The sequence below is a fragment of the Stegodyphus dumicola genome, chromosome 2 (genome assembly GCF_044657685.1).
Source record: "Stegodyphus dumicola isolate Sdum_Otavi_A_Nest chromosome 2, ASM4465768v1".
Classification (NCBI taxonomy): Eukaryota; Metazoa; Arthropoda; class Arachnida; order Araneae; family Eresidae; genus Stegodyphus; species Stegodyphus dumicola.
Genome location: NC_140769.1, coordinates 220,549,764 through 220,671,659, shown reverse-complemented (window position 1 = coordinate 220,671,659; position 121,896 = coordinate 220,549,764). Strand labels below are relative to the sequence as shown.

Genomic DNA, 121,896 nt, shown 5'->3' with positions numbered 1-121,896 from the left:
TCCTTACGCTAGATCTAGCAGTATCACATTCCAGCAATATCACAAACTATTTAAAAAGAGCATATCTTTAGAATTTCCGATACACAGTCTCCGTCGCTGGAGATTCCCCCCCCCTCGTACAGTGTTGCCATTACCTACTTTGAAATCGTTGAATTTGTTAATCAAAAATTCTATAAAGTTTTGTAAAATATAAAATAGACAATAAAACCAATTCCAAATTCAGACTTCCAAGTGCTCATGTTTTTTCGCAATGCGAGAAGCATGCAGACATTAATGCAGATTGTTCATTATTTAATTTCTTTAAATATAATACGAGAAGATAATATTTGATGCCAGCAATCTGAAAAGTAAAATGGACATTTGTAGTGAACCGTTTCGAAGCCCTTCTGGTCTAATAAGACATACATGAGTAGTTTAGTTATGCAAAACTGTGTTGATAATTATAAATAGTGTAATGAATTGCAGAAATAAAAGTAATGGGAATAAATATGGTAATTTTTGCAACGCTAAGTCTATTCCTCCACATTCTCTTTCTAAAATATCAACCCAGGAACGTCAGTGGGTGCATCTTGTTGGGGGTGGTGAGGTTGGAGTCTGTCACGTGGCGGGCAGAGAGAACCTCCTATTGGCAGGCCGCGATCTTTTGTCAAGGAAAGAGAACAATTGTGTTGTCGCGTGCCAAATGGGAGTGCGGGAAGAGAGAGGTCACGTGTCATTTCTCCTTTGGCGACACCGCGACAATTTATACCTTTTTTTTTTTATTATTATCTTTAGGGGCGGGGGCATTCTTGCATCTCTTTCTCTGTTCTGTTCATCCCGCTTTCCTCCCTTCGACGCCTCTATGCGCACACTGCCATGGAAATCGAATGTCTTTCGTAAAGATCACAATTCCCCCTTTCCCGAAAAAAGGGTTCTGTTTGCAGCAAAGAATATCTAATTCATGCGTCGCGTTAGTGCAACTCTAACTCTTAAACTTGGAAAAAATCGAGGATCCTATGATGAGCATTTCTCGGGGCCTTTGCATGGTATAATAACATGAGCGTCATCAGAAAAATATTTCAGGAAGACTAATGGAGACAAATATTCATATGAATCCATTTTATTTAATTATTTAATTTGAGGGATTCACAGCCAAATTGTAGAATACGATATTGAATCAATATTAGGCGTACATTGTACATATACTGCACATGCATTCATACAAAAACACATTTTCTCTAGCCTGTGGGTGCTCATGTACTGTAAATATTACCTTCTGTAACTAAACTCTTCTTTTCTCATTGCCTATGAAACGAAATTCGCTCAACGTGAATGTCATCAGAAGTTAATTTTATTCTTTAACTAGCCGCTACGCGACCATCCTTCATCTAGCTTTTGAACGTACCCGAAAAATGCCTAAAGGGAACACCAAACATTAAATTTAAAAGCTGTTTTCCTCAACTATTTTTGTTCTGTTATTATTTTAATATTCGAAATAAGACAGCAACAGAACTGGGAAGTTATAGAAACTTTTCTGTGTGAAATGTAAAATATCTCGAAATAAAAAAGAGGTTTAAGAATACTTTATAGAGACATTAGGTATTTTTGGAAGCAGGCAAGAGGAAAAATGAGCAACCACCTTCGCCGGGAATCGCACCGTGGACCTCTGGAATACGCGCCCAGCTGCTGACCACTGATAATTTGATTGATAGCTGATTATAGCTAATTGAGAGCATAAAATAGCTGAACAGAAATTTTGTGATCATTTATTAAATTTTGTGATAAATTTTGTGATCATTTTGTGATCATTATTAAAATTAGCAAGGTAAAATAGAAAATTTTACAATGAAAGAAAATGTGAAGAATGTTAAAAAATGCTTTCTAAAGAATTTTACTTTAATTTTATTTTAATTTTACTTTAATTTTTGTGCTTTGTATGAAGTTCACTAATTTATTTATATTTTACGTTTATATGCAATATTCTAAATTTCAAATTTATTCCAAATCTATCCTACTTTTGTTTCTAAAAAATTGTAATCGCGTAAAATCTTTTAAAAATTACTTTAAAGAACTATAATTATTATTATCAATGCCATATAATACCTTGCTGTTGTTAAATTATTAGTATTTTATTATTACTCTAGAAAAATTTTTAGCAAACAATTTGTATTTCTTTCGCTTCGTATGTAAGTTATGTTACCTTACAACATCATTCACCATCTAAGGTGGCTGACAAATTATCAGTTTTCCTCCAGAGGATCTTTAATTTCTCTTTCTAGCAAAATCCAGATTCTGAGTTTGTTACTAATCTTTGAAGCAAAAGTTCTTTAATTTAGCTTTAAAATTATAAAAGCGTCTTGTATATGCAGCGGAACAAACTGAAAGCTTTAAAAATAATATACATACATTTTAACCAGTGCTGAGAGAAAGATGGAGCAAGTAAGACACTTGCCTCAGATGAATAGCTTCGATGAGCGCCAAATTTGCTGCGAAATTTTAGAAATGCATTTCAGAAATTAAATTAAGATTGCTAAGTTTCAATTTTGAACCTTTCCAGAAGCACTGTTTTAGTATATGAGAACAGAATAAAATCGGCGTTACGTTTTTGACATTTACGTTTCATTGATGATGATTGAAATTAAGCAAACCAAATCAAAAGCTGCAATGATTCTTAACGATTTAATATTTACAATAAAAACAAATCTGAAAAGTTTCTGATTTTAAATTACGTCCAAAGGGGCGATTTTTTAACATTTTTTGTGTTACGTTTATTTATTAAATATTATGTTCTTCGCACTTAAACCACAAATTTCAATTCAACAGCAATATCGCAAAATAATTTTAAAAGGAGCATATCTTTAGAATTTCCGATACACAGCCTCGAGCGCTGGAGATAATTTTTTTTTTTTTTTTTTTTTTTTTTTTTTTTTTTTTCCTCAGTACTGTGTTACCATTGCTCGCTTTGAAATCGTTGAGTTTGTTAATCAAAAATTCGTTAAAGTTCTACAAAACACGAAATTGATAATAAAACAAATTCTAAATTTCAAATTTGGGCTTCCACATGCCCATATTCGCAGTAGGATTACGTGATTCAAAATTTGATGGCTTTATGTACCGTTGTCTTATCACAATGCGAGAAATGTACATACGTTTATGCAAATTCTTCATTATTTAATTTCTTTAAATATAATACAGGGTTCTAATAGTTGGTGGCAACATTTTGAAAAGTGAAACGACATTTATAATAAACCAACGCAAAATGCCGAAACGAAATTAATAGTCCTACTGGGCAATTAGGTAAATCATTTAAAAAATTTTGAGTACGTATTTGTGGAATTTAATACCGCAGAAAACAGAGAGGTAAATAAAACTTTGATAGAAGAACTTTAACTGTACATAAAGCTCAATAGCGAATTAACCTAATACTGGATTCTAGCGAATGAGTTTGATGCACGGGTTATTCGTGTGCAATAAGGAAGTTTCCCTTAGAAAGTCTTCCATGAAGGCATCGTTCTTCTAGACAAATAGTGTTGGCACAGTTTGAGAATTGAATTAAGCAAAACCGTAACGGATCCCTTCGCTCTGCTTGCCTTCGTGGTGTAACGGTTAGCACACTCAGAGCGTATTCGAGAGGTCCAGGTACGACTCCCGGCAAGGGCTCTGCTCCTTTTTCATGTACTCCTGCTTCAAAAAACTCTAATATCTCAATAGTGGTACCTGAACTAAAAGATAGTGAATTATGATTCTTCCCCACCAGGATTTCGCGATCGGATCCCCTAATCCCCAATCGTCCTTTAAAAGGGGAATTTTCTCCCTTCTTTCTGGATTGCTTCAGGGTATAACGGTTAGCACACTCGGCGCGTATATTAGAAGTTCAAGTTCGGACTAACTAAAAAAAAAAAATATAGATGTTTTTTAATCTTTCAACCTAAGTGGAGATATGAAACGAAATTTACACAAATGATAGATTTTTCAGTCATTCAACCAAAATGGAAGTATCAAATATAAAATATAATCTCATTAACGAGTAACTCTTGATTTCCGATTTTTAATTGGTGACAAATTAAAGTTAGTGAGTCATTATAGAGTTAGGTATTTTGAAAGCAACAGCTCATAATTTAGCCCATAAATATCCAAATGATATGAACATGCCAGATATTCCATCAGATATATGTTTTAGAAACCACTTTATTTTAATAATTCTGGTCGCTACAGCAGCATCAGAATTTTTAAAAATAATTCAGAAAAATGGCTAGTTAACCATATCTGATTTCAGAAACTGCATTAAGTATATTTTTAATGTTGTCAGATCCGAAGAAATTTCAGAAAATTTTTTTTAAATAATCAAAAGTTATACAAAAACCTTCTCTTGGCTGCCTCCCCCTTTGAAAAAAAGCTTTCAAATATCGCTATTTTCTCTGCAGAACATAAACTAGTATCATCAGTAACTAGTATTACTAGTAGTAAATCAAGTATATTAAAAAAAAAAAAAAAAGTATTGTAAATTTTACTTCGTTAAAAGCATTAAAAATTGAAATGGCGAGGGAAAATTCAACAAAGTTTTCAAAATAGAAAATCTGAATATTATTAACTTTAATGTGACTTATCGGTAAAAAATTTCAATAGAATTGACCCAGCTGGAAAAGAGAAGTATTTCATAGAATAAATAAATATACAGTTAACGTTATATATCTTCTAAATATTTGAAAAGTGAAAAAGTTTGTAATGCAGTTCTATAACAGTATTTAATGTTTTTAATTAGGTATATCAGGAATGAAATGCATTTTTATTTAAATTAATAAAATTTAAAATTAAAAAAAAGTAATATTAAGAACTGCATCTAATGCTTTTAAATAGCTTAATTTGTTAATCAGTAAGAGACAGATTAAATTTGGAAGAGAAATATCTGAAATTTTGTCGAATGGCAACTAACTGGAATGAAAAATTAAACTACGAATTTACAGTGAGTGAATTTTTTTAAAGTAAATCAACCCAAATCGTGTGTTCATACTCTCAGTCTTTTTGAACTAAGAAAACTTTAATATTTGCAATGGAATTGCGTTATATATTTGATATTAATTGTTTGACTGTTCATATTATTTCAAAGTTATTTGCGGTTTATCAAAAAAGATTTTTAAATTATATATTATTACTTTTATTTTTTTGAAAATACGAGTATAAAGTTACATTAAAAGGACTTAAGAGCTATGGCAAGATTTAGTATAGTTACCATTGTTGAATATGAAAGTCTTGAAAAGTCTATTGAATGTAAAGACATAGTACTTAATTTAGTGTATTAATCTGATGTCTTTACTGGGACGCGTATTTACTTTTCCCTCTCATACCTAGGAGAAAATAACCTAGGCATGCTCTGACTTTAATAATCTTTAACTTAATTTTATTTTTTATTTTATTAAATCTTTACCTTATTTATTTGATATTTACCTCATTTCATTTAATTTTTACCTTATTGTTATAATTTATAATGTATCTGCTGACTTTCATAAGCATTTAGATCACAGTATAATTCACCAAAGGGCATTCCGATCTCTACGTGTACTAAGGAAAAGCGGCTTTTGTGTGAATGAGTATGTTTTTGTTGTTGCTACACCTATAATGCTAGGTAAAAAAACAAACTATTAATTAAAACTGCATCAAACTTTAGTTAAAGTTCTCTTTGGAATTCAGAAACTAACGGAGATAGTGAGAAAATTTCACTCGAATATTTTGCTATGAATTTGGAAGATTTCTGATGCTACATATGTTAGAAAGCTTATAAGAATTGTTATAAAAACCATACTATTCGTGCATACTGGAAAGGATTCGATTATATGAATATGACGAAGCTCGTTAAGGCCATCTGTCTAAGAAGAGGAATGTCTTTGTGGAAGTCTTTTGACAGCAAACTGGCTCGTGTTCACGATTAAGTTACGAAAGCGCCTGAGTGCAGCCAACCATTTCGCCGGGATTTGAACTCACTTCGGATTATTAAAGTTTTATCGTCTTATCTATAGATAAGATTCTAGAATCTAGATGATCGATCGAAGTGACTTGCAATCATTGCGCCCTTTACAAAGCTTGCCAATAATAAATTAGCCACCAGTTGCAATGGTGTTGGGAGAGAGGCTCTTGAAGGACTGAATAGCAACGTACAGCGACCAGTCACGTTTTTATTTTGTTTATTAAAAGTTTGAAAGTTACGTAACGACAAGGTCTAATCCTGCTGCAAATGCTGAATTCAAAATGCTTGACAACGCAGCAAGCATTTTGAATTCAGCATGATGATGGCGTCGATGACGATGGCGATAGCGTCCATGACGATAAACATTGCGATTACACAGCTTTTCCAAAATGCTGTATTCTAATAAAATAACAGTATACACAGAAATTATCATCAGAGAAACCTGGCAAAATACCGAGATGCTGTCTTGCCCACCGAGATCTTCAGATCTCACATCAATTTAGCATCTGTAGGACATGATTGGCCTTTGTTTATTTGATCTGTCCAGCCTCAGTGTTTTGACGACTGTGTAGGTTAGTTGAAAACATATCATCATTCTTTCATCAGGACACTATCCGTAGTGTCATGTCTTTTCTAGTTCAAAGAGAAAACTTATTGTACCGCTGTAAGAGGTGGTTCTACTTTCTACTGATCATCTTGCATATTCGATCGTTGTATTCCCTTACCTTATATATAAATATATGTACATTGTGTGTATGTCTGATTAGTGTATTAGGGCAATACCTGTTCGATTCTGGTGCTCCGGTTTCTTCATTTTTCCGCAATTCCTGTTTCCGCGGTTGAAAAAAATCATTCTTGTTTCCGCGAAATAATCAATCTTCCTTAGCCCTCTTCCCAAAGGGGTTATATAGTGAGGGGGGAGCGATGGACCTTGGCCTCTCCGGAAAGGTAGGAAAGCAAAAAAAAAAAAAAAAAAAAAAAAATTAATGAAATAATCGAAAAATATTTACTATCTCAGATCTTTGCATGAATGAAGATAATACTATATTTAAAAGGAGAGAGATGTTCAAACTCTCTCTCTCTCGATGATTCGAACTAAATTCGAACTGATTCTCGATGTTTCTTAAAGTAGAAAAACAATATTCTTCCAAAATTCAGCATAATGGTGAGTTATAATAAAATCTTTCAGAATAAATATTCGTTCTAAAACGACGTTCTTTCTTCTAAAACGACGACTTCTTTGATCTTAATTGTGCTTTTGCAGCTTTTAATTCTTTCATTTATGCAAATCCAATAAATTACATTTTCCTCACTTTTATTCTGAATTTTATACTGATAACCTTTATAAAGGGCTAAAGGTTTTTTTTCCCTTTTAGTTCCAATAATGTCTAAAACATTCATTTTGATTAATATAAAATGTGAAAATAACAGCTAATATTGTAGCAGAATTACAAATGGAATGAAGCTTAAGATTTCAAGAGGAGCCTAAACTAAAGCATGTCTTCAATCTAACGAAGACCAGGGATAAATAGAATATCTCTTCGAAATCCTGACTTATTCACAAAGAAACTGCCCGGCTCTTCTTAATGACTCATCATGGCATCTCCTGAGGAGCTGTGGGAAGGATATTGTACTCTCTGATTTCGCGGAAACAGGAAGAATTTTGAAAAACGCGAAAAGAGGAATCGCGGAAACTGAACTAATTCCTGATGCCCCATGTACTCTTACATGTTTACCTGTATATATCTGTCAGTTTTCGTTGTATTCTATTCGCTCTTTTACAATTGTGCATTTTTTTTTTTTTTTTTTTTTTTTTTTTTTATTAGCCGTGTGTATAAGTGTACAGTAAATTCTGCATAGCCAAAAGGGATTCTGCTAGTTGCAATTGTACTACTTATGAAACAAAATAGCGCAGGAAACTTAAAATGTTACATAATTATATTTTATTAAATACATATTAGTTACTGAAATAATAATAATTGTTAATGGAGCTTGTAAAAGCTATTGAATGCTGTTTCAAACAAAATCTCACTTTTGAAATCAATAATATCAGGATGTTACTGAAGGAATTTAATAACTCAATGTATAGAAATTTTCTGAATTATGCGTATTACTCAATAATAAAATACACAGTAAAATAAGAATTGTAAGTAATAATTACACTAATGTATGGTTTAATTGGAAAATCAGAACGAGAATCTTTTACTGTTTTTCAAAATGAAAAAATGCATTTATTTTTAGCGTTATTGATATCAGAATGATGCTTTTCACAATTATTACGAAATCTTGAAGTTAAAGACAAAATTTCGTTATTTGAGGGAGGTACACTGCACTCTCGACTATCCAGACTAATGCTAGGGAAGCAGGTACCGGATAATCTAAAATGTCAGTTTTAATGCACACAGTGTGCGTTTGTTTTTTTAAAAAAATTATTAATTTAATTTAGTTTATGAGATCGTTTAAATATTTGGAATTTCACTGCGTATTTTTCGAAGTGCTATTTTATCACTGTATACGAATCTTCTTTGGTCTATGAAGTCCAATAGAGCTCTCAAAGAAGTCATTGCTGTCTCAGGACTAATGTAATCGTCAGCATCTTCCTCACTTATATTTTCAGTATCATTCTCTGCGTGTTCTTTGTGACATTTGAAACATATCCGCATCACTCAAAAACTCAATGCCCGACTCAGTAGAATCTCCATCAAACCATTCTTCGATGTATGCCCGATCGACATTTTGGTAGAAATTTACCACCACCACGCACAGATAATCAGTCCTCGGATAATCGAGAGTATACTGAAGTTTATATATCCCTGTAAAATAGGGAGTTCCTCAAGAATCATAAAGCATTTATTAGAATTCTGAAAGCCATGTTTTTAAGTATTAGAAATTGCTTTGACGTTTGGCGACAACTGTCCACTCAAAAATGGGTAAAGTAAAATTAATTTTATTAATATTATTTCTTAGTATGAATATTCAGATTCGATCTGTGGCTTGTTTTTGATACTCATAATTTTTCATGTCGCTTCTCTCTAATATAGACCGTATATGATTTAAATGCGAACTTTCCATTCAGAATAAGAATTAAATATTTAACACGAGAGCAATGGGGCTGCCATTTATGAAAACATCATCAATTGGATTCCTTGTTTTTTTATCTACGAAAAACTTTCAAAGTAATTTTGTGGCATTTGTTGCCAGCATCCATTTTGAGCCAATGCATAACATTTCGTGACATGCCAAGTTAATCTTAGAATAACACATATTTTAATTATCATAACTTATTGGATTAATACATGACATGTGAACAAATATTTAGTACGCTTTCTGATAGCTTTATTTTTAGTAGAAAATCGATTTTTCATAAAACTTTCAGACAGGCCTTGGACAAGTAGATTTCCAAATGCATAATATGATAGTCATTTGAAAACAGCAGAACGGTATCGGTTAGTCAACTGTTATGAAGCATCTTATTGCTTGTCGCAATGGTTAAACTATTTAGGTTAGCCTTTGATTCCTGGGTGGTTGCGTAAGACCTGATAAAGGTAAGGTTTTTATGATAATAATAGCTTAAATATTATAATCTGATATGTAAATGCCCACTGGAAGAAACAATTAAACTATTGGCTTTGTTAAAACGTCCATTTCGTAATAATAAACAAAATAACTAAATAAAATAAAATGGTAATAATAACAAATTTCTAAGTAATTCCGTGAGGCGTGCTCATTTTGTTGATTGTTTTTCGGGGTCTGATGACCTGTGTTCAGGCACTGGGACATTGAACTTGTTCCTTATGTTCCATTGTAATGGCGCAGTGAACCATGGCGGACCAGGGTTAAGTGCTAGCGCGTGATGCCAAAACGGTCGAAATTCCGCGATCAACGCGACGCGTGTTTCGGGGTTAGATTGGGGCTGGCGTGGCAGCACGGAATAAAACCGTGTTCAAGAAGTATTGGCAATTTTTGGTTCCTCACGAAATGACTTTTTTTGTAATAATTTTTTAATAAAGAAAATTCGTTTAAATTCCTTTAATAATAATAATAATAAAAGTAAGCATTCCCGTTTCTGGAAAAAAATATGCGTTAGCAAAATGGTAAGTTATCGTAGTCACTCATTTAGCTACGACGTACTTTTTGAGAGCGAGAAGGGGTAACTAATGAAACGCTTTTGCGAAAGGAATCCTATACTCTATAAATAAAATACTTTTCCTTAATCTATGAACGAAAAAAAAAAAAAAGGGGGGGGGGAGGAAAAAAGAAGGAAAAAGAAGAAAACTTTCTTATGGAGCCATTTAATATTTTGGTAGGTCTAAACTTTAACGACTTAGTAAGTGTATCTAGTAATTAAACAGCATTTTCAACTATTTACCCCTTTAAGAGCTCTTGAAATAACATTCTTAAGTCATGGAACTTGAACCCTACATAAAAATTATTATACAACATTAATTATATTCACCTTTTCTTTTATGAATTTAAAAGTTCATTATCAAAACAAAATATATATTTTTATGACAGCTTCTCAAACACAGATTCTCCTTCACATAGAAAATTAACGTTATATGAGAGTTAATTTACTGTACCTTCTTTGTTTTGTTTTGTATTTTTATATGAACGACTATTTGAACTTTAATTACATTTTTTTTGTGTGTAATGGAGGTAAATATTTCAAATAAATAATTTTGTGTAATGAGGATCACATTTTCTCGATCGTTTACAATGATCCTCCACTTCTGTTTCTCCATGGTCAGGTATTATACAATCGATCATTCTGTTGTCTCATCTTCTATTAGTTCTCGGTATAAAATTCATATCTGATGGCATTTTAATACATTGCGTTCACAAAATACTGCAGTTTCTTGGGAGCTGTAATACAAGTCTCATTATTCGACTGAAATATACTTATGTCTAACTTGTATATAATTCTTTCTTCATATTAAAGTTAAAAATTAAGTAAAAAGTAAAAAAAGAACAATTTATTTTGGTAACACACTTCATAGTTTCGAATTCCTTAAAATTGTACTTTACAGTTTGTAATTTACAACGATCCTTCACTTATTATACTGTTGTCTCATGTCCTATTAGTTCTTGGTATAAATTTAATATCTGATAACATTTTATAAGATTGTGCTCACAAAGCAGTGCATTTTTTCCTAAAATCAAAGAGGAAGATTCATGATTTCATTGAAAATGCAATAATTATGTTGTTTCAGGATTTGTTTCTCTATTCTCTGGCACTGAACAAAGAAAATAAATTCCTTTATTTCTTAAAATAATGCCATGAAACATCCTTTTGCGGCAATTTTGCAATAATTCACAAGCTGTACAAAAACAATTTATTTAACGTGGAGCTGATTAATTTAATCTCACACAATTTCTTTTAAGGCCTAATTAACGTATTTGTATTTAGGCATAACTTTATTCACCAATAATACATTAATTGCTGCTAAGTATTTTTCATAAATCCCTTCTTTTTATTTTCTAACGTAATTTTAGGATATAAAATATCTCTTTTAATTCAGACAGAAGAGTTTTCTCAAGAATAAAAAAGACTGTAGAGCAGGCATTACACTAAGCTATAATCCGTATAGATGAATGGACATCATAATCCCTTTTAGTTGGTAAAACTTTTTGTTTAAAAAAAAAAAAACAGATTTGAAGCTTCTCTCTCGAAAAACGTTTTTCTGCGTTCTTTCTGATCTCTCTTAATCGGAACAATTCCATTTCTCAAGAGAGAATAACATTCGCTGCAGCAGCGTCAGGGAATAAAAATAATAAGAGCAGTGAGGGTAAAAGGAAGCAGAACAACGAAAAAGAGAAAATCGAAATCCTGTGTACATCCTTTCACTGCGAAGATTCATATTATATTTATGCGAGAATTTAATGAGAGGAAAATCCAGAGAAACGCTGCGATTTTAAAATCTGGTCTTTGAACCAATATATATATATATATATATATATATATATATTAAAATCTGGTCTTTGAACCAATATATATATATATATATATATATATATATATGTAAAATAAAGTCTGAAAGGTTTCAGATTTTAAATTACGTCTAAAGAGGCGCTTTTTTAACTTTTCGTGTGTTGCCTTTATTTATTAAATATCATGTTCTTTGCTTTTAAAATATAAAATTAAGTTCAACAGTAATGTCGCAAAATAATTTTAAAACGAGCATATCTTTAGAATTTCCGATACACAGTTCCGCGCGCTGGAGATAAAAAGGTCCGCTCTCCCGTAGAGTGTTGCTATTGCTCGCTTTTAAATCGTTGAGTTTGTTAATCAAAAATTCGCTAAAGTTTTACAAAATATGAAATCCATAATAAAACAAATTCCAAATTTCACATTTTGGCTTTCAGATGCCCATATTCGCAGTAGGATTAAATTGGATGGCTCTAAGTACCGTTGTTTTATCACAATGCGAGAAATATACATACCTTTATGGAGATTCTTCATTATTTAATTTCTTCAAATATAATACAGGGCGACAGTATTTGGTGGCAACAGTTTGAAAAGTGATACAGCCTTTTAAAGTTTTCAACGCAAAATCGAAAATTACGAAGTATCGGATTCGGAGAATCATTTACAAATAATTCGGACTCTAGTTTATTATTATTATTATTATTATTATTATTAATTCAATGAACTCTGTTTAAATAAATCTTTTTATATGTTTTTGGATGTGGACTTGATGAGTCTTTTATGAGTTATTTCGATATTGAATCAACGAGTCCCTTCTTAATTATTCTGACCTTAACTCAGTCTTTTATTAGTTATTTTGATGTTAACTCAATCTTTATAAGTTAATCAGACTCAAATCCTTTAAAACCCTTTCATGGGCCATTTAATTTCTCCCCCCCTTTTTTTTTCTATTATCAATTAAACAATAACATTTAGGGAAATGTATTTTATTTTGCCGTATTTTTCGTTTAGATTTAAATTCTAGGGTGGGAAATATACTTCCCACGGAATCCTTTTCGATCACAGAGAAAATTCAATTTAATGGCGATTATTTGCCCTGGAAAAACGAGGAATATGTTGCAGTACACTGGGGTACATCACATTTTTCACACATGCATCGGGTCCTCTTGCCTCGAGCCTTTGTGCTACATTTCCTACATCGTCTATAGTTGGAAACCATTTTTAGCAGGCAATTTCGCACACTGAGTGAGTTCACATAATCCATAACCGCATACTTCTTTGCTTGAAAGCTAGCAGAACAGTTTCAAAACGCGTTACAATCGTCAAAAAACTACGGCAAACAACCTGAAACAATCAGCAATTCAGCGATCAGCCTATGAAGCTGTAACGGTGAATGCACTTTAGCTTTACGGCAAAGGGCTAAAGTACACCTCCCGACTTAGTCGATCATAATCAGAGCTCATGACCGGTCTTCTGGAACATTCTGGGGAAAACAGGTAAGAATTTGTTCTAGTATGTTCTTGTTTCGTCTGTTCATATCGCCAAATGGACGATTTTGCGCCAAATCTGGCAACTCTGTCTTTTCTTGCCATTTTCTAAACCGGCTTTGCGGGGAAGCTATTTTACTGCAGCTGGGCTCTTCGTATTATTATTCTTCATTTCAAAATTTTACGACATATCTTTTCAATAATATTTTTCTTCAATTTTTGCTACTTTCGTGCTTTTTCTCTAAAGAAAAGGGTTTTTTTCTGCTTCCTTTTTGTATGTTTCTAAAGATTAATATGTGCGATAAAATATATATAAACCAGGATTCGTACTTTGTTTTGAAATGGTCCTTTAATTTGGTTACTTCCTCTTTCTGGTGCTGAAAAATAGTGACTAATTTTAATAACTCTAAACTGCATCATTGCAAAATTAATCTTCTTCATGTTATTCTCACATTACGCTAATGACATGTGACTTCAGTGAATAATATTTTTTGTTTGTTTGTTTTTCTAAGCCTGAAGCCTAAAACTATTCATTCTTTCTCTGCTTTCATCACCTACAAGATCTTTTTTCAAATATATTCCAAAAATATAAAATGTGCCGATGCTGTTCGTCAACCAGCTAATAAAGCTCTTTTTAAACAAATTTAATTGTGGCTCTATTAAATGTACATTTTATCAAGGATGAAAAGAGTTTCAGCTACCACGACTGCATCTACAGATGCATTTGTTGTTTTATGTTAGTTGTTTTATGACAACTATAACTGTTCATGAATCGCCTTTCATCACCCTGCATCGATTTTGTTATTTAAAATCCTACCATCTAATATAAATATATGCTAGTTGATCTAGAAGTAAAGAAAAATTAATTAGAAATTCAACAAAAAATTAAAGATTCAATAATTCGAAAAATATAGACAGTAGCCCAATGCGGGTTTGACAAAAGTGCACAGAAAGTCATTGAATTTCTTTTTAATGACGAAAAATTTTATTGCCAAAATTGTTGCATTTTCTATCGACAGGTGGCGCCTTAGTTGTCTCTTAGAGCTCGTTTTCGTATAGGACTACGTAACGATCAGTCAGGATTATCCGCAAAATATCCTTACAAAATCCATCACATACAGTACCTGGAACTAACCGATTTCGAGAGACATTATGAATTTTAAAATTGGGCCTTTCAACAGATGAAAAAAATGCGGATTGCCTGTCAAACGTCCTATGGACTGAGGAAGGGCAGGTTTCGCTTAATGGAAGTGTAGCTGCACACAACCGCCACGTCTGAGCAAGAAAGAGCCTACATGCGATTGTGGAAACCCTTTTAACCTGTTAAACTAAAGAAAACAGCGTTGTGCAGGTTCACTACGTCATTCATTACAGGGGCTCATTTCTTCGGAAAAGTTCTACAGCGGTACATTTTGAATTGTTTTTGTCATAGGGAGTCTTTATGCACTCTTTCTAGAAATAGCATCATTCCTCCCTTGCATGGACTGCGTAGCATAACCTTTCTTCAGGATGCAACGCTTCTGCTATTATCATTATTTGACAAGACCGGGCACTTAATCATTCATTCCCGCACGAATGGCCTCCAAGGTCTTCTGACCTTACGCCTCAAGGTTTTTAGGTATGGAACTATTTGAAGTCTCAGGCGTATAAAGGTCAGATTTGATCATTTCTCATACTGAAAGAAATTATTTGCCATCATATGACAGGAATAACAGCTAAATCCTCTTCGGCGGAGTGTCGTGTAAGTCGGACGGTCCCGACCGTCACACTGAACATAGGTAATCCTAGCTACGTTACAAACTGTACTGCAGCAATTATGCGAAATTCTGTTATAACTGAAGAACCACATATCGGTGAAAAATATAACTATTCTGTCAATAAAATATTTAGTTATTTAAAAAAAATTTAATAAGAAAAGTGTCTGAAAGGGTTCGGATTTTAACGGTTGCCCAAAAGGCCTCTTTAAAGTTAAATATAATTTATCAGTAGATATTATCAGTAAAGATGGCCCAGGTGAAATAACGAAATATTTTATAGATTACTAGATGAATAAATATTTAGACTAACATGGAAACGTTATATGTCTGCCATATATCTAAAAAGCGAAAATCTGAATAACGTAATCCTGTTAAAATATTTAAGGTTTTTAATTAGATATATCACGAATTAAATGCATTTTTATTTAAATCAATCACATTAAAAAGTGAAAAAAATATTCTTAAGAAATTCTGTATTGCTTTTAAGTAGCTCAGTTTGTTAACCAATAACAGACAATAAATTTAAAAGATAAACCTTACCTTTAACAGAATGCAATGCATTCGAATGAAAAGTGAAAGAACGCAGAACTGTGTTTCTAAACTAATAGCCCTTTTGGGCTTCTAAAAAAAGAGAGAGAGAAACTAAAATGATTTTCTTTACATTTTTGTGGAAACTACTGCTTATATTTTTCGAATCATTAAATTTTTACTTTAACTGATATTTTTGGATCATTCGGTATATGTGCATATATGTTAAATATGTAATTGTGTATAATACTGAGTATGTAGTATGTTTATATAAAGCTGCATAAAATTTCAAGTTCAAATAGATGTTCATCATTACCAAGAATGTGCAAAACCTCAACTTCAGGATTATATTAAAAAATACAGCACAATATTTCTTTTTTCCGCAATAATATTACCATTTTAGTGGAAAACTAAATTTGAAAAGCTTTTCGTATGTTTACAATTATCAAAACTTCCTCATAGTTCAAATATCACAACAATTAAAGGAAATCGTAGTTCCTGAAGTAATTTAATGAACATTCGCTAGTTCAAATTAATAGTTCTTAACTTTCATGTAGCCTTTTATTTCTCAGTTCCATTCTGTAATTATAAAATTTAGTAATAAAATCTTCAAAGCGTATTACATTTTTACTGTTAAAAAAAAAAAAAAAAAAAAAAAAAAAAAAAAAAAAAAACCTTTCTCATAGTTCCAACTGCTGAATTATTAAAAAAACGTTCCTCAAATTCTTTAACAAACATTCATTTATTCAAACAATACTAGTTCTTAAACTTTAGGCGTTTTTTTATTTCTCAACTCCATTCCATTATTGTAAAGTTCAACAGCATCGGAAACAGATACGCCATCTATTGTCATACACTGAAATGAAAAATAAGAATGTTGGTAATATTTTTTTACAAATAAGGAATTGGAAATTATTATATAATCTTGTTTAAATTTTGTGTACGTGTTCAACCATACTCTTTTTTCATTTTTGATTTTATTATATTGTTTTTTAATTTAAAACTAAATAATTTAATGTTCAATTTTACATGAAAAGAATAATTAACTATTCTGGAGACTTACGTTGCACCAAGAAAATAATGAAAGTTCCTCCGTCGATTCTGTATCTCTGAAGAAAAGAGTATTAGCTAAAATAAATACGCTCACCAATCTCTCTCACAGTCACTCTAACCAGAACGTGGATAATTCGAAAGAAATGGTATTTTAACGACCTGTTAAGCAATTACTGAATTAAATCCACTTTTCATCACAATCCAGTCCAGAATTCTGTTCTTGCGTTGATATTGAAGCAGATTGCTCCAAACACGTCTGTCCGTATCTGCTTGAGTCAGCTCATACGGAACTCAGCGATTGAACTTCTACGTCAAGTTTATGCGATGCAAAGTGCAACTAATGGATATGACACTAACGTCTAACCCCTTAGCAAGCTGTTGAGTGGTCTTGTTCCACAGGTTCTCGCAGGCGGGCTTCATCAACATCAGACCGGCCAGATCGCTCTGTTTCCTGAATGTCATAATCCTTGTTTTTAAACTTTTGATAACAAACCTTTACGGTGTCGTCATAGGATACAACATTAGCACCTAAAGCTATACACATGATTTGGTGACATTCTGTAGCTGACTTTTTTCATCCTAGCTGCGAGGAAATGTGGGTTCTAATCTGGTAGTGTGATAGTTTCATTTCAGATACCTTGTGCTTAATGATAACGATATTTTTTTACATATTTCACCATACGATGTTCTACAGTAAGTCTCTTTCTTTCAAATGCCAAAAATCATTTGACAAAAAGGATTAAATACGCCATCGTGAACTTTTTTCGCAGATGATATTCGTGGTGGCAGGAAACTTTCGTTAAAACCCGATATTTTAAATTACACATTTTTTCTTATACTTTTTTTAACTCTTTCAAAGAAGAATCCTTCCTCTTAAGCAGAGTAGTCCCAGTGCGCTTTTTTGCGGAAATCAGATTATATTATTATTAATTGCATTTCTTTTTGTGCCTTAAGTTAGTAGTAGTTTAAATTAAATATTTTATGTAGTTTAAATTAATAGTAGTTTAAATTAAAGTAGTTTAAATTAAATATTATATCTATGAACACTATATGAAGACAATCAAAAGTTTCTTTACGCTATAACTGCTATCTATACCAATAACTATCAATTAATCTCTATTTTATTATATTATTTCAATTTAGTAGTCATATAAAAATATGCGCTCAGAAAGAGCTATTGTTAATTATATGGCTTTCATAAAAAATTGAAATGTGTAATAATCTAGCAGCAATAATAATGATTACTTAAAAAATAATTTTGAATATTTCTCGCCAGAAGGTGTTAGCATTGAAATTGCTTACAGCTATTTTGCGCCTTTTAATACCATTTAATAGGAATTTATTGAATAAAAAAATTATAAAAACTTTCAGAATTTAAGCATTAGTTACATGTTAGTTTATATTAACACCAATAGATGGCAGCACTAACGCAAAGATGCTGAAAAAGCAGTTATACATGGTACGAATATAAAGCTTTGAAAAACTCCATCTTTCACGCAACATCTCGTCTTCCGAACTCACTTAGACATTTCAGCAGCTGTAGCGTCACATGTAGCAACAATTAAAGACAACTGGAATACAACTTGCTACCTGTAAATTAGACACGGCAATATCGGAAAGTGGAAAACTTAGGGGTCACCAAAGACTTTCTTCTCAAGTGTTTGGTTGCTTTCATCACCAATAGAGGGCGCCACGTCTTCGACCAGTCCACATGACTTTGTGTAATTTCCAAGCCAAGCCAATTATTTGATTGCTGTGAAGACAACTCTCTCTTCGGGATTCAATTAGAAAAACATTTCAATACAAGTACCGAAGTGGAAGTATTTCAGGTTACAGAGAAGTACTGCCGTCCCAATTAATTTTTTTATAATTGTGTTTTGATATTATAAAACAGATCCAAATTAATAACTTTTTCATGACCTGATGGAGGAAAGCTAAAGGGTTTTTTTTATTAAATTTAACAATTTCCATGGCGGAAATTTTGAAATGAGCGATGTTCCACGCTCTCGTCGCTCATCCTACTTTGATGTGAAACAGTTGAGCAACATGATCCGTCTTAATTCACATCAGGTCTCTCTCGTGAATTTATCTGTTTCTAGCATTTCTGCCTAGTTCATGCCTTCAAGAGGAAAGGCCAATAACATGGCATCATCATCCACATGGTGAATGCCAGACCATATGCTGCAAATACGACAAAAGGTGCCATTTGCCGGTTCAACTAGGAAATTCACCTACATCTGATGTTTTCCCCACATATGACTTCTACACATAATTACTCTTCAGATCACTATCGAGTATATGCGGTGGTATGCCCTGCGAAAACAATGAATTAGCTGAAAACTTTTCTAGGTAAGTTTTATGCATCCAAACCAAAGAAATTTTGCAGACATATCATCCAAAAGTTATCGGAATGTTGAGGATAGATTGTGAACAATGCAGGGAAATAGATCAATTATGAATTGTATGAGTAGCTTACCACTCAAAGCAGTAAATGTACATTGGTCAAAAAGCGACATGAACTTATGCATTGAACATTTATGGAAAGTAATAATTTATTTTGAGGGTAAGAAAAGTACGTTTTTTAAAATCTTCTTTTTAAAATCCATTCTTAATGGAATTAAGGAAACACTGAAAACATCGCTATTGCATTGAAAAAATTTATTCAATTTTAGTTAGAGCTAGCTATGTTCGCAATATCACTAATTCTTTGTTTATCTATGTTTAGTAATTGGGGAAGTATCTGTCTACATAAATCTCATTCCCTTCATTAGTGCAATTTTAATTAAAGATACTTACATACTTGTAGTTTGTTACTTAGCAATAACCACGTCAGGGTCGTTTATCCCGACGGCTTTCCTCCTAACCATGAGAACGATAGCTGACGCAGATATTCGAATCTCTAATCTCAAATAATTTGAGAAATTAGCATTGCGTAGTAATGACGACAAGCATTACGATCAGTGAGGGAGGGCGAAAAGATATTGTAGTGCCTATTTTAAAGAAAGAAACTATAGGAAAATTAAGCTTCTTAAACATTTGGGAAGCAGGCTATTTAGAGCAGAAACAGCAACAAAGAGAAAATTATTTCTAGATATCTAACTTAGCAGTTGCCAGTTGTTAAGAGATCAATTATTACTTGTTAAGAAGAATCATTTTACTGTAGATTGCTTGCTTAGGGGAGTAGGAAAGAAAATACCTGTATACCTGTAAAATAACGACACAATGGTTTTGGTTTACTATCTGAAGAATATGTTAAGAAAACGGAGAACTTAACACTAATCTTTGAGAGCGAAAGAAAATAAGAATTACTATGTTATTATTATTTCCAATGAATGAGTTTCGGTATCAACGCTCCGTATACCACAAAGAAATACTATTTCAGTTACTTGTATATCGGGATGAATATTACTTATAATAATTATTACACTCCATTTGTGAGCTGCTGTGATTAGCGTGTCCAACTAGAAAACAGGTGATCCTTGAGCTGAGATCCCTGGCGAGAATATAATTAATTTCCAATGCTTCTTATATCATAGAGGAACGCACATACTAACGTGTGGCGAACGATAATCCGTCATCACCAGGAATTAGGTCAACTGTCCTTTCCGTAGTATTCTTTCAAGTAGGGGAAAATGTAAAAATTTCTCACATTTCTTCCGTGAGTGTCTTCGTATTGTAAGGAGTAAGCACGTACAACTAGCAGTTCGGTTGATCTATGGTTGGAGTCCTGGCGATTCTTGTGTATTTATAAGGTTGCTTTTTCGTATTTCTTAGTCCAAAGTATGCAATGTTCTCTACAACGTATTTGCAAAGTCACATTCATCAGAAAGAACGATCTTTATTCAGACAGGTATGCTAATTCTGTCTAAATCGAAAGCAAAAGGAATGCTATGAACGGAAGAAGATGACATATTAACTCTTGAAATTATGCGCGATTACTTAAATATGTTGCAAAGAAAATGCACGAGCAAAAATGTCTTATGTCTTAGATCTAGTACATCTTAGCATCCGAAAGAAAGAATGAAAAAAATATTTTTAAACGTTGGGAATTTTCCTCAATGTAAATAAATGTTTAAATTACTTTTATTAACCTTCAAATGCGCTTGTGAATACGAGAGCTTTTAAACATCCACTTTCGTAAAATAAAGCAAGAAAGCAATACTAAATTAGCGTAGTTACATATTTCTGTAAATTTATGTAAATAGTTGAAAATAATTTGATTTTGTATGTTATTTCTATATTTTTATGTATTTATTTATTTATTCGCTTATTCGTTAAATTAGTGCACTTTCGCATGATTATGTTATGTTTGTTTGTGTATATTTGTTTATTTGGTGCGTGGAATCAATTTAGAATTTATGGCCACTTGGTATTACTGCTTGTCATTATTCAATGATACAGATCATTCTTATAGATCTTTCAATTCTAAATCGATTAACATTTGAATTATTCACGGACAATTCACACAAAACCTTAAATATGGTGAAAAACCTTTGACAACAAATCTTTGCCGTCAACCTGGCAACATATTGGAAATTTCCGGAAAACATATTTTTGAACCATTAGGAATTATTTTTCTTGAACCCTTTAGGAAGAAATTCCTCGCTATGAGTAACTCTTTAATTAAGCGGCAGTGAAAGGCCACTAGTGAATCAATTCATATACTAGTTCAGTTTAGAATTTATAATGCTGAACTTGTGCTCTTTGATTACTGTTTCGAACTTTGTTCTGAACGAGATTTTGTTAATGCGGTCAATTTGCGAATGATTTGGTAAAATTCAAACAAGTATTTATTCTAAACTGTCCACGAATACAGTTATCACTGATATATTGCCAAACATGAAGAGGTAGTTTACCTATTTCCTGATGATGAATTTAAATGCTTCAAAAGCACAAAGGAAGGACTTCAGACCGTTGTTTACTCTCAGCCTGTAGAAAGTTGAAAATGAGCTGCTTAGAGAATTTCTGAATTGGAATGAAGTTTTTATTCCAAAATTGTTATTTATTGATGCATACTACAGACTGGAAGGTTGTCAGCCATTGATTTCTGAAAGTTTACTGAAGATTGAGGATAGTAAGAAACTGAACACCGATGATTTTAAGTCTTTACGCATAGGCTCGTTCGAAGTAAATGATGCGAAGAAAGGAAATTTCTTTCTTTGTTTAAAACTGTAATACTACATATTTAAGCAATATTGGTAAAAAAATCAATTCAATTTGATTTTTTACCCAAATAGTAAAAAAAAAATTGAAGTGATTCTAAAAAATGGGCGAATAATCAATCTTATAATCCATGAAATTTCAAAATTTTCTCAGACACATTTTTAAATGTTGATCATTTTAAAAAATGGCACTTGTAATGGTCACAGAAAAACGAGCAATTTAAAAAAAAAATTGATAAACTGAGCAACAGATTGGCATCAGACTTAACTTGAACCATTTTCAAGAATTTGTTTTCTTCTTTATCTAATGATGGAAAGAGTAGAATTGTGAGATAATTAGTTTGTTATTTAAATAAAGATACGTACAAATGTGCTACGAAAATCGTTCCAACATAAAATAAGTTGAAAAGAACTTGATTGAAAATATAAAGGGATCCCTAAAAGAGCTCACTTCAAAACTTCAACAAAATGTAAACCAAATTTTGTATTTCTGGGACTATACGTTTTTGCGGTAGGCACGCAAAATCTGTTTTATTATAAATATATATGAAATCCTAATGTTTTGATAATAGGATTCCAGCATATTTTACAAATGTGCAAAATGAAATTTAGAATTATTATTTAAGACTTTTGAATTAAAAAATTAATTGGGTTTATGTGGTTTTGATAAATTTTTAGAAAACAGTACATTAAATGTGCATACTTATTATTCTGGAAACTTGTCTATGATTTTACAGTTATTCCGTTGTCAATCACACGAGAAGATTTAGGCCAGCTTAACAAAAAAATATCACTTTATTCCCTTTCCAGAGATGAATTTGATGTTTTTAGTTTTCACAATGTTAATCATGAAAAGATGCAATCGTAATTTTTTGCTCGTCCGTTCAGTTGCGAGTAACTTCTTGAGACCGACGTAAGCTACTTCGGCCAAGATCACGGAACTCGCTATGCAAAGACCACAAAGTAGCATGAGGAAAGCCCCCAGGAGATCACGAAGCGTGACATCTTTCCTTCCTCCTCTCAAAGTGGTGGTGATGAAGTAACATTCGTGAGTGTCCAGGTTAGAGAACCGTTTAGCCCAGTGCTGCATAAGTCCTCCATGCCATAATTGTCGAATGCTGAAAAGAAACAAAATTCCTTTCTTTTAAAACACATAACATATTTTGTGTGTTAGACAAGAAATGAATAAGCATGATGTAAAGTTGTTCCTACTGTGATACTAACACTGTGAATTATCTGTCATGCCTTTACTGACATTGACCTTAAAAGTGGTAAATAAATATTAGTTCTTCTAATTTTCAGAACAGGAAATGTTACATGTGGATATTGATATGGACTATGTTGGATACTCACTGTTGGATATGGGACGCTACAGAGCATGGCCTTCATATGTGCCTCTGTTAATCCAGCATCATTGACGTTTACTATTATATTGGGTCCATTAACAATGTAATTAGATTATGCAAATAATGGAAATTAATTGTTTGGCCAGACGAATCACAATTTCGTTTACATCACATCAATGACCATGTCAGGATACAGCATCTCCTAGGCGAATAATCGAGGAACACACATACCGCAGGATATAAAAAAGTGGTGGAGGTATTATGCATTCGGAGTTCTTGTGATCGTTCCTAGGGCCGATGGCTGTTATCGAACAGCCAGCGTGACAGGTGTAGCTTATAGGAGCATCACTATTGATCAGTTACACCCTTTCCTGGCTTCTGACTTCCCCACTAGACATGGACTTTTTCAGCAGAATAATACTCCTTGTCGCAAGGCCGGAATAGTGCTTCAGGAATATCCTAATGATTTATAGTTCAGGTCCTGTTCTCCTGACTCACTGGATATTAATGCTATTAATCACATCTGGGCTGTTATACACTACCTGCTCAGAGCTCACCAACCTCATCTTTGTAGTCTACGAAAATTGTAACCTATGCTTGTCTTCCTCCGAACACTTACCAAGATTTACGTACGGAACTTGTAGACTTACCAGACGGATTGGAGCTGTTATGCGTACTAATAAAGCAGCATTAGGAGATGTTCATAATGTTTTGGCTGATGAGTGCGTTACTGTCTTTCAAATGTAGGGATGGGGCACTGGAATTTTCGAATTATACGAATCTCGAAGACATATTCCAGATTCCAAAATTTTAATACATCATTTGAATTTTTCAGATACTAACCTAAATCCTAATTAAACATTTAAACTCAGATCCTTTGGAAAATTTAGGTTTACTGATGTCCAAGTGAAGCCTTAATTAAAAAAAGAAGACAGCTATTACGATTTCAGTGGAGAGGAATCAATAATATCCCCTTTTGCCACATTTTTGTTTTTCTAGAGAAAATTTAGAATACCGTATTGCATGTTTACTATGTTAACTGTTATACTAATAATTCTTTTTCCTCTACAATTGCTTTAACTTGAAAAATTTCAAGAAAAATGCAGGGAACTAGAACTGTTATTCAAACATTATTTTCAAATCATATTGAGAACAATATTCAACGCTTTAACCTCAATATTCAACACTATTAATTAAATTTAACCTCAATTCATTACTTACGACTTAAATTTAACCTCAATATTCAAAACTTTTAACTATGTCTATCATTCATTAAATTTCTTTTGGACCTTCTTAGCAAATTTTTATATACGCTTTAGAAACTTTATACGTAAATTTATTTGTCATTAAATGCAAATTTCAGGTTAGAAAAAGAAAACAAAATTTACAATTCATCCCATCTCTGCTTAAAAATTTTTAAATGGTTCAATTATTAATGCTAGAACTGTTCTTGTACACATGTGCAACAGATTTGTAAATCTCTTTACATTAATGATATTTACTAAACACAAATTTGTCAATTTAAGACCTTACTGGAACTTGGACATCTGCCATCCGCCGATGCACAGATGGGCTTCTCTTTGAAGATTGCGGCAAAACTAGACGCTGTTGTATAATCTTCTAGAAGCCTACAATTTTTTTTCGGGGGGGTGAGCAGTTTAAAAAGTAAGGGTGGCTTGTTTTACTTGAGCATCACCTTCAGAACAAACCTGTACAACAATTAGAGTAAGTGGATATTTGTGCTCCATCATGCTCCCTCGTTATTTCGGTACCTGTTGGTTATAATGGCCTTGGTGAGAAACAGTAATTCGCGTGTTTTAATCTTGGAAAAAAACAGAAAAACAGAAGCTTACCGATACATACAAGCCTACAATAAATATATATGTATATATACCGTCCTTATAAAAATCATCAATCGGTCTTTTTTTTTTTTTTTTTTTTTTTTTTTTTTTTTGCAACTGTTGGTCGTAGACATATACTTCCGGTTTCAAAAATATTTTAAATGACGCAAAGTTTACTTTTTTGTCATTTTTAAATTTAAAGAAATCAATTATGTAAAAATTACGAAATATAATTTTTTATATAAAAAAGTATGAATATTAATAACTCCGCTCCCTATACTTATATTTAGGAAATTTTTGTACGTTATAAAACATTAGCTTAGTAACTGACAGAATTAGCTTTTATTTTTGGACAAATCTTTTTTGTGAAGTTAAATAGCTATATCTGGATCCTTTGTTACTATATAAACCTTTTTGAAAAAATTCAGTAAAATAGGCTAGCGTTTGATAGTACATGTTTAAATTAAGCAGATCGCTATTTAATTCGTCATGGTTAAGTCTTATAAACCTTCTGAAGCTACATTAAGTGAAATATATGTATTTCCAAAACAAAATGTTCATAATATTTTACGATTTTAGCAACAATAGACATTTTTAAAACTTTTAAACGTATATGTAACCTAAATGCGGCAACATTTTTTGTTCCTCAAACTTAAATTTCTTTAAATATTTAGTTATCAATATTTTAAACAATACAACTATCAGATTAGGCAAATGGTCAGAGAAGTTTTTTGAAACTTATGCATCTTTCCGATGAACTCGTATTCTGAAATATAAAGCAAACCAAAAAAAAAAAAAAATTCCACATCTAAATTTAATATTCGTCCCATAATCATACGAAAGAATTACGTATGTATTTTTAAAAATTTATTGTCAATAGCATCCTGCCAAGAAAATATGTAATCAGACCAGCATTCAAACGGCTTTCGAAAAGGAAAGGAAATCTTCCAACCAGAGGACTTAAAAAAATAATAAATTAAAGCTATTTTAACCATATGCATTGAATCTAATTCCCCATGATCATTTCCTTAAGTAAACTTTTAAACCACCATAGTAATAGACCACCATAATTAGAAATTGCTTGCTCCAAACACTGTGAGACACCTGTTCCCAAGAATTTTTTCTCTTCCAACAGTCAGGCGTTGTAGTCTTAATTACTAGAAAGCAGGTTTTATACAGTGAATGGCAAAATGAAATCAAGTCTTCGAGAGACAGAGATATCATCGCTGCATATTTTTAAATATTTAAATAGCTGGCATTGTATATTAGAAGAACCTCAGTGTCGTTAATCATAGCTTGGACATATTCCGTCTCAAATGAATGGGGAAGATGAAAAGCACACCTCTCCAGATCATAGTCAGATTACCGATTCATTCCAGAATCTCTCACGAATGATGCTAAAACACAGAATCGAAGATTGATAATATTCAAAGAGCAAATCGCTCAGATAACAGATATCTATTCAAGTAGCACTTACTCGAATACTAGTTGAAGGATTATGAAGCTTTTAGCAGTAGATATCTTTCAACTAGATTCGGTCCAGAAACAAGGTCCTAGATACTATCCCAAATGATAGAAGTTTTTGACTTTACAATTGTGATCTCAAATTGCTGAAGTGAGTCTATTATCTTTAAATCTCATGAAAAATGCATAGAATCATTAAATATACTTACTACGAGTTGATATCTTTCATGTAAGGACTTCCTCTCCTAGCAGCAATAGCGAGATAGATTTCTAGGAAAGCTTCTGGTGCCAGAGCAAGCAGGCATCTTCCTGTTTCCTTGTGGTCAGTGCTAATTAAGTCAGAAAGCACATAAAAGTCTTCAAGGAAAACAGCTTTTCCTTTCCTAATAAGTGGTAAAATGGAAGTCACATTGGCCACAAGCATTGCATTGCGGTCGTTTTCAAATCTGTACTTTAGTCGTTTCAGGGTTTCCACCGGAGATTCCTGGAAAGAAATTCGAAAACGAATTATGACGATTATACATATAAACAGCGGTTATTATTTGCAGATTTCGTATTTTGATGTTGTTCAAGAAAATTCGTCTCGCAGTAATTTTTCACGGGTTTTTTTCCTATTTTGGATCTATTAAAAGGATGCAGTAAAGCCTCTTCGACTGCCGGAAGTTAAAAGTACCGGCTTTCTTCTGCGCATTAAAGTGTATTTCATTTCAAATCAATACTGCAAAACCTAAAAAAATAATAAATTCTATAGCAAAATACCTCTAGATGTGACGAAAAAAAAATCTTAAGACAAAACCGTATGCTTGATGTATACTGTCAACATTTTAAAACTCAGACGCTTCCGGGACTTTATGAATATGAAGATGATGTTCTGTGTCACTAAATTTTTATAACGGTTTCAATGATTCATAAACGTATTACCTGGGCTATACATAAACTACCTTTTCATCCTTGTTGTTATAAAGCAATCATACATCCGTCGTGAGCAAAATATGCGCCAAGCCTTCTTGGGGGGTATCGTAAGTGGCTTATGCTGTTAGTTTGTTAGCCGACTGTTATAAAAGGCAGGAAGAAGTCTAAGTTGATAAAAGATTTGGTAATCTAAGTAGAGGCGGAACATTTGAATTAAAACGAGAACTGAGAAATCTCCCGAAAGAAATCACTCACGTTCTGATTTAACAGAGCTTATATTTAGGTAGCAGGGACTAAAAATCTATCGCCATCTTTAAAGCGATTTCCAAGCAATACCCTTTGGCAATTAAATATTTTAAATAAACGTATTTCATTGATGTGATGACAAGAAAATGCATTACTTCTCAAAAGTCGGCAATTCATTGTTAGTGAGGTGTTGGAGGGTACCGATTAATACACAAGAAACCAATTTTTTTTAATATAAATTTTTATTTACTTATACTTTTCTTACTTGTCCGTTTTTAAATAATATGGAAGGAATCTCATTGTTTTGAAAACAATTCTTCATGCTAGTCATTGCAAATCAAAGGCATTTAATTTTATGTTTAGTACAAAACATTCAGGCTTCTAAAATTTATATGGGTAAGTTTAGAAAGCACTTCAAAAATAAATATGATAACAAATTGTCGGTTTACTTATAAAGCTCTATTTTTACCAGCATGTTGAAAAGAAAGACCACCAGCACCAGAGGGGCAAAATCGCCGAACACTGGTAGTTCTGACCTGGGTTCGATTACAGACGAAGCGCTGGCTGCATGGGCGTTTTCGTTTTTTTCTCATTTGTAACGTGTAGAAAGTCCTCCATGAAAGTATCCCTTTCCTTAGGCAGACAGTTCTAGTGTGCTTTGTCATAATCAGCTAAACTAAACTAAAAGAGAGGAAGACACATAGTAATATATGTAAGTAGTAACTTGGTGGAAATTTCAAACGAGAGGATTGGTACTCAGGCACCGAGGGCTGTTTTTAAGTGCTCTATTGGTGTTGTGATGCCTCCACACATTCCCGTACATCACAGCTGAAAGTACAAGAAATTTTTCCATCAGTTGTAACTAATTAGAATCCCAAACTCACATTTCCGCACAGCAGATCAGAAACATATGAATGATCAATCAGAGGGACGTTTCGTAAGGGTGTCCGATTATAAAGATGAGCACAGGCATACAGATGTTTGCATATTTATTTTTTCCTAAGTTAGAAACTAATCTTCATAAAGGTACACACACCTTTATGACTGAGCTTACTTGTGAACATTTCCGTCTTTTAGAACTGTGGCCAATCTATATAAAATTATGAGCACTTTTATGACAAGGCGTTGCTATAAAGGGTCTCCAGTCAGATTACTGATTCTTAAATAATTTCCACTACAGCTTTGACAGCTGTATCCGGGGAAGGGAGCTTTAATTTTGAAATATTTCTATAAATTGAATTTTACTCTTATTGAAACATTAAGGAAATCATGTGCAGTCCACAACCACTATTAATATAGACAATTCCAGGTTAATTTAAATTCTGAAGAGTCCGCTTGAAGATGTAATAAAATCAAATTTGAGAGATGCGAAGGTTCGGAAAATAAAAATATCTGATTAAGTGTCGGAATACATGTAGCATTAGCGCGTGTTCTATAGCAGATCGTCAAAGAAGAAACTTGCCACAGAACCTAAATTAAGAGAATTTATTGATACTTTGTGAGTCAATGAGTTGATAATGAAAATAACTTTGTGCAAATATGAAATAACAATTAGAAAATCATACACCAAAGAAAAAAAGGTATATTGTGGAAAGACGGAATCACAAACTCAACAAACATTTGCAAAGACCTCCTCTGCAATTCAGGAAACATATTCATATTCAAAGAAGGTTTAGAATATACTGGCTAGCAAATCTAACTTGCAGAATTGAATTTCACTGGGAAGAAGAGGAAAAACGTTAAATTCAGCTCTACAAGAATCAAAAGATTCTTAATTAACTTAGAGGCCATGAGATATGTAAAAAAAAAGAGCCTAAAAACTCTAGTATTCATCTCAAAACTGGAAGTAATCTGCAATTTTTTTAAAAAAATTTGACAGCATTTTACTGTCAGTGTTGTCCGTTGAATATCCACGTCTTTTGATACCAACTAGAACAGATTATTAGACTTTTAAGTAGAGCAGACTGGCATCAGTAAGTATTCATTAGAGTAAATGGTACGTGAAACCAGAACTTTTAGGAACCTGTAATCTTATAAATGATGTAAATCTTATAAATATTCTTTTATAAAGAGTGTTTTTACTTTCACTTTCTTGCCAGATGACATATTGTAGAAACATTAGGATTTTTAGAAGCAGGCAAGATGAAAAATTAGCAACGCCTTCGTCGGGAATAGAACCGCGCACCTCTCAATTACGCGCTGAACGGGCAGACCACTACACCACGAAGGCTCGCTAAGAAGGCGAGAGAAATATCTTATAACTCATTTGTTTAGTGAATGCTCGTATTTTCAACAGTTAGTCCGAAAGTGGTCTAAAAAGCGAAAAGAATTAATAAATGCTAGAGAGACGCATTTAAGGCATTTGTCATTTTTTACTCATTTGTCATTACTCATTCATGAATGACTATTTCTGCGGAAATATCCCTTATTTTGATTTCTGCGGAAGTACGACTAACCGCCTAACCGCCCCATTTCCTTCCCATCCCATCATGATCCTTTGCATGCTTATGCATATATCGTCTTTCAATTTGTGACTTTATGCCAGGGCATTCGAGTTAATTAGAATCCCGCTCAAAAAAAAAAAAAAAATAAATAAATAAATAAATAAATAAAATAAAACTCATATATGATTACTTGTCTTCTTTGTTTAAGCATTAAGTAGTTTTTCTTCATATAGAATACTGAAAAAAAGGTGTTATATCTAGAAAGTTTTGTATCTCCTTTCTTTGTGTTCATATAAGAGTCCAGAGTTTCTAATAACTTCGAAAAGTGGCAGAATTTGGTGATTAGGAACTGAAGCTTGTTAAATATTTTGTTGAAATCAACTTTTGATCAACTTAAAGAGGATTTGCCAAGCCGTGTCCAAAAAAAGAAAAATGTATAATTTCGTTTATTGCGGATACACGGAAAAATTACTGTTACAAATCATGAGTCCAAAAGTGAAACTGTGCATGGAAAGTACAAAAAGGCAAAGAAAATTTCTGTGAATAATAGCAGTAATAACAAATGATATATGTCAGATAAACTCTATCAAAAATTAAAATGTTCTAACCGACTTTTTCAAATGAGTTTGAGCTTAATCAGTATTATTCAAGTTCTCTTGTAAATACTGTCCTTTAATGCCATTTATACCTTTGTTTATCCATTTTTAAAAATATTTATTCTTGCATTATTTACAGTATATTCTTTTCGACTGGAATCCTGATTTAATTTATTCTCCAGACTAAAACTGCTTGAAACTACAAAATTGTTAAAATCAATTTGCTGTTAATTATAATATGGATTATTCCTCTTTTCTACGGACCTGTCCTCGGATCAATCATGAATCTGAGTTAACACTGGACGTCGTCTCCGGTATTACTTCATTAAACCGGGAGTAACAGTCTGTAACTGCAAGTTGAAGTTGTTGGCTGTAATTCCGAAATCCGCTATCTTCAGTTCCATAAAAAGGTATTTATAAACACAAGAGACTAATTTTCATATAATAATGTAGCCTAAAACAAGGTGCAATATTTATGCTCATAACATAAAAGTACAAATATATATTTTTTAATACTCAACAGTCATATCTTATGTTATTTTAAAGCAGGAAATTTTGTAAAAGTTAGTTAATTACACTGGCGATAGATGGCAGCACTAAATATATTGGTCCAGAAGTTTTGATTCAAATAAAATGCTGAATGACCCGTCTAGTGCTGACTTTCGATTTTGCTTATTCTACCTCTCTGTTGTCCTACTTTTTCATTCACGTATTTTTTAACTAGTAAATTATCCTGATTTTGCTTTGGGGACTAAACTTCATGTTATTTTCCTAAATTTTGCCCCATCTCATTCATTCAGGATTAAGTTTAGGTTTAATTTGATTACGACAAAGCACACGAGAGCTATCTGCCCAGGCAGACGGATGCCTTCGTGGAAGTCTTTTCAAGAGAAACTGACTGGTATACATATTACCCATGGAAAAACCCCCAAAACACCCATGCAACCAGCTCAGTCGCTGGCATTAGAGCCCCGGACCGAACTACCAGTGTATAGCGACTTTACCGCTTTTATTCATTTATATCCTTCACTAAAACACAGATTGCCCATTGCACAAGATGGATGTCATTGCCAGATTAAGTCACTGCAACGAAAGTAATTACTTATCACTGATCATTAGAAAAGCGTATATTAAAAATTTTGAATTTTTTGCGCATTAAGGACATTCAGTTTTTTTTTATCAAGTTTATCAGTTTCAACTATCAAGGATTCGGAGAATGACATAGAGATTCTATAGGGATAGGGCAGCCAGCCGAGGAGCCCGTTAAATTTAACTTCATATAGTTTAAGCACGGTCATTAATGAATAGTTTTTCTTAAAAATTAATCTTCATTTTTTTTAATCTTCGAAGTAATCGTAAAGCTAGTCGAATTAACGCTTTATTCTAAATACCCCATCAGGTCACATGAAAAAGGGAAATTAATTGAATTTAAATAAGAAAATTCTTCAATCAAATTCAGTTACTCTATTTCATTACTCATAAAATGTATTTATATGAAAGTATAACAATAGAAAACAATTATATTACATAGTAACAAGCAAAAGATGGAAGAGCAGACGAAAGAGCATTTAAGCAGCAAACTAAATTTCGAAAATACGCACTAAGAAATAAAAAGCAAAATTCTTCCTGTTATGGATTTCATTTTGAATTAATTTTATAAACTTTCGGTATACTATGAAGTAATTTTGTTTTTCATAGCGGAGGTATATTTGAACAGATTTTAATTTTCTCTTTCATTCAGCAATAACTTCTTTTATTTTATTAAATTTTATTTTAATTCGGAACGTGAAGTTTTACTTAACATTACCCAGTCTCTAAAGAATGTACTATAAAAATACATTAGTTCTTCCTCAGATAGCAGACGTAAGGCTGTTTTAACTCATGGGTCCATTCGGCACTTGTCCGGAAGTCCCACGAGCTAAAGGGCCTCAGGACGATTTGCCCAGATGCCGTAATTATTACTATTAAGACGGCAGTATTTATTAAAATGTTATTACGAAAAGTAAGAAAGGGTGTAAATACTGTAATTCGAAATGTAAATTTTAATTAATATTAAAGTGTTTCATAGGAAACTGAGTAACAATCTAAATGGTAAATTAGGAAGCAGAAATTAAAAATACATTAGTTATCTATTCTAATAGCAGATGGCAGCACTTATTAAATTATTGAGAAGAAAAATTACGAAAAGTTCTGAATAGCTGCAACTTCTATTAAGTTTAAAAAAAAAAAAAAAAATGGCGGTGGAAAGAAAAAGTTAAAATTCAGTCTGGAAACTTCAGACCGTAGCTTAAAAACATCTTAAAAAATCTTCTCTAGGTACCATTGTTTTCTTAAAAATGGATTTACATTAAACAAATGGATTTACATTGAAAAAGTTTTGAAGTATACAAAGTTAAAATAAATAAATTAAAAAATACTGAAAGCTTTCATATTTTTATGTTACGCCGAAATGGGAGTTCTTTTTCGTTCACAGACACATACACGTTCCTACAGCATTTGGGCTAACGCCACTTTAGACTAAAAATATTTAAAAACAGCATATCTTTAGAATTTCCGTTAACCAGTCATGCGTGCTGGAGATAAAAATGTTTTCTTCCCGACAGTGTTGCCACTGCTCGCTTTAAAACTGTTAAGTGTTTTAATCAAAAATTCATTAAAGCTTTACAAAATATGAAATAGACAATAAAAAAAATTCCAAATTCGGGCTTCCAGGTGCCCATGTTCGGGTGGAGGACTATGTTATTCGGAATTTGATGATTCTAGGTACCGTTGTTTTTTCACAATGCGAGAAGCCTAAATAGATTATGCGAGAAATACACATGTATGCATTCATGCGGGAAACATACATACATGCGACATCTGTAGATTCTTCATTATTTAGTTTCTTTAAATATAGTACAGAGCGATAATATTTGGTGGCAATAATTTGAAAAATAATACAGCCGCTTATAGTGATTCAATGGAAAATGCCATTTCGAGACTAATAGCCCTTCTGGGCTAATAATCATACCTATATTTTACCTCTCTTCTTAAATAAAAATAATAGGTAATTCTGTTGAAAAATCTTAAGGAAAGAAAGGAAAAAAAAAGAAAAGAAAGAATTTACCATTAAAATTTTCAAAAACGCTTTGAAACATACAAAGTTAAAATAAATAAATATAATCATACCTATATTTTACCTCTCTTCTCAAATAAAAATAATAGGTAATAGGTAATAATAATGTTGAAAAGTAGTATCAATACTAGAAAACTAAAAAACTAAATCCTTTCAATGAATAACATTAAAACTCAATTCATAAGTAATTTCAATATTTAAAACATGTATAAATAAACCTGAATTATAATGTTTATTCGTTTTCAAAATCTGATATAATTTTACAATTTAAACTCTGCGTTAATCACGGTTAAATATTTCTACTTAAATCATTCCAAGTCTGTTGAAATCCACTGAAATAATTTCAGGTATTACATACAGTTCCACTAATTGGCAAACTTTTCGATATACAGATCTTGCTTTTAAGCCAACTATTTAATTAAAAAATTCAAACTAAGAATGATACGCTTTTTGACTGAGGGTTTCTAACTCAGATTTCACATGTTATCCCCCCTTTTTTCAATTGGATAAAGCAGACAGTGTTCTTTGTTAGTATCGATTTATAAAAATTCAACCCTTTAAAAATCGATTACTACGTAATTCCGTCAGTTTGAAATAATCCACTATTCCCTAGATAAAGGAAATTCAATTCTTGGTAATCCCAGTGTCAAAATACGCAATCCATATTATATGTGTCAATGTATAGAAGAATGATAATGTAAATCGATTAAAATTTCTTCACTTACTAAAATTTCTTGATGGATGCTGGTGCCTTCTTTTAATGCGATGATGATGGATTCTTTAGAAGCCAAATCTTCAAGAGAAGTAACTTTCCAGTCAGCTTCTGGGAAGGTGAGGAAAGCTATAAGATTTCCGCTGTATGTTGCCATGACAACCATGACGAAAAGCCACCAAAAGCATACCACGGTCCGAGCACTAAGAGTATTCGGCAAATGGATACCACCTATAGAAGGATATATTTATCATTAATTATCTGAAAAATATAAATTCGGTAAAAAACTTAGATTACTTCTGAGAAGAAGCTTAGATAATTTTTTTGGCGGGTACCAGAGCCGGTGCAACCGTTGCTATCGCCCCGTGCTGGAGAAATAAGAAGCTGCAAAACTTTTAGAATTTAAAGAAGGTACTGGATAGTAAAAGTTAGGGGGAACAAAAGTTTTAGAATTTAGTTAGGTGCCGGTGATAAATTTTTACATAACAGAGGTATTAAAGTACATCTAGGTAAAAGTATTCAGTAATTATTGAAGCTACAGTTAAATTCAAAAAGAATTAAACTATTTTGACATGCATTAATGTAACTGGCAGAAGAATCAATAAGGTATGTAAGGGCAAAAGAAAAATCAAAGTTTTATTTAAATCGCAAAGATTTACAAGATAAGATTTACAAGATTTGAGATGATAACAGAATTCTTGAAAAAACGCTCTGCAGCAAGTTCATACTTTGAAGGCTGTCTGAATAAGATGCATTGGAGACCAAATAACACGTAAACAGTGTCTTTAACGTACTCCCATGCGGCAAAAAAATGCAGGTTCTAAAGTCAATCAGTCTTTTGCTAAGATCAATGACTTTAGAATTAGCAACTGGCCAACAAGATTACCTAATATTATTGCCTGAGATTATGTTTCACAAGATTATGTCACGTAGAGGCACAAATTATGTATGATATGCTTCTTTCTCCATTTAGAGCTTCCAGTCTTTAAGAAAACGAAAGCATACCATATAACTTTTTAGACATAACTTTTTCCTGATGCAAACTTCGATAAAACCGCGCGCGTCATTTAACCAAGGGAATTTAAAAAACGAAGGAATACGATATTTAGATAATCATAGAAACCATCGACATTATTTGTAGAAAGTGTCATGAGGTGGCTGAAATTTCTCCCGTTTTATATCTACATACGTCAAGCATACACAATTTCTGCTGTATACACAATATACAGCAGAACACGTTTAATAAATTTTAAAGGGACCCAAATAAAAAAAACTTCGAAATGCGAACATTTTTTTTTTTTTCAAAATTTATATTTTTACTGATTTTCTTGAAATTAAATCTCTTTATTTTTAATTTAAATTTCAGTAACACATAACTATTATTTCAAAACTTATTTCTTTCAATTTCTTCTTTAATTTTTAACTAAATTATTTCAGATCTTAGTTTTTTAAATTTTATTTAAATATGCAGTCAAAAACTCGCGTCTTTTATACATTTTTTTAATCTTTCATTACTGAATTTTTTTATAAAATTTTCATTATTTTTTAATTAATTAAAAACATTCAACAATTAATTTTTAAAAAGTATGCAATGTCTCAGAAAGAGACGATATTATGTTAAAAGAGATAGAAAAGTGAATTAGTGGTTTTTTTTCCTTATATGCGTTTATTTTGTTTTGTAAAAAAAATGAATGAAATTGGACCGAAACGTAGAGGCTTTTCTAGCGACTTTAAATGGCCAGAGATTCTTCTAATAATTCTTATAGCAGCATGTGGTATGTGGCCAAAAGAATCATTGACAGCAACAGAAAAATATCCATCATTGATACAAAAATGAGGTCTAATGGCTTTAGTTTCTACTTCATACTGCGGAAATAAATGCATTTCAGTAAGAATTTCAAAATAAATAAATGAATAAAATGAAATAAAATGAAGAAAGAAAAAGACTACATTTTTTGAAACAAGAAAAGTTTTTTGAAAGAATAATGATATCTTATTAAGTGGTAAAATGTTTCAAGATGACATGTTTTATGCGAGAAAACATCATCGAAAAAGGAAATTTTTTAGGACTCTGTGAAATAAGCTTCTTAAGAGTAGAAATTAATTAAATGAGTTTTGATCTATTTTAAAGGTTTCATGCACTACTATATTTTTTAGAAACCCATCTACCTGGCCAATAAGGGATTAAAGGAAGGAAAGTTTAAAGGTTTCTCACACTTCCTAATTTTAACTGTCATTTGAAAACTGTTAAATCCGGCGCAATTGAAAAGCCTTTATGGTATAACAAACCACATAGAACATTTTGGTTTCAGTGTCATTCTGTATAATTCTGTGCTGAAAAAATAAAATCCAATTTTCTGGAAATCTTACACTTTATATGCATCCAATACATTGTATGTAATGACAGAGGGATTGCAGGTAGATCCAAAATCTCCACCCACACATATCCTTCTAAAGTAAAAAAAGAAAAAATTAATAGCTGTTTTTTCAATACGGTCTCCCTGTACCACGATACACTTTTTGCATCGGTAAATGAACCATTCTCTTGCTCTGAAGAAGTAATCTGAAGATTGTCTTCAAAATGTTCCATAACTGCTCCTTTCATGCCATCGTCGTTATTAAATTTCTTTCCACTGAGCGCCGGCCGAGATAACCACTGACCTGACTTTGTTGTAAAAGTCTTACAGTGTTAATAGTCATACTGGCAGAAGGGAATATTTCTTCCGTATAAAAATATAAATATAAATATTACATGGGCATACAAGGCTTGTGTATAAGCATAGACATGTTAATTACAAAAATTGTCTTGTACAAGTTACATGTGATAGTTACATAAAATCATGACGGTTATGTGCACATTTAAACATTATCTGAATTCATATTTACAATACTTTTACTGAGATAATCAAATTAAACTTGTAATTCATTTACACATTGACTGGATTTTCAATGTCATTTTAAACTGCTTTACAATACTATTTTTCTCAAGTACGTACAAACTGGATAGTAATATGCTTACATTACAATAGTTTTACTTTTACAGTCTTGTTACTATTGTCATTATTTCTTTCCACTGTCAGAAATAGCAGACGAAAACTAAAATAGAGGAAGTGATCAGGCTTTACTCTGCAAGGTTCTAAGAAATTCTCCTCCTCCCTTGAGAATTGTATCTTCGCAGCAGAATTTTAGTAACATATCAAAATTCTACAACAACTGAAAATCAACACTAGAAAAATAGCTCACACCGTAGAATAGTAACAGGACTGTACGAGCAAAACTATTGTAATGTAAGCATATTACTATCCAGTTTTAACTGTCAGATTTTAACATCGGAAACGGATAATAATCATTAGGAGGTAAATCTGCGTTGCACAAGGAATGGGGGTCTAACTCCTTGAGCCTAAACTGCTCTTTTTGAATTTCGTTAACTTGCTGCTGTTTTAAATGCTAAAATAAAGTTGAGATATTCGTTCTGCAGAGACTTTATTCGAGTGAAGATGTTCATATGTCCAAAACAATCGTTTTAGATAAATCCAATCTTGTTGATCTCCCCTCCACTTTTAATCTCCTGTACTGTTCTTTCACTGTTGAAAAGAAGAAAGATAAATCATCGTGCACTTGATCCAAACATTGTTTTGATTCTTTGGCATTAAGGCGTTATGTATTAAGGTATTTAACTACAGAACGATGCTGACTTTTAAACATTTCACAGTAAACCTGTGCATCACTTCATTCAATAAACAGTCAAAAATAACTAAGAGAATTTCGCTATTGAAAATTCCAAATGTATTAATTTAGCTTTGCCGCTATATGTACGCAAGACGAACTTATTTCTGAACATTTTTTTTTTTATTATTATTATTATATATATATATATATATTTTTTTTTTTTTTTTTTTTTTTTTTTTTTTATGTATGAAGCCAGAAATCCAAAGTGTTTGAGTTTCTCTTACCTTGTTGAAGTATAGCTCCATACATATACCAAAGACAATTTGAAAATTTCGAAAGACCGCTTCGCATTTCTTTTTTACCGCTGCCTACAAAGATTGAACTTTTTCTGTGTATAAAGCAGAGAATGCAGGCCATAATGGGAACGGTTGTTAAGATCAGCAACCATACCTGAAACGGTAATAAATAACATTTCACGCCACACAGTTAATAAATAAGGTAATCGAAAATCTTAATCGAAACACTAACCTTCTAGACTGGCAGATTAATTTCCGTCCTCTCGCATTTATTTGTATTTTGGTTAGACGTTATAAAAACTAAAATCTTTTTTAAAGAAACTTAACTGTCATCCTTACTGCCTGATAATGCAACAGTATTTTAAGTATTTACAACAACAAAAAAATTGCAACAGGAAAGGAAAAAAAAAAAAAAAAACCCTCTGAAAGTGCCAACAGTCTTTAACTAAGATTCTTGCTCGTTATATAAACTCCTTTCGCGTTTTTTTTTTCGGGGGGGGGGCGAGAAGTCGGACACCGCAAAAGTGCAGGAAAGTTTTAAAATAAGAAAGAAAATAAGAAATAAGGGGAAAACCCCTTAAAAAATAAGGGGTTTAAAATAAGAAAATAAGGGGTAACCTCACAGATAATAACATCTTTGATGAGATATGAAACTCAGATTATTACAGATAATAAAACTTTGATGACTTTATTGTGCTTCATATTTTTTTTAGGCATTTCAGAAAGTGGCCGGATTTCAATGTTTTGATAAATGTTATCAGCTTGTTGCTAAGTTCAAGAAATTTCCAAGCTTTCGGAGTTCAAGCAAAGGTATATCAGAGCTTTTAACATTAGCTAACATATTTATAAAAATACAAAAATTAATTATACATATTAATCTAAAACAAGCATGCGCAGATATTTATATACATTTACGAAAACATAAAATGCGCACGTACAGATACTGTTTGCAGAAATTTATTGTAGTTTTATGAAGAATAGTTCATTTTACAACTCTTAAAGTATAGCATACTGCAGCTATGTTTTAGCTCCAGATAAAGAAAAAAACTGAGTTTTCCAATTGTTAAAAATTATATAAGTAATACCTGAATAAATAAATAACATCTTCTAACTAATACGCTAAAAAACTAAGTGACTAATACTTAATGTAAATTTATTGCAGTTCGTTGTCATCCCCTTTAATAACTATAACAAGAAAAAGTTGACAGAATATGAAATATGCAACAGCTTTACACTAATTAAAAAATAAAAAACAAAAACAAAAAAAAAAAAATCACTCGCAAGGCAAAGTCTAATATAATCATACGACTCTTCTAACTGAACTAACCCACTCTTTGAATAAATGCAGTTGCATTTATACGGTTCAAAAAAACTTTTGGAAACTTCCAGAAAAATCGCTCCTGGGGCTTCGAAAATGTATTTTCAAGAATATTGCTAAATTGGCAAAAATCACCAAATATCTCGATCTTTGCAGCAAAATTTGTCACCATGGCCCGTTAAGAGAGTTTGTGATCATATCTCAGGTTCTGTTTGAGGTTTCTTTAAAATTCAAAAGTCAATCGATTTAAATTTGCAAGTACTATAATATAATGCACGAAATAAATACTTACAAACATAGCAAGCGGTCATGAATTTGATTAAACAAAAGCACATAACAAAGATGTTACATAAAATGCTCGAAAGGAATAAATAAATACGAAAAAACAATACATAACTCTAACAGATATTAATAAAAACCAAAAAAATTAAATAAATAAACGGAAATATTTAACTAAGTTTAATAAAATATATATATAAACTACATAAATTTAAAACAACACAAGCAGCGAAAAGTATTTTCTTCGTAATTCTGCCACCCCCCCCCCTCATGAATGCTTGCTGATTCCTTCTCCTGTTTAATCAGTTATGGAAAAGAAATAGAGAGGCTATCTACCTATGATGCCTTCGCGGAATATTCGCCTTTGCATAAGACTTACATGCTTGGAGAAAGGTCTGAGGAAAATTAACGTTCTAGGTGGTTCTCTGGGTCTCTGGACTAAAATGGAGCTGCTGGTCGTCATCACAGGTTCTGAGAATTCCAAAACACTATCTCGCCCACGAGTGATTCCCAGAAAAGGCACCAGATCTGCAGTCTGAAAATTAAAAATTAAAATTTCAGTTTATACATGAGAAGATTCCTCACTAAGACAATAAAGATTTGCAGTTTTTGCTTCTAATTTTCTGGATAAATGTACCGCTCAAAAAATTTTAAACAGCCTCAGAACAGTAAACCTATGTTTCTTATTTAAATTTGGGACAATTATTTTTAAATTTTGCTGACATTTAAGCTAAGTTAAACACTCGCCTATCTTTGCTTTGGTGCACATCACACATATTTTCTAACATCACATGATTATGCAAATTAAACGCACGCCATGGACAGTTTAAAAGCGAGATAACTTAACTGCAACTGTGTGTAACACCTTCAACCAATCCTACTGTAGTGAACGTCTAGGCTCTACCTCGAAGAACATTAATTCCAGTTTGTATTGATCGGAGGCCATTATATTTCCGTTTTCTATGCTACTTAAAAAATGGTTTTAGGGAATATTCAGGAAAGTACGAGAATTTTATCTAAGTGTTTTAACTTTTCAACTTCTCGCGAACATGACATAAAATTCGACCAAGCAAGCATGAAATGACATCGAATCGACGATTTCGCTATGTCAGCTGAATTTACCTTCTTTGATCAGCTACGGCTTAGAGCTTAGACTAGTGATTGAGAATCTTTTGAGCTCGGCGTGTCAAAAATCGAAAAACCCCTAGTACCATCCGTCTGCCAGGAACGCACTCAAACGCATCCCAGGCAAAACCGTATCATTCGTGGAGAGAAGAAAATCATGACATTTGAAAAACATGGCAACGTTTTTCGTCCGCTTCTTACCTCCAAACTTCATCTGGAACTAGATATTTCTAAATTTTTGTCGGAAATATTACCGTACCCCTACTGCTTATTTAATAAGCTTATAGAGTCTTGGTCTTTTAGATAGCATAAACTAACGAGTTCTAAAAAGATTTTATGAGAAATTTTCCTTAACACAACAGAAAAGTCAGAAGAAGGGTGTAGAAAACCCTTTATTCAATCACATATATTTGAACAGATAGCCCTACTTGATCTTACATAAAGTCAACACTTCTGGCTTAACTCAGACAGGTAATGTTGAGCTCAAAACGTAACTGAACTAGCCTAACGGCTCACAGGATAATTTATAGCCCAAGAAGGCTCTGATTCGTAGAACCCGGTACAAACAGGCTTAATGGCTAGAAGCACTCAACGCCACAGAATCAAATCGCTAGTAAGTTAAAGTAACAACGTGGTCATCAATGAAGTATAACACGCTCCAAAATCACCTTCCGAAACCTTTGCTTAAACAGCACTTCTTTCGTCCTCAATTTGAATACACGCGGGCTGCCTCATTAGCATTCTGGCAGGAAAGCGTGGATGGTAACTTAAGTGAAAGGAATAAAAAATAAACTGTTAGTCAAACTAAATAAATCTCTGCTGAAAACCAGAAGCTGAAAACCAGAAAACATCTCTTCACTTAAACATCCGTAATATGGTTTTAATTTTACATTCTGCTACGTTTCCAGGCACAATAGAAAGTTTTCCAAAAAAAAATTAAAACGTTCTTTTGACACTGATTTTAACACATAAGTTTAGATTATCTATAAATGTTCCTTTTTAACAGTAAACAAGAAACTATGCTATCAAAGCTAGCACTAAAAAGAACGCCCGCATACTTCTTGATAGTTACAAGACTAATGGTCAAAAAACGATGGGCGGGAAAAGATAACTCATCTTTCAGGGATGTCTGACGAGTGCGTCTTGGATTTCTCCATTCACAAACGTCAGGAGTAAGCGTTGCACATGTTTGCCAATAATGAGACTATTGCAAGAGACGCAAGTTCGTCATCACTGGCTTAGACTCTGCTCCACAAGTCTGGACGAAGCTAATGGCTCGTGTGCTTATAACTATGAACAATTATGTTAGCTAAACCTCCTTGTAAATGCTCTCTTAGGCTACTATCTTATATCCTTTGTTTCGGAAGAACAACTCTTTGGAACACTTTTTCTGCTTCGTCACAACAGTCAGTCATCATAGATCGCTTTGGGGTTAACGCAAGGAAAACTGGTTCCTCATTACAAACAAGCAGATAGCATTCGAAAATGATAGCTGATTGGTTGAAAACGAACAACTTGCAATTTTTTTGGTTAGGAAGGGAAAAAATCGCGCGTCTTTCTTTCAATAGTAAACCAGGGGATAAAAATTGTCCGAAACAGTTGTTCGTGTGAAACAAATGCCTGTGTGATACGGGCACTGATCTTTTTTTGAAAAAGTGCTTAGTTAATAGGATACAACCAGGTACGATATTTATGAAGTACTTCGTGTAAACTACAAAAATTGCAACTTGCCTCAGTTTTGTTAATGTATCATCGGAGGGTTATCGACTATTTTGTGTTATATGTTTTAGCTTTAGTTGTAACCTAAAAGAAGTCACTAAATTAAATATTATTCAATTTTAAGCCATCTAACTACGAAATAAGTTGTGCACGGCGATAATTAGCCAACGTCAAATATTAACAAATGTAATATCAGTGTGAAGCGTGTTAGGTAAGCATACTTGTAGGAACAGTTGAACAGCGGAGTTATAAATTAAATTAGGGAGCACTTTCAAACTGTGTAAAAGAATATTTAACTATTTTGACTTCGCACGTTTAAAACAAAAATTCCTCAAGTGAAATATTTTTTTGTGGTGTATTCTTGAAAAATGTGTTAAGTTGCAGCAAGTTGACATTCTTCGTTCATAGAAAGGATGCTAGTACCACCGATATCACTTTCTTCAAAATTCAGTCGAGAAAAGATATAGGATAAGATTATTGTTTTCTATTTTTATTGCTATACAAAACGTGCATCTCTAAATGTTATGCATCTAAAAGACGTAAGCTAGCGATGAAAGAAATAAAGAAGAAAATTTATATTAAAAATATTATTTGTTTTAGGTTTGCAAGTATGCAAAATCGTCTAATTACGAAAAGAAACTTAATGATTTCATTTATCAATTAAAATTTCACTTAATATATATCTAGAAATAAATGGAGCAATTATCAAGATAAGAAAAAAATATCACCTTAAATACTCAAAATGCTGCACTCAATTAAATATTAAGGGAGGCATTAAAATGGAAACGAATTTAAGTAAAAATGAAAAGATATTGATAGATAAATTTACAACTGAACTTGAACTATTCAATTCTTAAAATCTCTCACTGATCTTTTTTTAAATAAAGCATTGAAAGAAATAGATTTTTGGGGAAAATGAGGTAATAGAATTAACAAATAATTTCTTACATCTAAGACCACAAATATGAATCTAAATGACAATTTGCACGAATTAACTCAGGAAGAATTTGCTAAGAGCTAAGAAGTTCATTAGTAAATCTATAACTTGTGATTTACTAAAAAATAACTGTTACGTAGAATTTTTTAAGTTAAAGCTAAATATTTTGGGCTCAAATAGATTCGGATTCGCTTATTTTTAAAATACCGAGGGTTCAAAGTACTAACGACAGCTCAGAAAGAGATAAAAAAAAGAGAATGCTTACAGTTTTCCACGGTTTAATTTATTTGGGTAGTTTCTATAGAACTTTCTATAGAAACATACATAAAGAACCATAAATTTCTTTATGGTTCTTTATGTATGTTTTTCTAGAGAATAAACGAAAGCCAAAATTTCAATACAAATGATATCGAAATTTATTTCCTATTGAAGAAGTGTATTTTAAAAAAGAGTATCGATCTTAGCATCGTATAGTTCTAGCAATCAATCATTTTTTTTTCTTTTGTTCAGTAAACGCTTTTTCTTACTTAAAACAGGTAATTTATGCTCTCCATTCAGTATGAAAAAAGAGGGAAGAGAAGGAATATTTACCCTTTGAAAACTCTATTATATTGTTCAACAAGGAACAGAAGGACTTCTTTTTTATCATACTGTGAAAAGGGGGAGCCGTATCAGAACAGGTTTTGTGCTTTCTCCTATCAAACAATAGAGATATATTTTTGCAAAGAAAATTTTTAACATACTAGCAACTCTTTTGAAAAAGAGACCTTAAAATGTTGTACTTTCAAGGATCAAAGATGAGGAATAAAATATATATTATACAAAGTTCTTAAATTGTCGGAAAAAGTTTATATTTTTTTTATAAAAACAGTCATTTATATTATTCATTGTTTGAAATTTAGAATTTTTACATAATACCATCAACGCAAAGTGTTAAGTATAAAATATGAACTTATTAAATGAATTTAAGAAAGAACACCAGATTGTGCTTTAATGAATAATAATTTTGTTTTAGGTAAATCCTTAGATTATCCCGAAGACGATCACTTTTGGAAGTGATTATTGTTCTTGGAAACATAAAAGTCGGTACAACGCATCACCTCTTAAAGGTGATCACCTCCACAAGAGACCAAGTCATCTAGAATTGTGAACGGTCGATTTGCAGAGACTTCAGTCAATTAGCTATTACCATTATTAAACTAAAATAATTAGCTTAAATTAAATTCTATATTTCCATTTTAAATTCTGTGATTCTGTTGTTCATCCATTTTGTATATCATAGTTTTGTGCCCTTTTTTTTTTTTCTGAAGAAATTATATCGTTTTCTTAAGGCATAATTATTATTCTCTTATTTATACCTAATGAAATGGTTAATAACACAGTTCACATCACATTAGGTTCGCAATAAACGTGCAAATCTTTGCTTCATATGACACGTTACCAAAAAATCTAATTTTTAAGAAGTCTTTCTGTTAGCATGAATTTCATACAAGTTTCAAATTCGAATTTACAACTTGTATGAAATATACTTTAAACCATGGTATTTTTTAAATCTCAACAGTTCTTCAATACCTACCCGATTCAAAAGCATTCCTACAGCGCCAGTCCATTCCTCATTCTCCATTAATACTCCCCATTCGTTATCTTCAGGACAAACGACCTCATATCTAAGTAAAAAGAAGAAAAGAAAGAATAAGCAAGCGTTTTGCAAGCGCTGTAAATATATTCAGTGTCATTGAAAACTTTATAAGGTATTTCTCCCGCCTTCTTAGCGTGCCTTCATGGTGTAGTGGTCAGCACACTCGGCGCGTATTCGAGAGGTCCGGTGGCTGGAGTCCCGGTGAGGGCTCTCCTCATTTTTCATCTCTCCTGCTCTCAGAAAATACCTAATGACTCTACAAGGTTTCGGCTGAAATAAGTGATATTTCACATTTTAATATAAAAGTTCACTTTCTTCATAGATGAAGATTTACATGAATTATAAGTCAGAAATATGCTCCAAAAAGACGAAAATTTATGTACATCATTTTCCAGATCATTTTAACAATTTAAAGACAAGCTTCAACATTAATTAAATGTGAATTTTTACGACGTTTGCGTTTCATATTACTTGAATTTCAGTCTCTTTACAAGGTAGTCGAACAGCTTCCCGACAGCTCCCTGTACTTTTCCATCTGTAAATGTGTAAGGCGGATTCTGTAAAATAGAAATTTTGAAGTAAAATTATTAAGAAAAACTTAAATTTAAATAAAGCTAAATAGTGCTGAAATCTGTTTAAATGCAAATATAAGGAAAATATTTATAAAAAATATGACATTGCAATAATTTGTTTAATTAAAAATTTAACTTTTCTGGCTCTAATAACCTTTGTATATGTTCTCCTTCGTATTTTCCCAGATGAGGCGATTTTACAATGCTACATCTAGAAAATAATCTAATCGGATGGCACGTGACAGTGAAATACGTAGGAGGCGATGTCAAAATGACGCTCTGCTTCTTAAAACGTATTCAGACAATGCTTAAATACTACAATAATGTCACTTGCGCTGATACTTGATACAGTAAACTCAAAATTTCTTTTATTTCATTATAATACAGTTTTGCTGTTAATTTAAATCATAACCACATCGATTTCTTTGAATAAAATACCGGCTAAAATATTTTGAGAACTCCACACCAGAAACAGAAGAGAAAATTGAGAGCATAGTAAGGCACAGTAGCATTAAAACTAATTAAAATATGTACTGCTGTCAAGGAGCTCGTTACAAAACTTATTAACTTATCATAGTTTTAAAACACATTTTGGTAGACTTGTGTTTCATGCATTTGGAGCTACATATCAGTAAAGCAAAATTTTATATTACTCTTCTGTTCACAATTGAATTTTCAAATTTTTTTTATTCAAATAGTCTTGAATAAGTTTTATTCCTGTTACAAAAATTTAATAACAGGTAATTGTTATTCTCCGTGAAAAGTTTTCTGATATCATGTTTGAAAAGTTCTCTGATATCATGTTTAGGCTGGCATTAATACTTTTTAAAGCATGAAGAGAAAAAAAAAAGTAATTTAAAGTGGCAATATATATATATATATTTTAAGTTTGAAAGATAACTGAATACGTTTGCCTACATTTGTCTTTTATTAATACACATTTGTGTTGTATCTTCTCTTATTGTAAATAAGTGTGTATTTTTTGCCTTTTTATAGCATCTGAAATTTTTATAGATTTATTTTGTATTTATACGCATAATTACGCTTTTATTTTGCATTTTGTAGAATTCTATGACTTTAACCAAAGATACCTGTAAAGAGAGAGAATTCAGAATATTGCCCATTGAAATCTTAGGCTTCGTGACAACATTCGTTGGCAGTTTCGCGACATTTTATAAAACATCTACAAATTTGGTTAAGTTCTGAGCTTCGTTTGAAGACATGAGATTAAAGAAAAATAAGTTGCCCTTCGATGTCACTATAAAGATCCCCAGGGGGGGGCGACTGGGAGCAATCCCGGCGTTCTGGCTAGGTCAATATTTAGACAGACTCGACGTCTGGGGAAAAATTAATAGTCTTCACAATGACTAGAACCATCGTTCATTCGGTGGTAGGTTCAAGCAAAGCTGCTTCAATACTATACATTCAGCTTTGGGTTCAGGCTCGACCTCCCAGGGATCAACCATATGGTACTGTCTTGTTTGCGCCTTGGTTGTGAAGCCGTTACGTTGTTGATATCGAAGATTGTCCTTGGGGGTTTGGGCTCCCCTTAGTCAATAACATGGAGGTAGGAAGTAAGACCTTTCTTACCTCCATGGTCAACAATTGGGGACAGTCCATGTCGAAGTATGTTCTAAGCTTTTTCCGGTGCATGCCAGCCTTTGCCTTTGTGTTGCATTTCTCAGACATGGTGAAACAAGAATCGTTCCCCTGGGTTGACCGGGGCGTTTTGCCTCCTTGGATGGCCTCAAGCGGTTGGGTCATTTAATAGGTTACGGCGGCCATCGAGCTAGCCAGGTCTGGGTGCCCCTTGCTGTTAGTGCACTGTGTCATTATGAAGAAATTCTAAAAGCGACTGGCTTTGAAACAATTATTTAGACGTTCAGTCTTAATGCTGTTTAGCTCAGAAAAAGAGTTTGCGAGAGAGTCTACAATTTTCAACTGAAATTTCAACGTGAATTTTCCAGTCCTCATAAACTATGTAATCCTACAAATTTTTTAATTAATCTGTGATATTTAATCTCATTAATAGGAATGTTTTTAATGGTACCTATCGCACTACTTGCGCTAAATTCCCCTTTTTCACCCGATTCATATTTAATCCCACTCTTTTAAAACTGCAAGAAAAGTCTCGTTCCTCTTTCCAACAAGCTGTTTACTTAGACTATTAAACATGAACTTGGCTCACCAGTGGCCAAATGAGTAAGACCATTGAGCACCGGTAATTCAAGCTAAATTCGAATCCCAGCATATGGCCTAGCTGAATGGATATTTTCCTTCGCATAACATGAATATAAGAGGATTTCCATTAGAAAATCGTCCATGTAGACGATATTCCCATTAGGCAAATAGTCCTCGAATGCTTTGCATAATTTGTTAAGGTAGTTAAACATGAACCAAGAACCGATAGTAAAATTTAAACACGCAATTTGTAATAATGGTTAGAGATTTTTTAGCTAGAAATCTTCTTATCTTCATCAATATTACTTTAAATTCAATTTTTTTTTTATCGGAAATGAAAAATATTAATAGAGTTTGTAAATAAATCATGCGAGGTTCGCTAGAAGTGAAATTATTTTGTAATAAACAAAATAATTTTGTAATAAACAAAATAATTTCAGTTATTCCCTAACAAATAATTCTCTCATAGTGTCATTTTTTACGTTCATTGAAGAAGCTTTAATTCGGAGAGTACATTTGGTTCTGATGATTTTTGGGGATAGCGATTGGCAACAAGCTTCCTCTTTCAATATTGAAGCAAGCTACCATGTTATTGAAGCAAGCCTTGTAATGTTATATTGAAGCCATGTTATATTGAAGCAAGCCTTGTAAGGAGAGCCAAATAATATTTCGCCAAAAGTCGTCAGACTTTTCTTCCAACTAAAAATTAAGCTGTTAAGCTAAGCAAAATGTATGAATTTATTTAGAATAACAAATACTTTAATTGGACGTGAAATATGCCAGTATAAAACTTTAAATCAGGCAAAAAAGCAACGATTATTATTACTATTTCCCTCGACATAAGGCGCTATGCTTTACTTCGCTTTGCTCTCTCTTATGTTTATATAAAATTGTTGTAGGTCATACCACCTTCGAAAAAAAAAATTTTTTTTTTTTTTTTTTTTTTGCTTCTGTTCAGGATGAAAGGAACCTATGTTTAGTTGCTCTCCAAATTTATAGAGTTTTAATCAAAATATAACGCCACATCTAAAATTGCTTTTTTGCCTAAATTAACGATTAATTGGTTGCTTACATGTTAAACAATGAAAATAAATTATAAACCTTTGAACACTTACGTAGGGCAATGCTATTTTTAAGGTCCTGTTCTCAAAAAGTAATTGCGTTTCAATATTTTTGTTGAGATAACGGAACCTGGGTTTTACGGATGCCTTCCAATCGGCTATGTGACGAAACATTTCTGTCTCTGAATCGACCGGAATATTCCTCAGCAAGGCATACTGCAAATCTCCAGCCAGGACACCGATGTCTTTCATCCGATTCTAAAACAATAAAACGTTATATCCGGTTATTACAGACTTTTCAGTTAGGAAATGAATTACTCTAAAGAGTGCTTTTTTGGGAGTTAAAAATGTGAATATTTTTGCTACTTTATTATTATTGTTGAGTTATTCATTAAAAGCATTTGCTAAAATATCTTTACTAATCTACAAAATTTCAGTCTTACAATAATTCCACAAGAAGGAAAGAGCAACATCTGCGATACAAATTTTAATTTCAAATATTTCATTAAAATTACCTGAAACTTCCAGCATGCATTTAAAATCATCCTTTTATTTTTTACTCAACTAAAACATTCAAGTTTTGTAATAAAAATTATCGATGTATTCAGGTACTTCCTTGGTTGAGAGGTCACCCATTCGATGACATTTGAAATCTGCACAACGCTAGGATGATTAAAGTTACTAATTTTGGCAACTAAGTGCAATAGTCGCATTAACTAGAAACGGACAATCAGCCTTAGAATATCAGAAAAATTCGTAGCAGAACTTTTATACTATACATTGAACTTTGGATAACTTATTCAATTTTTCTTGCCTGTTGTTACGAAAACTTCTATATTTGACATTCCGAAAATTAAGTCTAAAGGTAAATATTTTCGAATATTACTAATGATAATTTTAATTTCAATTGCAGCTTCCCGTTCTTATAATTGTCTTGTTAAGTGTGAATTAGCAAGCAGAGTTTATGAAAGGTCATCCATATATAAACCAAAAATTTTTTGCAAATTATTTGCTACTTAAATTTGAGGATAGGCTTATCTGCGAATTCAAAATAACTTCGAAATAATTCGATCAATGATTAAAACCACTAGTAATTTGAAGTTCATTGAAAGAGCTGTTATAATCTTAATACACGACATCAGATTCCTCCCAATATCAATATCTGACTTCTGAATTTTCTAGCAGGTTTTGGAAACTTCTCTGTGTTTCAGATAAGTATGGGTGAAGAATGTCGTTCTTTGTTTACCTCTTAACATCGTATCACCCGCCTTCTAAATTATATCATCTTCAGTTCTGTCCATAACATTGCTGATGTATTTATTTAAAGATCGCACAATCATTTCTGGTTCATTTTTCGGGAGGATGAGGACTTGGCACTCCCTTCCAACTCCTTTTATAAATCTAACTAAATCAGACGATCAGTAATTCGAATATTTTGCTATACATAGACGAATTTATCGAGATACTTAAGAGATATTTATAGGGATTCAAATATTTGGCTATACATAGATTTCGCTCATATACAGGTTTTCCCTTTTAACTAAATTTTTCCAGTAAATACTTACCTCTCGGCTTCTACATGGATCTGTTATAATGAAAAATATACGACATTTATTTTTTATATACTTGGAGTATGTAAGAAGTAGCCGTACCTTTAAGCTGAAAAATGAAAACTGATGGATTTGTTCCCGACGAAAGGATTGAAATCAATGTGTTTTCCAGCATTACCATTAAGCAAAAGAACTGAAAACCAAAGAGGTCTTGTCTTTTATTTTTAACCTTTCGATGCTGTTTCATTAATACATTTCACAGAAGGCCAATGACAAAGCCTGCATAAAATCACTGAATTAATCGCTGGTAATTGGACAAATTCCAATCTCTGCGGATGGACTGCTGCATGGTGGTTTCCATAATGTTCTTCGTGAGCAAATGAATACGAGACAGTTTCCGTTAAAATTCCTCCGCCAAATCACCCCTCCTCTTAGACAGATAGTATTCGTATGATTTACCATAGTTAAATAATCCAATCCACACGCAGAATGGGGCAGAATTTATACTTGCACAGTATTCGCAGAATTCAACGAGAGAATTTTATTGTTTGCTCCAAGAGCTTATGAGCTTACAGGTTGAAAATGTCTTTTTGAATCTCTGATTTTTCAGCGATGTCAGAGCCTAACATAAATAGTTTTATAAGTTACAAAATACGATAGATGAGCAGTGATCACAGATACCGCAGTACTTGAGCTCGAAAAGTACTTTTAGCTCCATCGTTTGAGGCGTCATATCCCAGCCCTAAAAAGTCAAAGTCGGCCTATGCCTGAACATTGACCTGCACTGCTTTCACCTATCAGCATACATTACTATTATATACTTCAAAAGAGTCTTCTTAACAAACAGTAATTGATTCTTATTATCAAATAAAGATGGCCCGACCAATCATTATTGCAGGATTATAACAATTAATTTTATCAGATGCGATATGCAGCTTTATATCTGTTTACGTTTCTGTCGTTGGGAAAACTACTACATGCAAGTATTTGGGTACCAAAAACCTCACAAATTTTAAATTTAATAATATATATATATATATAGTTATTTTAAGGTTATGAAGGATAAAAAAATAGACACATATTGTCTGCATTTATGAGATACATAATGTTTGCTAAATTTTTGGTGTTTGTAAGCTGTACTGGTTATCTGACGGTATTATTATTATTATTGTAAATCTTCAAAAATTTTATAATACATTCATTCTAAAAATTCCGCATATAAATATATCGAAGTATGGCAAATCACGCGAGGAATATTTGCGTAAGAAGATGAATGTCTTCGTGGAGGCTATTTCAAGGGAAACCGGATCATGATCACGTTACGCAAGCGGAAATAACAAAAACATTCATACAACTATCCCCATTCACCCAAGATCTTAGACAAGGCGAACTACCAGTGTTCAGCATCCTTTTTACCACGCGGTCTTAGGTGGGCGCTCGCATATAGTAAATGGACCCTAGAAATTCAAACCCGAGTATTTCAAATGTCAGTTGTATGTGCAGTGTCCTTGAAAATTCTTACACAGGCTTTTTCTGCAACTATTGGTTACAGATATACATTTCAATTACAAAAATTTTTTAAATGACGTAAATATTCATCTTCTGGTATTTTAAATTCTTAAAAATTACGAAATCTAGCTATTTATACGAAGACCCGGTCTATGCAGTTATATTTATTAAATGTTTCTTCAGATTAAGAAATAAAAACCTGGAAGTTTTACTTTCATATGAGAATGTTTAATTTTACGTTTGAGACTTTCATGGATTTTTCATTTTTAGAAAACCAAACTTTTTGTTTTCTTTTACGGGCTAGTTAAAAAATAAATTAGGATAATTTGAGCTTGATTTTTCTGCCATTTAACAGAATTCAGTGAAATTGTTATGTGATTTACTAGTACGAAATATTCTTCAATTTATAACTTGACAACGGGCATGCCGAAGGCATTTTACTTCTAGTAATTTATGTTTCAAAAAGCTAAAAAATACATTAATGATATTCACATGCAGTTTTATTGCTTTGCTTTTTCGTTCACTCATTTTTCATTAAAATAATTACATTTCTCTTTCAGAAATCCAGTCATATTTCGAATAATACAAAGAATTATTACGCGTTTTAAAACGAAAGATTTTTCCTTACCAATACGAGAGACTTAAAAGATATCTCATCAGGAGATTCAGATGTATTGAAGTACGAGCATTTCTTCTGTAAATTCTGTTCCTGGAAGTTCCACAACGTCTTTGACGATTCAACTACGCTCCACACGACAGCAGAAGCAAATAGATCTTCTCTATCTATACGAGTCTAGAAAATTCTAAATCATGCAAATGAACTTTAGGGCTCATTTGCATGATTTATTTAAATTAAATATGCTACAAATATTTAAAAGTAATTTATTGATTGATTAATTTCTAGATCTTATTCATATATGTGTTACCGGCAAAGTTTGAAATCCGGCATTGTATAGAATGCCTAGGCATTGCATATAACGCCTAAAACTAGCCAGCAATGTATGAATCGATTCACATTTCAGGCATTTCCTGGGCATTCCATAGAATGCCAAATGAGAAACCGGCAAAGTATGAAATACATCTCCAATTCTTTTCGAATATCACGTGGCAAGGCACGTGACTTAACGCGCGCTTCAGGCTCAGAATTTGTCAATTACACTTTGTGGTTTGTTCGGAAGTGTCAAAATGCGCAATTTTACTGAAATTTGTTCAACAAAAAAATTACAGTTCATGATATTGAACTGTACACCCAACTATATGAACCTTGCCAGAAAAAACAGAAATGTGTTCAAAAAGGTATTGTTGTGAAACCTATGATTTTTTCCGAATGTAAATCCCGTTGTCGGGTAGATTTTATTGATTTTCAGTGTTAGTCAGATAGAAAATACAAATTTATTATGGTGTACCAAGATCATCTTACAAAATTTGTGACTCTCAAATCTCTAACGTCAAAAAGAGCTGAAAAAGTAGCCTACAACCTCGCAGACATATTATCGTTGCTTTCAGCGCCATCTATATTACAGTCTAACAATGGTAATGAATTTGCCATTAATGTGGTGACCAGCTTAAAGGAGTTTTGGCCAGCACCGAAGATCGTCCATGGAAAGCCTCGCCTTTCACTAAGCCAGAGTGTCGAGATAGCTAATCAAGATATCGACAATATGCTCTGTATTTGGATGCAGGACAATAAATCTGACCACTGGAAAGAAGGACTGCGTTTTGCTCAATTTATGGAAAACAGAGCGTATCATTCTGGGACCAAAAGACACCACATGAAACTATTTTTGGCTCCAAAGCTAATATATTTTTGCCATATTTCACACATTTCCCCAGAATGCCAAATGAGAAACCTCCAAAGTATGAAATACATCTGAAATTCGTATATAGGTACAGAGAAACAGCTAGAAAAGTAATAGAAAGCGTCCAAACGATGGAAAAAGGTGAAACTAATCAGATTATACACGAAAAAGAGCCTATTTCAAACAACATAGATGAGATTATAGTCGATAGTGGATTAAACCAACATGATGAAGACATGCTTACCGCAGAGATTTCCTTTTCTTGTACCTGTTGTGTGTGTTTAAACGAGATGAGTGATTCACTTGCATGCAAAAAGTTTCGTCAGGAATTCATACCTTCTGTGGCCATGCTAGTAAAGATGATGAAATGGATGTTTTGTGCACCCTTTGTTTGAAAATTAAAAATGCTATTGAAAGCAAAATAAATTCTAAAATCAATCTGTGAATACAAACCAAAAAATTTAAAATGCATTCGGAAAACAAAAACTTTCCCTTGGATTTGGGAACTACTGTGCAAGTTAACTATCCCTGACGTCGACAAGAGGCGATGTGATTCGCGAAATATATTGGCAGTTATAAATAAAAACATGAGTGTGACAGAGGATGGTTTCTACCGACTCGGAACTTCTGAAGGAATTTTAAAACAAGTATATGAGAGATCACAATTCACTTTATGTCCTATGAACTTGCTTAGAACTGAAGATAAACCTGAACACGAAAGTGGAAGCGACCAAGAATTTGTCAAAAGTATGTGTAAAACAAAGTGCCAAAATATGAAATGTCTTTGCGTGAAAAATGTAATGAAATGTAATTCAAAATGTCATTCAAGCCTACCATATTGCAACAAGTAGGTTAATTTTAATTTATTAATTTTTATACGAAAACTTTGTTTCCCTTAATAAGAAGGGCATAAATTTTGTTTTGTACAACTTCCACTTTTCTTTACGTATTTTGAATAATTTGTTTAATGGCACTCTCATCATATTTTCAGAATAACATTTGTATTTTTGAGGAATTCACATCATTTATATAATAGCCTTATCAAAACCGTTTTTCATACTTTTAATAAATAGCATTTGTCATTCTATAGAATGCCTAGGTATCATATGCAGTGCCTAGGGAAAGTATGTAATAATTCTCATATTTCAAATTTTGCCTGAAAACGACCGGCATTATATACAATGCCTAGACATTCTGTAGAATGCCCAGCGTTTAATTACTTTGCCGGTAACATATAGATTAAGTTTAGAGATTGATACTAGGGTTAAGAAGTATACAGAGTGTTTGTAATGCAGAAATTTCGAACAGGAACTGTTGGCGTTTGGAGAAATTCTGAGTGAATATTGTAGAAACTTTTTAATGTAAATTTCAGTCCGCGACTGAAAAGGTAAAACGTGAGAATATCGAGCCATTTGAAGAAGCTTTGAGTTGATGAAACAAAGAACAGGCCGAAGAACTAAGTGGTGAAATAGTTAATATTAAGGTCTGGAAGTTGAAGGCTCACTGTTACTGTTCTGTGATCTAGTCTATCAGATTATTTTATAGACTACGAGCTCATATTTCATAATTATTGCATTTCGAGCTCTCTAAATATTCTTCAAATTGTTAACAGCGTTAAGATCCATTTTGTATATATACAGGGTCTTTAAGAATGAATGCTGGGATTTCATGAGGTCTCTATAAAGTATGCGCTATGTAAAACAGATTGAAAATGTTTGTATTTAACTCAGTCAGTCAAAAATATCACGAACAAAATTAATCAATATGTGCACCACTAGCAGCACGAAGGGGTCAGAAGAATATTTAGTTTCGAATGCTAGGGAGTCTGAAATGCTGTAGTTGGTAGTGTGATTTTCCCTTGAAGTGATCATGATTGCCAATTCTTTCACTTTTTTTTTTCGGGGGGGGGGGAAGACAAAACTCCAGATAAAGAAGCCGAGAAGAATAAGAACAAGATTTTTTGTGGGTCACGGAATAAGTCCATTTCTGCTAATCTAATGTTCTGGAAATTGATGATACAGTTCGTCTCACACGTGTTTCTCAAAGTGGAGCGGTTTTTCATCTTACTAAAAGAACATTCACAATTCACTACCTTCTACTTCCATTAGCTCGATTTGAGGGAACTAAAGGATATGCAGCATACGCATGTACACACAGAAACTGATATAGTTTTAACAAACACAAAAAAGTAAAAATATTATTTTCATTAGGCCGTACTAGGCACTAACCTTAAGCAAATCTTGAATGTTTCTAGATGTCACGTATGGATTTTTAGAGCCCCAGATTCGACAATTGTAGTAATTTACTCAACCGTTTACATGTAAAATGGCCTCATCTGCAATAAGATCAGGCTCATATACAATAATCTTCTTGAATCACCGAATCAAATAAAAGCACCTTCTGCCTATTTCACATATGCTTATGTAACAGAAACTCTATGGAACCCCAGCATTCTTCCATCCGTATATTCAGGTCCGTATATTCAGGTTTACTTAAAAGGGGTGGCAGGTTTCGATTTTTACCACTGTCTGCTTCATTGCAAACTATTGCGAAAGTTTCATGGGTAGTGGTCAATCAGTTTGGTTCGAAATACGAGGCTTTGCATTAACTGGGTGGTATAATTAGCACGAGACTAATTTAAAATAAAGAGGTATATTTCTATGGTAATTCCTGGCAATAAATTTTTTTAAGTAAAGTTAGTCATTAATCGTAGTCATGTTTGGGGAGGGAATTTATAATTTTAGAACAGTGCTTTAGTATTTTAAGCAAAATGAAAATTATAAGTTAACATTTAGTAAGAAAATTAAAGATGGTCATAAATTATTGGGCACATTTAATGAAGAATACTGAATGATCTAACAGTTAAGTTACAGAATATCAACAGAGACAAGACGTTCGGAGCGCCAGCTAACGGCGCGAACTATCAATTTATAACATCCTGTCCCTCCCCGAACTGCAAGTTCATCAATTAAATCTAACTAATTAATATTATACATACTTATCAATTACAATAATAATTAATTATCAATACTACAATTAATATAAAAAACAACATAATGAAAATACTACAATAATAGATAACAAAACAATAACTAATAATTCTAATAATATTGATAATAATATATAGAATTCTAAATGAAATATGAAAGTTCAAATTGTCTTATTTTCCCAGCATATAGTCTATTCTGAAAGTTCCAATAGATACAAAAGGTGTATTGGTCCTTTCACTATACCAGATTTAAGTTTTACACTGCACGATCGTATCTTACCGTCGCGTCCAGTATACGTTTCCACAATTTTGCCTAAATTCCACATATTTCTAGGCGACTTGTTGTCTCCAACCAAGACTACATCCTTCACCTTAAAGTCTCCTTTGACCTTTGTCGGTGTTATACAATTTGCAGATTTTAAGTTTAGCAAATATTCGCTTTTCCAGTAATGATCTAACAAATTTTTTCGATAGTTGTATGGCTTTATTATATTATTTCTGTCTGCATTAACATTTCCATCATATTTTACCGATGGTAAAGAAATCAAACGTTTCCCTACATTTAGTGTTAAAAATATTATTGTACAACTTACTTTCCACTGCTGGAATTTAGACGAGTTACTCTCTTTGCTGGTGATCAGAACTTCATGCAGAACCAAAGAAAATTGATCACTTATCTTTCTTTTGAGTAATAGCATCATTAAATCGAGATTGTAAGAGACTCGCTGAGGTACTTCAATTTCCGGGTTTGTAGCCTCCCAACCATCATTTACGATCAGATAGGATACTGTGGGATCCAGCCGATTCTGATCGTACATCTGTAGAATGTAAATTTTAATTAGTAATGTTGGAAAAAGCGCTGCCTAATCACGAAATAAAAATCTGGCAATAATAATATCTTTTTTTTTTTTTTTTTTTTTTTTCCTGCAGTATTACAAGTATATTGCAACAGAGATTGTAAAAATTTAATATTCAGTCCATTAAAAGTCGAAATTAGTAAATAAGATTTTAGATATAGTGAATCTTTTTGAAGTAATCACAAATGATTCATATCAATTTCGATTTTCTTTGATGGTGATCGTCTTAGAGAAACTAACAACTGGCGATTTCAGTTATGGATTTACATAACGGACTTTATGTTATTCAAAAATCTTAGAATCTACTCAAAAAAAAAAAGTATTCCTTACGCCGGTATATCAGTTACTTTATATTAACAAAATTAAAAATTCAGCTGTGAAGACGAAACAAAACAAAACAAACAAACAAAACTTAGGAAATTATATTTTTTTAATGTTTTAAAGTACAAGGATTCTGCTTATTTTTGCTAACAGATATTTTGTTTTGAGCCTTTAATGAGTTTTCTTATTTCCTCTCGCGTTCCTTGGCCAGGATGTAAATTAAGTAAAGCGAACGAGAATATTTAAACTGTTGAAGCGAAAACGTTAGACAGCAATCAGTGGCAAAGCATTCGGATTAGCATTTCGGCTATTTCCTCTGTTGAAAAGCGTTCATCTGTCACTCAACCTAAAAAAGAGACTTTATCTCTCGGTCATCCGATCGATAGTCACGTATGCGTCCCCAGCTTGGGTAACAGCTAGTGATAATGATAATAAGATTCTCCACTCTGACTTAAATATGGAAACCATTCTGGATTTCATTTCTAGAATAAACGAAAATTTCTACAATAAATCCATCTGCAATAATCCTGCCAACTTTGCAGGCATCCTAGCATATGAGATTCTAGCAGAAGATAAGAGATACCGCCCATCTCCTAAAATAAGATCATCAGGAGTACCTCCCTATTTGAACACACCAGCCTAGCAGTTAACATCCAGAAGCAAGGTGCTTCACTTTCTTTCCCCTTTTATATATGTACTTCTACAGCAGAAAATCACCATACGGTGATTTTATTCCGTAGGATTCACAACCGTCAGGCCTAGCTTGGGATACATCAAGGAAATGGCAGGAGCAAGGCCAATACATCGCCTGCTGAAAGCAAGTACATAAAAGTTCCAAAGTTAGAGAGAGTGTGATTTTGCTAGAGCGGACGATTGTTAGTTACTACGTACAAGCTGTGAATCTTAATAGCGTCTACACATTTTGGCCTTCGAGTTAGTATCCTGCCGGTGTAGGTTTTATGTGTCAATTTGTTAGTTTCAATTGAATTGTGTAATGTTACACTACTCTTTATCTTGATATTTAATGTCACGTTATCTTTTAGTTCTCACCCCCAAGTGGTCGGTGTTTAGAGTAAGCACGAACGTCCATGCCAACTGTTAAATATTGTATTCCATAAAAAGGTCTTTTACACACTTCCCTCGTCGTCAAAACGTGTAACGCCAACAAAGAAGCAATCTACCTGAATGAAACGGATCATATAGTAGGTTCGTCCTAGTTAGATACACAAGTGATTCTTTTAAAACAGCGTTTCTTAACCTTTTTTCCCTTCCTGAGCCTTTTTTATCATCGAGATATTTTTGCCACCCCAGATATTAAATATAAAAGATGCAGTTAAATTTTTGTAATTTTTTCCAAGTTATAAAACTGTCCACAATCGAAAATATTTCGAAAAACGTTTTTTCATCCTGTTCTCCCAAATGTTAATCTTTTTGATAAACTTTATCACTCGAAATAACTATATTCCTCTTTTTTCGCTGATCAATTAGCTTCTTATTTTTTTCCTTGAGATCGATTAGCTTTTCAAAAATATCTGAGACTTTATCAGCTCAGCTTTGACAGCCATAAAGTATTTAAAAAAAAGAGCAACAAGATCGGTGGTTAAAAATATAATAATTACGTTTTTTAATAGTAATGATCTTAAAATTTACTCTCTTGACATCCATCTTACTTCGCGCATTAAAAAATGTTTGTATTTGGAGTTCGTAGATTTACAGAGAACTTAAAATAAACGGATATTAAAAGCGCGCATCCTGAAGTACATAATTCAGTGCGTTTTATTTTCTTTCTACAAAGACCTTTCGGTTGAACAGGCAGTTTGCAAAAATTACATGATCATTATGAGAAGCTTTAATAAATTACTTAAAACCGATATTTTCACCCGTAATCTTTTTTCTTTTTTCAATATCTGTGCACACTCCAATGCTATTTTCCAATTCAATTCTAAGAAGTTCGTCAACTGTACTATATAAATCTTCCTCTCTTGTATTTTCTGTTAAAGAACGACAAAATAACAATTCTTCATTGAAGTTTTCTTTATAAATATATGTGACATTTACTTAAAATCGATATTTTAAAAACATATGTTTGTCAATATGGCAAAACAATTCGTATGTCACAAACATATGCCCAATTGAATTGTAAATTTTGACTTTCTTTAAGTTATTATGTAATAATTTGCTCAAATTGTCCTTTCTTAATTTCAGAAATTTTATTGCAGGCAGTGCCATTTGACAAAAGAATTTTCCGAATTACATCACTATATTTATTTTAGTAAAGTACTTCTATTATTTTAACAGCAGAAAGTAATGTAAGATCTTCTCCAATGATGTATGGCATCTTTTAGCAATCAGCTATTAAACTTTGCATGACGCCAATAAATATGTTTCGATAGCATTTATGAATTTCTCAATAGATTGCTTTCTTTATTCAACGATTCTAATAATCGTTTAAAATACTCTTTGGGTTTATTGACATACGAAAGATGCTTGATGTTAAGATGCATTTTTAGTTTTAACAGTTCCATATTTTCCAGAGCTAAAGCGTTATTGCAAATTAAACAAAGAGGTTATGCATTGCCATCCGAGTTGTTGAAAGTTAAACCAAATTGAAAATACGTCTCGTCAAATTTTTCGTACCTTTGGTGTCTGTCTTCAATTTACAGTTCCGGCTTGAAGAGATTTTGTAGCACTGCCTTTCGCGTCATTACCTTTGTTACTCAAGTTCAATTATTTATCCATGGGTCAGGATTATTTGGCCAGTATTATTTATTATTTATTATTTTATAATTGCGTTGTACAGGAAATGTAACATATTGAAATAAAGATGATGAAAAGTTTGCAATTAGTTTTTTTTAATTCATACATCTCAGTAAATTTCCGTGACCCCAACATTTTCGATCCCACTTGGGATCACGACCCACAATTTAAGAAACGCTGTTTTAAACGCATTCGCTTAAATGATGCCAGTAAGTGCAAGGCTCATCACCGTCCCTGCCGCACTTTAAAAAGTCGTCCTGAAATGCATAATTTTTATTTTGATTAGAATTGTTGGTTTAAACCATCAGTTTGAAGTGTTTAGTGCCAATCTGCAGTTCAGCTCTGAACAACTTTTCCTGCTCGGATAACCCAAAAGCTTCAAGGCGTATCATGGTGTCTCGAAGGAGCTTCGTCAACGCAGGCAGAAATGTACAGCACTACGAATACTAATAAGAACTGCACAGAACGATACTAATAAGCTTCGGTATCTTACTATTTTTCGAAGAGAATGCGCAAAATACAAAACAGCCATCCTCACGACGAAAACAATCAGCTGAAGGAAATTCTGTGCAAACCATTCTAATCTCTATGGCTTTCAACATAAAATAGCATCAAACAAAGTTTTCTGGTCGATCTAAATTTATATATACAGCTTACAGCTTCAGAAGATTATGTAAACCAATGGCAAAACACAGCAAATACTCTTTTGAATACAGTTTTCTCGATAGATGATCCACTTGAAGACACTCCAGCCCAACGCCTTATCCGACGGAATACTACAGTTCCATTATAGTTTAATGATACCCCTTCATGGGCAAGGTTATACCTTTTCACGGGCAAGTTTCTAGAAAGAAATACTAAATCTTGTTAACACTTATAGTTACTGACATTACCAACATACTTCCCTTTCTTTTTTTAATGATTACTGATATTAACCCTACGATTCTTGGCTATGGGAGAGGATGAAGGATCGGTGAAACCAATACTGTGAAACCAAGAGATCTTGTAAGGATCTTAAGTTTTACTAACGTTTATTTTATTTTAAATCTTTACTATCACTTCTTATTTTCTACTTCCGGCCAGAATTATAAGCGTGAAGGAGTTTATGCAAAGTTGTCTGGCGAACGCCAAGTATTTAAGTGTGGCCTTTTTGCCAAGCAGAGGAGAGAGGAAGCCGTGAGTTCGAAGCAGGCCGCTTACCTTAGAAGTTACGCAGTTGCTACTTTGCCTTCCAGGCCAGAGGTTTTAATCCTCTTGATAAATTAAACGTATTGTAGTGTTCACAGTCTCTGTGCTACATACGCTTTCTGTTATTATAAGGCCAATCTTATTCTAAAGTTAAATTAGAGTTTAGTTTTATTTTGATATCTTTTAAGTTAGACCCCGAGTGGAGGGTCATTGTATTCCGAAGTACGGAAGTCATTGTATATAAAGAAAAAAATAAAGGGTTTTGTATACCCTTCGTCTGTATCCTGTCTACTTACTACAATTAGTGAACATAGCTTTAGTAAGCTCTCTGTTCTAGTCAGGTCATTGTATGTTTCCGAAGAAGGTTAGAAGAAACATTGAACCTGATAATCTCAAAGATCTTCGATCCTTCGAAACTGAATCACCAGCGTGATTCAATCCGGCCCAATCGTTATGTGTTCCCGTGACACTGAAAGCATAATTCAACGGAGACATGGGTACATCGAGAAAAGTAGTGAGCGGATTGAGGGCGTTTACTGATTCAAGTACTTGAAGTGAACTAAACTGAATTGAAGTGATATATTTAATATCACTGCTGTAAGTCCATGCGTATGTATCAATTACGTAGAAAATTTATATATCAATTTAAATGGTAAAGTTTTTGTACCCAGCTTATATTATTGGCTTAAAGTTAAATACTTACAATTTTTTGAAAAAATAAAATTAACCATGATGGCATGAAACATTAAGATAATTTTTACCTGATCTAAAATATATTTGAACTCCGAGAAGTCTCCCAGAACAAGAACGCTCAGCTCCTTTGCTCCCCGACGGACCATAACCATTCTACGATATACTTTCGTTATATCGGTTTCAAAAATTAGATATGAATATTTTATCCCCCTCCGTATGAGCTCGCGGAGAAGAGATCTTACTGTGGGTTGTTTCTCTGCAATGAAAAAGAAATATAAACTTGAACTCTACATTTCTTAGTAAAATTTTTAAAATCATAACATAGCACATTAAAATTTATTTTAATTAATTTTAATTTGTGTCTTCCCAAATTAGCAAATTAAAATTTATTTTAATTTTTGGCTTCCAAAATAAGCTTTCAACTTATTAATAAAGCACTCTTTTTTCAGTCTCTACATAGGTAAATTAGCTAATATAGCAGTCTGAAATTCAAAACAGTTACAATGCGGTGAAAGATACAGCGAATAAACTTTAGAATAAGGGAAAAAAATTAGTCTGATTAATTAGTGACCAAGCAGGAAAATCAAAGACTCCCAAAAACATCTTAAAAATACTCACTTAGACTCGTTAGTACCATATATAATGGATTTACAAAACTATAGGCCTAAGGCCCTCCTCCTTTAATTTTTTCGGATGTGTTAGATTTCTACAAAATATTTCGCAAAAAGCACTAATAAATGTTTATTTTTTCACTTAACAGCCCTCGTTCGGAAGGCCGATTTTAGCTAAATATCACAATTTTTTTTTATTTCATGTTTTTAAAGGCCACACTCTTAGCTATCCAAAACACATTTTCTTTTCTTGCTATGTTTATTAGAAGTGGAGATATACCAGTTTTTCTGAAAAATGACAAACTGGAAGTTATTGTTTGCCACAGTGGAAGTGAAAGTTTAAAGGGCAAATTAAAATTGCAATTTTCGCCGTTTTTTATATTATTTGTTCACTAAATAATTTTAAGCATTTCAGTTAGTCTACAGAATCTGTCAAAGTATATTGTTACGAAATCTACAGGCGCGGTGAGATGGCTTACTCGCAAAGCAGTTTTAAGTTTGCCATAAATGGAAAGGGAAGGCCCGGTTACCACATTTAGCGAGAAATCGCCCATTTGGGGACATTTGGCGACAAAATTGGCGATGTACCATGACGGTTGGAGAACCTTCTGGAACGAATTCTTACCGGTTTAACCCAGAATGTTCTCGAACACAGGCTGAAAGTTATATAAACCCTGCTGGTCCGCAGTCAGTGTGTGTGTGCCTCGTCTAGCGAGCTGATAGTCGTAGAGAGTGTGTCTCATCTAGTTAGTCCGTGCGTTAGTTGAAAGCCCGCCAGCGAGTGCCGAGTGGGTCATCGAGTGCACCGAAAGAGTCTCGCGATTAGTGCATCGTCGAGATAGCGTGTTGAACTCCGGAAGCGACTGAACCGAAGAGATAGGAGCTGTGCTCTGTGTGTCGTCGAGTGCATCGCGAGTTGTAGCATGGAGAGTCTCGAGAGTACGTGGAGTTCCGAGAACGACCGAGCAGAGTCGGGATCTGTATTCTGGTGCTTTGCAGTGAAGCTGTCTCCACCGTGATAGCCTGATAACCTGTAGGATGTGTTGCTGATCGAGTCAGCGTGTTTATAGTTGTTAAACGACGACTGTAAAAACGTGTTTTGGAGCTGTCCTGACAATACTAGCCAATAAAGTGTGTTATTTGATACTTCATTAAGTGTCGTCGTTATTCACTCCAAATCTCCGAACCCCGTACGGACGTGAAGGAAGAACGTCACAACTAGTGTCAGAAGAAAGAAAAAAAAAAAGAAAAAAAAACAATATTTACTTGGCAACGTGAATAGTTGTGTATATATGTCATGTAATGTTAATCTGGAAACTTTAAATGCGGATTGCGATTTTTGATATTTTTTCCCCTTTGTTTATGATTTATGTTCACAGCAGCCGTGATAACTTTAAAAGTTCCTTATAAAATCACTCGAAATTTTGCTCATAGGATTTGTATATTATTATGCCTGATGTAGACTAAGAGTTAAAAAATCAGCCTTCTATAATTTAAATTACAGTGAAATACGTTTAACGCGAAAACGCTTAAGACGAATTACCGGTTAACACGAAATAATACAACTGTCCCGATAAACTGCTATGTATTTTCATGCATTTGTTTTTCTTTTAACACGAAACGAAAATTGCTTAACATGAAGAAATGTCCCTTCTGGTAAAGGACAAAATACGGAAAACACCAGCCGCGTAGGCGAGATTTAAGAGGGGTTGGAATGAAAGATAGGTGGTTTCACATGTTTCGTAGAAAGGAGGATAACTTGGCTTTGAAATACCCTCGGAATAGCCTGTGACACGAGCCAATTAACTAAGCCCTTTAACTAAGCTACTTTCACCCTCCACCTCTACAAACGCCACACAAAAACGTCTCATCTCTCATCAGTTGGCTTTGGAATTCGGCGACGAGTACACAGCAGTGTGTGTAAAAATCAGTGAGTTTGGTTCGAGCTAGAAGAAATGGAGAAGGAGGATATTGAAACTGAGCCGACACTTAATCAAATGTTTGAGAAAGTTTCTGTATTATTGAACTCTTCTACTGTATCATCGGAAAAATTTGTTGCAGTAGATGATGATAATGTGTGTATAGCTCCAATTGTGGCAGACAGAGACATTTTAGAGTTAGTTCAAAGCTAAAAAGAATATCATTTATTTAGATTCCGACGACGAAAATGATTAATTCAGATCCTGTTCCCACGGTCATCCGAAATAAGGAACATCGTGAAAAGTATGCGCAGTTATTTAGATGCACATTCCAATGGTAAAATGAACAACAAAATGGAGGACATCGAACAATTTGATGCTCAAATATACAATGCAAAGAAAAATATCAGATTATTTTCCAAAAACTCAATAAATGTTTTGTTTTTCAAAAAACTTGAAAAATTTTTATTAAATCAAGTTCTAGATGTTTTTGTTTTATCGATTTTTATTAAATACATGCATATATACATATCTATGTAAATAAAATGTAATCTAATAAACTTAATTTTCTTGAATATGTTTTTTTTTTTTTTTTTTTTTTCAATATCCTTTAACATGAAATTCTTTTAACACGAAAAAATATTTCAGTCTCGTCAGTTTCGTGTTAAACGATTTCCACTGTACATCATTTTTCCTTCAATAGTGTATGCATTTTTTAAAACTTTTGCTTGTTGACTAACATATTTAGCCATACATTACTAGCGAATCAATATTTTTCAATTATTCTACTTCACTGTATGCTTAGCGTTAATATACATAAAATGAAGTCAAAAATATGTTTTCATCATCATTATTTTCTTGTCAGTAACAGCTGATGTATTTGTTAATATAAATGTAAAATTTTCAGTTTTTTGCATGAATTTTACAAAATATGAATTTTTATCATTTTTCTTGTCATTATACTTAAGTGTGAGTGCAATCTAATAAAAAAAACCTCATAAGTTCAGAAATATAACAAACGTTTTGAAAAATGCCCTTCGAACGAGGTCGGTTAACTTATATAGTTGGCTTCTTCGTGATGCATGCTAGTTAATACTATAATACTAAACATATCACATCACTGCCGCCTGACGCCTTTTATTGTAGAATAGATGGAAATGAGAATATAAATTTCCTTCTAGTATAAAAATGGCTGTTTTGTAAAAACTCATCAAATTAATAACCTTCTATTCTGTTAACAGACTGATCAAAATGAAATTTAGTCAGATTCATAATTCAGCTTTGTATATAAAGGGAACATAGCAGTGTTTCTCGGTTAGAGAAAATATAATCACATATTTAACTCCTTCTACAGCTGTGTCGTCACGTTCCATCTTTTAACTGGATATGATTTCCTTATTGCTCATCTGTTTTGCAATTAGTCTCAGAAATTCTCTACTGTGTTCTCTTTGTGCGTTCTAATATTTGTGTATCCTAATGCATTCTGGACAACCCATTGTCAAAGAATATTTAAATGTATGCTCTTTTAATGGTTTTAATTTTGTCAGCCAAAAATATTAGGAGACAAGACGTCTAATGTCTAAAGGTTTAAAGCAGAGATCTCGAACTGGCGGCCTGCGAACTGCATGCTCCCCCGAAGCAATTTTATGCGACCTGCGAATGCATTTCAATGTATTTGATGTAAATGCGGTGTTGCAAACATTTCAATATTTTAGTTATTTCAAGTCCAAATTTACTTGATTTTCATTAACTTTAAAGACGAATGTGAATAACGCACCAGAAAATCCATAAATGGAGCTAACTAATTTACAGTGTGATATAAATCTTATTCAAGTTATTTCAAAAAATTAATTTCGTTTATGTTTACCCTTACTTTTCCAAAAACAAATAAGCTCAGGTTCAAATTTTTGTACTAAGAATAATCGATTTGTTTGGGAATATTTTCATATGTGAACGGCACTTTTTTTCACAACTGAAAATTAATAAGAAAAGAACCCGATTGGCCAATGAGCATCTACAATCTGCAATGAAAATTATTTCTAGTAATTTCTATCCAAAGCTACAAACTCCAAATTAATCGAAACGCCATTAATTGTTAAGCTGAAATAAGAAATAAAGGAGTTTATAATTATTAGCATGTAATGTCCCAGCTGAGAATTTACACCTATAGGTGTGGAGCCTTAAGAACTGGTAAGCGAATTATCGCTTTAGTTCAGTAGAGAGAGAACAGATACTCAAGAAGAGTTAATTATCCTTTATTACTCAAAATAAAAGTTAACAGGCGGTCCTCTCTCAGGACGTACATAAAAGCCACCACTTGGGCTCGAACTCAAGAATACTAAAAAATAAAACTTAACTAAAAAGATATAGCCGAAGCTATCAAATTTCTACAGGAGTTGGCCCCTTAAACGCTAACTAAACGGCGGAGCTATCAAGGGCCTGAAATGCGGACGAGCGTAGAAATAGCTTAGAGAGAGTGTAGCCAAAAGGCGAACGCATACGTTGGTCAGAATCTCTGACACTCTAATGAAGTTAGTGGAACTTCGACTTTAAATACTGCTCTTCCTTCATTTGCATTTAAGCGCGATTCTAGAAACACACTCTGGCCGGAAATTTGCAAGCTGAAATTATAAGGAATAAGAAAGTAACTTTAACTAAAGATAACTGATAACAACTTGGGATAAACCTTACAAACGTACGTATTTGTACTTATGCATCAAAGAAAATTTTAATAAATAAAAATAGGAAAACAATAATAGGTTGTCATTATTTATCTCAAATTTTGTCCCTCTTGGAAACTTTTCTCTAAAAACTTACAAAATTTTGATAATTTGATTTAGTTCAAATTAAAGTAAGTTATTTAATGATTAATTAAACAGTTTAGATATATTTTAAACAAATGTCAGTCTGAAATTTAATATTTAGCTGTCAGTATATTTTATCATCAAATACATATTTTATATATTTTACAATCAATACATTATCAGTATAAATGTAACCAACAAAAGAGTCTTGCAGATATTAAACATGAGATTTCAGACAGAAAATAGCTATAAATTTGAATTTTTATATCCTTTGCAGTAATACTGTATTTGTCTATGTATGTTTTGATAAATACTTAGTAAATAAAATTTAAAATTTGTTAACACAATTTTTTATCTTGTTAATAATTTTTTTTATCTTGTTAAGAAATTCTGATCCTTCAGCTGCTTTCAGATCATGCATTCGGCCTGCATGCAATTTCAGCAAGAGACTACAGGTTTAAGTTAGTCCGTTAGTCTGCATGGCTGTTCTTGGGATCGCTTTTACATGACGCGGCATTGACAAAAATATCTTCTGTTCCTATAAAGTGTAAGAAACTGCACGTGAACGTTTTCATGATCATGTTATGCTCATGTTTGTGACAAGAAACTTATATTCCCTTTTCGTCTTTTTGATATGTCTTAAGTATCAGACAATTAAAACCTATATTTTCTCTTAGCCTGTCAACTTCTTAAGAGCATCCTGCCACACAAGGTATCAATTTATTACACTGTTGTGTAAAATGTAACCTTAAACCAGGGTTTTGGTTTTCCTAAAAAAAAGGCTGAGGTAAAGAGAAGACCTTAAAGGATTCTTACTCATTTTATTACATTTAATCATTTAACAATGAAGTATCATTTAACTACCATAATCAAAAGAGCCTGACAAACAAATAGCGAAACTTATCTGTGCAATTTAGCGTTAGGTGTATAAATCGAGACTTTATTGTCGCCGATAAGAGTGCAAGACTACGATCCTGAGTCGAATTTTCTAAAAAAGACGTAAGAAACTAATACACAAAATTTTGAATTCTGTTCATGCTTTTAATTTTACATTTTTAAGGCTGTATTTGAAATGTTTTTAATTTTATGTATTTTAAATATGATAGAAGGATTTGGAGATCCCTTAAAACGAAGCTCAGGGCTCATTGGTCGCCCTTGTCTAAAGCAAACCCTATTTTATACACCATTGTAATTAAAAACTCGAGGTGGTTCTGCTGTCTCGTGTCCAAACACATTGCCTGTTAAGTAATGTCATTGGAGAGAAAAACAGGATAGCATTTCTGCAATAAATAATGATAATCCGGTATTCGCAAACTATTATATTTTTAACACAATAAGGGTTCTTAATTTTTGCTACAGATCAAACAGACAATTGCTTTTTCTCTTTCATTCTCTCCCTCTCTTTCTCTGTCTATATAGCTCTCTTTTTCTATCTCTCGCTTTTTAAACTTTGCGCTACATCCTGAATTCATTAAATCTTCTCCTTCGTTATTGCTGGATGAAAATGGATGACACATGGTATATCCTCTTCAAATAAAACAAAACCGAATTCGTGAAGAAATATAGTATAACAATAAACTGATTTCTTTTCGATGATGGCGAAAATTCGTGTCTGTGGACAAATTTGTGGGTTACTTCGAGCGGTCATAATGGCAAAATAAAATGTCATTAGACTGATTTCAAACTATTATCTGTCATATTTCTTTTGACCATTTTCAAGAGAAGAAAGAGTTACTGCATTGAAATTCACCACGGACTATCCTTATTAATGGATCAAATGAAAATAGGTTTGGATTTCTGGGCTAATGAGCAGTGTTAAAAAGCATCTTTTATTTAGAGATTATTCTACACACATGAAGGACGAATCAGTAAATAGAAGCATTTGTAGTTAAGAGGTTCTTTAGTTGTATGCTAAATCGCATGATCAAGCTCAAGGTAAAAATAACCCCTATAGTTTCCACAGGCTAACATTTATCTTCTACTTTCCCTGATCGGATTTTCATTAACTGTACTTAAGAGCACAGTTATTCCTGGCTTACGTTCTGTCATAAGCAGACAGCTGTACAATTTTATTCTCCGAATAACATCCTCAGGAAATCCAGTGCAGCTTTCAGAGGGGTTGTTTTTGTATCCCCCCCCACACACACACAGGAACCTTTTTGGGACTTCTTATTCTTTTTCTCGCGTTTTTCTCCTTGTTTTGGATTTTGAATTTCGGTTCTCAAAATGGATTTCATGGAATTCGTTCTTAAATCAGTTTTCAAAGGCACTGCAAAAGTTGAAAACATGAAACTTCCTGTTGGGCAGAAGAAAAAGATTTTAAATAATTTAAAATTTGTACGTGGTTTGAGAAAAGATATTTAGACTTATTTTAATTTCTGAAATGCATATGTAACCGAGGAATATGTTGCTCATGATGATATTAAAAAATGATGACTCGAGCTGGTACATTTAAAAACAAAATGACCAGAAAACTTTTGAAAATAAAGCAGCCGATACTGTTAAATTTATTCTAGGGAACGAAGTAGAAAATGACCGAGGAAAAATTTGATAGGAAGAGATAGATTAAATGTTTTTAAAATAAGAAAAAAGACTAACAGAAGGAAATAACGTCAATACGGTCTATTTTAAAAAGCGCTCTTCGGAACACGTTCTGCTAGTTAAGGACGCCAATAGGACAGCAGACAGCCTGCGCACACAGCTAGCATCTAAGTTGAAACCGCAACAACTGGGGATAAAAATTACCCAGATGCGCTCACAAGAACAAAAGAACTGCTCAACCGTTGCAAAGAGGATGAGCACATTGAAATACTTTAAAGAACCATCACAGCGTCTGAATCACTAGCTGATCAGCTAGAAGTACGTAAGCCTCCTCCATTGCGAAGTTCTATTATTGCGTTTGGTTTACCTCCTGAGACGACAGCGGTGAACATTACTGCAGAGTTTAGTAACTTTCTAGCTGTGATCTTTCCCAAAAGCTCACGACCTCGAGCGGATGGGAACTGCGACTGGATTTTTGACATTGCGGCAGAACAAGTTGACAATATCTTAAAGCACAAGAGAGTCTTCTTTGGCTTTCACTCTTGCCCTTTTAGTGAATACTTTAGGGTGATTCGCTGTTACAATTGTCAAGAATTTAGACATTTGAGCAGGAATTGCCATATTAGACATCTAAGAAGTTCTTAAGGAAACGTTTGGTGCTTCAAAAGTGGGCTAGTTCTTCAGATGGATAGATGATCGCTTTAAAAACTACCTTTTTCGTCTCTTTTTGTTGTCTTTATCAAAGCCTGATATTTTTACTACTTATGGCATTTAAACATTGAAGTATAATTAAAGACGCAGTGCTGTTGGTATTACATCTTTTCTCATACCCAAATTGTTGCAGATATGACTCCAAATGTGCAAGCAACTACAACACACAAAGAGGTACCAAACTGATGAACATGGATAAGAAGGCATTTCTAACTCCTTTGATGGTGAGCTAACCTAATGTTAAACGTACACAAACTTTCCACCCGTATCTTTAATGAAGCGAATATATATTTAAATATTTAATAGATTTACTCAATCTAGTAAAAGACATTGACCTTAAATATATGCATCTACAAATAAAAGTACAGTTAGTTACGGAAAAGGCTTTGTTTGTCGTAGGTGTATAGTTTCTGCTTGTTTCACACATATATATATATACACGGAATTTCATTTCAATTATGGGAGGAAAAAGAAATTCTAAGCTAAAGAGTAATTTTTATAATCGCAACTTATCCATCAATACAGCAATATAATAATTAATACAGATGTAAGATTATTTTACTCGTTAAAACTGACTGAAAATTTTGTTTTGTTTTAAATAAAAAAACACATTTTATGTTATTTTAAAATATTTGAAAATTGTAGCAACAAATCTCTTTTTTTCGCTCTGTTCCTGCGAAAGACAAAATTATAAGCAGTACTTACCATATTTGGTATCGTGTAGAACAACAAGATCAGCCTTTTTATTCCTTTCTTGAATCACATCGGCGATGGCTTGGGTGACATCATAATGAGAAATTCTATCTAAAAACACGGAGTGACCAATTGGCGGACAATGGTCTACATTCACTGCAAAGTGCAACATTCCCATGGACTCACTCTGCTGTGCTAGACTTCTCAGAATATCGCATGACGTAGCTGAAAGTAGTACCTCGAAGTCGGTTTCACTGTAACACATATCTGCTCGGAAAAAAAAACACAAAATGTAAGTAAAAGGCTACTACTACTTATCTCAGAGAAAATTTCAATTCAAAATCAGTGGCGTAGCGAGCATAACTGGCGCCCGGGGCAAAATAGCTTTTCGGCGCCCCCTCCCCCCCCAAAAAAAAACACTTAAAGTAATATAATGTACAGAATTGTAGAGACATTAAGATTTTTTGGAAGCAGAAAAGAGGAAAAATATGCAATGCCTTCGCCGGGAATCGAATCGCAGATCTCTGGAAATACGCGCCCAGCGTGCAGACCACCTCACCAAGAAGGCGGGGAGAAATTCCTTATAGAATGTATTCGTAATAATAAAAGAATGCAAATAATAATAAAATGCTGAATCTGCCATAAAATACTCTAAATATATTAAGAATAGTCAATACCAAACTACACTAGCATTGGATTCGGAAATCTATCTGTATCGGCTGAAAGATCAGATATACGATGATCTGGAATTAGTTAAAAAAGTATTTTTTATTTTACATTGTGGAGATTCTTCACGGTGTAATTCTGTTAACGTTGAAAGTGAAGAATAAGAACTGATAAGCGAATAATCGCTTGAGTTCGGATGACAAGAAACAAACAAGATAGAAGGGTAAAATAACACCCTTTATTACTTAAGTAAGATTTAACAGAACTCCGTCTTGGTGTTGTACAATAAACCCGACACCGGGCTTGAACTTAAGAGACTAAGAATTAAACTAAGCTTATCTTAACTAAAGAGATACAACCGAAGCTATCAAGATTCTAACCGAGTTAGCCCCTTAACGCTAATTGACTGCGAAGCTATCAAGGGCCTAAAGTACGGCCGAGCGTAATAATAGCTTACGAGAAAGTAGCCTAAAAGGCGGACGCGTGCAGCCAGAATATCTGGTATCTCTTTCTCCCAGACAGTAGAGTTTCGCGGTTAAATATCGCTCTTCCTCCATTAGTATTCAGACGTGATTCTAAAACTACGTTCGGGCCGGAAGTGGCAAGTTGAAGTTAAGAAGCAATAGAAAAGGAAATTTAACTGTTAATAAAATTATCATAATCCTTACAACATATTTAATATAATTGTTTTTTAAAAAGTACAATTTTTAAACAATTAAAAGTTTAATATATATTATTAGATAAGTAGATATATTTATTAATAATAATATTATATTATAATACATTAATATAGTTAATTACTAAGTATACATTTTTCTTCCTTTAGATGAAGCAAATTTATCAATTACTTCATCAAAGTCGATCCTTTCAAATTTTTCTGTTTCCGTATTTAAAAATGCTAGATGACATAGGAGACTTGTCCCACCGTTGATTATAAATAGTCAAAATTTATTTTAATTTGTTGAACAAACGTACATAGCTAGTATTGATAATGAAACAGTAAGGAGTATTTGAAGTGCGACTCTTAGGTTTAGAAAAACATTTTCTCCATAAATCTGTGATAGAGTTTTAGATTCAGTTTCTTATCTACTGCGGAGTAATAGTATCTTGCAGTCACATTCACTGCTCAAAACAATTAGGGGATATTGTGAGTTCGATATGAAATAACCATATAAGCGGCAATCCTTTTAACAAAAAGAAATAGAAGAGAATATAACGGAAAATTATAACCTTTGCAAAATTGGGAATATGCAAATTTAGTCTGTGAGGTCGAAAACTATGCGTTTTAGATAAGGAGTAAGGAGCCACCTGCAGCATTCCTTTTGTAGTTAGGAGATTAAAAACAATTTACACGCGTTGAATGTTCTGTAGCAGTAAATATACGATGTCTCAGAAAGATGATTCAGTTGAAGTTAGGAAGGCCATCGATCGTTTACAGGAGAGTCAAACGAAACCCATATAGCGGAATCGTTTAGGAGTTTCTTAAACTGGAAATTTCATTTTGACTATGACATAATCATTTCAAAAATGACATTTCCACACTATGACATTCCATAGTTTAGAAATGTCATTTCCAGATTATGGAATCGTCTTTGGAAACTGGATATTTTTGAGAAATTCGAGACAGGTCGTGTAAATAAAAAGCGGGAGCTATATGCGCATTTCGTAACAAAAAACAAAAAAAAACAAAAACAAAAAAAAATAATTATATATTTCTAATATAGAGAAATAAAGTGGTCAGAAAAAAAGTTTTGCATGCTGAGATATTTGGTTGATGTACTGGAAACATTTTATTTCACATTTTATCAGACAAATTAAGAAAATAAATAATTAATTATATTGCAATAATTATTAATTTTTAAATATATTTTCCAGAAATCCATCAGATCTGAAATTTTCCGGAAAATCTTGTTTGGAGATCATTTGGCGCCCCTCTGCGAGCGGCGCCCGGGGCATCATACACCCCCTTGCCTCCCCCTCGCTACGCCACTGTTCAAAATCTATGCAATATTAGTTTATTAAGAACTTAATAACAATTTTCATATTCATGAAAAAAAACTTTCCTTCAGAATTAGTTTATTAAGAACTTAATAACAATTTTCATATTCATGAAAAAAAAACTTTCCTTCAGGATTTACTTAACAGCTAGTTATTTCTCTACACTGTTCAGTCACGTTCGCAAGAAATCCCGAAAGTTAATCAATAATTAAATACTGAATTACCCTAGAAGCCAGTGAATTTCTATACAACTATATTTCTTAATCTACAGGATTTCCACTTTTAATAATTTGGTTAAATAAGATATCCGGGAATCTTATTCTAGCAAATTTTGACTAGATTTCGCAGATAATATGTAGAACAAGGTCTGCGACGTATAGGCAACTGAGGCTTACTAGAACATTCTCATTGTAGCCCAGATGTAACCCCAGATGCCATCGCAACGATTTGAAAAAATATATAATCTAAAAAGTACATCTTAAAAACTTTTTTAACAATTTTTTTATCTAAATTCATTTGCATTAATTGAATATATATGAATCTTAGCAAACTCTGAGTTCTAGTGATGAAACACGTAAACATGAAACACGTAAAATCACAAAGCACGAAGCGCATTAAACCTCACAGTATTCAAATATTACAATAAGTCGTTTTAAACTAGATCAGACTAAATAATAAAAGCCAAAATTAACACTGACCTATTTTTCGCATAAGCAGTCAAAAGAATGTTGTTGTTGCAATTGTGACTTATCTATCTTGTCTGACAACAACATCAGAACAAACGCACGAAGTTCGTATAGCAAGGAGTGCAAGATTTCTCCTGTCGTTGGCAAGAGCCTTGAGCATTATGCAGGTGACAGTAAGACTTTGCTCAGTTCTGCTCCCAATTTTGATGGACAGCACACTGGGGGACCTGTCAGAGAGTCTCCCACCCCTGTTCCGTTACCGCAAACCTCTCGGGAGGACTTTGAACTCACCGCATATTTGCAGTACCTCCATGCCGCTCAGACACTATACATTTAAAAATATCCATATATTCTCCGGGATTCGAACCCAGGCCCTTCGGTGCGGCAGTCAGAGTCCCTAACCACATTCCCTTACTCTCAGATTTTAAAACATAATAATGGGAAGTTCTACAGTAACGGATAAAGACGAGTTAAACGAATCTCCTCACTTTGATTTGTAGTTGTTGAACTAGTAATAGAGTAATTGCCACTGATTCCGTATATTTTCTCTTAATGATCACATTGAGATTGCTAAAAAAGGACGAGCAGCCCTGGTAGTTCGACAGCCCAGTTTTCTATGATGTCTGCTAACTTATTACTTTTAAACCTACATGTCTCCAGATACAGCAATAAAAAACTGTTATCTGCGGCTCCTTAAATTTAAATTTAAAATTTCAAAAACTACCTAATTCTGGATATCGAAAACATTGCAAAGCTTTTAGCGTACTAAATGGATCAGAATAAATTATAAACTTTTTCGGCATAGCTTGGATATAGAAAACAAAATGTGTAAAACACAGCAATCAATTCAGAAGTTAGTATAGAACAGACGTCATCGTAATTGCCTACCCTTCACATGTTTCCCAATAATAAAGGATGACCATCGGCTTTCCATCCATCTGTATATATAGGAAGGCAAATGCTGTATTTATGTCTAAGCTCAAAAGCTATTTATATATAACTTTAGTGTTTCTGTTACCAGATGGTCGGAAAGTATCAAGAAGTTGAAAATGCGTTACTGTCTATGTTTTGACATCAGAAGTGCAATATCTTTCACTCAGTGAAAGAAATGTTAATGGAAAAGATCGCACACAAGATGCTCGTGCTTCAAACAAGAAACTATACAGCTCCAATCAAATGAAAAATTTTGTCAGATTGCGATAAATAATGAAATAACAATGAAAACACAACTGTGCACAATTCAACTCTACTGATGGTTAGTAAGTCAACATACAGGCTCTGTGAAAGAGATATTCTGAAGATTCCACAAAACTCATCAAAGACTGGTGACGAAAGGGATCTTCAACAAAACTTAAGATCTTGCAGATCCATAAATGATTGAGCTCACAGTCTAGTCTAGATCGGACGAGCACCTTGTAGATGCAAAACATTGAGCAATTCTATGTGAGCCGATCCTATGTCTTTCCGAGCTGAGGGAGGCATTCGCTAGGATTTTTAAATGACTTAGTACTTTGAAGCATTTCTTCTTCAAGCATAGAATTTCTGGAAGAAAGGTTAGTTTTCGCTCAGACATCACTTCTAAAAGCGCACAGGATGGGGATTTCACGTTTCGCAAAAGTATACGCATACAGTTTTCTGTTGTGAAAATGCAAAATTATGTTTTATTGATCGATTTTAAAGTTCCGTCAAGAGCAATCTGCAATTATCTCTAGAGTATATCTCCTATCTGCAACTTGACAGCTTATCTAACAGTCATTTACAAACAATGGTCTTGAAACGATAGCCGGAAGTTCCTTTCAAAGAGAATTTGTTTTTAAGCTGAAAATCGTAACGCTTAGAACACAACCTTGAAACACACCCTCTTCTTGTTCCAAGGCATTTTGCAACACAAATTCCTTATTTAAAATGTATTTATCTTCAAAAAATTCTGCGTTAAAATTGTGAAGCTACCTCAGTGTAAAGATCACACTAATTCCTGTATTTCCATACTTTATCGTCTTTTCTGTGCCAAAAAAATAGAAACCAGATGCTTAGGGGGGAAAAAAAACTTTTACGAGGTTTTACTTTATAAGACTTTTACCGCTGGATTTACGAAATTCTCATTCCCCAATTACGGTTTAGACTTTTACGGTTTCCAAAAGAAGTATATTGTCAACGATGTTTTTATCTTTGCATTTAATTCTTGTTATCGACAGTGATATAGCGAGAGTACTTTTTGTTCCTTTAAGTAATATCGTAAGCTGTTAATTACTTTTCTTCACTCGTAAATGCAATGGCTCTTTAGTTGGAGGTATCCTTCAGTTTTTACTTGCGTTAGCTATCAGAATGACAATGTTTCCATTCCCTGAGAAATTTATAAACGCTTCACACTCGATGAACAGCGAAAAGGACAGCCAATAACTTACGGGAGAGATGTTTCGGCATTTGATACCTGAAGCCATCTGAACCTGGACTAGACCTATGTGTCCTAACGAAATTCTCATTGATTTCAACAGAGTAAAATCACCATCACACGGTTTCAAGCTGGAAAAATTAAAAGTAATTGTAATTTTTTCGTATTGTAGCTTGGCAGGGGAAAAAATGTTAATGGGGTGACGGTAGCGGCTGCCTGTAGAAACGGCAACAAAGATCTCATCAATAGTATTTATAATCTTGTCGCTAATAAGCGTAATTTTTTTTTCAGAAAGGAAAATGCGTGGTCATTATGTATTTCGCATGCTTTTCTAACTCTTTACCCTACCTCTTTTACTCAGAGAATGTTATTGATTTCACATAGGATATACGAACACCTTTGGCTCTGCCGTCATAATTTGTCCTTTTCTGAAGGCTATAAGAATTGACAAAGTGAAGCACCTACGAAAATCTCCCAAGATTTTCTTTGTTGTCCCAGAGTTTCTTGACATTTAGTTTCACTATGGTTTTCAATCGTATTCCTTTATGAGATTTCTAATATATTAGAAGCAAACTGTACACTCACCGTCCAGCTGCTGCGAAAGTGGAAGTGAAGTATCAATGAGTTTTATTGAATAAGATACATCAAATTCTGGAAGCGCGTTCGTGATTATTTTTATGATTTCGATGAATTCCTGGCCGTATCCATTGCTGTCGAGCACAATACCTGAAATATATAATTTACAATGAGACAATGTATAATTTACAAAAAGGTCTATTTTGACAATTTAATTGCATGTTTATAATAGATTTTCTTTCCTGGTGCACGTATTTTGTCATTTGAAACGAAGAAGAAAAACCTTGTGTTGGCATGCAAATTTCGAGTATTTAAAATATGATCCTTAAATTTAGAGCAAACTTTCAGTTAATTTTAAGTCAGTTAAAGGTCAAGAAAGCAGAAACTGTGCGCTACAGGGCAAGGTCAACTAGGGCTGTTGCGTCACTGAGTTGTTTTTTTAGTTTTAGGCCAGTTAACTGAAAATCGAATTATCAAAGACAGTAAAAAAAAAAGAAAAAAATTAAATAATTTGAAAAACAAACTTCTCCAGTTTATTAAATACAGTTTTCCCATATATATATATTGTGATAAAACATATAGTCTTAGTGCACCATAAATAAATATAGAGAGTTGTTCAGAAGACGCTTTCAAATATCTACCATCAAAGCATAAAATATCCTCAAGATGTCTTCTTATAGACGTAGTGTGACAGGACATACCGAGGATATCCGGATTCATGGTCATTCTTAGATTTATAATGACTTCGTGATATAACATTTTGAGGATATCCAATAATTTAAGGACATCGCCTTTCAATGCTTATGGACTTTCGTGCTGAATCCTAACGAAGATTTCGTTCATCAAACAGTTCAACTATCAGTTCTTCCGACGATTCTGTTTATTTTTTATTTATTTTATTTAAATTTAAGTGCACATATTCTGTAATTATCATTTTTAAGAGTTATTCGATTTTTTAAAAGTTACTTATGTTATTTATTTAACTGAAGATAGAAATAATATTGGTATCTGAATTAGACTTGTTAGAATTGTTCTTTTTTTGTTAGTTTTTTCATTTTTTTTCTGTCATTTTTGTAGGAATTCTTAATCCATTCTTGATAATTTTAAACAAAGAAGGATATTTTCGATGAATTAGTTACTTTTAGAATATTTACTACATTATAGTGAGTGTAAATAGCATCATACATTTGTATGTAATAAATTAATCTTGTAATTGCTTTTATAATGCAAATTATTATTAGCATTTCCCAACTTATTAACCAACTTAAAATTTGTTAAATAGGACAAATCTAGAACTTTGTTTTAGAAATTTAGACAGCAAAAACGTAAAGTTTCTAACCAAAAATATTTGACAAGCATCCATGTACACAGCGATATGTTTTAATTTCAAAAAACATATACGAATTGCACAATCTAGGCAGCGAAGGAACCTACAAATTACGCACACCTCGCTTCAATAAATCAACATAACGACAATAAATTTCAAAGAATATCATGTACACAGCATTCTGTTTAAACTTAAAAAAACATCTACGAATTGTGCAATCTAGGCATTACGCACAAATCAACCAAATAAACTAAATTAAGTTACAAACAATTCAAAAAACAACAATAACAACAGAAATTCATACTAAAAAAACAATGAATATAACATTCTACAAATTAAAAACAGTAAAATAAAATGCACTTACCATAAGACATTCCTGAATAAAATTTCGCCAGTCACACGACGTCTCTGAACAAAAATGCCACGATTTTGCTATATTACATGTCTTTCTGAGATTCAAAATTTCGAAAGTAACCATAAAAACTTCCTCCAACGTTAACATACTACACGAAAACCACAATTCAAATCTTAAACTCGCTGACAGCCACAAACTTTACCAGCAACCATTTGATTGCAAACCCACGCAAGTCTATCAGAAACACCCTCCGAGTTCTCATATCGTCCAAGTTCTCATATCAGCTCCGCATTTCGGACACGCCAAACTTCGTTTTAAAAGTCTTGACTCCCACAGAAATACACTTCAATCCGCATAAACACACCCGTGAAGAAAAGACTCTTTAACAACTCCAACATCGTACCTTTTAATACTAAATTTACTTTGCACACAATCTAAAATACGCGACTGAAATCTTGCCACCACATCTCTCGCTGCAACATAGGCCATTTTAAAACGCGCACGACACGAACCAACGGGCAATTAAACTACTGCAGCAAAAGAGTTAAGTTTCAAAGTCAAAAGGGTTGTCATACAAACAACATCATTATCGCACAGCACGCAGTTACGCCAAAAACCAGCACAGAACACATGTCGCCACATTTGGTGATCTTAGGGCGTATATAAGAGTAGAGCCCCTGAACTAAACTGTACAGTACTACATTTCTTCACATCGAAAAGGATAGGAAAACTACTGCTGGTAGCTCAGCACCTGATTCGGTTTCCGAAGACTGAAAAGATCACAGAATGAAGCTTTTATCTTCTGAACAACGAAACATAAATATCCAGTATAAATTCTGCTTTTCTAAGAATGCACGCCAAATAATCGCCATAAATAGCAAACCTTCTTAACATTGTTTAAATACGGGGAACGTTAGGAAAGTAGTTTACCGCTTGCGTCCATATACATAAGAAGTTTCTTGTCCATGACGGAAAGCCCAAGGGTTCTTAAATTTCTGTGAACTTATTTATAAATCTGAAAAATGTGCCATAAATATGCTATTAATTCATACGTCAACTGAAAGATTTCTTTTACATTTATTCTTACAAAAAAAAAAAAAAAAAAAAAAAACTTTTGCTTTAATTCTCTTCATTTCACAAACCTGAATGAATGATAAATTATAATCCATCACGAAACATGATGATAACATATTTTCTCAACTTTGTTATTTATTAATTTGGAATGTTGTAATTTTCCGCATGAAATTTTTTTAACGCTAATTGTTTTCTTTTGATAGATTACAATGGTACTTATACCACCGTAATCTATCATAAGAAGTAGGAAGAACTGTCATTGAAATTAATTATATTTCTTAAAACTAATATTGAAAATTCTTACCAAATGTGATGCTTTTGGCTTCATTCTTAATAAACTGAAGACAAAGTAGTAGGTACATCAATGAGGACGTTGCAAAGGATGAATTCATCGCTTTTGGTTTTTATATCTTCATCTAGAATATGGCAGAGTAAATGCATGTTAAAATTTACATTGTTATTTTACTTTAAAACCTTTTTAATTATTATTTATTACGCCATTACTTAGCTTTATACCTTATGGATTAATTTATATTTAGCTCACACAATGTTTCAAAATCACAAAATGTTATAGAATGTGTAGGAACAAATTAAATTTTGTAGTCATTAGCACTTTTATTAAAGCAGGCGGCATGAAAGTTGTGCATTGCCTTCTTCAGGATTCGAATACCTGACCTCCAGACTGCTAGCCGGGCGATTTATCCATTGACATTACGACGGCACATGGTAAAGACGGAGAGGCTACTTAATTTAATTAAAATGCCTGTGGTATTGTAAAATTTCTTTTTCTCTTGAAGGGATAAAAATCTTGATTGCATGTAAAATTTATTTATATTTCTGTTAATTTCCTTCATAAATATCATCTCATCAAAACAAAAATACAATCTTTATCTAATTTTCCTATATTTCTGATATCATTTTTTCGGAAAATATACTCATAGTCAAGTTAATGTCTCAAATGTGAAACGAAAAAAATTGAAAGTTATTTTTCAAATATATTTCTGAAATATTTCTAAGTTTTTTTTACTTTATTTAATGAAGAGTTGTATACTAATTTAACTGAATATTATCCTTATCAGATAAGAAAAATAAAAAGGAGGTATTAATATATTTAGTCGAAACCAGAACATGACCAATATCTCTTAATATCCCCAACGTGAATAAGAGGATTATCAGTCTGGCATCTAACATTTTATATATTCGATGGCAGCAAAGAAACAGACGATTGTTTATCAGTCGAAGATACTTGAATTTTCTCACAATTCTTTTTTTTTAATCACAGAAATGCTGGAAACAGCTGTGACAACGTCATCGCCTCTTCATCTTCCTTAGTGATCTATTCAAAAGTCACTCAATCTTCAGTAAAAACTAGGGAAGAAAAGGAATATAGTATCTCAGATTTTATTCGCGCTACAATTACTCAACACTCCGTCTCTTGATTGTTTTAATTCCCATCTGTTTTATATCAAACTCAAGAATTCTCTGAAAATGTGCTCTCTTTCTGACTCTAAATAAGGAACATTTGAGGGTAAAGAATATTACAGCTGCATTCAAATCCGTGAATAAAGAGCATTGGAACATTTGAGCACGTGCTCTGCTCATAATAGTTTTAAATCTTTAACACAGAAATAACGAGAGGCAAAATGGCTCAGAGCTGGATTAACCATTAAACACAAGCTTAAGGCATCAAGGAGACAAGGCACTATAAAAAAGGTGCTCGACAGAGAAAAAAATGGAGGGAAAAAACGGGCACTGTACTGCAAATGTATATAGATGCATCTAAACGTTTTAAATGAGCAAAGCCTCTAAAAGTCTTAATCTGGTCCTGAAACTTTTCATGGCTTAAGTGCCAAAAGCCAAGTATTTGTAAGCAACTAAATAAGTTTCCAATCATGGGCCAATCCAGTAGCGTTGGCTGACCGGAATTGGAGCCGAACATACTGTTCAAGAACCGAAAGCACTGAAGCATAGAACGGGAATCTAAGACACCGAAGAACCGAAGCATCCATGATATGAAGAATGTCGCTAATACACGCATTGGTATTATTGTACAACTTCCTAATTCTACAGCTTGGCGGGCAATTTTACGCTATAGGAAATAAAGTATTAATGGACAGTTACTTTGAACAGCTTTCTGGGACAATCCCATTTCAGAATGAACTGCAGAATAGATAAGAAAGGGAAAGACCAATCGTATATTCAAAATAAAGGCACAATATCGCAAACTGCAAACTTTCTTGTGAACGTTCTTGCTTAAACTGAAAGTCTTCCCAATGCCATTTTTAGCTCTGCGGTAAGTAAAAAGTCAAATTTCCAACAATCCATTTTTCTTATTTTTTATTAAAATAATATTTAATACGAATGTGCTTTAACTCATATAGTAATATATTATATTTATACTTACAACGCACTTTTGTTATTGTATCTACGAAAGAAGAGAAGACTTTCGCCTTTTCTTCCCTTTAAGTACCTAGAATACTTTAACAAAACTAGTGAGTGAGTGAGCGCCACCAAGGAAGACCACTGACCTGGCCTTAGCCTCACAGTGTGTTATCTTCCTGGCAGAAACCATCTACTCTCTGCTCCATCCTGCTCCGGGAACGCAGCCGAATAGACGGCTAAGAGCCTCATATAGTCTACATGTTGTTGTACGGGGAAAGAGTATCCTGTTAGGAACTACTTAAAATTAAGCAAAGAAGCAATCAAAAGACTGTTAAGAATCGCTGTTAGAATAGACAGAAACTTGTGTTAGATAAAGTAAAGATAGAAGGACTTTGCCTGAAAAATTAACTGCCGTGGATTTTCTGGACTTGCTAAATGTCTACATGCGGGTGCTTATCGTGACACAACCGTCATATCTTTATGGGGCTTCTGTGAAATCGTTGGTCCTGCATGGAGGAAAGTTGTAACCTATTAAATTATTGCACATAGTAAACTTTAAAAAAAATAAATAAAAAATAATAAAGAGAGAGATTAAAAGATGATTAAAAAAATCCTAGCGCCCAAACATAATTTAACGCAGTTTACTTTCCATGTGCCTGACTCTTATGTAAGAACATTTAAAAGATTGTGTACCTGTTATCACTAAGATAACAAATTCCTGCATAATTTAGTTCTTTGCGCATACTTAAACTGTAGTTGTTTTACAAATTGAACCATTCACCTACATTTTCTTTCGTAGTACTTGCAGACAGGATAATACATACATAAGTACAAAACTGAATATTAAAGTGAAAAACTAACATGATACTGAGTACAGAAATACAGAAAGCTGATCCCTAATGCCTGCATACATAACACTTAAAAATGCATACATAATACATGAAAACTAAAAATAAAACTGATAAGCATACTACATAAAACTGATCATTAAGTACTGCTATGTAGTCTAAATCCTAGCCAAGTACGAATTGACCTTCATAGTACATGCTGAGAAGGAATAAATACAGACTTGAGTACTTTAAAGTGAACATAAACAGAAAAGTACAACACCATACTCAGTAAAACTGATATCTGATTCCAAACACTTGAATACATAATGCTGATACATAATTACAAATAGAAACTTACCTACATTAATTCCATAGTTAGTTTTATCACCTTAGAACATGCACATAATTTATACAAAACATAATTAAGCACGTAATGCTGATCACTAGGGAAGAGATTCAAACATGCAATTGATCACATAAATACAGATATTTCTTCCCTAAGATTTGCATAAAAAGTTGAATATTTATTAAAATTAAGAAGGCAAAAATGCCATACCAATAATAATATCATTCATAAACTTGAGGTGATAACATGAGTTGACCTTGCCCTTCTTGAACCTATTTATCACAAACTTGTAATTTAAATACACGATTAGTAAGTGTAGGAAAAACTCATTGCTGTTGAAGATTTTACTGGCACGATCTGGTCTTGCGAGTCCTAGACCTGTACATTAATTGCAAAAGTAAACATTATAAAGAATATAGGCAGGTTGTTGCCATAGTCCTAATTATCTAAGTTAGTCTTGGGTTGAGAGGTTCGAGGTGTGTGTCCAGATTGATTTAGTGTGATTTATACATTTTATGATTCAGAGCGCTAAGCACTTGATTATTTCTATTTGGGGACGACATATGGACGACATAATACGACACTTATCGTCGTATTAGAGAATACTTTCTCTGACAATGGCTGATTACCGCTTGTAGCTTTTTATTTGCTGTTTTGTTTGTTCTCATATTTGCCGCCCATTATGGCCAGTAAGCTTGACTTGGCTTTCTTATATGGTACTGTGCCGTGTTTGTGCAGTGGAAGACGTAGTGGTCTGGATCCCCCACCTCTCCACATTGACATCTTTCTGTGTCACTCAGGCTGAATCTATGCAGATAGGTCAGGAATGGGCCATGACCTGTATAAAACTGTGTCTGACTACCACTATTGCAGTTTAACTCTAGCGTTGTTTTTGGGAAGAACATATACGTTCTCCTTCCTGTATCTGCTGTGTCCCATCTGGCTTGCCATCTGTCTATCAGTTGTTTTAGAGTGATCTTTTTTAGATGAGACCTAGGTAATTTATCTGGCAGTTCTGTTCTTGAGACCTCCTTTGCCGCTTCTTTTGCCAGGGTGTCTGCTTCCTCATTGCCTTTAATGCCCACGTGAGCCGGAACCCACGTGAGGCATGGCCTTTCTGATGGTGGAAGACTGAGAAGGATTTTTCTAATTTCTGGGACATACTGGCTTCTACTTTTGTAACCTTTGATTGCGTCAAGGCTAGAGGCAGAATCACTGTAAATAGTAATGTGGAGAAGTCTGTTCCTCTTCACATAATTAATTGCTGCTTTAAGTGCTGCCAGCTCAGCTTGGAATACTGAGTTCCTACTGCCAAGTCTTCTTTTCCATTTATACACAGCTGTATTACCTTTTAGAACGCAGAAGGCACTGCCAGTACCCGTCTCGGTTTTTGAGCCATCTGTAAATATAGCTGTGTGGTTATCTTTTGGTGTCACATAGTGGCCTAGAATACACTTTTTTAGATGAACAAAACTAGTATCAGTTTGAGGATGATCTTTTTCATAACTTTAAATATTGGTATTATATTACACGTAATTAATCTTCTGACAGGCCGAAGGTTTCGCTAAGAAAGCACGAATATCCTAAAACTACCGCAAGAAAGAATTTTTTTCTTCATTTTAATATCAAAATGCCCCTGATAATTTGTACCTGGATAGTCAGCTTCATTACAATGATACAATTTTACAATATTTTTTACATTCATTATAGCAAAATTCTGTATGACAATCTTTAAATTATTTCATTCGTTTTTCATATTTACCGCATTCCTGAAATAATTAGAAAATTTAACGAGTGCGATGGATTCGAGACGAAATCTTAGTTCACAATGAACCGGTTTCGATTAATTGGCTGGTTGAGTTTTAATTCGAAAAACCATCTACGTCACTGGTGTTATTAAGATTCATGTGATCGCTATTAATTTTGAATCGATGAAGTTTAGAGATTATTAGCAATTACTAGTTTTAGAATAGAAAGGGGAAGTACCCAAATTAAAATGAACTACGAAAGCTACTGCAAATTAAAATTGGTATTTGGTACATGTTTTTTATCTTGCTTGCATACAAATATGCATGTGTGTGTGTATATATATATATTATTATATATAATATATATTTATCTGTTTCATTCTATACATTCATATATTTCATAACAAAATACGGAATGATTCGTAAACAGTGATGATCGCCCTTTACTATCGAAGTATTTCATAAGCGTTAAATCGTTTCATAAGAGGTAAAAATTAAGATTTAAATCAGAAATATAATGCCATTCCTTAAACTATAAACTAATTATAAATAATAGATTTGTAAATTTCAACCAATAAATTCATCTCTAATTATATGATAATTACCTATCAATTTAAATTCTGGACAAATTTTATACTTTTTTTCGTAGCTCTTCGTTTGTTACCCACTAAGAACAGACTACGTGACAGAAATATACCTGTCAGTCACACTGTGTGGGTTTTAAATCGTCAAACCCACTCACATTTCATTATATTTTCAGCAAATATACTTAACCTAAAAATATTATTTACCAGTAAAATGAATAAATAAATTCCATATATTTCCAAGTTTAATCAAACAGCGACACTGCGTTAATTACTTACCCCAGTTCTACGAACCCACTTTTCCAACGGCCTCACGATGCAAGAATTCATGTCAGAATAAAACCGTCACGCATACATCAAAATTGATGCCTGCGGTCATTGATTTTCCTTACATTTTTGTTACATTTAAACTCACTCTCCTTTCGAAAAGAAAGATAATTTAGAAATGTTTTACAGTCGATAGTCACGAAGTTCGTGTGTCGTCTGAAAAATTACTGCGAGTGAGAACACCCATATATCGTAACAGGATCTCTAATTTGCGATTTTCATTTACTTTTAACGAGGAGGCTCTCCCGGTCGATGAGTTTTCCCATCCCCCCTACTGCTATTTCATTCTAACCCTCCTCGTCAACAGGTACACTCTTTAATAAGGCATGTTGCTATCATACCCCCCTTAAAGTTGGAATCGATAGGACTTTTCGTGAATAGCAGTTCCGTGTAAATGAAAGAATATCAAATGACATCTGTTTCATTCGCATGGTTCGTGAGAGCTATTAATGTAACAATTCCAAATATTTAGGTTCTTACTCTTTAAGAGAAATAAAATTCGGATGAAAATAATGTCAAATTGTCTTATTGATAAACAAAAGATAAAACAGTTATAAAACACGAACGTGGTAAACTGAAATGCTTATTCTTTGGTGTTTTTACGGACTTTATTAGAAAGTGTTTACATTGTTTGCTAAGCCATTACCTATAAGCTTTAATCAACTTCAGTAAATGAATAGAAATTATGAATTTAGAATCAGCAAGCTTTACCTTGTATTCTCATTTTAATACGGCAGTGAATTAATAATAAGGTAGCTTGATATATATATGTTAAACGCACGATTTCAAACAAAATCGATGCTTACCTTTTACATAAAAGTTAACGAAGTTTGATACAGAAGTTGGTCAATTCTTTCCGCAAAGAACGTGTTCAATGTGACATTCCTTGCATTGTACAGCTTCTTGAAGACGTGACGTCATTTTTGCAGTGACTTTGTAGCATATATCCTCATTTATGTCACAAATGACTTGAAAAGTTTTCCTCACAGTTTCGCAAACTGGCAGGTTTTGAACTTTTATTTCACAAAGCTTTACAAAATTAGTTGGGATGAAAAATTTTCTGACAGCAATCTTGATGCTAGATGTAGATGACTCTGTAAAAGAAACTATTATTTTTATAGTGTCTTCATATAATAATAATTTTAATCAGAAAAATATTCATTAGACTTTGATTGGGTTAAGTGCAAAAAATAAAAGTCCATTTCTTTACAAACATAGTTCACTAAAATAGGCTTAATAAGATGCTTACCAATATTAAGCACCCGGCTGCAAATTTAATGACAATGTTGTTTCAGCCGAGAAGCGCCTGTGCTATGGAAAAGGAAGGTTTACACATTCCAACTCATCTCCCTCTTACAAAAGAAGAAGAAAGAGACCTAAAGGGAATTCGCAAAAAAATAAGAAATAATCAATCAGCTCAGGAAAAGTCGTAAACGGAAGAAAAAAACTTGTGATTGGCTTAGAACAAGAGTGAAACTATGTACATCTGAAAACGTCAAATTACAGAAAAAAGTTCAAATATTAGAGAAGTAACTTATTGGAGCAGATAAGAAATTTACAGTCTATAACTACAAATTCCAGTGGAAAATCTGTTCACACTAGCACATGTCTCATGATTCTTCTTGTATCTTTTGCTTTGTTCCTTTTCCTAAAAGTCTTTTCTCCAAACTCGTTACAATCTAAAGTTCTTATGCCTGGAACAAATGGATTACCACCTGTTGCTAGTCGTTCTCTAGTTTTACAATCTTCAAAAGATAATGTGCATTCAAGCCCTCTGACTCGAAAAATACGAGATGAAAATGTTTCCAGCGGTTAACAAGAATATGTTCTTCGGATGAAAGTAGATTATTTCCAGGAATAAAAATGTCCTGATATGCTTAAAATTTTTAATAATGTTCCTCCTATAAAAATTGGAAAGTATGAGGATATTACTGAGTATGAATTGCACAATCCTGGTCTTAATGCAGACAGTTCTGGTTCTGGTTCTTCTGGCAGATTTCTGGAAACAGATGGTGCACCAGATTCTAATAAAAATGTTCTTAAAAGAAAAGACAGATGGACGTTTGGAAGATTTGAATTTGTGTCTTGTTTTCTAGTTTCTAGTCATATTTTAGTTTCTTATCAGAATTGAATTTTTACAACCAATATTTAAAGGAATAAAGCCCGGCTTTTTGTATGTTATATAAATGTTGTCCATAATTAATCGTATATCAGTGTTTCTTATATGGGAAAAAGAGTCGAAGTAGCTAGTTTTTAGATTATGAATAGCTGTCTTCCTCATGAGCAAATACAAAAGCTGTCTTCCTCATGAGCAAATATAAAAGCTGTCTTCCTCATGAGCGATGTCTTCATGAAGAAAGTTTTAAGCGAAACTGGCTTTTATTGACATGAAAGAAACGCAGAACAGCCTATGCTCGCCGGTCAAACTTTCCGGAAACTGAACCGATGCGAACTATGAGTGTTTAACGATGTTATACTCGTATATTTGACCACTGAAAGGCCCAGAAGTTAATCAAATAGGGTAGTATTTTTGCTTTGTTTGTTTAATCTATTACTGCGTACAAGATGGTTAATCATCAAAGGAGAGGGATGCTTTCGGAGAAAGCATTTTCCGAATTTTTTCGGATAAACTGTCGCGTTACACATAAAGAAAACCATGAAAACTGCCAAGCAGATAGTTTGGATCCCGAGTTGAACTATCACTATTCAGCAGTCTACTTGTTAGCATTGGCAAAACTGGTGGATATTTATAGAGAACTCACTACCAAAGCAGAAAGACTAACACACCCTACCTCATATTAAAGGAAAAAAAAAAAAAAAGGTTTTATTATTAGGACTTAATTGGTTAGTTGTAGCACTTTATTAGGATGACATTAGATGTTCTGTGGGTACAAGATTCAATTCAGTGGGTTCAATGGAGCCCAAAGGTTAGTAACATCTTTGTTTTAATTCAAGTGCTAATATAAATATTTTGATGACTTTTTTTATCTTAGTAAAAAAGTCGTCAAAATATTTATATCTCTCTCAGTTTTCATAAAAAAACTGAGTTTCATTTAGGAAAACTGAGGGAGCCCAAAGGTTAGTAACATCTTTGTTTTAATTCAAGTGCTGATATAAATCTTTTGATGACTTTTTTATCTTAGTAGATTTGTAGTTAAGCGCTAAAATCCAAGAGGAGTGGTGTTGAAAACACTTGGATCTCACCCTTTTTCTTCCAAAATTTCAATTTAAAGTTCTAATGTAGTTAAAGGTAATACAAACTAAGCAATAAATATCGGCGTAATGTGAATAAGTATACAGTTTCGAAAGTTAAATGCACTGCAGGTCATTAAAATTACTATACCATGAAGGAAGCGCACAACAAACCTGAAATTTGCATGAAATGTAAAACAAGTTGAAATATGCAAATAATTAAACTTTCATGGCACACGCATATTAGACAAGAAGAATGACACATCAAAGCAGTATAAAAAGCAAACTGAAATGTCGATTTTTCATTTAAAAATCAGGTATTTACTCGAGTTTTTTTTTTTTAATTTATTATAGCTTACCGGACTTCGGATTACCGTACCGTTCAGTTACTACTTACGTTGGTGGATATCCAATAACTGTTACAAAAATTTGAAAAACGATAACTTCAGAATGTTTATATAGAATAATTTCAATGGCCTCTCTCATCAACGCCGAGCCTCTCTCATCAACGCTAACTACGCGTTAGGGATCGTACCACCCCATTACGTTTCCTGAGTCAGAAATTCGGATGTGTTGGCCAGCACCAATTATGCTCACATTCTATGCGAACACATCTGCAAAGTTATGAATTGTCAGGAAGACGTTCACAGTTACAGATTCCATTGGGCCTACAACAGAAAAATCAGCGCCTACAAAATATTCAACGATGCATGTAGACCTAAAAATGACATGACATAGTCCTTACTAATGAGTCCAGCATTCGCTTACAGCAATTACAGTCTTATCTGTATGTGGAGTGACGGAGGGGAATTAATGTTGAAGCTCAAAATTTTCATCGTCATACTATAAGGTATTTCTTCCACCTTCTTGGCGTGCCTTCGTGGTGTGGTGGTCTGCACACTGCGCGCGTGTTCCAGAGGTCCGCGGTTCGATTCCCGGCGAAGGCGTTTGCTAATTTTTCATCTTGCCTGTTTCCAAAAAAATACCTAATGTCTGTACAATACAAACTCACCACCTGAAGTGGTATGGGGTGACATTGCTATCTCTTTCCCATCTAGTTCACATATTTAGTTCTTTGGCCAACCACCGTTACATCACCGAGATTTTAATGTCCGTAGCTGCGTCGTAAGTTCCAGACTAAATCTTCCCATTGCTTAATAGAATACTGTTAAGACCGCATGCTGTCCACGCTCTCCTACGTTACATCAATGCAAAATATGTTCGTCTTTTGTGTTGTCTAGATCAGCGGTCATTAGCCTTTAGAACTTCACGGACCACTACATATATAATGTTATATTTGGTAGATCACTAATATGAATTTTTTAAAAAAAAGGTAAATACATTTATACAATAATAATCAGCAAGCTACACATATTTCGTTCACATTGAAAAATTACATGAAAAGTACAAAAATCTTACCTTCTTGTACAGAAAGATTCACATTTCCATATCACTGACAAGAAACTTCACAAAAAGCAACAGTTAGATAAAATAAAAACGGAAACTTCCAGTGATGCAAGTATAAACAAGAATGCAGACGGTTCTCACAAAAATCCATCAAGTTGCTTATTGACATGGAGAAAAACTGTGTTATTAACGACTACAATAGCATATGTTTGTAATTCAAAAGGAAAGAGAATTTCAGTTCGCGCTAATATTGATAACAGCAGCATATCCATGGATGCCAACTCTCACTTTCAAATATCACTCAAATACACCTGCAAAAGTAGCTAAAACGACGCTAAATTTAGAAGGAATTTCTCTAAACGTAGTAGCTAAAATTTTTTAAAAAAATGTATAATCCCTATTCCATAACAGGTTTTGTTATTCGTCATTTTTTAAACTGAATCTTCATAAAAATTCATGTCGCAATTTTTCTGCGGACCAGCAAAAAGTTATCACAGACCACCAGTGGTCCGTGGACCACCGGTTGGTGACCGCTGGTCTAGATCTCTAACCATTTGATGATATTTAGAAACGTTTTACTGATGTTTAAAAAATATATTTAAATATCTGTTTAAGGACGTGCAGAAAGACTGGCACGGCAACTTTTGCTAGCCAGTACGACAGATGAACTATGGCACAGAATTCAAGGAGCATGTACTGCTCCTTCAGTTCTATGAATCTCCTGTACTGCCTTCCAAAGTCAATTCGACTCCATGTCCAGCTTATAGTTGCCAAAGGAAGATGCTCGAAGAAATAATTTATGAACGTTCTCTTTCTGTACCTCAAATTACCTGAAATTTTAATTATTTCGTCCTTCCCTTATGATTTATTTCTAAAGTAAGTATGGTTTTACGAACTCCTTTCCTTCATGGTGAATAATTTTAAACTCCCTAGTATATAAACAACGACAATGAACAGTGCGCTAGCCTGGAGTTACGATTTCACTCGAAAGATGAGCTTTAAGCCCTCCTTACCTCCCCACCGGTCTGCCAACTTTTTGTTTTACCGCAATAAAATTACTACTCTAATCATAGATAACGAGGCATTAAGTTTTCGAATACACACCACATCGATATCACTTGCGTTAAACAAATATCAGTTGATAGCAGGAACAATAATATAATGACAGAAATATCTATCATACATACAGGGCTACAACGCATATCTTCATTGGCATTAATTCGTTTCAATAACAATGTTCGTGTCGCATCATCAGTGCCATTTGCATAAAGACTTTTATTGATAAAATAAGTGTTTCCATGTTCGTAAAAAAGACTTTTCGATCGATTCTGAATTCGTTTTTGTCTCTTACGTGCAAAATGATGACAGTATTGTCTGGAAAATGTTAACAAAGCTCTTGAAACATTATTGGAAATGAATGTGAAGATACAAGGATAAATGAAAAAAGCCCTCCCGAAATGAAAGTCACTGCTTTTGTTTTATACATTACTAGGAAGGCATTCAGAGAAAATGTTTAGAAAAATATTAATAATATATGTGTTAAAATTGTTGCCGAGGGTCTAATTCAAACTTTGTTTAATTAAAGCGCAGGAGATATTCGTTTCCAATTAAAGGCAAAGTAGCTGTATGGTTTTTAAGGTAGAAATCATCATTTCTATATCATGATATAGAAACAAAATGTAATAAATACAAAAAATAAAAAAATCTGAAACATTTCAGATTGCACAATACGTCCAAAGGGCGTTCTTTAACATTTTGTGTGTTACCTTTATTTGTTAAATATCATGTTCTTCGCACTTAAACCATAAAATTTAGTTCAGCAACAATACCGCAAATTAATTTTAAAATGAGCATATCTATAGAATTTCCGATACACAGTATTGTAAGCTGGATATATTTTTTTTTGGGGGGGGGGGGTTACAGTGTTAATCAAAAATTCGTTAAAGGTTTACAAAATATGAAATCGATAATAAAACAAATTCCAAATTTCGGCTTCCAGATGCTCATATTCGGGTGGAAACGTACGTTATTCAAACTCTGATGGCTCTAGGTACCGCTGTTTTATTACAGAGCAAGAAACATACATACATTAATGCAGATTCTTCATTATTTAATTTCCTTAAATACAATACAGGGCTCTAATATTTGGTGGCAACAACGTAAAAAGTGAATCTACGTTTATAATTAATCAACGCAAAATGCCAAAAAGAAATTAATAGTCCTTCTGGACAAATTGCCCCTTTGGACTAACAATTTATGAACAATAAGTAAAAAGAAAAGGTCCAATGATCCTCAAAAGTATCCATTTTTTAATTTAAAATATATATGTTACAGTGAAAACCCGTAATCTAGTAAATCGTAGGTTTTACCAAAGTGACTCGGTAAAAGTCCGAAGCATGCTTTAATATGACTTCATTTCTACTTTTTACCAAGCATTTGCGGTAAAACATAATAGTTACCAACGGTAAAAGCCCCGAAAAGATGGATTATTTATGATAGGATTTTCATTCCAAATATATTGCATACAGTGTGTTGCAAAAAGGTTAAAACACATATTAATTTTTAATTGATAACATAAATTCTAAAAATGATCAAAATAGGGTATGATTTAAGATTATGTCGATAGAACTATCTTACAATTATTTTTCAAAGAACTGGAAGAGACAAAAATAAAAAAGTGCAATATTTATGGCATTTCACAAATAAGATCCTATGTGAGAAAGCTGAACTAATGCTCCATTCTCTCGATAACTACTGAAGGGATCTCAATAATTTTTAAAAATATTTTGGCAATAGTTAAAAAATTAAATATATAGCTCAGGAAAGAAATAAAAATAAAAATTATAAAATTTTAAATCCTCTTCAAACATGTAGTATGTTTTTCTTTACTACACTGTTGCCCATTAAATTGCAACACCATGAAAGAAAGCAAAGACAAAAAAGGTATTTATTGTACAGCATGAAACATGTAAACAGTATGGCTTGAAGACAAAATGATTGAATTTGTAAGCAGTTTGGTGGTTTACAGGGGTCCGACATTAGAAGAAACAGCTGCCACCCCTGGCAGCTAAGAGGGTCCTTACCCAGTTAGACATGGTATCGAACTGGGTTTGGATGGCAGAAACGGGCAACTCACTCCATGCCGCTTTAAGCCTATGCCACACTACAACCGTGTTACCTGGAGAGAGGTCACGATGTGCAACATGTAGTCTTGCATTATCTTATTGGAAGATGGCGTTTGGCAGGCCTCGAAAACAAGGCACAACCACTGGACGTAAGATGGCAGAAACGTACCGATCTGAGTTCAAATTACCTTCGATACAAACTAGAGATGCTCGTGTCGTGTGCTCAATGGCTGCCCAAATCATCACACCAGCTGCAGAGCCCCTATACCGATATCGAATTTAAGCAGGCGACGTGCTCTGAGCCTCCAGGCGCGTTTACAGCCATCAGAGTACTGCACGCAGAACTCGTCTGAAAAGACGACGTTGTGCCACTCCTATACGTTGTTTTGTCGTTCGGCGCACCAGAGTCGTCGTCTCTCTCTATGGTACATTGTCAAGAGAAGTCGAATTAATGGTCGTCGTGCTGATAGTCCATGCTGCTGCAAACGTCGACGCACCGTATGAGCGGATACTGGGCGTGCTGCAAACGTGCACATTTCCTGACTAATGGTCCGTGATGTGGTCCTACGGTTTTGCAAAGCTGACCTCACAGTATGTCTGTCCTCTTGGGGGTTAGTTACGGAAAGACGTTGATATACTGCATGCCGTTCAGTATGATCCTCAGCAACCCATTGATTCCATATTCGCATGACAGTGGTTAGATGTCGACCATGCGACGGGAGATATAACGGAACGATAATTCACATTCTCGATAGGCAACGATCCTGCCTGTATCGAATTCTGAAACTTGCTGGTAAGCATTTATTATTATTATTCGAGACCTAACATGGTATTCTGAGCAAACTCCGACCTTCAAAACGTTTCCCAAATGAGAAATCCCCTACACAACTTGTCTTTTATGCAGTGCTTCAGATGTCGTTTCTCCCACCTGCGTCGTCTAAATGCACTGAAATATCAAACATTTGCATATTCCAACATCTTCTCCCTTTCATGTGATTTTTGATATTCGTCAGATCATTCCGTCCTGGTACTGCGATTTTAATGGCCAGCAGTGTACTTCTTACTACCTGTTACAACAAGGTTGACTGTTAAGGCATTTTGAATTATAAAGTAAATCAACTGATTTGAACATACACATCCTCGTAGTACACTTTTTGAACAGTTGCATTTTCTGAGTCCTTGTCCCTCAATTAAAGAAAAATTTTTCTTACTACTTCACGTGCACTTGTTTCTTTTGTAAAAACTTCTTCGATGCTTAAAAAATTTTCCTTGCAAAATGGGAATTGGTTTCTTGCGTACAATAATTTTTAATTTGCCAAACTTAGTACCAAACTTGAATAAAAATAGTTTGTCTTATATTCATAAATTAAAATAAAATACTGAATACATAAATAAGAGGTTGACAACATTCGCAACCTTAAACTATGAAATTCCCCCCTCCTTCCCGGTTGAGAACTACTGGTTTAGATGGAAAATACAATATTCAGCTGAATAAAACTGGATTATTAAACCGGAATCCACAAAAAGCTGAAGAATTAGACATAAGTGTCGCCTTTGGGTACGTGACACTTAGCCGACAACCACTCAGCCGACAAGACACTTAATCGACACCACTTAGCCGACACGGACATATAGCCGACATGGACAGTCGACACTGACATTTAGCCGACAGGTCATTTAGCCGACACGGACACTCATTTAGCCGACAAGTCATTTTGCCGACAAGAACAATTAGCCGACAGGATATTTAGCCGAGACGGACAGTTAGTCGACAGGACATTTAACTGACAAGGACAGTTAACCGAGAGGACATTTAACCGACAAGGACAATTGTTGGTGCCCGTTTTCCTGAATACCGAAAGGCATTTTTGTGGTGATCTCTTTCCTTAATTCTCTAAGCATGTGCATATATTGCGTAATAGTTAACTCAGCCACATGTATATTTATGTATATTCAGACTAGATGTAACATTTTACCACGCGTAACACATTTTATAAAGTATTTGTTTATGTAACAATAAAAGATGGTTGTTTAGCGGCTGGGTTTAAAGTAAAAGAAAATCTAACTGGAGTTGGATGTCAGCACCTTTTTCGAAATGCGGAGAGTGAAAAATTTAGGCTTTTTCTTTTTTTTTTTTTTTTTTTTTTCTTTTTTTTTTTTTTTCTCCCGAATTTGAACTTTTAATAATATTTTTCTTCTAAATTGTCATTATGCGACATTATACAACAATTTATTTCAATCAACTTAGCCGACACGGACATTCTAAGTAACGTTTTAAGCAAGAGACGGGGTCAATAAAAATGATGTTATAGAACTGCGTATTTAATTTCAAGATTTTTAATCCCACAAACATAAGACGAATTGCTTATTCTTAGCTTAAAAATAGAGAAACGAAGTGTCGCCCTGTTACAGAGGTTACGAACAACATAGAACGAAGTGTGTTAGTAGGCGGAACTTAATGCATAAACTTTAGTGCGTGTACAAATATATATACGAGTACAATCATCTTTCTTCCCTATATATATATATATATATATATATATGCAATCATTTTTCTTTCCTAAATAAAAATTATGCAATAATTCAGCTCTATTAATTTTTGAAGTTGTATCATAGTGGCCAAAGTTGGTAAGTAAAAATAAGTACCCGATTCCGACACTTTAATAGAGTTGCTTATTTTTATCTTAAGAATCGTAAAATGAACTGCGTGGTGACGATGATGTGACAATGATTTTTAAGCATCTCTTGTCAATCACCGTAATCTTAAAAATTCTCTTTTTCATTATTTTTAATAACAAAATAAAATAGATTTGCTAGCTAACATTCCATCGCCAATATTTCCTTTAAAAGCTTAATTCAAGAATAATAGTGAATTTTACTTGGGTATTCAGAATTGGAACATTTTTCTTGCCTGTCACATCGAAAGCTATTTATGTTGTTTATGAACAATAGATGGCAGCACTATTAGATTCTATCATATCCCAATTTGAGATCGTTTCATCTAAAATTGATGAAATAAGAAAGGTGATCTCAGATGAACGCTCTAACATCCCTAGAAACTGATAGGATTTTATTCAGCATCTCCAGAAACCTTAAGTCCTTCTTCTTCCCTTTTTTTTTTTTTTTTTTTTTTTTAAATATCTGTGGCTATTTTAAATACAAATTGTAAGAAATTGAGACATCGATTTAAATAGTGCTGCCATCTATTGTCAGTTATGGTATAAATTAGCTATTGAAATAACAGGCAAAGGCACATGCCTGTTGATGTGAACTTGCGTAGGAGGATCGTAATATATGTGATAATAAAAATAATTATTTGTTTGTTTCTTACATGGCAAGTGGCTCAAACCAGCAAAGTCAAAAAATTAATGAAGTGTTAAAAATGATGATTAAAGGAAATATCCGGAAAATACACTATTGTTTTCGTATTGGGTGCGCCTGTAGCTTAATCGTTCTTAATCATTTCTGTAACGTTACTCTACGCTGCTAGCTCGTTAACAGTCTATGCAATCCGGAAAATATTGCCATTCCCTAGGGCAAAAATTGTTTCGTTATATCATACCCAGGGTTTCACATATTGCTATTTCTGATATATCGTATTATAAAAGGTTGCATCGTTGATTCTTAATTCAATTCTGAAATTAAAACTATAAATTTAAAATTAAAACTTAATAGCGCTGAATACTAGACCGACTCAGATTATTTGAACCCAGGAAAACGGAATAGCTGCATTTTTGGTTTTCATGGTTTCTCCCATGTATAACATGAATACCAGGCAAATTTTCCTTAGAAAATCTTCCACAAAGGTATCTTTCTCTGTAGGGCAGATAACCTTCGCGGTTATCGCGGGCTTTTCGACCTTCGGATAACTTTCCCTAACTCTCGAAGACAATCTCCTGTATGTTTTCAGCCAAAATCAGGTGGCATACTTTTTTTAGAAAGATGAATTTAATTTCAGATTTCAAAGAAATGTGAATTATATGCTGTGTCTTCTGACAAAGTATGAATTTATCCAAATGTGTATAACGAAAGAGACAGATTTATTTTCAGATATGTGGAAAATATTTTTTCATTTTGTTTTGAAAATTCGGAAGAACTTTCAATAAAAGATTTTGAATGTTATTGATTACACGTACAACAAGAAAATATTGTTAAGAAAAGCAGGAAAAAAATATTGTTTAACCTAACATTTTACGTTACCAAAATGGCATTTTGACTCCTGAATTAAAGAAGATATTCCTTTTTATATAGAGAAATCTCTCGATGAAAATTATGCCAATAAATTTACAGACCATACCTCTAAATACAGTGTTAAATTTTTTAAGAAAAGTGAAACAAAAGACATAAAAAATCTAAAACTTTCATGATTTTTTTTTTTTTTTTTTTTTTTTTTTTTTTTTTCAAAATGCTCTAATTTTTTGTGCATAACTTATGCTTTTAAAATAATAAAAATAACATTTCTTAAATGCAGATCCAGAGCTGGCACTAAGCATTTTTCCATTCAGTGCAATTTCTGTCGGTGCTAAACTCTGCTACAAGGTGCTCTCTTTCTAAAAATGTGGTTATCTCTAAATTTTGTTGCTCTATGCTTCCGTAAATCTTAAAAATTTTGCCGCTTGATGTGGCTTGTGTGATTTGCCGCTTGATGTGTACGGGCTTTAGTGCCCGTTGGCTGCAGGATTGGATGGATTACGAAAAGCATACAGATGCGAGAAAAATTTCCTGTTGTTTTCTGTTAATTGTTAAGAAATTTTATTTTACATTGTGAATCAAGAAGTGGACTGATAATTCGAACAATGGGATTCCAACAAAGAAAACATTTTCAAAGCGTAAAGATGTATAATGGATTTAGTAATACAATGAATCTTATAAAAACGCTCAGCTCTCTAAGACAAGCATCTTCAAAAATTACGACTGTTTCTGGAAACATAAATAAATGTAAGTACTGTACATACCACTCTACAGCCGTTAACCACAAAATATCAGAATCGTCTGGAAACATGATTGGTCATTTTAAAAAGGGTTCACCGTATTTCCATCAAAGAGTGAAACAGCAGATAAGGACTGTGCTATTAGTTAAATTTTGAATTTCATAAGGACAGTCAGATTTTAAAAAATCTGTTTGAATATTTTCTTAAATCTTCTTCAGAAATTTCCTTACTTAATACAACACTTTATGATTAGTCCCGAGAGTAATATATTAATGAGGTTTTATTGCAGCATAGAAGAAGTTAATAAATATCTGAGCTAGGACAATTTGAAGGTAACAAAAAGTAAACGTAATTTTTTTAATTAGAAAGAATATAAAACAAGTAAAAAATTGAGAAAAGTCTGAATTAACAGTTCAAAATTTTCAGTCTCTTATCATTTATAGACTCACATTTCCAGTTAGAGGGTCTCGAAATGGAACATTTTGAGAAAGATTCAAATTTTCCAATAAAAAGGCCTAACAAATGAGGACAAGCATAAAATAAATTTTTCAACGGCACGAAGATTTAAAAAAAAAAAAAAAAAAAAAAAAAAAAAAGAACAGGATAAATTGTACAAAAAATTAAACTAAAAAAATTATATTTTTTTAACTACTAAGAGGACAAATTATAATAAAAAAAATTAAATGCATAAAGTTAAAAATATGAATAATTTTAATAAAAAAATTTAAATAATAAAAATTAGATTTTTTTTAACAAATATTTACACGGAAAAGCAATAAACAATTTTAACGAGGTGGTTAAATGAAAAAAAAAAAAAAAAAAAAAAAAGCCACCAGTAAATACAAGTTGTCTTTTTGCGCTGCGAAACTCCTTTTTTTTTTTTTTTTTTTTTTTTTTTTCGTCGAGCTATACCTTCTTTCATATAACATCGAGCTATACCTTCTTTCTCTCTTTGCTTTTTCTAAAATTAGAATTATGTCTAATCGCACCCAATAATTCCAATACAGATTTATGTGATTGTGATTTTTAACATTGCTTTCCAAGCTAATCCTGACGCTTTAAAGTACCATGCGGGAAAATCGTATTGAAGGTTCGATTCATAAAGATTTCGTTTCTGACTTTAATTTTGGGAGAATTTAAATCCAATCGTGTCAGTGTGGTTAGAAATATATCAGCCAAGCTAAAAAAGCGTTGAAGTTTCGTATCAAGGAACATGAATCTTATGTTCGGAAAAGCGAAATTAACAAGTTTTCGATAGCTAATCATAGTTGGAAATTTAATCATAATTTTGAATTTGGGTCTGCAAAAATTCTTCAGAAAGCTTCTTCAATTAATGAATTGGATTTTCTTGAAACTTTCCACTTTCATAATGATAAAAAGTGTTTAGTTGAGGACTTTAAGTCCAGTTCAGTCCTTCCTAATGCTTTTAAAATTCTACCTTTGCCGACAGATTGCGCTACCTGCTTGTTCGCTTTAGTGCCCTTTATAGGTGCATAAATACGATTGTTGCGCCTGCTGCTTTCCTATCTCAGCGCTAAGGAAAATGCTTTTCGCCTCCCCCGGAGCACACGTGAAAAGATGCGGCAACGCAATAGGCTCCGCAAAGAGTATCACCTGACATGGGACCCGCAAATCAAAAGCGCGATTAATCGACTTGGCAAAGAAATTAAATACGAAATTAATAACTTCAAAAATGAAATCTGGGCAGAAAAAATCTCTAATCTCAATACTCAAGATGGCTCTCTTTGGAAAATTGTCAAAAATTTTAAAAATACTTACGCAACGAACAGACCCATTATGCACAATGGAAACCCAGCCATTACGAATGAAGAAAAAGCGAACTGCTTCGCTACACATTTGGAAGAACAATTCTCGCCTAACTTAAGCCCTTGTGATGCAAAATTTGAACATGATACTCTCATTAAAATTCAAGAATGGCTTAACTCCCCTACTGTTAATAACCTAATCCCGCTCACTACTCCGGCAGAAGTATCTACAATAATGAAGAAACTCAAGCCCAGAAAAGCTCCAGGAATTGATAGAATTACTAATCAATCTATTAAATTACTGCCTCTTAACTTCATCTGCAAAATCACCAGTATCTTTAATGCAGCACTGACTAACTGTTATTTTCCTACCGCATGGAAAACTGCAAAAATTGTCATGATCCCAAAGCCGGGAAAAAATCACACCCAGACCGATGGTTACAGGCCAATTAGCCTCCTGCCGGTCCTCAGTAAAATTTTCGAGCGCATCATACTCTCCAGAATCCAACACCACCTGGATGCACTTCCTCCGGAGCAATTCGGATTTAGAAGAAATCTCTGTACTACTAAACAACTGGTACGCATTATCGAATTCGCAGGCTCGGCTCTGCATAACAGACAAAATGTGGTTATCCTCATGTTGGACGTGGCGAAAGCCTTCGACCGCGTCTGGCATGAGGGATTAATTATCAAACTAATGAGCTATAACTTTGAACCCGAACTACTTCGCATCCTTCACTCGTTCATCACTGAGAGGAACTTTAAAGTCTGTGTCAACGATGCTCTCTCCTCTGAAAGGAAAATTAAAAGCGGCATCCCTCAAGGCAGTGTTTTGGGACCTGTAATGTATATTTTCTACGCTGCTGATTTTCCCAAAATTAGCTCTACCAACTCCATCCTTGCCTGCTATGCCGACGACACGGCTATTGCCGTGAAATCAGCTAACCTCAACCACGCCATCAAAGTCCTACAGAACTTCCCCCCATCCATCGAAAACTGGTGTAGCAAATGGAAGATCAAAATTAATGCAAGTAAATCACAACTATTGCTCATCAGAAGAAGAAAACGAAACCGCCCTGTAAATAACAACCTTTTCCTGTTTAATGAAATTGTTCCCATAGTTCGCCAGGCCAAATACCTCGGGGTCACTATTAATGATAAGCTTACCTGGACACCGCACATTAACAATGTCAGGAATCAAGCCCTGAAAGTCATTAATTGTCTCCTACCCATCTTAGGAAAATACTCCAATCTTGATCTACGCAAGAAACGACTTATCTACTTGACTGCTGTGAGACCCATCCTCACATATGCATCTCCTGCATGGACTGCGGCAAAACCTGCCGACATTAATAAATTGCAAATTGTGCAAAATAAATTCTTGAGAATCGCTACAAACGCCCCTTACTATGTGAGGAACTCTGTGTTGCATAGTGATCTACGTATTGACACCTTAAAAGATTTCCTGCACAAGAGCAACGAAAACTTTTTTCAAAAAGCATCTAACTGCAGTCAGTTAAACTTTTTTCAAACCTTAAACTATGAAATCCTTGCAGAAGACCAATTCCTACGTCCGTTTGCTGCATTTTCATTAAATGCCGACGATAATCTCCCAAAACCAAGCAGCATCCTTCGAAGCCACAGTTCGGGAGGGTGGCCCCTCACGTAACCTAGGACTTAGAAAATTTCTATCTCTGCTTTGGATCACTCAGTGCTACTGAAATGACTGCACATATCTGTACATATTTTACTGATTCTTTTACTTTATAACCTTATTTTTATTCTATCCAATGTGTATATATTCCTCAATAAGCTATTTACAACTGCATATTTTCTGTCAACTGAGCACTACTGAGACTGATGAACTCTGTGCTATGCCACGCCCAGTGCTCATAAATTCTGGACTTTGCAGCAATTTCACGAACTGTTAGCGAAAAACTCTTGTGAAATCCATTGACTGGAACTCTTGCCCTTCAGAGAAAAATATGTTTTCATTATTTGAATGACAAATATTTTTTAAAAAACAAGTTTTCTTAGCCATCACATGACATGGCTCCACTTTTGACTTTCTACGCTAACATTGTATATTTGTAAATACTCATATTTAACCAAGATTCAATTATGGAACTTCATTCTGAATAATTTTATTTTATTTTTGACTTTCATCATTTCAATTTTTTTGCATATTTGTATCTGATTTGTATTTTACACCACCCCACGATGTTACACTCTTTAGTGGCAAAGTGCTACACTTTCCCTTATTTTCACATCTTGTCTCTGCGACACTTTTGTTCTGTTTTTAGTACTTCCAGGAACCCTTATTAAACGACAACTGGCAAAAAGCCTGCAATCCACGCAGGCTAAGTCCAGTATAACAGCGGAAAATGGAATGGAATGGCTGCTTTCCTATTCTAGATGCCCAATAAACCCACTCGCCAACAACATTGCTACAGGCCGGCCGTCCGATGTTACTGGCTACATAAAAAAATCTCAAACCGAAGAAAAGCTGAGAAATTGACAAGATCACTAACAAGATGATTAAAATGATCTCCAAATTGACAAAACGTTTTAATGTTATTCTACGTTGGCAATACTTCCCAGCCGAGTGAAAAGGACTCGTATTACCCCAATTCTCAAGCTACAAAAGCCAGCCAATGAGCCTAGTTTCTATAGGCTCATTAGTCTGCTACCATGCATAAATAAGCTTACGAAAGCAGCCATCGTCAAACATGTAAGAAGTTATCTAGACAGAAAGAATGTTCTGATCCCTCAAGAATCAGGATTCTGGAGGAATTTGTCAACGACTTATAACTATATCGTGTTGTTGAACACATCTGAAAGAGCTTTCATCAAAAGAAATTCACGGCAGGATTGTTTATCGATATAGCCAAAGCTTTCGATCGTGTTTGGTTGGACTCACTTATTTACAAAATTCACAATCCGGAATTCCTAGATTACATTACACACATAATTAAATCTTGTCTAACAGGTAGACACATTGTCGTTTAAATTTCTGATACAAAGTCAAGCCGCCGTGCTATTTTAGCAGGTGTATCACAGGGGTCCTTGGCCCCACTTTACTCAATATTTATGTGAACTCTATTCCTGGCACACCTCACTCTACATTTGCAATGTATTTGTACAAGATTGTTATTTTGCTAATTTATATGGCTTATATATTTTTAAACCTTTACCTGTCATAAAACTTGGAGTACATCTCTCAGCTTATCATAAATAATAGATTTAGTTTTTTCTATTATTACATCTTTAACCTCTTTAGAAAACATTCTTTATGCTCTTTCTATAATAGCTATAACGGTTCATTTATATAGAAGAAAACTTTAACAATAACTTGTAAATATTTTCTAAATATCCCCTTTCTTCATTTTCAGTTTCAAACATTAAAATGTATTCCACTTATTCAAATTTAATAGCTCATTATTTGATTTGTAATTTTCATGGTAATACTCTTAACATTTTCATGTTTCACATTAAAAAATATAAACTTATCAAATAGTTCTGATTCTTCATTAATTTTTGCTTTCAAATCCTAATGTTTTATGCAGTTTACTTACACATAAATCTATTTTATATCTGTTTAGTAATTTAGTATATCGTTATCTATCTCTTAGGATACGAAACAAATAGTTCACATTTCTCTACTTTTATTACAAGTTGGTACAGAAATAAGCTTCCACACAACCATTCAACTCATTCATTTTATACTCTGAAAAGTATAGAGTAAATAAGGAGTATTATCATTCTCTTAGATCTTCTCCAAAGCAAATGTGTTAAAAATGGCCAAACCTCTTAGTTTAAAAACAGAAAAAAAGAAGTCGCAAGTTAAGTTTTTTGACCTTTCATTACAGCCTTTGTTTTCCACTTAGCATGTCAACATATTTGCTGACTCATGTGGAACTCTATTTTTTGCTAAACTTCGATACCATGTTTTTCATTTTGCTGACAGCGCGAATTATTTGTGGAACTGCTCTATTTCTAGTTAATTTCTTCATCCAAGGAAATAATGTCCATTATTAAAAACTTAAAAAATTCATGTAAACACCTCTCCATGGTGAATGAATACCTAAAAAATGTATACATCTTGTCATTAATTATGTAGTTTTTTCTAAGAATAGTTTGAAGTAAGAATAAATACAGAGAATATAGTTCGGAAAGAATAAAATACAGAGATTGCTCATATATTTTTATAAAATTTTCATTAAACACGTGGATAAAATTAACAAAACACAAAAAATTAATTTGCACTCAGGGATTAATTATTGTCAGCTGCAGTCAAAATTTGTATAAGTTCTGAATAGCTCATACAAATAAGTTTTCCATAGAAGGCTATATTTATTATGTTTTTGAATACTTATTATTTTTCGATATGAAACGAAACCGAAATCTTGAAATAAAGATGTGAAAAATAAATAATATGATACATGATAAAATTAAAAATTGACAATCACTGTTTCCGATAGGAAATCGAATGCCAGCTTTTTACTTAATTAGGGTGTGTGAAAACATATCAGAAATTCATTGTGCTTAAAACAGAGGCAATATCATCTGCTTTTAAAACAAAATGAAAGGGAAACATGCAACTGTAAAATACCTGTTTCTGATTGGACTCTAAATCCATAGAATTTTATTTAAAATCGCGGGCGCGTCGGGAAAAGAAGTGAAGCCTTTGAGACTTAACTATATTAAGATAATTTAATTTGATAAATTTATTAATGAACTCAGCTTTCTGTCTCAATTGTTTCGTTTGACGAAATTCTCCAAGGAAATCAGCTAAATTGGAGTTTTCTTGAGCTTTTCCTCTAATAAGTCCGTATAGGAAACCTCGAATTGGGCTAATTTACCATTTTTTGCAATTCTTTGTACATAATTTCTTTGACTTTAAAATGTTTTTGTTTGCGTACATTATATTAAATTTTTGATTGTAAAAATTTTTTAATCTTTACTTAATCCATTTTTGTTTTTGAAGTATATATTGTTGTATTTATTCCAGTAGGTTTTTTCGCATTAACTTTTACTGCTTTAATGTAGTATTCTTGTTTATATTTGGTGTAACTTCTTTACTCTACAACTGCAGTATCAAATGTGCTTTAAAGCACTAGCTAATCGTTACTTTCCTCTTCTGTGCAAATATACATATATATATACCACTGTCGACTGAAGGAGGAAACCGTTATTAAACATCCTATTAATGTTGTTAGATTAGGTAACATTTGCTTCTGCTGCAGCTATTTTCATTTTAAAAATAGTATTTAAAAATAAATAAATGCTTAACCCTTTTTTGTAGGTCTATTGTCGACCTCAGTTGATGCCTTTGTCTATCAACACAATTGTTTTCTTCAATAAATTTTAGAAAATGAAAACAAAATAACGTTTTAATGCAAAATCAGACTGATTTTTTTACATTTCAGAAACCTACGTATTAATTTTTTTAATAATGAATCTTTGGATTCTATTCTTTTGAAAACAAGCATTTCATCTTGAAGAGTGTTAGTCTCTTCCTGGGAATTTACGCTCATCTGAGTTCCCTTCAGGAAAACTTCCACGTCTTGCCCCTATATATTGTTACGGATTTGGTATTTAAATAGCTAATGTTAGTAGAATTATAGATTAAATTGTTTTATTCCCCGTGCAGTGCAGGGCGTGACGAATATTAAGAGAAAGCTAAGCCGGAAAATTAAAAATACAAGAGCACGTGCATTTAACATTAAATAAATAAATATCTCTTTTTGATTTCGAGAAATTGCTAGAACAATCTCGTGCGTGATTTTAAAGCTTATAAAAAGGAGGAAAACCTCTCAATTCAGTTAGTTAGTTAGTTATTTGGTGCTACTTTGGTAGACGGTTGCACGGATTTTTGGCGATTTACGTTGGCGCAATTGTTGCCGTGGTTTTTACAATCGTCAGCCATCTTGAAAAACGCTCTTTTTACGTATTTTACACATAGTAAAGTATTCGAAACTTTAAAAAAAATTAATATCGTTAAAAATAATGAATTAACTTTTTGTTGAAAATGTCGTTTTTTAAGATGGCATACTAAAAGTAAGGTTAAATTATTACTTTCATATAGCATAGATATAGAATAAAAACACCGCTATAAAAATATTGTACCAACGTTTAATTGGATTAAAATATTACTTAAATTGAATATCGGGTGGGTTATTCAATTATGGCAAAGCACACGAGGGCTATCTGCCTAAAGGGAGGGATGCCTTCGTGGAGGTCTTTCTAAGGGAAACTGGCTCGTATACACGTTACACATGGGGAAAACCACGAAAACGCGCATGCAGCCAGCCCGTTCGCGGGATTCGAACCTCGGACCGAACTACCAGTGTTCAGCGTCTTTACCGATCGGCCGCTGGTGGGCAAATTGAATATCGAATTAGAAACATTATACCAATGTTTAAAAGAGTTAAAATATTACTTAAATTCAAATCCTTTAAAATAAGCTTTATAGGATACAATTATTTAACATTAAAACATGTGTGGCAATAAATATCTCAGAAATTTTTTAAAACAATGTATTAATTTTTTAATAAAAATTGAAGTATACAATTATAAAGTAAAAGACAAATATGTACTTACATTTTTTTTTAGTATTTTACCTGTCGTATATTAATAAGCACCACAAAAAAATCGGAATCATAATTTAGATATCAATGAAAAAAATTTGAAAAATGTAATATAATTTTTTAAATGTAATCTAAAGGGGAAAAAATTGCAAAAAAATTTGAAAAATGTAATCTAAGGAATTCGAAGAGATGAATAATAAAATTTTAAAATGGCGCGTAATGCACAAATATTCAGTAACCAATCAGGGAGCTGATTACAGCTCGTTAATGCACAAATATTCTGTAACCAATCAGGGAGCTGATTACATCACGAATAGAATTAAAATTATTTAAATAATCGTACATAATAAAATCATTTAAAAAATGATTTATTTTTTAATATTTAACAGCCATAAATAATGTTTAAAACATTAGATTAAATTTATAGATATTAAAATCAATTACTTTTAAAGTAAGGTGGCATCATTGATTACATCATCCAAAACATAAAATTATATAAAATATCATAAACAATAAACATTTTATTTCAAATAAAAATGCAAAATTAAATTGATTTTTAATACTTAAAAGCCATAAATAATATTTAAAACACAGAATTTATGCATAATAAAACGCATTATTTTTTTAAAGAAATGACAACAAAGTATCGGTTAGAAATAACTTGTCTAGCAATAGGTTGACCATAAGTCGTATCGCTCGCCAAAAAAAAAAAAAAAAAAAAAATCGCCAAAATCCGTTCAACGGTCTACCAAAGTAGCGCCAGTTGTTTTATGAATTTGTTTAGAAAACTGCGGTTGTTTACTGTAGGGAATTCCCGGATTAGCTTTCTTTACGTTTCTCTGTTTTGAATTAAGTTCTGTTGAACGTTTTTAGTATTTAGTTTAAAAGAAAACTGCTGTGAGATATTGAAATATTGCACGAATATCTGAGGAAATTTAAGCATTTTGTTTTATTTGTTGTCATAATAATAAATCTTATTCATTTTTTTATCGGACTTGTGCATTCAGTTCTTAACGAACCCGTACGCACGCAACAATACATATGTCTAAAAACTAAACGTGTTTTGTCTTTTCTACTGATTTTATTTGAAATATGTTAGGATTTTCTAAAATATTTCATAATCACTGTCATTTTATTTCATACGATAAAATTAAAGAACAAAGATACTGAACAAAAAAAGAGTAATTAGCCTATTAACTTTTATTTGGATGACTATGAAACTTAGATTTTAGCTTTTAATGGGTTGTCTTTTGGTGTTTGGTGTATTTAATTATGGCAAAGCACACGAGGGCTATCTGCCTAAAGGGAGGGATGCCTTTCGTGGAGGACTTTCTAAGGGAAACTGGCTCGTATACACGTTACACATGGGGAAAACCACGAAAACGCCCATGCAGCCAGCCCGTTCGCGGGATTCGAACCTCAGACCGAACTACCAGTGTTCAGCGTCTTTACCGCTCGGCCGCTGGTGGGCTTTAATGGGTTGTCAAAGACCACCTTCTGTTGCATTCGAGTGAGGTATAAAATCATATGAACTGTCTCATTTTATTTTTAATGCTATTACTTGTGAGGAAGTAAGTATTAGATTTTTATGTAAAAGTACTACAACACTAAAAATTGATGAAAAGTATTAACAATGGGCACCATGCTTCTGTTACCCATATTCGTTTTTGACGTAATACCCGTGATCATAATTCACTGCTGCCAACGCTGATACAATTACTAGAAGTACTCCTGGAATTAGAAAGATACTGGAATCAACTGTATAACCTTAGTCACTTGAGGCACCAACTTCCTTTGATAATCGGAAACATTTCCCACACAGTTGTTGATTCACATAAGCGAAAAGAACAAAATTGAAAAGAACCGAATTGAATGGAGGCAGAATACTTTTTTCATCTTTCGGAAGCTCAGTTTATACAAGAACAGAGTGATGCTCAGGATCATTAGCATGCAGAAGGAGTTGATTCTATTAGCTCTATAATTTCATCAGTTGTATAGGAATGAATTCCAGGGACAATCTGTTGCAGACATCTTGTACGCATGCCATCTTCAATAAATTCCCTGCCCACAACAAAAAACTGGTACCATTCGAAAGTAATCGCATAACTATAACACCATACCCTGACGGGTCATTCTCAAAGCCTCGATCGTAGAATGGCCTAACTTTCGACAAAATTTAATAGTTCTGTGATGCTCCTAATCCGACTTTGCTGCATTATTGTTTGCACACCACCGCTTCAGCAACTGTGCTGCGAACATAATGAATCAATACACGATACGCCTGTTGCACAAGTTAGCACTTTCTGGTGATGGTATGCCATCTGAAAAATTATGTGCAGTACCATCAGGTGGTAATGGGTCTATTAACTTTTCAGCAGCAAATAGAGTCGACGTAAGCTTTACATAAGTATACAGGTGTAGGATTGAAGTTTGAAATAACTGGCGTAAGAAAATCGCATTGCCAGCAACAAAAGAACCACAGCAATAGTCGAGCAGATATGGGAGCTTCGGGAATCTGCTCTCGGCTAACAAATTGGCTGCGTAGGTTTCCGCGTTTTCGTTAAATGTAACATACATATGAGCCAGTCCCTCTGTAAAGACCTCCATGAAGTCATCCTTCCTTAGAAAGATAGGCTTCAGGTTCTTCTCCGCTATAAGTCAACCACTAGTAATGAAAAGGGAGAAATTTCCTGAATAAGAATTAAAGAGGTTTGAAGAATTAATTAAAACTTTGCATTATTTGTACCTTTAGATATTTAGAGTTAAATACTCAATAAAAATAGCAAATAAAGCATAAAAGGATGCAAGAAGACTAATTTACTCCATTTTGCTGTTTATGCAAGTTCTTTCAAACATGCAAACTAGAAAGCAAAGCAAACGAAGCTTTTATTCCCTTTAGAATGAAAATGGATGTGTCTAGATTTCTATCCCCGGTATAGCTGAAGATTTTTCTTCTTTCTAACTCGTTTAAGCTGATTCTGGAAAGAAATTTGTAAAGAAAGCAGCATAAGATAAAATATAAAAGCACCCGGCGAAACGTATTATTTGCTGTAAGAGATTTCTTTCGTGCCTTTGAACAACAACGCATCAGTGTGGGAATCTCAGAAAACCTCCCGACCGTGAAGTGTACACAACCATCTCATTCTCAACACTAATGTTCCGTGCAAAAACACGGGATTGCTTACATGATAACTGGCTTCTTCTTTTGTTTTGTTTTGTTTAACAAGGTATTCGTCACGGTTTGCCTACCTTCACAGCTCGTAGCGAGAAATGTCTGGCTATTTATGCTCCAGAAAAAGAAAACAGGGAGAAACTCAGCCGACCATCGATGATATCAGGGGAAAGAAAATGCTAGATATTATATTAAGTATTTATTGTACACTTTATGTATAATAAATACTTAATACAGTGACAGCTAGCTTCAATATGATATTCTAACTGTATATGGGATTCAGCTGCTGTATGAAACATTTTATTAAAATGAATGTAATGTGTATGCTTGTAATTTTACTGCAATTCATTTCCTACGTTGATGATTGAAAAAAAAGAATAATCAATCGCCATACATTTGTTTGTTATGCATATGAATTTCACTGAAAGCTACAAACGATGATAATAGGATGATAAGGACCATCCTAAATTTTAAGCCCTAGACAGAAAAATGATCTAAATCCCCCCCCCGATAGAAGAAAGATATAATACTTATTTCAGCATGAATTTAGTATTATAATACTTCTTTTCCTTTTCACAAATAAAGTCAAATATTTTGGGGCTAGAATCAGCACTGATAAATAATACTGTTCCAAGTAAAACTGAAATTATTGCTGTTTCTAGTCCAAGTACCAGATGCAAAATAAATTAATAGAATTTTTAGCAGTTAAGTATTGAAATATGTAATATGCCTTGGGTATCTCAGAAATATTATCTGAACTTATTAGAGAATAAACAGGATTCAACTCTGCATATTTGAGCATCTCTGCTCTTCTGCAGCTGAGTATACTCTGTTTTTCTGCATATTTGAGTGAAATCCTTTCAAGTCGGTGGTAAGCTTCGAATTTCAATTCATCATGTCACTGTTTGCTATTAATTTCTTTTAATTTACTGATTTCTATTTCTTCATACTTTTAATTTCAATTACTTTTAATTTATTGCTCTATTTATTATTTTCACTTAACTTTCCTAACGTCCTTCCATAGGGCTCCGGCACTTCAGGTTTTAGAAATTAAGCTCTGGTGATGACCTGCATTAAATATTATTTTCCTAATCACATTCATTTAATCAACAATGAATCCTACCTTTTGATATTTCTGTCAACACTGGAATTGCATTACTATTATATATAGATAGATAGACAGATATATATATATATATATATAGATTATTTCATTTCAATCATTCAAAAAGCCTCAACGTTAGCGTGCACTTTTTGTTTGTTTTTTTAACTTTAATACAGCCCAGTAGATGGCGCCACGATTATATTTAAACAACCTGTCAACTTTGCGTTTCAATGCACATTGCTGTTGAAAAAGAAAATCAAGTTGTTTTAAATACGGCCACTTACAAATGCGAAATAAAGAGTTATATAAAAAAGAGATCATCAGTCTATTTTAAGAACAATTTTACTTGAAAGTAGCCAGTGTGGGAAAAGTACATTGAAAAATTGTTATTTCTTAAAACTTAGTACTATTTAAACTTTTTCTTTACTAAATCTTAATTAATTAAGATTTCTCAACCAAAGCCTGTGATCAGAATTTCAATGGATGTTTCTCTTGTAAATAAGTGAACGTGAATATGTTTCATATGATCTGTTATTGATTCTGCTCTTGTTACTATCGTCATTCCTTGTTAATATTTAAAAATGAAAAAAATTGTAAGGAAGAAAATTAAAACAGTTTTATTTCGAAAACTGGAAAAACATGTCTGTCAGAAAATGTTTCACTACAGCAAATCTTAAACAAAGGCATTTTGATATTTAATTATGCGCATCTAATGATCAAATAAGTTGATGAAAAGCCATATGTAACAGGTCACTAAATATCCCAAAACTAAGTTACTTTTCTGAAATTGATTTGGCTTGCTTAATTAAGTATCTAAAGCTGTTTGTTTAAACGCAAGGGATGACTTCGTCGGCAATATTCTAAAAGAAACTGTCTCCTGTTTACATTGTACAATGTAAATTTTTGTACTGCTAACGATGTACAGTGCACATCTCCAAGAAAGTGCAGTTAATTCTTCAGTCGTCAAAAACTGGACGCAGGACGAATTACAAATGTTTCCAGCTTTTAATCACTCAGTGACTGACAGAACTCTTTTACAAGGTACCCGAGAAAAATATGTTTATTATTTTATTCATTAAGGTATAACGCAACTCAGATTTCCATATTCTCCTCCTTCTATTACCTATACATAGAATCCGAGATTATGAGTTGTATCTTCTTACAGAATGGGATTGCAATGACGATTCAATACAAATCGGTTTTTAATTCTTTACTATACCAAGCCTTATGGGGGAGAGTTAACATGCATTTTGATTTTAATTGAGGAGAAATGAGGCGCAAAGTATCAAGATAAGGCTAAAATTAAGAAGCTTCTAAGTGAGCAAAATGCTTGGTTGCAACATGAGCATCAAACTGTGATTTTTTGCATAGCCATCTTGATAACTTTTCGAAAAATCTTGGTGAAGTCAGTGATGAGTATGATTAGCGATTTCACCAAGATCTGAAGGTCATGGAAGCTCAGTGCCAAGGTGGATGGCATGTACTACATATGATGGCTGAGAATCTCTATTGCTGGAGAACCAGGCGAGAATGTCCGCAGATTAAACATACCAGAAAAAGCCAAACGAAACGAAAATTTTTATCTTAATATGTGTGTTTACCGTTTTGTAAAAAAAAAAAAAAAAACCGCTTGCTATTTCTATTAATCAAATTCAACTTGCACTTAACTATATATAGCTTTTGTATAAATAAAGCTATTCTTTGTGTGGTAAGTTTTCCCTTTATATGCATATTCTGTATGACTTTTGAGACAAAAAGAGGGTATCCTGTAGCTTAAAAAGTTGGCGTAATAGACAAAAACTGAAGGTTTTTTTTTTTTTGAACCAGAGGTCAAAAGTTAATCTAAAGCAAGTGGCAGATCTAAGACAACGAAACTGCTGTTCCCAGTGTTATTTATAGCATTCTTGCAACTTTCTTTATTCAGTTCGTCTTTAAAATTTATATAAAAATAGTTTTGTATGTTCTGCAGAAATTTCGTATAATTCTTCTTTAATCAAAGATAAGTAAATAAATAACAAATTCCAATATTGCAATGTTTTATGCCACGCGAAAAAAGAAGATTGCAATATTGGCGGTAAATTAATGAAATTAGAACATATTTCTCTTGGGAAAGAAAATCTGATGTTATTAATTTATATAAAATTGTTTCTGTAGTAGCGCCTACTGCAACTCCTACCAAATGACTACAAAAACTATTTCTGATACGTAAGCTGTTTACGGGAAGCAAGTATAACAAATATTTTACCTCATATATATATATATATACATACATTTTTCGCAAAAATAAATCTGCAGAAAATCCTTTGTCCATTTTTTCTGGAGAATTTTAAATTTCAAGAAAAAGAGTATAAAATTCCTCATATTAACTAGATTCAAATCAGTTAAAAATTTAATTCAAATCAGTTAAATAATTTCACGAGCTTTCTTCTTCTTTCGCATTTCTGAAAACCATCTAAATCACTATTCAATCAATCATAAGGAAAATAAGAACCCAACAACAAACAACGGCAATTCTACATCAAACTGGACCTTGTTAATGGCATACGTCTTTCGAAAGCAGCTTGCAGAACACTTCAAAGAAGCCGCTCGGTCTTTGTCCAAATCCCGACCGAACTTCCCTTTTATACCTGGAATTCGAATTCGGTGTGCGTCACTTAAGCAACAATAGAAATCTATTGAGGGGATTTGACGCTGAAAAATACATTTCGAACGCTTTTCGGGAGGGAGGAGTGACGCCGAAAAGGTCCTGTCGCTGTATTTACTCATATTTCTCCCTATATTTTTTTGTACCCTCACAAAGCGATAATTTTTGAGAATTTTTCTTGAAGAAGGGACAGATATGGAAAAAGGGGGGCTCTGTTGAAGTAGAGTTCGAATGTCTGTTATTTCCCAGACATAAAATATTTACCATTCGAGAATTGCTTAGAGGCTATGGTTTCAATAGAATTTCTTTTGGGGCATGTTTAGTAAATACAATACACTGACATTTATGTCACTGCTCAGGCGCCGCAAAGGCTTTATGAAAAAGAAATTCTTTCAGGAGTTAGCCCTCTGCCATCAATTTTAATCTTTCAAAGGACTACGCTTTAAAATAAAAATAAAATAAAATAAAATAAAATAAATAAAAAAATAAACCCCTTTTTTTTTTCAGATACTTCTGATTCATTTTAAATCAAACCGATGTCAACTAAAAAAATTGGAACGAGATGAAAAAGCATTGAAAAATGTTAAAAAAAAAATTCTACTTGTATAGATGGCTATTGATAATTAAGGCAGATTAAATATGAGAAAAATTTCCTATACTTCGCAGTATCAGTCTTTTAATATGTCAAATTCATCTAATACCATTTGTGTCGGAACCTGAGAATGATTTTTCAGTTTCATTTTCGTAGGATAATAAATCATAAAATGCAGTATTTAGAAGCATGTCGTCAGCTGCATTATACCGTTTCTAGATGAATAATCGCGGTTTGGGAAATTACGCCGGTGTTGCTTAAAGCCACATGTAAATAACGGATGGAACTAGGGTATAGGTTAAAAAAACAAATCTAATTATTCTCAAAGAAATTTTACAATCTAATGAAACCGAGAATGAAAATGAAACGGAAGAGTGGAAACTTAGAAAATACTGTTGTTAGAAGCTGTGAACAAGTTGAAGCAATGGCTTCTAGCTAAAAAAACTAAAACCATGCAAATGTTTAATTTTACAGAAAATTACAAACAATTGACAAGTTCGGAATTTTTTTAAATCTAATTTTAAGAAACATTTGTACAAAATAAGACTTTGATTTGTCTATTCACACATAAAACAGCCACATTTTTTTTTTTTTTTTTCTGTTTAACCCTTTCGGCCTCATAGGAATATATAGATCCCAACGCATACCAAAGGGTTAAGTGTTCTTTATTATACTTTTTATTTCCTTTTTTTTATCACCTTTTTCTTACATAATTTGTTAATGCATGATATTAGACTTTATGAAAAAGAAAAAAAATTTGGAAAAAAATTTTGGTGGTTAAATTTTGGATACATAAAAGCACCCAATTTGATAATTCCATATATTCATTCTATCTCCCTCCCCTCAATGTGGTAACACTTAACTTTCGTTTCAACGCCAGTATCATTCTTGCATCATCATCAGCGTTATAAAGAGGAAGCATTACATTTTAGCTAATAAATAAAAACGCTGCAGTTATTATTATTTTTTTTCCTTGTCACTTCCCTCTTACTTTCGAAAGAGATGAAATTATTTATTCAATTTCTTTTGAATATAAGTGCTAGGACACCGTAAAAATATATTCGAAAATATTACTCATTTTCCATAAGTAGTTTAATTTCAAATCTCATTATTATAAACACTAAGTGGTTATATTTCATCCATCTCGAACTATTTGGAGCCGCTAGTCCTTCTTTCGCTCAAATTGCAATTATCGATGGCCGAACCGAAATAAGACTTGCTCGGCCTGGGCATGGATTCCGACGACTAAATGGATGGGGAGTTGGGACTTTTCGCATGCGCAATCTAGAGTAAAACTACTATACCGTGTTTATTCCCGCAATAGTCGCACTCCCGTTTTGAAGCGAAAAAAATGTCATGATATTTTCCCCGGGTAAAAGTCGCAGTCGCGCATTTGACCTTCATCTAGAAAGTAGAAAATTATGTACTCTTCCCAGAACTAGCACTCATGATGTATTCATCTTTCTGCCACTACCACTACCATTGACATTTTCAATGTTCACTCCACAGTGAGATAAGGAATTGTCTGCTTTCCCTGTGGCAGGATTTCTTATTCCCTGCCCCTCATTTTAAAGCTTTCAACTCGTTGTTCGTTAAAGAAAGTATGCAAATGCTCTAAATTTACTGGGCTACACGGGTATCTAAATTTAGAGAAAAAGAATCTTTTTCGATATTTTGTTTTGCAGTGAATTTCGTGATGGTGTGCTTTGCACGTCTTCTCTTTTGCTTGAGCATGTTAAAGTTTAGAAAGAATAATATTTATATTGCAGGCGATTTAAAATGAAGATTATTAAATATTCTGAAGAGAATGAAAACAGGGCTGCTAAAAGAGAATGGCATGCAAGTGAAAAATTAATAAGGAACTGGAGAAAATCTAAATAGTCGCTACAAGAAACAAATTTAAATAGGCGAGCATTCAGAGGACCAAAGCATGGAATTTACCCTATGATAGAAAATGAACTTCTTTCTTATGTTCAAGCATTGCGAAATGATGAATGGGCGGTTTCGTGTGAAATGCTGCTAAGAAAAGCAAAGGAAATTGCAAAGGCAAAATGTTCCAAAAGAAAAGTTCAAAACTAGTCCTGGGTGGTTAAGCTGACTTATACGGCGCCAACGACTTAAAAATCAGAAGAACAAGTGTTTGCCAGAAACTGCCACTGGATTTTACGGACAAAATTATACTTTTTCAGAAGTACGTTCTTCACACATCTGAGATTATCTTCCATCCGAATTTGGAAAGCTGATCAGATGCCAGTCTATTTTGACATACCACGCAACACAACTATTGCAGAAAAAGGTACTTTAAGTGTTTCAGTGTACCCAGGTGGATATGAACTGTTAAATTGCCGGCTGGAATCCATGTGCGATTTCAAGAAAAGGATTGGATAGATGAAAGACTGGGTTCGCAATGCTTGGAGCAAAAGATCTCGAAAGCATTGATAAAAACCTCAGCCATGCTGATACTTGATAACTATTGAGGACATCTTGTTGATGATGTGGACCTTTCAGAAAGCAAAACAGATTTCGTCAGAATTTCTGGAGAACTCATACCGACTTTGCAAATGTTGGACGTGTCGGTTAACAAACCGTTTAAGACAATATAAGTTGACCAATGGGAGCAAAGAAAAAACTGTTGAAAAGTAAGTCGTCCATCATTGGAACAAATGTATAGTTGGATATTACAAAGCTGGACTTCAATAACAAGCAATATAATTTCAAAAAGTTTTAAAAAGACAGGTATCTCCAGTCGCATCTAGTCTTTCACGATGAAAAATTGACAAAAAAAAAAAACTGCGACTATTACGCGAGTAAACACGGTAGTTTTCCTAAAGCAAATCGATGGCCGAAGGAAGACCGCTAAACACTGATAGCTTGTTTTTGTCTCGGTTCCTGGAGTCTGAAACAGCTAGCTGCATGAGATTTCCAAAGCATCTAAATGTTAGGTTTATATGAATCAATATTGCCTTGGAAAATCCCCTCCCCCATCCTTAAGGCTACTATTGCTAAACAAACAGGCTTTGTCATTTCCTTTAAAAAATCTCCGAAACCCTGAAACTCTAGAGGGGTTTACCCACATTTAATTAACCTTCTGAGCGGCATGTCATTTTAAACCTGCCATGAGATTTTATATCATACAGTATATGTATTATATGGTTACCTAAAGTACTATTTTGTCTTTTTATTTTCGCCAGTGATTATTCTTCTAATGCTTGGAAAGTTATGAGTAAATGAGAAAAAGAGTAAATATACAAATCTAGCAACATTTCTCCTCATCAACAGATCCGAAAAGCCAAGTACGTTCATTGGGTTAGAAAACCAATCTCAATTATATACTTTCCCTCGCTCCCATTTTTAAACTTATTAAAATACAGTGTTCAAAATCGTTCGAGAAAAAAATGATTGATTATTATAAGGAGGTTTAATCGGGAGGGAAAGCATTTCTTTGCACTTTCTAATCACCCCGAACGCTTTCAGTTTAGTACAAATCAGTCTCTGCCATGATTTGTTTTGCCTTTATTTATTATAAAAAATCTAGTTTTCAAACAACAATAAATATTTTTAATAACAATGTTAGAACGATTTCTTAAAATATGTAACCGCAAAAATTCTTACGATTCCTAGTCCCACAGCTCTGTCATTCTTACCAATGCTTCAATTCTACGGGGTTTTAAATTGCAGACAATAAATTGTGAGGTCATGAATAAAGAAAAAAATGAACTATGCTTCACCGGAAGAAAGTAAACTCTAAAAATCTGTAATACTTTTTTTTCCTGTAAACGTTTTAAATGAATTGTATTAAGGTTGTCACAATAGTCATTTCATCTGGGAAAAAAAAGAAAAAAAAAAGAAAAGAAAAAACTCCTAAAAAAAAAAAAAAAAACTCCTAAAAAAAATTTGAAAAATTACTGCAAATAGCGGGAAGAAATATTTCCGCCTAGAAGACATATAACTCATTAGGTATTTCTTTCAGTATTATCCATAACTTTCCAAAATGATTTCCAGACTTTCTGAATTTAATTTTCTTTTCCCAAAGCGTACTGCAAAAGTAATGAGAGCACGCCAAAAATGTGACAAGTTCGCGAGAAGACAAACTGATGCCATCCCTCCAAGTTCAATTTCACCGCTTGTTTTTCAACAAGAAAAGAGACATTTTTCCCCTTGCACTCACTAAAAATGAAAAAAAGTACATCCTAACATAGCTGCTCTGAAGTTAAAAAATAGCTACGTGTCTAGTGGGCGTGACAGAAAACCATCTTTTGCAACTGGCACTTCATCATCAAGTTAAAACCCACAGTCCTTCTTCTTGACAAGTGGGCCTCACAACCTCATTCCCTCTAACTAGAATCCCCCCCAAAGAATTTCCCCCTTTCCTTATCTCATGGATGTCTAAGCTACGTGATGAAACAAAAAAATAATTATTATTATATACATAAATATACGTTTATTCTCGTTTTAGTTATCTCGAACTATCACCGCTTTATCATACATGATTAGTCTCCTGAAGATAGGATTATGAATGTCGTGTTAGTAATAATGATTTAAAATTTAGATTATGACATAAATGAATATAAACTATAAAAAAATATAGCCGTATCGCCAAGGCTTTGTTAATGTCCTTCAAGACGTTGAAGCCCTACAGCAGAGTCGGATTTAGACTTGATAAGGACCTAAGCTATTTGCGATATGGGGCCCTCTATAAGTCTGTTATACTATATTTTAATACTACATTAATACTATGTTTTAATTTGGAGGAGGGGGCTCTAAGCTATAGCTTGTGTAGCTTATACGTAAATCCTGCACTGCCGTTCAGTTGCTAAGTGTCTCAATCAGCAATTGTTTCAGATAATGCATTTAAATAATGTAGCTGTATTTATTTAATATTGCTTCAACTGCAGCGTCATGTATTTATGTTGAAATTTGCATGCCGTTTTGTTTTTATGATAGATTTATATTAGCACCTATTGCTTTTCTGAAAAAAAGTGAAATCCAAAGGTTTTCGTTTTGCTAAGAAAGAACAGGGGGAAATAGCGATTGTTTTCTACATCGACTGTAAAAATTGTGAATTTAAATTTTAAAAAACATACAAAAATCTGTCTACAAAGTTGTATGATTAAAATCGCACAAAATCGAAATTTGAAGGAAGCAACATTCTTACTTCTTAGCCCTTAATGAATAAACCTTATAATTATGTAGACTCATAACGCTTGGCACAAGGGCCATCATCTGTAAATTTAAAACTGGGTAAAAGGAATTATTGTATTTTAACTCATAAATATACATAATAATTATTCTGCGTATAATCTGTAGTTATATTTTTAAATCAATGTTCTGATTCATAGATTTTAGTATCAGAAATTTAAAATAAAACGAGTTGCGAGCCAACCGTATCTTTTTTCTGCCAATTACATGCTTACGAATTACCGCATCAGTCGAAGAAACATGACTAAAGACGATCCTTCTACGCGACGAATTGCGTGTTGTCGTGTTACAAAAACAAAAAAAAAGAATATTGATTACTTGGCAATGAATTTAGAACAGTTTATTATTAGTATGCTAGAGGCGATTTTTCTGCTTTAGGTTATTATTGCATTATATATTTAATTTATGGTAGGTTAATCTTCATTTCTGAACTTCTTGCAAAGCTTCATATGAGCTGCCACTTAGAGATCTTAATCGGTCTGCTGATACAAAAACAGGTAAAATTACGTGAATTAACTCAACCTAAGTATATAAGAGAAGAAAATATAAGCGGGGTTGTTAACTGTATTAAGTATATTGTAAAATTACAATGTCTGCTTGGATAATAATGTAAA

At 33.2% G+C, this 121,896-nt stretch overlaps 1 protein-coding gene across 1 annotated transcript; it reads right to left on the bottom strand.

Annotated features, from left to right (window-relative positions):
* Positions 1 to 22,578: 22,578 nt before the first annotated feature.
* LOC118181107 (glutamate receptor ionotropic, delta-1-like) lies at positions 22,579 to 81,759 on the bottom strand. Its single transcript, XM_035350184.2, has 14 exons — positions 81,647 to 81,759; positions 78,596 to 78,736; positions 72,281 to 72,535; positions 63,058 to 63,245; positions 57,767 to 57,991; positions 53,014 to 53,178; positions 49,381 to 49,584; positions 45,984 to 46,069; positions 45,450 to 45,540; positions 40,472 to 40,627; positions 38,484 to 38,649; positions 34,544 to 34,761; positions 26,715 to 26,989; positions 22,579 to 22,972 (listed from the first exon to the last, which is right to left on the bottom strand). Exons 1-14 carry the CDS (start codon positions 81,732 to 81,734, stop codon positions 22,645 to 22,647), a joined length of 2,586 nt encoding a protein of 861 aa, XP_035206075.1. The 5' UTR covers positions 81,735 to 81,759; the 3' UTR covers positions 22,579 to 22,644.
* Between the last annotated feature and the right edge of the window lie 40,137 nt (positions 81,760 to 121,896).

What these genes read in the sequence shown, in the direction of transcription:
- LOC118181107 (XM_035350184.2), bottom strand. Translation starts at nt 81,734, where the DNA reads ATGAATTCATCCTTTGCAACGTCCTCATTGATGTACCTACTACTTTGT. An exon ending in TAGGAATGCTTTTGAATCGG is followed by an intron (nt 40,628 to 45,449) that starts GTAGGTATTGAA and finishes TTTAATTTTCAG; the next exon opens with ACTGCAGATCTGGTGCCTTT. An exon ending in ATGAAAGATATCAACTCGTA is followed by an intron (nt 22,973 to 26,714) that starts GTAAGTATATTT and finishes GTTTCTTTTCAG; the next exon opens with CATTCGACAATTATGGCATG.